Here is a 144,179-nt window from a genome sequence, read left to right on the forward strand (position 1 = left end):
TCTGCTAGAAAGGAAATAGCCACCTCTTTGGGGCCATTCAGGCTTTGATAGCTGCTATTAACAAACTATCAGTTAACAAAAATGATGGGCCTTTACAGTGGAGATCTGATCCCATTTGCTAGGACTGTAATCAGCAAGCCACATTAAATGGTACTGTCCTAAGAATGGCAGCCTCCCTGGCCCCAAGACACCCTGTCTTAGGTGCAAAAAAAGGTCATCTCCCATCTACTTAAATGTATTAAAATTATAAATGTTCCCATGTCTATTAATTGACAAAGGGCTAACCTATACTAACAAGATGTTTCAAGCGATTTCCAATGGTTGGCATACACATCACTTAAGCGATTTCCAATGGTTGGCATACACATCACTTAACTTAGACCCAGGCATCAGAGAAAGAACACACAAGTCCCCTCATGATGCCTTGAAACTAATCTTGTTTGCTTTAAATTTTCTTTCAATTTCAAAAATTTCTACAGAAATAGCAGCCCATAAGTATTGGGCCCCCCTAAGTCTTCCCATCTACCTATGGTCTCATGAAAGGATCCCATAACAAATGCATGGGATGGTCTGGGGCTTCTCTTAACCATAGGTGGAGGGTTTACATATGTTAACAGGAGCCTCACCCCATCTGGGTACCAACAAGAAATGTCAGACCAGCCACCGATTGCCAAGCTCCGGAAATTGAGCCTGGAAGAAAGAAAGAGACCACCATGACCTCCCCACTGGAAGACACGCAAGATAACCTGGGGTAATATTAAGGCCCTATCAGATCAAACTCAGAGCATGTCACCTGCTGGAGACCAGAGCCCTGGTAACCTCATGTTGCTTATGTGTGCAATTATAACTTGCAACCCACAGGTAAGAGCACAATAGTTAAGTATGGAAAAAGAAGGACCTCTGTCTAACAGCCTGATAACTCAAGGTCCTATGCTGACCTGTGGAATCAAAGTGGGCATACTTCAAAGCGTGGCCCCAATTGTCACTCACAAAGGGCTGTCTTCAGGACAGTTCTCTTCTCATGGATGACTTCTGGCACCATCTAGCGGCGAAAACCCTTCAGTGAGCAAAATACTCATGCCACTGCAATTAAAAAAACACAATTTAGTACATGGCTGACTGGCTCCAAGACAGAAACATCATGGCAGAAGGGCATGGTGAAGAAAAGTTTTTGAGTTCCTAGCAATTGGGAAGCAAAAGAGCAGGAAAAAAAATAGACTAGGGAGAAGATAAGGCATATCCCCAGTGACCATTTTCTTTAACTACTTCCCACCACCCAGTCATTCATTCAGCTATCAACAGATTAATCTATCAAATAGATTAATCAACTGGTGGGTCAGAGTCCTCCTGATCCAATCATTTCTGAAAAGCCTCAACTCCGTATATATGTGGCTTTGAGGGACTTCCCAGATTAAAACAATAACACAGACCTTTAATTTACTCCTTACTCTTTATAGTTGAAGAAGACTTGCTCTAGCCTCACTACATAATAAATACTTTTATTCTTTCATCTCATAATTATGGGTGGACACATTGTCTTCTGCCCACATCAATTTGATAGCCAGTTCTATATGAATTTTCCCCCTTTCGTTCTTATAATTCCGTTGTATCCAACCACCTTGAGGCTTCCAACATACTAAAATAGTAGATCCTTGATTAAAACATCTGTTCTTGATTTATAAATTAGTTAAATTTATTTTTAGTACACATAGCAAAAGCTAAATCTGACTGCTTAATGACACAAGTTATGGGTAGAGTTCTGGAGCATCCAACATATTATGAGGAATAGCTGAATTACCATAGTTAAAGATGTGGTAAAGCCAGGTCTTTACAAGAGAACTCCAGAAAAGAACTTTAGGGATCTTCCCCCCAGAACGTGTAAAAATGAGGTCCAGTTTATTAAAGGAATACATTTTCCTTGTTATAGAATCTGATTGGCCTATCCAGATTAGATACCTACCATTGATATTATTACATGTACTCAAACAGTAGATTTACTTTATTTATGACCAGTGGGATTCTCCTTTCTATGTTTGGTACTAATAGAGATTGCAATCATTCATGGATTGGAAAGGCAGTCCAAGATTTATCCATATTGACTGCATAACACTAACAAAGATAAAATGGAGAACTATGACAAGTATGTTGGATAATAAAAACAGCATATTTTGAGCCTCAGAGATTTTTTGTTATTAAGAAAAGTGTTTAAATTGCAATATTGAATGCAGGATATTCCTTTATACTTCACCATTTAATATTAATTTTTATCATGATAGAGAGTTAAAAAAGGAAGAAATCTACATTGTGCAAATAGGCACAGTATAACTCTCTTTCTTGAATGAAAGATGTAGAGTGAATATATTCAATTTACTTTGCCTTTACCCAATCTTACCTCAAATTCCAGTAGGTTTCTCTCACTAAAGATAATTATCTAATGCTTTGCTGTGCCGAAGAGATTTTAAGTATGTTTAGCCTTTAGAAGTATCCAAGCCAGTGTGTTTTCTTTAGTGAAAAAAAAATGCGCCCCAAAAGCTCAATTCCCTAAACATACTAAGTGATGTTCTTGGTTTATCCCACTTACTACAAGGGCAATAGAAACAGTTTTAGCAGAACTGTAGAATTAACAGATATCTCAGTGGATAGTCATAAAAATCAATATATTACCATGACACCCTAGGATGCTATATTGACAGATTAAATTCTGTTTTCTTCAGAATTTTTGTTGATTATATATTTTATCATTTTGATTAATTTTGTGACTTCTTTGTGCATTAGTAATTCCAGGGGAAATGTTGTAATTACTTATATTTTGGGGGGTACCAGGGATTGAACTCAGGGGCACTGGACCACTGGGCCACATCCCCAGCCCTTTTTTTTTTTTTTTCACTGAGTTGCTTGATGCCTCATTTTTGCTGAGGCTGGCTTTGAACTTGAGATCCTCCTGCCTCACCGTTCTGAGTCGATGGGATTACAGGCGTGTGCCACTGCACCTGGCAGGGTAACAGATGGCAAATATGTCAACTATGCTATTTTATAAAGTTGATTTGGTACATGAAATATTTATTTTTTTAGTGAGGCAGCCAATAGTATGTACACATTTTTACTTACACATGAACTTGCCTCTCCTTGACCTCCTCTTGACTTCAAGTCAATTAAAGTATAAAACAAATACTTATTATCAAGGCTCAGTAAACAAATTAAGCAAATGCTTCTTTTTATAATTATTCAGTTTGTTCAGAGAGGGGGAATTACAGTAATTAATTGAAATATGCCCTCTCAGCCCAAATGCTCCCCGCCCACAATTCCTATGCTGAACCCAATCCCCCAAAGTGCTAATATATGGAGATAGGTCCTTGGGGAGATCACTAGGAGTTTATTGGGGTCATGAAACTAAAGCCTTCATTTTGGGATTAGCATCATCATAAGAAGAGACACAGGAAGGTTTGCTTTCTCTCTGCCATGAAAGCATACATCAAAGTGTTATAGTTTTCAGAGAGGAAGAGATCTGTGTTCAGAATGTGTCCAGAAGCTGATTGTGTTGGCACTATGACCTTGGACTTCCAGCCTCTGGAGCTATGAGAAAATAAATGTCTTATTTCAGCCACCAGTCTGTCAGATTTTGTTACAGAAGCCTAAAGAGACTAAGACATGTAGTAATAGGACTCTTAATAAATGTTATTTATGGTAAATATTTTTGTGTTAAATATTCAGGGAACTTGTGAGAGTTAACTATATATCAGGAAAAAAATTGTAAACAGTTCTAGGAACAACTAATTATTTCTTAAATATTTGGGATTAAATGCATGCATTTCATTTTAAAATTTATTGTTAAATTTACACCTTTTAAGAAAGTATGTTAAAAAAGGTTCAAATAATTTTATACAACTTGAGCAATCAAGACTGTAGGCTTCAGGGCTGGGGTTGTGGCTCAGTGGTAATACACTTGCCTAGCATCTGTGAGGCACTGGGTTCAATTCTCAGCATCACATGGAATACATAAACATACTTAAATAAAATAAAATCCATTGACAAGTAAAAAATTTTTTTTCTTAAAAAGTGTAGACTTCATAATATAAGAATATTATTTATAATTAAGAATATTCTTTATAATTTGTGTATTAACCTAAAATGTGTTTAAAATTATCCATTTGGAGGATTTGAAATACGTTTGTGTTCATTGTATTATTCATACCTGATGATTTAGATTCCTCTTTAAAGTAAAATAAAGAGCGGAACTATTTAAGACAGGAACATTGTAGATTCACTACTTTAGTTAATACATGTTGAGAAATACATACTTTTTTAACCAAAAATATATGAATTCAATTTGTCTAAATTCCTCCCTTTCTTCCACTTGGATAGAATCAGATTTAATAGATGATTGCAATTAATGTATGACAAACTAAATATTAAAATATTTCCAATAAACTACTGAATAAATGGCCCAACTCTTTGATGATGAGATTGCTAAAATTTCTTAAGAGAAAAATTATGTGTAAAATACATTAGATTATTTATTATATATACATATATAAAAATAAATACATATGTGTATGTATAAGGTGTACATACACCAGCATATATAGGTATACATATTTTTTCATTTTTCTTTTTCTTTTTTTGGTACTAAAGATTAAACTCAATTGTGCTTTACCACTGAGAGCCATATAAACCCTTTTTTAAAATTTTTATTTTACTTTTTTTTTTGGACAGGATCTCGCTTAGTTGGTTAGGGCCCCAATAAATTACTGAGGCTGTACTTAATTCTCTGGCATCTGCTCCTGAGTCCCTGTGACTATAAATATGTGCCATCACTCCTCACTAAAAAGTAATATATTTCACCTTCTTTCATTCAAATAAATATTTAATTTAATTTGAACAAGTTTAGAATTTCCAAAATCATCATAATATCAAAGGTTAATATTTTTATTCCTTAATGTTTATTTGTTCTCTCTGATGTTGACGAACAGAAACATGTTTTATCAGAAGAAGAAATTCTAAATAGTACTTTACAAATGGAATCTGTATACTGTGATTCATAAGAAGTGACAACTGTTCTAATTACATTTGATTGTCCTCTTATGTATCTTCTACTAGGAATATATTAAATCACACTAGAACTCCTCAGTAGTCTTTAGTTCTTTTACTTTTGGTCCAGATCCTAAACTTCAAAACCAATAAATTCCTTTTTATTCATGAAACTGTCTTTATTATTTTTTCTGTTGCTGTGTTCTTTGGTCTTCTAATATTTGAGTTGATTCCCTCAGTTTCATTGTAATCATTACATCTCACAAACAAGCATAAAACAAGATTAAAGAGTTTTCCATAGTCTGAGGTCAAACATAAGGCCTTGACTTCCATTCTAAAACAAAACGGGGATGTTAATTCAATGTCTTTCTGGAAAGGAAGTCTGTTTTCTCAACATCTTATTGAAATTAAATTCTGTAAGAAGCCAACTTTTCAATGTATTTCTTATAATTGTAGCTCCCAAATGAATTAGCAAATCAAAAGTGAAATTATTTTCTGTACACCAATAAAATTTTAGTAATCTGCCAATGCAGGATCCCAGTCAGAAGATACGAAGTTTCATATTAAAGTAATTTATTTGTTAATTAGATATAGAAAGTGAATCATACATTTTAAGAAAGAGATAATAACAGAAGTTTTTGTATTTTAAGTTCTTTGATAATTTCAAATATACATTAACTTACTGAACTCTACACTGGCAAAACAAATTTCCTGTCGAATACACCAGGTTCATTAGAAATGAAAAATTCAGGGAGTTGCATACTGTTTTCAGACATGTGAATTTAGTATATAAGACAATTTTACAGGATGGATTATATGTATTTACTGCTTGTAATGATAGATGATAATTTATAGATGGTCTTTTTCTTCATTACTTATCTGAGTAATAATATTTTGTCCCTAATTTTGTACCATTTATTTCCCTACGATAAAGATCTTTTTACGTAGTAAACATATCATCTTTTGCTCTATACACAAAACTGTACTGGGCTACAATATGACTTGGAGCAGTCATTATTTAAATTAATTACAAGAAAATATTTTACAATGTAGTTCTAAAATTTCACAAGTTTAAAAATGAGAAAAATTTAACATAGAACACAATTTAAATCTGAATTTCAATGACTTTTCTTCTATCTTAGCGTATATGATAAATTCTTGACAAGGTTTCAAAGAATTATAAATGTTATTGTTTATGTATCCTTTATTCATGAAAATATATTCAGTGGTGCTTATTGGTTATAAACAGAAGATAAAAACATTTGACAAATGTATCAATAATTTGGACATTGTGATTAATTACCTTGTAATTATTACCATTTCCAAAATTAGGATGTGTGTGGTCCCTTTTTTAATCTAATCAATTTCCAAAAATGAAATTAATGAAAACCTCTTAAGAAATCTGCATTTTGTATTCTAATGACAAAATCTATTTTCTGAAAAACACGTTCTTATTTAGTGTGTCATGGCAAACATAAATTTATTGTATTAAGGAATTAAGTAGAGGAATTAAAAATAAGAGCCATATGTTTTAAATTACTATTGATTTAAAAGTATGACATTATTTATATTTTTTCTGTAATTCATAGGAAAAATATTTAACAACATATTTGTAGGTATATGTTTACATAAATATATAATTTCCTTCAAAATGTTATAATAAGAAACAGTTTTCTACCTGATTAAAAATTAAGGCAATGCTAAATGCATGTACAACAGTGAAGATAGAGCAAATCTTTTTTAGCTTATTTTCTTATTTTAATACTTTATCTTGTTGCTACAATTTGTTTTTTTAGTTAACCTTTAAATTATTAAATAGGAAGGAAGGTCACCAGAAATAAGAAAAATACAAATTGCTCTATGTGGATTAAAGATTGGTGATCATTTAGCAAGAAACAGCATAATCATGTTTTCATTGTTTCTTTGAAGAGCAAAGACAGACAAGACAGTGTTCATAATCAAAAGATTAAACAGACTTTTAAAATTACACAAGATACAATTGATGCTAAAACAACTTATCTCCTAATAACAAAAATAGTAGCCACTGCTTAATGCATAATAAATACTTGCCAAGAATATGCTCTGTTACATATTACCTATTCAATGAATTCACACAGCAAATATATCATAAAATTATCAGTTTTTCCATGTTTCAAGATGAGAAAATAAGAATTCAGGACATGCATCTAAAGCCTAAGATTTTAATTTGTAATCTTCATATATTCATTGATTCTAAGCTATAACAGAAACAAAAATTAGTGACAGAAACATCTAACTTTAAAGACTATGTTTTCTTCAGTGCTACACTAAATGGGCAAGGCTTATATAATCAAAACTTAAAAATATAGACCTAGACTTTTCTGTTCTGCAGTATAAATGAATTGGTTGACACCATTAATTTTGGACAAGATTGAGAGATTTTAAGTTACACTTAAGAAATTGTGCCTGTGTGTATTAGTTTAAATTTGTGTAATAAGTTTAAATTTTAGACTTACAAACTGGTTTTTCTAATTGTAACACTCTGAATTTTCACCTAGAACTCTGTGCATAAGCCACTTAGCAAGACCCTGTCTCAATACAAAACATAAAAATGTCTGGAGTTGTAGCTCAGTGGTAGAGCATCCCTGAGTTCAATGCCCAGAACACAAAAAGGAAAACTACATACTCAATATGTCAAACCACTTTGTCACACATAAAAATTAATAAAATTGTTTAAAGTAAACTTACCACATTCAGAATTGAATTAAATTAAATTAAATTATTTGAAATGAAATCTCCAAAAGTTCATTTTACTATGAATTCATATTTAATTTTTTTTGTTTTTAATTTTATAAACATTTGTTTTGATTTGTCAAGAAATGTGTGTATAAAAATAGGGGATAAGCTATATCTCTCCCATTAATTTAATATCCCTTAATACTCCTAGGATAATTATCATCAAGTGAATTAATTCAAATCCAAATACATTTTATTGACTTCCTATTATTTGCCATATCTTAGGGTAAGTATTGAGAAGATAAAAATTAACAACAGCAGCAAAATTAATGCACAAAAGGTTTTCAGTTCAGTGGATAAAAAGGGTAGAGATAATAGGCATTAGGATCTTCATATAAGTCAAGAAACAGAAGTTTTTAACCTGTTTTATCTTATTGGCAATATAACAGGAAGGTTAACCCTCTGAACTACAAAGATAAACTGTCTGAGTTCCTGCTTTTAATGAGTAGTTTTAAGTTTGTCTGTAAAACACCTTAGCTTATTTCCCATTTAAATTTAGGCAATAATAGTTCTTGTCACTGATATCTAGGAAGTCAAATATTGAATTAACAGCATGAAAATGGAGGGGACTTGATCTTTGGAGGATTCTAACTCTAATATCAGAGGACCTAAATCTATGGAAGATAATTATTCTCCTCCTGTTTTTCCTTCTCCTCCTTCTCTTCATCTTTTAAGTATTAACTAAAAACAATTTGGGAGATTATGTGTGATGTGTGTTATTTGTAACCACTGTGTAGCTGAGCTTGACAATATGGGAAGTTAACAAATTGAAGTAAATTGTGATGTTATAAAAAATTCTAAACTCAGTAACATTGGTGCAGTATTTGAACAATAGCTTATAAAAAGCCTCCTGAGCTACTCTCTTCAGTTTCTCCTTTTAAACTCCAAGAAAATACTCGACTTTTTATTCAAAATTTACCTATTTTACAAATATTTAACAAAATCCTAAATCCTGAAAATATCACCTCACTAACTTAAATTTAATCAATACAATTAATCTGCTTCAAGGAGCAAAAAAGATACTGGAAAATAATTGGTATTCAGGGAATAGTATGTCTATTACACAATATACTCAATGCCAAGGAGAATAGAGGTGAGCAACAAACTGAACTTGGTGATTCAAGAAGAGCTTCATGATGAGGAAGCCTTTAAATATTTTAAAGGAGAGTTTGGCAGACTACAGTTATACTCAGTTTGTCTGGCAGGGAGAGTATTATATCTGGGTAAGAGAAAGGGCTAATTCAGGGACTCACCAGCAGCCTCTGGTGCAGGAATGAGGAGTGGCACTGATGTAAGGCAGGAAAGGTTGGTAATCGACAAGTAATAAAGGATGTCATAAAATGACAAAGATCATCTGTTCATATTTTTTAAGAGATAAGCATATTGATATTATATGGGTGGTAGATGAAAGGGAGCGGGGAAAGGGAGAGAAGGAGAGAGATTGGAGGCACAGAGAGATGCTTAAAAAATATTTTCCTTGTGGTGATATATACAGAACTCTTGAAGTGAGCAATGATCTTTGATAGAGTAGAGAAGAGATTTGAGGAATATTTAGGAATCATTTGGATATAAGTATCGAAAAGAAAAGAAGAAGTAGAGAATGAGTTCCTGACTTGAAGAAATGTGTATAATTGTAAATATATGCACTACTAGGTAGTTATCTATGTCAGAAGAGCAAATTTAAAGATAATCCCAGTGATTATTTTAATAGCTTTTTTGGGTGGTCTATGCAACACATAGGGAATTATGCCCATTAGGTAGAGAAATTGGATAGTCTCATTATAGTACACATATGAGTTTAATCATATAATTAGACAAACATGACATCTAGAAGAATTATAGCTCCAGATGCCAGAAAATACTCTTACACAGTTCTCATAACTCCCTCATTAATCAATTTTCCCAACATGTAATAAAAAGTATGATCTTTTATTAAAAAAAAAGAGTTTAGCAAAACACCTTCAAATGTATAAATGTTAAAAGTATACATTGTCAATATAAAACACACTTGCTATTCTACAAGTTCTTCATTTCTTGAGATTTCCAATTTGCTAGTGTGTTTATGCTTCAATAAAACAGAAGATTTAATCAGTGTATTATGTCTTTAATTTCACAACTGTTATAAAGCAGGTGCCATGCCTTTAAGAATATTTCTGAGTAATGCCAAACAACAAATCATCCACCTGAGAGAGTTTAATACATAAACATCCAGATGCTCACCATTTGTGAACTACTCCCCAGGTGAAAGTTAAGCACTTTGGCAATGTGTCAACGTGTTAATAAGTATTATTCTGGTTCTTATTCTCTCATCTCATTGGAGTATTATACAGTAATAACTCCAGTACACTTGATCATGATCATGATCATCACCAAATAATCAACATGCAAGCTCATCTGGGTATGGTGCTGGTTACCATGAGGAGTTCATTAACACCTTAAGAGACTGAGAATTAATTGGTGATTATAATGATTCAATATTTTATGCAGCTAACATACTACCTGCTACTTCTTTGTTAGCTTTTAAGACAGAATTGAAAAATCTACATTATTTTGCTTAGGAAAGTTTAAGCAATATACATTTTCAGGTTCCTTTTTAGAAACATGTCCACATCATATCATTCACTTTTTTTAAACCTAAAATGTAACTTTAATTTTCAGAACACATTATCAGTAGTCTGCAGTATAAGCTCTACAAATCTGTTTTTATAGGTTTCTTTTCATAAATAGATATAAATATTTGCATATATACAAATGGAATATTATGACTTATCTTCAAAAATAATTTGATTTTCACAAGGAATCATAGAATCATTTCCTTTCTGTTCTGCACAACTCAAACTTTGGATGTAGCTCAGTGGTAGAGTGCTTGTCTAGCATGTGCAAGGCCTGAGTTCATTTCCCATTACCATGAAAATAATACAATGAAATAAAATAAAAATAAAACAAAATAATAAAATATTCTACACACCTCATAGGATATTAGTTACCAAACCTCAAAAAGCCATAAATAAGAAATGCTATCAGAATAAACAACAATAGATACATAGTTATATGTAAAATATATCAAGTTTAATTGGCCTATCTAATCATAGAAATAATGACTATTTATATAAGAAAATAATAAAGATTAAAAATAATTAATTTTGACCTGGTTTTTGGAAACTATCACCTCACCATCATTACCAAATTCACACATGTAACCACCATAGTTTACTTTAAACCTCAGTCCACATTCATATTGTTTTTATACATATGAGGTTCATCACAATGTAGTAAACGAAAGTTTCATCTTCATGAAAAAAAAAAAAACAAGTATATTTAAGAACCATAGCTTGTAATCTTCCGAGAGCCAAATACATCTTTTTTTCTGTGCAGTAGAACAGCTATAATTACAGCTCGATTTTATTTCACAATTCTTATATGTGATGTTGTAGCAATTATCAAGAATTTTCAGAGAAAAATGCCACAACTGATGATATCCCTTAGAGAAATGAGACATCTTCGTCAATTAACAGATGCTTCCATATTCACGCTGATGTCCTTCCTATAGGCTTTTAGCAATCAGACAGCTGTATTGTTTCATTTGGTTTCATTTTGTTTTATGCCACAGTCCGGCTGCAGCAAAATAATCGGGGGGGTGACGAATAACTTGTGTACGTTGATACAGCAGGAGTAGGAGCCGTTTATTGCAGGACAGGAGCAGTATTTATACATTCCACATAGCTTATTGCCAGGCACCATCCAGACTTGTTTACGAACTCTAACATTCCCCTGGCTAAATGCCAGGTGTTATTTTGACTTGTTTACAGACTCTTAACAGTTTTAAACAAACCAATAAGTAATATTGAAATCAAAGTAAAAAGGAAACATTAATTAACACTTTTCAAATTCTAGACTGCTCAAAATCAATATAAGTTTGAGTTCACAAAATAAAAACCATTGTTTAGGACAATTTTCAACACTAGTTTGAAAATAAGGATGTGAAAATATTTACAATATAATTATTTATGATTATTGAACTAAATTTTTCTGATCACTTGCAATAAAAGTTATAAATAAAGTTATAAATCATCAAGAAAATCTTTGGAAACTATACAAATACATGGAAATGAAGTAATTTAATTTTGACCCACAATGGATCAAGTAAGAAATTAAGAAAATAAATTAAAAATCTATGACACAAATAAAAATTAAAATGCAACAACCAAAATCTATAGAATATAGCAAAGGTAGCACTCATATTTTGCAGCAATTAATGCCTACATCAGAAAAGCCAAAAGGTCTAAAACATATTATTATACCTCAAGAAACTAGAGAAAACAACTAGTCTATTTAATATTGCAAAAGAAGTAATGAAGATAATATTAGAAATGAATGAAATAGATACAATAATACAAAATGTCAACAAAATGACGAGCTGGTTCTTCAAAACGGTAAACAAAATCAATGAACACTTATGTAGACTAAGAAAAAAGAACAAAGAACCAAATAATTAAATCAGAGATGAAAGGAGAAGCAATACAACTCACATCAGAAACATACAAAAGAAAATTAGAGATCATTCTGAAGAAGCTTATGTCAACAAGTTTGATAACCTAGAACAAAGGGACAAATGCATGGACAATTGCACCTTTCTATGAATAAATCATGAAGAAATAGAAAACATAAACAGATGAATTTGAGTAAGAAATTAAGTCAGTTTAAAATACTATTTTTCATCAAAGAAAAGCACGAAAACAGATGACTTCACTGCTAAATTCTACTAAAAATTTAAAGAATAAATATTAATTTTCGATAAATTCTTCCAGAATAAGTGAAGAGGAAAGAATTCTTCCAAATTCATCCTATAACGCTAGAATTTCCCTGATATTAAAACTAGGTGAGTACACAACAAAAGATGCATCTACAGGCCAATATACTTAACTAACATAGATGCAAAAAATCATCAAAATTATTGAGCCAACTAAGCCCAACAACACATTAAAATATTGCTCATCAGAATCAGCAGAAGAAAAGATGGTTCAAAATATGCCAAAAAAAAGGTGATATAGTACATTAACACATGAAGGACACAGCATGTGATTGTCTCAATGGACTCAGAAAAGGGATTTCCTGAAATTCTACATTCCTTCACAATAAAATTTCAGAATAAATGAAGTATGGAAGAAATGTATCTGAATGAAATAAAGTGATATATTAGTCAAGAGTTAACATCATAATTAATTGAGAAAAGCTGAAGGTTTTCTTTCTAATTCCTAGAATAAGATATGCATGCCAACTTTCACTTTATTAAGCATAGTATTGAAGTTCTAACAGATAGGCAGGAGAAAAAGAAAATAAAGGGCAAATAAATAGGAAAGGATAAAATAAAAATGTAGAAACAAGAAGTTCAAGTGTTTTATGATATACTAGAATGACTATATTTAAAGACAATGTTCAGTATATATTTTTAATAACTTTAAAAAAAGGGTTTTGAAAGTTTTTTCCATAAAGAAATGTTAACTGTTTGAGGACACAGTTTTGTTTACTCTGATTTGAATATTACACAATGTATACATATATTGAAACATTAAATGGCAACAGAAAATATGGAAAGTTTTATGTATCAGTTAAAATAAATTTTAAAGGTGCATCATTGAGTACTTACTTGATATCTCTTCTTTAGATCTATGATACAATGCAGATCACCAATACTATTAAATGCAATATATTGAGACTAAAATTAAAAGTATGAGGGATGGAATAAAAATGTTTGACTAGACTAAGAGTGAATCAGTAACAATTGAATTTCATTTTCACAACTGCGTTAAAAAAAATAGTGCTAGGTGCAGTGGTGCTCGCCTGTAATCCTAGCACCTCAGGAGGCTAAGACAGGGGGATCACAAGTTCAAAGACAGCCTCAGCAATGGTGAGGTGCTAAGCAACTCAGTGAGACCCTGTCTCTAAATAAAATACAAAATAGGACAGGGGATGTGGCTCAGTGGTTGAGTACCCCTGAGTCAATCCCTGGTACAAAAAAAAAAAAAAAAAAATTGCAAAACTGACAGATGAACCACATGGAAGTTGATTCTCTGTTCTGAGTCCATAACAGTAAACATTATTTTGAGTAAACTCAAGTAGTGCTTCCATATTTGATTAATTCAAATCTTGTGGAGAGGTAAGCACTTTTCTGAGTGACAAAGCCATTATCTATAACTTGTGTTTTAATTAATGACTCCCAAGATAAGCAGGAAAGAGGACCAGGATGAAGGACTGAGCTGGAAATCTGAGTGATGACAGAATGCCCATCTGTTGTTGTGTAAGTCCCAGAAACACCTCATTTTTTTTAGGGCAAGATCAATTTTGATAAAAGACAGAGTGTAAGTATTGCCTTTCATACACATTTTAGAACTCCTTCATTGAAGAACTAATGAAGTTAAATTAAAAGAAAGACTCAACTGAAGAGCTGAATGTATCCATAGTAAAAATGCTGCAATAAGTATATGAATACTTCATTGAGCTGGTCCTGTCTTTTCTCAAGGAACACAGCTGTAACAATATAAAGATTCTTCAAATAGATCTTTCCCTAAACCCCATAGAAACCACATTAATCCCATTCACATTAATCATGTGTGTACATAGAACTATGTAAAAAAATTTCATAAGTCAAGCAATTTTTTTTTCATTCTCAAAAGGTTGTATATTATTAACCTCATCATAAATTGTGTTTCTGCTCTCAGAAGATGACAAATTACATTTCATATGTTCTGACTAATTTCTAGAATGATGCTAAAGGTATAATTTTTTGATTTTTAAAATATTTTTATTTATAGATGGACAGAAAACTATTATTTAATTTGTTTTATATGTGGTGCTGAGAATCAAACTCAGTGCCTCACACAATTTAGGCAAGCACTCCACCATAGAGCCACAAATCCATCCCTAATTTTTAAATTTTTGATATGATGAAAAAGAAACTCAAATTGCTAGTCAGAGTTCACAACAAGAGATTTAAATGTTTAGGCTTAATATTTGTGGAATTCTTTAATTGATCTACAACTGTATTCTAAAACTTATGTTTGAAACTGAACTGTCAATAATAATAGAATTATTGATATGATTAAATTTAAAATCAAGGAGCATAATTATATAAATAGTGGATAAATTTTCTAAATTGAAGTGAGCAAAGAGACGCAGAGAAATGGGAGGTACAATATTATAACTCAGCAAAACACTGAATCTATATGTTTTTGAAACAGGAAAATATTTAAATGTTATTCTCACATTAATCTTTGAAATACTATCATTGAATGTAAATCAAATTATTTAACAGTAAAATATAATAAATTACAATTTAACAAAGAATATATTAAAAATAATATAGGCAAAATGAGTTTAAGATTCATTTTAACATTTTAAATAATTTCACATTTGTATTACCCTTTTGAAAATCAATGCAAAGTTTATGAATCTAAAAATTATTATCTTATGTTTTAGAATAACAGAGCATCAATATTAATAAGGATGTTTTATTAAATGTTAAAACTAATATACTGTATCATAATTAGCAATACATAATTATATCTCTATTTTATTTCAGCTAATACTACTTTCCATAAATTTCTTCTTCAAAAATATCACCTATGAAACAGTACACAGAAGCGCATTCCGTAAGATTTCAGGTTATCCATAAGTAATTTGATTACAAGTTTAAACTAAGTTCATGGTCAATCTAACTTGTCTCATAACAGGTATTTTGAATTAAAGAAAAAATTTAAATATCATTAAAGTTCAAGTACCTACCTTTTTGGCAGAGCAATTTTTGAAATCTTTTTAATAAATAAAATGATGACATTTGGTATAATTAGGATCAAATCTCTTGTGAAATACCATCCATTTAACAGTTTGTATTTAGCAAACTACCACAGCTTTTGAAAAAACAAATTCCATAATGAACAGCTAAAGCAAATGTCATCTCTTACTTAACCACTTTTATTTATTTAGTGGAGAAAACATTAATAGAATTTCAGATACATTAGGACAGTATAATAATCCCATCACATTAATAATGCAGATGGCACAGGGAGGTTAATTACTTCTAAAGTGAACAGGTTTTGTTCATAATGTTCTTTCTTTAGATACTGCCCACTCCACCTCCATGAGAAAATGCACTTTGGTTCTTCCCCTTGTCTTCTAACAAAAATGTTTCACATGTGGGCATCAAATCTTTAATAATGATGACTAAATCACTCATTCCGAACTCATTACCATCTTAAATAAATTAATTTGACATTTAAAGCAATGTTCTCGTTAGAACATTTTAAAACTGTTTAGTACCCCAGGTAATTTCTGTATGAAAATATGGAAGAATTACTAAATCTAATCCCAAAAGTTTTATATGTGGTAATACAGTTTGAATAGGAAAATTGTTCTCCAAAGACCCAGGTGTGAAAAGCTTAGACCCCAGCTTGGTACTATTCAGAGTCAAGACTTACTGTTCAGTCTTCTGATCAAGTCCTTGGGGACATGCCCTTGAAGAGGATAGTAGTCTCCCACTCCTCCCTCTTTCCCTTTGTATTTAAAAATCAATTACCTCATTGTTTAATTTTTTGAGTTCTTTTTATACTCTGGATATTAGGGCTCTATCTGAAATGTGAGGAGTAAAAATTTGTTCCCAGGATGTAGGCTCCCTATTTACCTCTCTTATTGTTTCTCTTGCTGAGAAAAAACTTTTTAGTTTAAGTAAGTCCCATTTGTTGATTCTTGTTATTAACTCTTGTGCTATGGGTGTCGTATTAAGGAATTTGGAGCCCGACACCACAATATGTAGATCGGAGCCAACTTTTTCTTCTATCAGATGCAGAGTCTCTGATTTGATATCAAGCTTGATCCATTTTGAGTTAACTTTTATGCATGGCGAGAGAAGGGGATTCAGTTTCATTTTGTTGCATATGAATTTCCAGTTTTCCCAGCACCATTTGTTGAAGATGCTATCCTTCCTCCATTGCATGCTTTTACCCCCTTTATCAAATATAAGATAGTTGTAACTTTGTCGATTAGTCTCTGTGTCCTCTATTCTGTACCATTGGTCCACCCGCCTGTTTTGGTACCAGTACCATGCTGTTTTTGTTACTATTGCTCTGTAGTATAGTTTGAAATCTGGTATTGCTATACAGCCTGATTCACACTTCCTGCTTAGAGTTGCTTTTGCTATTCTGGGTCTTTTATTTTTCCATATGAATTTCATGATTGCTTTATCTATTTCTACAAAAAATGACACTTCTCAGAGGAGGACATACAATCAATCAACAAGTACATGAAAAAATGCTCACCATCTCTAGCAGTCAGAGAAATGCAAATCAAAACCACCCTAAGATACCATCTCACTCCAGTAAGATTGGCAGCCATTATGAAGTCAAACAACAACAAATGCTGGCGAGGATGTGGGGAAAAGGGTACACTTGTACATTGCTGGTGGGACTGCAAATTGGTGCAGCCAATTTGGAAAGCAGTATGGAGATTCCTGGGAAAGCTGGGAATGGAACCACCATTTGACGCAGCTATCGCCCTTCTCGGACTATTCCCTGAAGACCTTAAAAGAGTGTACTATAAGGATACTGCTACATCTATGTTCATAGCAGCACAATTCACAATAGCTAGACTGTGGAACCAACCTAGATGCCCTTCAATAGATGAATGGATAAAAAAAAATGTGGCATTTGTACACAATGGAGTATTACTCTGCATTAAAAAAATGACAAAACCATGGAATTTGCAGGGAAATGGATGGCACTAGAGCAGATTATGCTAAGTGAAGCTAGCCAATCCCTAAAAACAAATGCCATATGTCATCTTTGATATAAGGAGAGCAACTAAGAACAGAATAGGGGGGGAGAGCATGAGAAGAAGATCACCATTAAACAGGGACGAGAGTGGGGAGGGAAAGAGAGATAGAAGGGAAATTGCATGGTAAAGGAAGGAGACTCTTATTGTTATACAAAATTACATATAAGAGGAAGTGAGGGTAAAGGGGGAAAAAAAACACAAGAGAGAGAAATGAAGTACAGTAGATGGGGTAGAGAGAGAAGATGGGAGGGGATGGGGGATAGTAGAGGATAGGAAAGGCAGCAGAATACAACAGACACTAGTATGGCAGTATGTAAAAAAGTGGATGTGTAACCGATGTGAATCTGCAATATGTATACGGGGTAAAAATGGGAGTTCATAATCTGCTTGAATCAAATGTATGAAATATGATATGTCAAGAGCTTTGTAATGTTTTGAACAACTAATAATAAAAAAAGAAAGAAAAAAATAAAAATAGATTACCTCAGATATTTGTTACAAAAAGAGAACTATGAGTAACACATGTATTATACATTATAATCTTCGTTTATTGTGTGCTTATCTTATTCATTCACTCCATGAATATATACTGCATTATAGACAAAGTGTAAGATAACTGAAAATATGGTAAGTACAGATAAATGGAACTCTTGCATCATGCTTCCTATAGCCCACTGGAAAATATTGACAATATTCAAAGAATCACAGAAATAACTATAAAGTTACAACTGAATGATGAAATGTATGCAGTGAAGTAATAAGGTATGCTAATAGGCCAATTTGTTACAAAAACAAACAAGAGTATTAAGAATCAAATACATTTACTGGGTGTGGTGGTGTTTGCTCAGCTTATTATCTGCTGTGACTAAAAGACCCACAGGGCACAATTATAGAAGAGAAATAGTTTATTAGAGGGCTAATGGTTTCAGAGGTCTTAATTGATACAAGGCAGCTACATTCCTTGGAGACCAAGGTGAGGCTGAGCATCATGGCAGAAGAGTGTGACAGAGGGAAGCAGCTTATATGATAATTAGGAAAGACTCCACTGGCCAGATACAAATATATAGCCCCAAGCTATGCTCCAATTCCCACCTCTTCCATTTTCACCCTACCACTTCAGTTACCACTCAGTTAATCCTTATCAGGGGATTAATTCACTTATTGGCTTAAGACTCTTACAACACAATCATATCTCCTCTGAATCTTCTTGCATTGTGTTACACCACATCTAAACCATAACAGGTGGTGCATACCTATAATTCTAGTGACTTAGGAGGCTGAGGAAGAAGGATCGTAAATTTGAGGCCAACCTCAGAAATTTAGTTAGGCCACAAGTCACTTAGTGAGACCCAGTCTAAAATTAAAAAATAAAAACCCCTGGGGATGTGGCTTCGTGGTAAAGCACCAGTGGGTTCAATCCCACATGGAAAAAAGAAAATACATTTGTAAGCTACTTTATATTTTTCGTGACAAGACCTTTGGAAGATATCACTTGGAGTAGGAGTCAGGTCAAAGAATGCTTTCAAGGCTATACTGAGGAATACAGATGTAAATATTTAGAAAAGGTGAATCCATTGAATGTTTGAAATTACTCAGTAGTAGTGTGAACAACAGTAATATCTAACTGGAAGGACAGAGGAATTTGAGTCAGACAAACTCTAAAACCTGAGGCATGAGATCTGAATTAGGGCAGTGAAAATTATAATCTAGATTTTGGATTTTGCTAATGCAGGAAAAGATTTTTATTAGTATATTGTAAGCCACATATTTTGTAGTAATATTTGGCTTTTTTTAAAAAAAAAGGTTTGTTATAGTTACTAATCTGACAAAATGGGTATACAATGTTTTCTTAATTCCTTTTAATTGTTGACCAATTTGGTATTTTCAAGAAAGTAGATATTAGCATTAAAATATTACTTTATTTAGCACAGGACTTTTCCCCATGTTCCAGAGCCATATTTTATTGGAAGTAACCTGAATTGAAGATACTTAAAGAACTAGAAAATTATTCAAAATGTCCATAGTACTATTTGCTATAGTATTTGAGTAATAAACCATAAACTTCTGAAAAATAAACTAATCTTATAGGTTTATATCCAATTTTTTAAAAAAGACTTTAATTTTTTATGAAACTTTATTTTATCACTTATTTATTATGTGCAGCAGTGAGACTCGAACCCAGTGCCTAACACGTGCTAGGCAAGTTCTCATTCTACTAAGTTACAACATCAGCCTTAGATTTTCATTTAATTTTAAATTTACAGTTGTGTAATAAATCTGCTTATAAAGAGAGGAAGTAAATATGTGATATTTTTAAATTAACCACTTTTCTTCTTTAGCTGAGGAAATAGTCTCTCTTACTTTAATGTAGCTTTCAGTTAAAGGAAACTCATACAATAGGCTTTATTGCTAATATTACATTAACTGTACTTCCTTTGAAGACAAGTTTATTATAAGAACTGCCTCTGTTAATAACAATTGAGAAATGATAAAATTAGAGCAATTTGTAATAATAACAATTTTTAGAGCTTAATAATGCCATCTCTTTCTAAAAATGTCTTAGTACAAATATATTTTTAATTCCATGGCATATAAATTATCCATTTAGTGCAATGAGTACACATTGTTAATGTTAGTGCATAATGAGAATTTAAGTCATAAATTTGTCAGCTTTTTCTTCTAATTTCCAAAACTGAAAACATCAAATGCAACCCAGATATAAATGTGCCATGTGCCATGTTTCTAAGTTCTAATTATTTGATATTTGATGAGCAGGTAATTATGTGAGCAGGTGTATTAATACAGTTCAAAAGTCAGAATAAGGTAAATACTAATCATGAGTATTTATTTTATGATATTTACAGCAACTTTCCTGGGAAGTGCTTGCCTCTTTTGGCACAGTGATTGTAAAAATTCCATAGTTTTCTGTGACCCAGGAATTCACTGGATAGCTGAAGTTCCCATCAGTTTGACTGAACTTTAGACAGCTTTCTTAGTGACCTTGGTTTTAGAACATTTGCTATAATAAATTGGTCATTGTAATCATTAATCTTGAGATAAGAAATCTTTTATGAAGGCTTTGTAACCCAGGAATGTCTTTCCCAAGGGCTGTGGGGTCAATCCTTTGAAATGTAAACATTAAGAAAGATATATTTTCCTACCTTCTATGGGAACCTAGTATCCTAATGTCTGTCTTCCTCTTGCCTCAGGTAGTAAAACCACTTCCTATCAAGATGCCCCCCAAAAGTTCACTCTTCCTTTGGTTAAAGCTTATTGTCAGCCATGGATTATGACCTGTGCTCTCCTTCTTATTCCACCGTTTAACTACATTTTCAGGTGCCACCCAAAAGAGTACTTATTTTTGTAAATGTATATGTTAGGTACTTAAGTGGTCCATAAGGACCACTTAAGTACCTAACATATATGGGAGGATAGGGATTGGTTAATGAGAGAGAGAACTAATGAGATGCAAGGCGTTCAAAGAAGGACAAATGGTCTTCTGCCAACCAGTTGTTAATCAGAAGTTACAAATTGGTAGACTAATCTCATTTCATGGGAATGCATTTTTTATATGTATTCTTTTTTCCTAAATTGGTTCTAATTAGTTATTTATGAAAGTAGAATGCACTTTGACTCATCATACATAAATGGAGTATAGCTAAATTCTCATTCTTCTAGTTGTACATGTTGTAGAATCACACTGGTCCTATAGTCATATAAGCACATAGAGTAATAGTGCCTGGTCCATTCAATCATTCCTACCACTTATACTCTCTCCCCTCCCTTCACTCCCCTCTGCCTAATCTATTCTTCCCAAGCCCTCCACCTTATGGTGAATTATAATCTGCATATCAGAGAAAACATTCACCCTTTCATTTTGGGTGATTGGCTTATTTTGCTTAGCATTGTATTCTCCAGCTACATCCATTTATTGAGAAATGCCATCATTTCATTCTTCTATTAGGCTGAGTAATATTCCATTGTGCATTTATACTACTTTTGTTTTTCCATTCATCTGTTGAAGGACGCCTAGGTTGTTTCTCACTTGCATTTTAAGGATATAACTTTGGGTGCATTTGAGGAGAAAAGATTTGACTGTATAGTTAAGGGATATTGGAAGTAAATGGACTAATTGGGAGGCTAATTTATTATTTCAGGTCAGATAAGATGCAACTTAATGTAAGTTATAGAAATGAAGGTGATTAGAAATGATTCAAGTCAGCAAGTATAGTTGATTGGTTGCTTATCCAAAAACTGACTAGATCCATTAACAAATTATGAATTGGGTTTTGTAATGGGATAACTTACTAATTCTGCAACAAAGTGTACACATACAGAAGGAAAATCTAAAACCTGTGAGTAGTCTTTCATGATTTTAGATAATGCTTGTCCCTCCAGCTGAGTTATTGAGAGAGGCAGGTTATCTCACCAAGGGAGTTGTGTACAAGGAAAGTGTTTAGGGGAATAGATAGTGAATGAATGACTTGAATGTGACTTGGAATGAAGAAAGTGTCATATGAAAATATACAGACACTTAGATGAGTTGCTGATACATCAGAGTGAGATTTTATTACAGATGATGAAACATTCCTGTAGCTAGTAACAAAGTTTGATAGAGATGCACAAACAGAACTTGTCATTTCCATTGTATTTATGTTCGCCTGTTGTCTTGAACTTTTCTCCTAACCTCCATTTATTTCCTTCTCCCTTAACCTTCCCATATGGAAAAAACAAATGTATATTTATTCCACTAAAACATTTTTTGCTCCAACTAAAATTAACACACAAAACTTTTCTTTAGGACAGTTCCTCAGCTTGGACTTGCTAATTGGTATTTATTTATGCTATCAAAATAAATTTATCTAGTGATATTATTCATGTTGAACATCAAACTGTTAATATATTTGACATATTAAGGAAATATAAGGTTGTTACTATGAAGCATAGGTTCTGGGAGCAGCAGTTCTAAATTACATCATGTAGTAACTGTGACATTGGATAATGTTACTGTATCTTAATTTCTTCCTCTTTATAATGAAGATAATCATGATCCTTCACAGGGCTGTAGTAAAGATGAAGAGAACATTCATAGAACCTTTGAACAGTACTGAACACAGTATAGTATTAAGAGTTTCTATTAAATAAAAGTTAAGTAAACAATGAAAAATTGTGTATCACCTTGCATAATGTGTATAACAGACTTCAACGTTTTCAGCACATTTGCTAATGCAGGAATCACTTCATATATATTCAAGTACTCAAGCATGTGCAGGTGTACACACACAAGCATGCACACATCTGCTGTCAAGCACTAGCAGCCCTGGACAAGTGTTTATAGAGGTGTATTACTTAGATTTAAACCAATCTTATCCTAGTGGTTTTTGTTTTTGTTTTTAGAAATTTCAAATTATGAAAGGCAATGTTTTTTGAGGGGGAGGACCTCAGTTAAAAGCCTGGTTGTTGTGTATGTGTGTGCTGTTTATATTTTATTTTGGTGAATTATTAATTTACCTTAGTAGGTTGTTTAGTAGGACAGTGTGAGTGCTATTTGTTGTGAAAATACACATGATCTTCGTGAATTAATATCCTTCTTTAGCCTTTTGTCTCATCTCAATGACTGATGGGTTTCAGAGTCATTTGACCTTTCTACAAAGTCTGATGTGAACATTTTGTTGCTATTATCCTTTTATGAATTTGTGACAGCCAACAGCATATTGGCTCAACACACAGGTACCTTAGACAATATCTGTAAATCAATGCCCGGCCTCTGCCTTCTTGTTGCCAGGTAGATCATTGATATCCAGCATTGCAAATATTTATTTTTCAAAATGATTCTTGTGTTCTGGAGGTTGATTGTTCATTGTCTGCTCACACATAGAAGCTCTCATACTTCCACTGTGGTGGACTGACATGAAAATGATGTTTTTACTCTGAAAAAAATATTTTATTTATTTATGAATTCATTATTCTGCATATTTCCTTCAGAACATTTATTAAAAACACAGCTTTCATACATTGTGTGAAAAATCCACCATGAAATTTTGTGTATCTACGAAATGTATAGGAAAAAAAAGCCTTTATTTGACATTTTTAAACTAGTTCCAATCGTTTTAAAAAAATCACTCCCTATTTAAATTAATAAGGATTTCTTTAAAAGAACATCTTATCTTTCAGATAGATAGTTTAAATTATGCTTAGCATATTCTAACCTCTTAAAAATGGAAAATTTTACAATCTCCAAAATACAATATATAATAATTTTTATTCCATTTGCCCATTAGATGCTACACAATGATTAGATGAAAGAACATGGTGTTTCAAAACTGATAAAATACATAGAATGGAAAAATATTATACACATTAAAGAAGTGAAATATTATTTCTATAAAATTTCCATTTCATATGTGTTAACTAATTCAAAAATAATCAATGGTATTAAAAATAAGAAAACAAAACTCTTTTCAATTACTATATGTGAAAAAATTTTGATTTTAAAATGTATAATGTTCATACTATAAATAAAATATTTGCATTTGCATGGATGATTAAGTTTTACTATAGGGAGAAATATATGAATATGTGTTATGTCTATAGTTCAACTAATTTCAGTCTATTTTCAGAGACATTCCAAAAAGACTTTATTATATTTTGAAGAAATCATTGTGCTGATCCATGAATATGTCATGAAATTAAAAAAAAAAAAAATTTTATTGCTACAATTGTGTCCTACAGGCATGAGTAGCATTCAAAGGGATATTTTTTGAATTTGCAGTAACAAAATTAAAGTTGCCATAATTTAAATGTGTGCATATCTTTGGAAAATGAAGGATAGCTAATATATCTGCATATAATAAATGGAAAATCATAGAAAATGTGCAAACCATTTTAAAACATGGCTTTTCCAACCCTTTTCTCTTCATTTTTAGAAAGTAATTCAGGAAAAAAATTGGCAAAGGCCAGGTATTTTTTTATCAAGATGATGCTTTTGCTAAATGTATTGGATTCATCTATGTTTAAATAATGTACTACTGTTTTTGTTTTGTAAAGTAATGATACTATTAGAATATGTAAAACACCTGTAATGAACTACTCTATTTTTTTCATTTTATTTTCTTTGGGGGAGGATACTGGGTACTGAACCAGGAGTACGTAAACATGCTCATCTCTAACCCTTTTTTTTTTTTTTTTGAGACAGAATCTCTTTAAGTTGCTTAGGGCCTTGCTATGTGCTAAGGCTAGCCTTCAGCTTATGATCCTCCTGCCTCAGCCTTTTGAGCTGCAGAGATTATAGGTGTGCTTTACCACACCTGGCACACGATTTTATTTAAAGTAAGAGAAACTAATATTTTTCCTGAAAAACTGCAGTGGTTTCTTTTCTAATATAACTATGCATCATTTTTTCCTTCATAATATATTTCTCAAAAATTGATCTCTATCCATTAGTAAACTCCATCAGTGTATGTGCTTTCAATGAAGGTGACAGTTATCACCCAGGGCAGAAATCTTTTCAAATTATTAATTCACTAAGTGGATTAATGCACTGATGAGGTTACGACTCTTATAATCTAATCATAAGCTTTTGGGTTCACTTCATAATTGAACCATGACAGATGATGTTTTCTGGCATGGCTAGGATTGAGAATCAATAAGTATAAAGAATACAACATCTTGTCATTCCTTGTGCCCTGAGTTCTCTAAGCAATCCTCTGCATTTCACAGTCTTCTTATGTTTGTTTTATATATAATGTGTGAGGTTTTTAATTGTATTTACTGTGAGGAATAGAGAAAAGTGCCTCTATTTAATCTTCTCAAAGGCCTCCTGCTGAGTTATGATGTTTACTACCACTTAGATACCCTGAGGTCATTCCCAGTGTCTGTCAGTGGAAATTATATGAGGATGAAAATGAGTCACACTTACCTCTCACAACCAAGGCAGTATCACTAAAATATTATTGGGGAGCTTAAAATCTCACCCCAAGATAGTAATAGCAAGAAGCTTACCCTCAAACCTTGGAAGAAAATGGAGGCCAAACTGGATATGTTGCTTTTGTTCTTACCTGGAAATGAACCTTTCTCTGTTTTAGCAAAGCTAGAGACATCCAGCAAAAACAACAGATTTAGGTAACTCCCAGGTCTCTTAACATTGTTCAATGATCCTGTCAACATGTCCGGGTTTCAATTAAGTTACTACATCAAAATCAGAACTGGAAAATTCTCAAATTGAATAACAACACACACATACTAGATTACTTGGCAAAGATTTGAAAGCATCCATCTTGGACATTTTTAATAAGCAATTACAAACATGTTCCAAAATGAAAAAAATAAAATGTCTCATCAATGAAATAGAATACATGAATACGAATTAAATAGAAATTTAGGACTGAAAACTATAAGTGGTGAATTAAGAACCCAACAGAGGGGTTCCATATAGGACACAAAAGAGAGTCTGTGAACTGGAAGATAGATAAAAGAAATTACTCAATGTGTAAACAAAAAAGAGGCTGAAAAAATATCAGAACCTCAAGGATCTGTGGGATTAAAATGAAAGTTTTCACATTTGTGACATTGGAATGCGAGAAGATGAAAGAAGTAGGGAAGGCTAAAAACATACTCCTAGAAATATTAGCTGAAATCTACCTAAATTAGACAATATAACAATGTCTGTTCATGGTGATTTAGAATATATGTGGAAAAAGTAATTAAGCTAATTATAATATAAATGGAAATGACACCTGTAAACAAAAGGAAGAGATACTACTAAAATTTAGCTAAAGTGCTAAAATGCTGACACTACTAGATAAGTATAATTAATGTATACATGACGTGATTGCTACAATACCAGTAAATAAAGCTATAAAATTATTGAAAACACTATAGATTAATCATAAAGGAAATAAAAATCAGTAAAATTAACAAAAAATTTAAAATAGCCAACTTAACTGTAATGTAAAACAAATTAACAAAAAATATATAAAATAGCCAACTTAACTGTAATATAAAAATGCTTAAACTAAATGTGTGTGTGTGTGTATGTACTTATATGTATGGTCTGAATCTATCAATTAAAAGACAGGGATTCACATCATGGAATATATTATGGTTTAGATTTGAGGAGTCTCTTTAAAGCTCATGTATGAGTCAATGCAAGAAGTTTAGAGGTAAAATGATTTAGGAGACTCTTAACCCAATCAGTGAATTAATATACTGATAGGAATTGACTAAATGGTAACTGTAGGCAGGTAGGGTGTGGCTGGAGGAGGTGGCTTATTGGGGACATGCCTTTGAGGTTTATTTTGTTGTAATGAGGAAAGCTCTCTTTCTCTGCTTCTTAATCTTCTAATCCTCTTTCTTCTAACACACTCTTACCAGGATGTTCAGCCTTACATCAGGCCATCAGGCGCCATGAAATGGTGTTGGTCATCTATGGACTGAGATAATGAGCCCAAAATATACTTTTCCTCCTGTAATTGTCCTTGTTTGGTCTTTTAGTTACAGCAGCAAGAAAACTCACTGCAACAGGATATGAAAGTAATATGTACTATTGTCAAAAATTCTCATTGAAATATTTGAATTGTGAGAGTAAATTGAAATAAAATTTGGTAAAAGCTATGACATGCGAACAAAGAAAAGTGTGTCCTTTGGTTGTTATCACATAAAGTGCATTTTAGAATAGAATATATTATTGGGGGAAAGAGAGAGAAAGAAATACAGAGATGATGATATAATGATAAAAGTGTTAATCCTCCAGGAAGCTATCTCTCCAAACCTTGGAACTACAAAATATGTAAAGTATAGTGGATCTGAAAGGAGAAATAGACAAATCCACAATTTACTGGTAAATATAAATGCTCCTCTCTCAACTCACAAATCAACTAGAAATATGTTCTATAAGTGTATAGAAGAACACAAAACACTGTGTGTTAATTAGCATTTATAGAATGTTCCAACTAGAAACAGCAGAATATTCTTTTTCAATGTACAGAACATATACTAAGTTAGACCACATCCTAGGGCAGAAAACACACTTCAACAATTGTGAAAAAATAGAAATCATATGAAATGGACCAAACTAGAAATCAGTGAGAGAATTATTACAGGGAAAAGTTCCTAAGACTTTAAACAGAATACTTATAAATAGTGTACTTGTCACTGATAAATTTTCAAGGATACTAAAACAAAGATATTGAATCAAATTAAAATGAAAATTTATCAAACTTTGTGAGATATAGTAGAAGGTGCAAGTATAGAAATTCATGGCTCTAAACTCTGACATTTATTGCCATAGAAGAGGAAAAAAATGTTTTAACTAATCCAAATCCCCATCTCAAGGATGTAGAAAACAAAGGGCAAAATAAAACCAAAGACTTCAGAAGTAAGTACATATTGTAAATAAGAGTATATGCCAGTGAAATTAAAAATAGGAAAATGATAGAGAAGATCAATGACACAAGGTAATTCTCTTAAAAAATTAATAATTTGACAAATTTCTACAAGACTAATGAAGGAGGAAACATGGTTACGGAAATAATTTTTAGATTTGACAGTAAGAACAGAAAAATATAAAATAAAAACTTGATAAATTTTGACTTTATCAAATTTGATTTTTTTCCCTATGAAAGAAATGTTTATGGGGATTAAAGGAAAATCTAAAACTTGGAGAAAATATATTCAAAACAAGTAAGTTATAATAGGCTATTGTTTATAATACATAAAAATCCTCAAAACTCAAAAATAATAACAAAGTCCAGTTAGATGAAGATCAAAGGAGATGAAGATACTTTTCACTGAAGAGGTTATCTACATGAAAAAATAAACACATGAAAAAAATGTTCATCCTCATTAGGGACTTCAAATTTAAATTGAAATGAGATGTCACTGAACAGTTATCAATGGCTAAGTAAAGAAAAAAATGGGGAAAATACCACATAGGAATAAGGAGGATAAAAATCAGTATCACTCATTGCTGATGTAAATGTAAAATGGTACATGCTCTTTGGAAAATGTTTGTGGGTTAAAAATAAATTATGGCATTTGCCCATAAATGGATAGAACTGGAGACTATCATGCTGAGTGAAATAAGCCAGTTCCAAAAAGCCAAATGTTGAATTTTCTCTCTGATTTCTGGATGCTAACACACAATGGGGTTGGGACAGAAGAATAGAAGTAGTTTATTGCATAAGACAAATAGGAATGAAGGGAAGGGAGGAGGAATGAAAATAGGAAAAATAGCAGAATGAATAGGACATAGCTTTCCTATTTTTATATATGAATATGCAACCAGTGAAACTCTCTCTCTCTAAATATATATATATATATATATCTATATATATATATATATATATATAGATATATATATATATATATGCCCTTACACACACACACACACACACCCCACACCAAACATAGAAGAAGAAATGTTTATGAGAATGTTTAGTTTATTAAAAATATCTTTTCACCTGTCTCATTAAGTGTGTTATTCTGTGTACAACAGTATTCATGAGGATCAATCTACTGTATACTTTTGGTGCCTAGATTTCTATCTTTAATGCTATTCTGTACTAACAGAAAATAGGGCTTTGAAATAAATTACACTTTGCATGTGTAGGGCATGGGAAATTATCATGTTCTTGGATATACTCTCAAGTAAAGCTCTATAATGTAGCCATCAGTCACCTTTCAGTTTTATAAGGTTACTCATTATTAGTTACTCATGATTAGTCACTCCAGTCCTAGCAGTATTAGTGCTCCTGAAATTTGACCCTTCATCCCTGGGGCTTCCAAATGCACAAGTATCTGAGTACTGTAGTTCTCATTTTCTCTCCACTTAACCCTGATCTCGAGTCTGCAGAGTGTCTTAATTAAACTATTTTATTTTTAATATCCCAGATTGTGTTTTACAACCAGATCATGACTAATGTACTAAGATAATATAAGCACAAAAGAAGTAATACATAGCTTATTATAAAATTTTCTTTCAAAGTAGGTATACATTTTCAGTTATATAAGCAAATACTATTTTTGTTTTAATTCTGATTATATTTGATCCATTTTTTTAGTTTTAGATGGACACAATTCATCTATCTATCTATCTATCTATCTATCTATCTATCTATCTCTTTATTTAGTGTGGTGCTGAGGATAGAACCTAGTACCTCATGCATGCTAGGCAAGTGCTCTATCCTGGAGCCATAACCACAGGCCACTTGATACAAGTTTTAAGGTCTTCAAAATATCTTAGACACTCACTATTTCAGAATTGTAACTTACAATTTAATATACATCACAATTTAAAATATTTTAAGGGAATTAATTAACTAAGTTTACAAATGCTATTATTTATTGAATGGAATTCAATCTTTCAAACTTGTATGTTGAGTGTCAGTCAATGAGCAAAAGAAATTGAGGATTATTGATTTTAAAATGTATAAGAAAATAGGAAAATTCACTAAAGTTTATATGTTTATTTAAATTTATAAGCAAAAATTTGTTATTCTATTTATCATCCTTAAACCATTTATGATTAAAATATTCAAAACTCACTTAGATATTAAATACAAATTATCAAGTGTAAGTGTTTACATTCATCTGTTCTCATATTCAAAACTTTTTCAAAATTTCTATTAATATTATTGTAAAACTAATAGTAAAATTAAATAAAGGGAGAGAAACAACACACAATTTTCAAATTGTTTTCCTCCCTTTTAAAAATATATTCAAATTATCTGATAATATGAACATCAACCAAAGATATCTAAAGATAAGCTAGATGTTTTGTTGATGGAGAAATTAAGAAGAATCATTCAAATTGATAATATAGTCTTATTATGACATTAAAATCTTCAATGTTTATTAATTTGCCTAAGATAAATCTACAAGAGCAGGCTTTATTGCTTAGACAATTTATCAATTTTCCAAAGATCAGGCAAATTTCAGCAATAGAGGCAATATGCTTCTTGATTCTCTGGTTCTCTGACTGTGAACATTCATGCATGCTTCAAAGCAGATTTTCTGTCTTTTTCTCTCTCTCATTATGGTGCTGGAGTTCTGGTTTCATTTTTTTCAACAACAAAAGACATTTGTTGCTGTTTTTAAATCAGCCTTGGTGATTATAAGAGGGTAAATTGTCATAATATAATTGCATTGAAAAATTCTAGCACTTATGATTATAGTTTCTGATCTTCCAGAATTAATATTCCATGTTTACTTTATGAAACTTCATTTTTATTTATATCTTGTTTTGTGAATTTTAGTTGGGATCTTTTATTTTATTTTCAAAAAATCTTAAATTTTCTGTACATTGGTATTGTATTTTAAAAAGGCTCTTTCATTTAAAATTTGTATTATTTCATATTCTTATTTTCTGAGCACTACCCCATTTAGCATGCATATTTCCATTAGCTTTTTGCTACCTATTAATTTTATAACATTGTTAAAAATTTTATAGCCTTTTATGGATTTTATTTATTTTAAGCTTAGTCTCCTAGTTTCTTTAATATTTGTCTCAATAATTTAATTTCATGCATTTTACGTAGTGTCATTTATTTTTATTATTTTGAAAAAAAATTATTATAGTTTTGAATTTTTAATAGAAATACCTGTCTTATGAATTAACTCCACATGATATACATATTTATTTCTCTGTTGTTTGCAGAATCTTACCATTCCCCAAATGTCCACCTTCTAATTTCTGGAATCTGTGAATACATTACTTTAGGTGAATGGAACCTTGCAGATGTGATTAAAATGTGAACCTTGAGATATCTTGGATTATCAAGGCAAGGTCAATGTAATCATATGACTCCTTAAAGTGAAGTTGAAATGCAGGGTGGTTCAATAGGAAAGAAAAAAGAAAAGAAAAGGGGAATAAAAATGTATGCCCATTTCTACTTTATGATTTTTCTAATTTATAATATAATTAAAATTACAGAGTATGGTCACTATTATGTCTCAACTTTTCTGTTGTGCATTAATGATTAAACATGTGAGATGAAAGATGAATTTTCATATTGTTTTTTTCAGAATGTTGGTCTCTGAGAAAATTTTTAAAGAGATTCAGAACATGAAATGCTTTCTGCCAAAATATCAAGAAAACATTTTAACATTATCTAATCACTAAATTTTTGTCCATGAAATTAATTTTTGTGAAGTCTTCAAGTCAGAACTAACTCTACATAAAGTTAATGCTTTATTGATTTTTTTAAGAGTAGATGAATTTTATACCATAGACCCATATATTTTTCTTAGAGTCCCTGTATAAAAGAAGAAGAGTGTTAAAGTTTATTTTTACCAAATCATTTAATAGTACAGAAAGACAGATTTAAAAAACTCATAATACATAAATAGTTTTCTGATCAGGGATATATTTCATTAATTGTTCTACATCCACTATAAGTCAGCATATTTATTACCTTACCTAATTTTAAGTATTTAATACAGTCTCTTCTGTTACCAAATGTATTAATTCATTTGTGATTTGTATGTAAGTATATAGAGTTACCATGTTATTGATTTTCACTAGTGTCCATACATGGCTTTTTCTACCATATTTCTGTGGTGTGTTACCAAGTAGTAGCAGCTAAATGCAAAGTATTCTAATATAAACAGGAGGCAGCATGTACCAAGAGCTAGAGGGCTGTGTAGCACACCTTACCGCCATGTTCCTCCAGCAGCTAGTACAGTCTGGTGAATCTTGCTTCTGTCTTTGTTACCTTAAACAATCATTTCTTACACTCATTCATGAGATAATTTTTTTTTTCTTTGAAGTCTTTATAGTTACTATAGTTTTTTAAATTGTTTATTAGGAATTTAAAACCTCTTAGCTGTGTTGTTTATAGAACTTTAGTCTCACACCTGTATTTGGTTTTGAGAGGACTGCCTCTAATTTTATTTCCTCTCAGTCTCTTTATACTTTAATGTTAGGCATCACAGAATGTATAACATATAAATATCATGTATAACAATGACCTCTTTATTTTCAGTGTGAAATTATAGACAATTCTATAAATTTCCAGACTCAAAATAAATCTATCATTGCTTCTATTACTATTGTATTACCCTTGTTAACACCTCTGCTATTATTTATTGTATTACTATCTCCATTATTACCATCACCTTGAATCCTTATTATAGTACTGACTCAGGTCACTACTTTCTGGTAGGAATGCATGAAATTCTTTAAGGCATCATTTCACATACTGCTTACATCAAGTCTACAAGATATTTTATAGATTAATGGATTAGACTTTAGAAAAGGAAATAATTTGCTGAATGTTTTTAGTAGAGGTGAATAACCAGATTTTGAATCTTTATTTATCCCATTTTTTTTTGAAATATTTATCTTTTGGTGCAGATGGACACAACACAACGCCTTTACTTCCATGTGGTGCTGAGGATTGAATCCAGGTCCCGCATGCTAGGCAAGCGCTCTACTGCTGAGCCACAATCCCAGCCCCTTATCTCAAGTTAATTGCTGTATTTATAAACATTATGATATACTGTTCTTCCTTTTTTTAGTCTTAATATAAGAACATTAATTTCCTTGTGTAAATGTTAAGATATCTTTATTTTTAATGTAGCAGGAACTCAAATTAATCTTAATTTTTAATTCACTCTTCTGCAGAGTTCAATAAATAAAAAAGTAAATCAACAAATTGGCTTGATTTGCTTTTGTTGAAGCCTGGTTGTACAAGGACCAAGGAACATCATGTAAATGAACTTACCTTGCACATAGGAATGACATTTTGATATGATTATTGGATGATGTGTCCAGAAAATAAGAAGGGAAAAACTAAAAACATTGGCATTTTTGTGCATGCTGTGTGGAAAAAAATGGTGAACAATTTCATTGTCTAGAAGCCATTATAATGGAAAGGGTCCTAGAAGTGTATAGCTTTATCCAGAAGGAATGTGTGAGGGAGAAGTAATTCAGGGTATAACTTGGGTTACTGACTTTGCACCAGATAGAGCAGCACTGGCAGTGGGTGTATGGCAAACAGTAAGTACCTTCAGAGTTGGGGCATCTGAGCTACAGAGAGCTACACAAAATAACTGTGATGCAATGATAAAACACAGATCCTATAGAATTGGATTTCCTCCAAGCATAAATGATACATCTTCATCAGTTTGAGGAAAGTCTTCCTGGACTGGATGTGCTGTAGGTATTTTGCTAGGTTTTCTGTATGAATAGTTAAAAATGACAGACAAGAATTTCTAACTCCTTCTGATAAGATTTTTAAACATGTAACTTCCTTTGTGAATGAATGATATACTTACAATCTTTATATCCTGAAAATACAGAAAAATGTTCATAGTATCTTTAATTTCATGATTGTCAGATAAAAAGTGATTTTATACTAACAATCACAATAGAATCATTCATTGAGTTTTCTAATAATATGTTACACAATAATGACAAAAACTACATATGACTACAGTGGCAAATGGTTATATAGTGTGTGTCATGGATTTAATCAATGTCAAAAAGGTAAAGGAATAAAAATACAAGGTTCCAAATAAATTCAGGTCTTTTGTAACTTTTAAAATTACACTCAAGACAATATTCTCTAGAAATTATACTTTTCACAGAACTTTTGTCCGTATGATTACATTTACTAAATTAAGTTGCAAATTCATATAAATATTAAGGATTTCAATGAATTTTAAAGAAAAACTGATCTGAAGCTTTATTTTTTCCATTGCAAATGGTTTTAAAACTGAAAGATAAAAAAGGGGAAAAAAGTTCTTAGTTATTGGATATCGGAACAAATCTGCGGTCATTAACATAAGGAAACAAATGAAGTGAACACTACTCTCCTCCTAGGGACCTGCCTGGGAGGAACAGTTCACATTTTCACGGACCAAGGATTAGGAAGATGGAACTCATGTAGCCCCCCATTTTCTAGGTGCTGAAGAGGCAAAGAAAACTGATAATCCTGTAGAAATAGTTAGAATATGTGGGGAGTGGGTATATATGAGAGAATAGGGAGCATCATTGGGAGATGTGTCTGAAAGATTGCTTGGGGTTCTCCTTGGGTCTTTGGCAAGATTCAGCTATGCATGCCAAAGAGCACAAGACTCATGTAGAATTTTTCATGCACCCATTGAAGATGATCAAAAGTACAGGAACTTTGTTATATTAGATTAGATTGGAGTTTTCTCCCAAACCAGGTCAAATAAATCTTCCTGAGGACTGTGAGGCTTCCAGTTGAGAGAGCAGAAGGGAGAGACATTAAGAATAATACTTAGGCTCTGGAGGAAGAATTGTTCCCTAACACAAAAGAGACAAAAGGAATAAAATATAAAAAGAAAGCATTAAATCAAGCCTAAAAAGTCAAAACAATCCCTGATAATTTTAAATTTTCATCATTATAAAATGTAAACTCAGAATCCCTCAAATGCATCACTCTGAATATTAGAAAATATAAAAATTACAGTATATTCAAAAGATCAAGAAAGTATGATCCATAAACAATAAGCAATGCATCACCAAGTTACTGTAGACATTCTCTTTCATCCTTTGTCCCAAGGATACTCATGAACAGTTACTGTAGTGACTTGCTCCTTGTCTAAGCTGTTCTTCTTTGGTTCACAGACATTGTCAAGAGGATGGAGAATGAGATATGCTGAATCCATACTTCAACTCCAAGTCTTAACATTGTCTTCAGTTCTAACTTTTTTCAATAAGTTAATACTTTTCTTTCTTTTAGGATTTCTGCAGTTAAAAAAGTGCTCCCTTCAATATGACCTCCCACAGACTCAGGCACAAGTATTAGTTGAGCACAATCTATAGAAATTATAAATATTATGTAGCATGGAGCTGTGGGTGTAGTTTAATAGCAGATGACTTGAGTATCATGTGTGAGGCCCTGGGATAAAGCTACAGCAATGAGGAAAACTAATATATCAAACAAATAAATAAAATACCAAAATGAATTTAATACATTCTACTTTCTTTCCTTAACATGCATTTAAAATGTATGATTTCTTCAAATAACAACTACTTTAAAGTATGCTTAGCACATTATCATTCTTAGAAAGTAAATATTATATTTGATTACTATTTATTGAGTTGAACCTAAAACAAAATATTTTACTAAGTACTAATGACAAATCAGAATGCTAATTATTTTGTAAATAATAAGCTCATTTTTTGTAAATGTTTCTCCTGTAGCTAAATACCAAAAAGTGTATATGTGAGCACTACTAATATAGGAAGTAATCAAGTTTCCAGTTTGAAGTATAAGCTATATGAAAATGAAAGCATAAATATATTTCTTATCTTTATTTTGCAGTTATGATTGTGGAATCTTGAAATTAATACTACTTGGTAACTACAATTCCTTTAATTTATAAGATTATCTTAAAAAAATAAATTTGTTGTATCTTTTTCAACCAGATTTTTTTTTTCTTGCAATGCACTCTGAAGCACCTGGGAATCACGATGACTCTTACATGAAGATTAAAGACTTACAGAGTGTTTAAGTTGTTTGAAGGTACAGACATATAGAACATCTACTCTTTCAGTATTTAGGAAAATTTGCTTTTTCTGTCTTAATTTTCTTTTTGTCAAAATTTTAGTCAGTTCAACTATTTTAATCAGGAAATGGATAACTAGGTACGTTATTTCGCAAATGATTTTCAAATATTTCTCTATGTATGCTCATGATGAACAACTATACTTATCAATACTTGTGAGATCACCAGAATTCCTATTAAAAGTTAGACATTTCTTCTACTTTGGAAAAGTGAACGTAGAAAATCACTCCATCATAGTCACGATATTACAGGATTATTATTGTAATTATTAACTGGCAACATCTAAAAAGAAATTTGTATCATGGGCAATAATTTAGTTTTTTTTTTTTAAATGGAACATTATAACCAAATCCTTTCTTCAAATGTCATCATTAGTCACCATTGATTTAAGTTTGTTTTCCCATTGTTGTGAACTTGCTACCTCACCCAGCTGCACTGACAGATGGTTGGTGACTTTCTTACGATTATACCTTGAGTTACTGCCAAGTATAATTCCAAGGGATTTGGGGTATTCATAAATACCACTGTGATGCACTAACATTAATGTAGCATTAGCAAGGTTTTTGAGTCCTTAGTGCACAGTATATCTAAGCTTAATATCCTTATCAGTGTACTTGGAAAATATATTTTAGATTACATAACTATTATGTCAGCAGGCAACTAACTAAATGGTAATCTGAAAGTAATAAACAGGGGTCAGAGTAGAAGCAGGGGATATAACAACTGGTGTCCTAAAGGATTAATCTTAAACTCAAGTGTTTTATGATTTCATCAATGTCCATAATGATGGAATGGAAAGTATAAAAATTCTGTTTGTAGATTATGCCACATTAGGCTGTTTCACCTTGGATGAAACAATTAGAATTACAAGTGTCCTTTATAAAGAGAAGAAAGAAGTTATGACTAACGGTGAGAGCTAATATAAAATCTCTGTGGATAATAGACAATCTAATAAATTCATGATGGAAAATTGTTGGTTCTGTGATGTTGTAAAAGAAAATAAACACCTCATGGGTTCAAAAACAGATGTGTTGTGGTAATTTGGGACACAAAAGTCTCTGAATATGAATGAGGATATTGCTCAATGGTAGAATGCTTGCCTTGCATGTACAAGGGCTTGGGTTCAATCCCCGCCACTTGGGGAAAAAAAAATCTGAACAAAGCTGATTATAGAACACAGAGTAAAATGAGGCTTGTTTATTAGTAAGTCTGTTATGTATAGAGGTCTTACTTTGATTACAAAATATATTAAAATAATATATACTTAAAGATTAAAATGTAGATTTTCATAAAGAAAACAAAATAAGAAGGGCACACTGCACACACTTTATTAAAATGTCTTTAAAATGCATAACAGATATTTTAAAAAATTCATTTCTGTGTAAATGCAAAGTTATGGTGATTCCATGTAAGATGGCAGTGAAAAAAATTGTATTAATAAAGAAGTCAGGGATTGAAGTATGCACAAACATGGGCTGAAGATGAAAGAATGCTGTGATTCCATAGTTGCAGTGGTACTTGAGAGACATTCATTGCTGAAGAGAGCCCCTGGCGAGTGTACTGAGGTATCAGATCCATTCTTACTTACAGCTCTTCCTGTTGGGTGATACAGAACACAGATCTTTCCTCCTACAAGCAGGGAATGTGAATATTACAAAAGATGACTGGGAGTTCTAAGGAGGGAGCAGTAAGAACTGGGAAGTAGGCAAGTCAGGGATGACAAACAGGAAGAATAATTTTGCAAGGGGTGGAAAGATAAGTTCCAAGATCTTCATTTGAACTGATCAACCAGTTCATCACACTCAGCCACAAGTGCAGCCCTTCTTCCAGTTTCAGGGGAGTCCAGAGTCAGTTCCATCTGCTCCTAAGAGAGTCCATATCTGCCTAATTAATCTAAGGTGAACACCTCTTCCCATAACCATCTCTGCATATTATAATGTTAATTTCACCAGAGCACTTCTTATCACTTACATCACCTAGTTTGTTTACAACAGATACACACACACCCACATACACCACACAAACATACTATATATGGGGAGATGTGTATTTTGAAATCATTCATAATTAATTTTTTCTTCAAATATTAGCACATTTTAAAAATTTTAATGAAGTTGGTCCAATTAATGTGGAAATAGACCATGGGACTTTTTAAAAGTATGTAATAATAACTTGAATGTCAAAGGAAAACTATTAGCGGGGAAACAATAAGTTATTGAACAATAGGGTTTCAAAATATTTGGATCCTATTAGGAAATAGGGTTTCATGGGACTGCTGTAACCTTAAATGCTTATGAAAGGCAAATGAGTTAAACATTAAAGAGCTAATTGTTCAAATTTAAGGTTGAAATAATGATCATAAAAACCAAAGAAAGCAAAAAGTAGATAACAAGATAATGTTTCAGGAGACAGAAACCACAACTATAAATATGATATTTGATTATTTACTATTTATAAATTAGTTATTAATGAGTTATTTGTTAAGGGAGCAAGAAGAAAACAGAACATTCTCTAGCTATAGGAGTGAACCATCTCAGTACAGTCAACCTTCATTAGAGAGACTATGCTTGAAGCCATCTCTGGATGACAGAGACAGTATGTAGGCTTATGCTGGTGGTCAGGCAGCCAAAGGGCTTTGCTGACCACTGTGGTGTCAGTAAAGCTCATGAGAATGTTGCTTAGGAAAGGGTTTTGACCTTGTTGGAAGCCATCTTTATGAGGGGCCAGGTGAAGGGTGAAATGGTATAGAGTAGGGGAAGGGCTCCTGAACTCTTACCATGAAGCTGGCCTGGGCATCTACTGCATTTTTCAGTAAAACTGCCCCTGCTTGCACTGCTAAACATGCTGGGGGCACCCACTGAGGGCACTCACTGAGTGTCTCCCACATGAAAACCAATCATCTGCAAGAACCAGAAGTGAAAAAGCATATTAGAATCTATAATTCCTTCTGAATTGTACCTCCTTTGCCTTTTGCTCACAGAGTTTGAGACAAAAAGGGAGATTCCAGTAAGCAAGACAATAGAGACTGGATTGGACCTAAGTGACAACAGGTGAATAACTAACATTGTTAAGAACTGCAATCAATTAAATAGTGTAGAGAAGATAAACAGAGCTAAACATTGCTTCTCTAAAAAATAGTTAATAAATTTATTGCAGGATTGATTAAAATAAGAAAGGTTAAAATAAATATAAATAAAAATCATGCATATGAAGAGTTATACAAGCATAAAAGAACTTCTTTGAAAATGGTATATCAATACATGTGAAACAAAACATAAGATGTTCAAACATCTGCAACAAATAAAATATAAAAATGAATCAGAAGAAAATTAAAGGAATTGAAGTAATAGTTTATTGATTATGATATTGATAAATGGGTAAATCTCAAAAAAAATCAATATAGGAACTACTATTATAAAAATTCTTCTCAACACCTGGTAAGGAAGTACATATTACCAAACCTATGCTGTGAAGTGATTTCAACCTAACAGAATAAAGTAAAAGAACTTGTAATACTTTCTCCAGTTTTGTTAATAGGAAACTTCAATTCTACCTCATTCATGGTTGTAAGTGCTGATGTCATGATCCTAAAAAAAATAGTACTGAAGTGTAGCAATATTTTCAAAATAAACTTTTAATTATTTAAAATTATTTACTACATCATAGTTACATTGTGATAAAAAAATAATGTCAGGAGTGTTAAACCATTAGAGATTTAAAATTCCCTTTACCATATCATACATTAGAAAAATTATATGATTGTTTTTTAGATAAGCAGAAGGACTTGATGAAGCGTACCATATTTTATGATAATAAAGTTGTTCTTAATTGTAGCAAATAGCAGCTACTGAAAAAATTTAATTTTTCTAAATTAGTAGAAAAATCATTTCTGAATGAGAATCTATGGAAATAATTTAAAAATTAGAAACATGAAACAATCTGACATTATCACTGATTCTGGTATATAGCTAAGTGCTAGCCAAGGAATAGGACAGAAAAACAAACAAACAAATAAACAAACAAAAAACCCTATCATCTAGGGAGAAATGAAACAATAACTCTACATAAAAAATCAAAATGGATATATAAAAACATTAGAAATTTTAGAAGAAAATGTAGGAAATGTCATAGTTCCTTAACTTTCTAATAGATAAGAATTTTTTGCATAAGATAAAAAGGCTAACCTTACCAGAAAATATGTGAAACATTACTAAATTAAAATTAAGAACTCTATTAGGTTTTAAAAGTAAATATGTTAGAAACTAAAGTATGAATAAGATTTGCAATTTAGTGGAAAATATAAAAATAATTGCTATAAATCATTAAGAAAACAAAAATCAAGCTAAAATGGGAAAAACTTATGAAGACATTTTAAAATGAGTGAAATACATGTGATCAATGCACTTGTAAAACAGTGTTATTTTAGCAATAAGGAAAATAGAAATATATTACATTATAATTAAAGATTACCAAATTATATGTAATTTGATAATATAAATATTTCTGAGAGCATTTGGATTACATGGGACTTCCATGTAATTTAAAAGTGATATAACTATTTTAGTAATGATTATGAAAATTTGAATATTTGTATACCTCTCTATAAAAATTTTATCACTTATTTTACAATTGAGAAGAAACTGTAGTAGCAATATTTTAAAAGCTAGATACTGGGAAAAATAATGCACATTTCAAATCAACAGGTGAATGTGTATAAATATATATTTAGATTTAAAAATGAATAAACTACAGGTACATGTGAGCATGGCCATATAGTCATATACAGGAGACTATACTAGGTTTGTGTGCGTGTGTGTGTGTGTGTGTGTGTACTGGTACACCATAAAGTATATGGACTCTACAAATATATGAAAAGACATATATATTATGTATGAAATATAATAAAACTATAGTATACCATTTTTATATTAAATGTAAGAATATATACAGCACTAATGCATAGTATATGTGATAAAATATAAATTAAAAAAATTAAATATAAAAACTTTGAATAGTTTCTATTTCCAAGAGAAAAGAAGATGGAAAAAACAAAAAGTACACAGGGAGATGAAAGTAATTGATATAAGTAAACAGGTATGTTTGAAAATGTATTTGTACATGTACATCATTAAATACATGTTAAAATTTTCATATTTTAATATCCATATATAAAGAAAAATATTTAACACTGATGCTCAAATTACAAAATAATAATATACTCATTGCTAGGTATTAAATGATACAGAATTATCTGTCCAAATGATATATACAAAAAAGTATTTATCCAATATCTTCCAAATCCATATGTGATGTTGCTGTTGCTCAAACTATTGTTGGACTCCTTCATTCTTTATGTTGTTGTTATATTAAGAAACATGGAAAAATATAAGATGTTTTCCTATTTTAAAAGTAAGAAAAAAACCTTTGCATTTTAATTTCTTAATATTAATTTAAAGACTTACTTATACAACTCTTGAATCATTCAAGCACATTTTAAATTCATTTTTTATATAATCACTAAGAAAAAATAAAAATAATTGTTATAGCTCAGCACATTTGTGCACACCTATAATTCTAACAACTCGGGAAATGAGGCTAGAGGATCACAAGTTTGAGGCCAGACTCAGCAACTTAATGAGACCCTATTCATTATATTAAACCATTATTTATATATATTGTATGTGTTAAACTATTCTGTATTGTTGGCATATCTCATAATATTAGAGGCATAACATTCATTTTGTTAAAATATTATTCATTACTCTTATAGATAATTATATATTTAAAAATCTTACATAAGTATATATATATATATATATATATATGTGTGTGTGCATATATATATATATATATATATACTTAATTTTTCTCAAAATTTTATTAAAATTCAACTCATCTTCTAAAGTAGCATTTCATATGGATTTTATTTATGATTAGCAAGACAAAATATTGAATGTTTGCTTTGGCAACATATTCAAATCTCGAATTTTATTTATTTATTTGATAATAATTTTATCAATACATCTTATGAAATATTTATATATAGTTGTTTTTAATGCTAGATATAAAGATGAAGGAGTGAAAAATATCTGAGCATTTATCCAACTTTGTGTTAATTTCTCATCTTGTAACATAATATATCTCCTCTTTTTTTCAGTTTTACTGCACTCTGAGTTAGGGTTTCAAAATGCCATAGGGCTTAAAATACAAGGCATAAGTCTCTTAAAGACGACATGAAAAGCCAATAGAACCTTACAGTTGCATTCTAATTCCTCTCAAGCTTTATGCTGATCCTTTAATGTTCATTCATAGGGTGAGAATTGAAGATAGAAGTAAATGCAAGGCTAAGGAATATGAAGAAATTTTAGCAGCTACACATTGTTGAAGATGCAGAGTTTTAAAACTCCACTACTGTAGACACTTGACATAATAAATGGGTTTTTCATTTAAATTCCTAAGAAGCATAATATAAGAGTATGTATGTATGTATTAACAGTTGACAATCTACATCCCTGATTAAGTTTGATGGGAAAATAGAACATTCCTAATAGTTTCTGTATGTGAAAATACAGAAATAAAGGTGATTGTTTGATGATTTTGTTCCTACATTCATTAACTCATGCATAAGTATAGAACAGAATTAAGTCAATACAAATCAAAATTTATTTTTCTTCTTACGAGAAATAGGAAGAAAAATAAAGCAGGAAAATTAGAAACATGCAATTATGAAAAGACACACAGATGATACAAATGTTAGAATGGGCACACAGAGATTTAAGATAACTGCTATGCATGAGTTAATGAAGGTAGAACAAAAATTAACATGATACTGGTGGCTCCTCATGGACATGCAAAATAAGATAGAAAAATTTCTAAATGCGTTACCTGGGCAGGAAATACTCAATATCATCCTGTAGGATATTGTGATGCCAGAGAGCAAGGTTGTGTTAAAAAAAAAAATTAAAACATAAGCAATCAACACACACACACACACACACACACATACACAAATAGGGATAGGTCAAAGGGATAAAGGGGCCAACTGTAAGTTCTACCAGTGCTAAAGCTGGAAAAATCTTAGCAATAAAATAAAGTAATATTGGATAATAACTACAGCATAAAACAAATATCCTTAAATCCATGATGATACAAGTAAATGTTTATATAAATTACAAATTGGGGGCAGAGGGACATGTGTCCTAATGACATGGGTGGCAAATGATTTTGTAGATACTCTGCTTTCAAGGAAAAGTGGTGTAACTCTCCACTGACTGATACAGCTTATAGTTGTTAGAGTCTGTAAACAAGTCAAAATAACACCTGGCATTTAGTCAGGGGAATGTTAGAGTTCGTAAACAAGTCTGGATGGTGCCTGGCAAAATGCCAGAGGGAGTGGTTTGAGAAGTAACAAAAACAAGCCATTAAGTGTGGAGATTCCTTATTGGTTGACTGATGTATCTAGTTTATGCTAATTAGATAAGCTGTGTGGAATGTATAAATACTGCTCCTGTCCTGCAATAAACGGCTCCTACTCCTGCTGTATCAACGTACACAAGTTATTCGTCACCCCCCGGTTATTTTGCTGCAGCCGGACTGCGGCATATAGTGACTTCTTTTCAATAATTACATTATAAGAATAGTTTTATAGTGCAGAATACTGAGAAATATTACCTTAACCAAGTAATATCTTAACATAACACCAAGAGTTATGTTGATAGTATAAAACCTTAAATAATCAAATATATCCTCAACTGACTACCAAAACAAAACCAAATATAAAAGTTTCAATATTCTTTAAAAGTCAACAGAACTCAGAGACGTAAAGTGTAACAAGTACATTGGCAAGCATCTTTGCAAATATTATGGAAATACCAATTCTACTCAGGAGAAAAATCAATCTATAGACATAGAACCAGAAATGAGGGAGATGATGAACTTTGAAGAAAGATGCTTTGTAGGTATGCTCAAGAGTGAAAACATGTAAGTCATATAAAAGGGAAATCAATAGAACCTCTGGAGCTGAAGATATTGCATCTGAAGTGATAATATCATTGGAACAATTTAACAGCCTATATAAGAATTGTGGAAGAAAGATAATTGAAAAGGATTGAAACAATAGCAACTACTCCAGATAAATACAGGTTTGATGCTTCAGTTATGATGGAGTAATTGCTGTTCAGTTTGCCCTTCCTCCCTAAATATCTAGAAAATGGGATAATAATCAGTATTAGACGATAATCTTCTGAGATTAAAGAACCCTACAATAGCACTAGGTTCTGACTGGAGACACATTGAGAACTATGTCAGGGGAAGAGGATCCTAGATAAAGAAAGGGTGTATCCAGAGTACGATCAATACCACATTGGGGGAAGTGTAGTTGATGAAATGTGTTGAATCTAGGGGAAAGGAGAAATCTAGTTCAATAAATATATTGTCTCTCCATTTGGGGTTTATTTTGTTAAGTAAAATGAATGAAGGTATGTATAATTTCTCCAATTGTAAAAGTAACAATTCAGTTTCCATTCTATTAAGTTAAAAGAAGTTAGTTTTTTCATCAGTAATGTAAATATTTTCTCATATATATATGTGTGTGTGTGTGTATTTTTTTCTTATATATTATAAAAAACATTATAATAATGTTTTCCAAAAATTATAGGCTCTAATAAGATGACAGGCAACAGCACATGTGTTATACCAGTGCATCAAATGCTTGCATACTCTAATGGTATAAAATCATACAAAATCTGTTTTATTAAAACCAAAATATACAGGACCATTTTCTATTTTAATTCTTCATTCTCATCCAACAATTTTTTACTTTATCATTTGTTACCATATATATGTGTGTTATATATATATATATATATATATATATATATATATATATATATGTATATATATATATATATATATATATATTTAATTTATCATAACACAACATACTTCGTAGATAAAATTACCCTAAAGATACAAAAAATTGGATCAGTGACATTCTAATGTACTATATAGTAATAGTGCACTAATCGTGGATATTTTCCAAGGAATAAATCTGTTATTCTTTTTTTAACCTCTGTTTCCCATGATTGAAACTACGGTCTCATGCATGCCAGGCCAGTGTGGTACCTTTGAGTTTTATCCATAACCTTCTTCAAATGATACTCTTATCACCAATCTAGCATAAAATGGAATTGATATTGGATGACTACAGAGAGTAATAATATGAATAAATAAAATGAGAAAATGTAAATATTTTAAGGATAATGAAGAGTAGACTAAATTGAAATGAAGGAAATTACACTTTCTATAAAACATTAATGCAAAGTACATAAAATAAAATGTGTGAACCTGACAAAAAACAACATTGTGTAAAATTGACACAAAAAAATTCTGGACAAATTTAGATTTTGATTCAATGAGAATTTTGACCTGGTAAAAATGAGAGCAACAAACATAATTAGCCATTAGAAAACAAATAGTCAATAATATTTTCTATGATCAAATAATGAATAAGTAAAATTTTACTTAGACTATCTAATCCCAGTAAAAATGGTGTCACTAAATCATGATAATTTTAATAAATTAAAATAATTATGCATTATAAAACCTATGAAAAATTGTTTAATTCAGTGGAAAATTAATAATAAAACCCCCAAGTATTTGCTTAAAGATTTAATGAAATGTCAAAAGTACAGATGATTTATCCTGTACGCTTTTTATTTATCATGTCCTTCCAGGCAGTTTGAGTGCCAAACTGTAAATACATAGTATATGATCACATCCTAAATATACTAAACAGATTCAATTTTCTCTTTAAGTTTATAATGTGATTTTAGCATAAAAATAAAGTATATATCTTTGTTTTTAATCATGATGTAGATAACTGAGGAAAGGTTTTTTTGCATATTTCACAGAATGCAAAACTTACAAAATAACAGCTATTTAAATTTGCATTTGTTCTGTATTGTGTTGCTCCAACTAGTGTTTGAGGTTCTTTCAATTTGTAAAAATTAACCTTTAGCTCTAATGTCAGATATTTGAGGTTTTCATTGTTTATAGCCATGAAAGAAGACATTTTAATATAATCCTCTCACATTTTCAATTTTTATGTTTTATTCTTGTATATTAATGCTAGTGGACAAACCACTAAACAGATGTTTATACTATTACTTGTTCACACCCACACCTGTTGCATTCCTGTCAACATGTAAATTTCACAAGAATCCTATGGTTCCCAGAATTCTAGAATGACTTTGATGCTTTAATAGAGCAGGTATTCATTTTTTATTTCTATGAGTTAATAAATTCAATCCTTGGGCTGGGGTTGTGGCTCAGTGGCACAGCACTTGTCTCACACATGTGAGGCAATGGGTTCAATCCTCAGCACTACATATAAATAAATAAACAAAATAAAGTTATTGTGTCCATGTATAACTGAAAAAATAAATAAATAAATAAATTCAATCCTTATGTATTTGAACCTATGTTCACCAAAAGCATCTTTGAATTTTGTTGCTCTAATTTTCAGTCGAACTACAACTTTTGACATACATCAAAACTTTGAAGTACCTTTTCTTCATTTTCTTTGGAGTACAAATCAATAAAGATCTTGCCCATTGTATTCCATCAAATTAGTTGCTGAAGAAGTCAAGAGTGATCTCCACACAAATAAAATCAATATTCAATTTCTATCATTCATCCTAACCTGTAAATATTTTGACAAAAGATCGTATGCTTGAAACTTTCTTTGCTTGCCTTCCATTCCCAGTCAGTCTCCTTTAGTAGCTCCTTAGGTTTTATATTTTAAAGTTAGATTATCCAATCAGTACTTTGATCAATTTTGTGCAAATTTACACTCATTCCAAAGGTTGTTTCATTCATCTACAACTTTAAGTATTAATCATTCCCTACTGGGTTCACAAATAATCCAATTTGGCCTGAATTCATTTCTGAACAACAGACTCCTATGGCCAACTTAGCCAACTTGACTGCTCTCAAATTTTTATGCACAAACCACACTCCTAATTTTCCATTAACACCTAATTTTTCATCTCTCTCTGTATCTGTTTCTTAGAACTACCAGTCCAAATTACTGTTACTTGAGAACTTCATACAACATAAATTAATCATCTCATAGTTTTAAAACCTATAATCAAGGTATTGACAGAGGCTCTGAAAATACATTTATTCCATGACTTTATCCTAACTTCAAATTGTTTATTATCTTTCTTAAACAGGAAAATTCAAGTGAGTTTCAGTCAAGGATTATTTTACTTCTATACCTATTTTTTTCTTGTGGTTGATATTCAAATAATATCTGTTGAATTTATGAACCAATGAATTAATCCATTTGAAGTTCTGTCTTTTTAATACATGATTCAACTCCACTTTCAAATAAATAGGGTCTGTCAGAAATACAAGACAATTCTTGCAAGCATCAGCCTGTATACTCTGCTTACTACTCTAATAGGATTTTAATTCCTGGAATAAACATTGACTTTGAAATGTTTTTAATGTAAGGATTTGAAAGGAGATAAATTTTAACTAGTGCAATAAGTTCACACATATTTTTGAGAATAAAAAATGAATTATTTGTTTTTTATTAACTTAAAATAGAATTTTTAGCATTCTCTTTGATATTATTTTGTCATTATTAATATAAAATTTATATCTTTAATATACAACTTGTTATTTTTCTCATCTATTATAACATTTTAATAAATCTCAAAAGTGTTATGACTGCAATAAATGGAAAATAGTGAAGTTCCATTTACAGAACAAAAGGTGTTTGACATGATGTCAAAGGCTGTTCAAATATATAATTCATCCCATCTGTTCCTCCCCCTACAGAGCCAGCTGTAGAAGTTTAGAAGTGAAAAAAAGAAAAACCTTGGCAATTCCTAACTCAGTTTTGATTAGCATAAACTTCTATGTTCTTGTCAGGAAATTCCTCCTTGACATTAAAAGGCCCTAAAATTAAAATGCCCTAAAAGTTGTCATTTAATTTTCTTCCCTTATGATGCATTGTGATTAAAAAAAAAATTAAAAAATAAAAGCAAGATGCCATGTTCTATCTCAAGAGCATGTTCTATGTAATGTCCAGTGGTACAAGTTGCCCAGTTTATTAGAGGCTGGAGCTCCTTAAATATAAAGACGTCATTCATTCCAAACTTTAGCTGTGTTGAGGTAAATTCTTAGGGAAAACATAGATGGGAGATTTATGCCAGAACCATTTCCCAGTAGCAATATCAAAGGGAAACAAAAAATAATTTTCCTAATTGGAAATATGTGGGGAATACAAGGTAGGGAGGATGTAATTAATAGATTTGGAATAAGGCCAGAAGTGCAGGGTTAATACTTCTGCTATTTCAAAGGGTGTCCTGGGATTTTGACTGCCTATGAGTGGTCAAAATACCTGGCACATTTTACTCAGGATTAATCATAAAATGGCTTTAAACAATTTCTTTGGTATAAATGTTTTATGAAAACTGCTTAAAATGTGAATTTAATGATTTAGAAAATGATATAGTTCAACATAATATGATAATTTTAAGATAAGCTATTTCAAAATATTAAATTATTACCAACATTTACAAACTTCAAAAATCAAATTTCTTACTTAATATGTTTTAAAATACACATATTCATTTGCTTTATATTTCTGATTTTTAAAATACAGCTAGCACATAATATAGCTAACTATCAACTTTATTCAATGCATAGTAATTTAACTCATTCATATTTAAAATGAAATATTTTAAAAGAATATAGGGGCCTACAAGAACTATAATTGACAGCCTTGTATCTCATAAAACATGGTATTTCTTGTTTCTACCTGAAAAGTTGATTGAGCTATTGTAGAATTTCTACGATCATTTGCCAGTTGATGTGACAAACTCTTGCTTCATAAACAATCAATGTACAGTTCCACATGTCATTTCCATGAAAAGATAATAATGTTCAGAACACAGAAGACATAGATGGGCAAGAGATTGCTTATTTGTTAGAAATAAAAGGAGCATGACATACATTATAGTTTACATTTGAAACTGTCATAAAATTTGTACAATGATTGGAGTCCTTTGACAATGACTGGAAGACTTGATGATTTATTTACCAGTGGTTTGAATGCAAAGATTGGCTCATATTTTAGGCTCAATACATGTTTCCATTGCAAGATACCACAGGATTGGTTGACTTAAACAAGAGAAATACATTTTCTTACAGTTATGGCGACTAAAAACTAAAAGTCAAAGTGTTAGGAGGTTTGGTTTGTCATCAGACCTCTCTCCTTTGCTTGCAGGGATCCCTTTCTCACTGTGTCCTCACCTGCCTTCTGTGTATGTAAATCTCAGGAGTCTTTTCTACTCAGGACACGAGGGAGCCATGTTGGATAAGAGCCTCAATCGTAAATCCTCATATGACTTATATAATTAAATTGGGGGGCCGAAATGCATTACATAATATTCTTCTTTTTATCCCCTGATTCATATTTTTCTTCCATGAAAAATACATGCACTCCATCCCATTGTAGTCCAAAGTTTTGTCTAAATATCATTTGAATTTGTTATGGGTGAGAATTGCTGCATGATTCATCCTGAGGCAAATTTTTTTGCCAGCTGTGAACTTGTAATACCAGATAAGTTGTGTGCTTCTAAAGTGGAACAAGGATAAGATATGTATTTCCATTTCAAAAGAGAGAAATCAGAAAAGGGAGGTGATGTGTCCCAAACAAATGCAAACCTAATGTAGACAACTTCCACCTGGACTTTGGAGTATCAACATATTTATTTTTGGACTTGATGCTCTGCCTTCAGGCCACATGTGGTGACCCTATCTTGAAGGTACTTGGCAAGGGCAGCCTGGACTACTGAAACTGAGGAGGGAAAAGGCTTGCTCCCTTGAGGCAGTGGCAGCCATGATAACCTTGGAATCATTTTCAGAGTCAGTCTTCCCTTTCCTAAAAAGATAAAGAATGCTCACAACCATTGGTGCATACTGTAGAATCTCAGAAGTGGGAATGCTTTATTTTATTGCATTTATGTTCTTTTTAGTCCAATCTGAGAGTGTCCCATATAATTATATAATCTCACCTCCATTCCTGGATTCTAGTGAGAAGGCTAATCAATTTTATGAATAATCTAAAGAAGTGATTGGCCCGCCATATCCTTGAAGTTCTTTTCAGAAGGCAATTTCTCATATTTTTTATACTATGAATAGATACCAAGAATTTCCCCAAACTTCTTCAAGATTTGGTTCTTTAATGATTCCTTTAATTTCAGTTCTCTCATCTGATGTTATTGTAAGCAGCAAGGCTAAACAAGGCCATATCTTTAACTCTGCTCAGAAATCTCTTCAGCTAAATATTGCTTTCAAGTTAATGTTCCAGAAAATGTGAGAATGCAGTTAAAACAAGTTCTCTGCCATGTTACAAATGTAGTCATTTTTTTTTTTTTCGTTTTCCGATAGCATATTCCTCACATCTATTTGGGAGCCCATCAGAACCAATTTTAACGTTTCTACCAACAATCCCTTCAAGAGATCTGTTTTCCCTGTGCACTTCAGAATTCATCCAAGTTGTACCCATTATTCAGTCCCAAGGTCACTTCTGCATTTCTACTTATGGAAGCAGACTCCTGTTGTACCAAAATCTGTATTAGTGTGCTTGGAGTATTACAACATAATGTCATAGACTGGATAGTTAAAAGAACACAAATTCACTTTCTTATAATTCTGGAGATTAGAAGTCCAAAATCAAGTTGCTAGAATGACTGGTTCATGGGGAGGTCTCTGTCTGACTTGTAGAGGGCTGTCTTCATTTGGCCTTTATTCTTTGCAGCTGTGAACAAAGGGAGAATGCTCCATGTCTCTTCTTTTTCTTATAAGAGTACCATCCGAACAGATTAGGGCACCAATTATAATCTCACTTGACCTTAATAATTTCTCTAAATTCACCTTCTCCTCCCTTTTGTTTCATTTCCAGGTCAATATTTCAACACATGCATTTTGATTGTACACAATTCAGTCAGTAAGCTATGTAAGCATAATTAAACTATGTATATTATCTTTCTGTGCAAAAATAGATGAACAACATGGGATAGTTTTTTGAAGCATAATCTAGCAAACATTTTGGAAAATTTTCAAAAAAATTTCCCAGAATCAGTAAAGCTATAATTTTTCACTTATGTTACTTTTATTCCTTTGTGTCTCATATCAATATTATGTGTGTATGTGTACAAAGATGCACAAATAAAAATATACCCCTTCATTAATGATATCTAGCTTTCCCCAAATATTTAAATTACTGTCTTGGTTAGATGAAAAAAAATTATAAATGAACTGGCATGTGCTATGTGTGTCATGATATACCATGAATAAACTTCCAGTTGTTAACCTATTAGTGGATTTTCTATAAGTGTTTAAAATTACTCCACAATTGTTTACAAACTTCATCACTTAATCCCCCTGCAATTCAGACAGACCAAATCTTGAATATTACACTTTGTCACCATATCTAACTACTGAAATGTTCAGTATTTTGTTCCAATATGCTGGCCCAACTGCTGTTATGAGTATAGCAAATAATATTTTCAGCAACTGTAACAAAAGAGATTATTGAAAGTAGATGATTCTACTAGATAAAAAAATGTAAAGTCTGTAGAAAAAAGCTAAGTTTAGAGAAAATTTCTGCAGCTGATTATTGTATCCACAATAAGGCAAGAATTTTCCAATTTCCCTTTGAATAGACAAAGATAGCTCTCTTTATATTGGACTTCTCAATTCACATTTACCTATCTCGATAAGCAAACATTTTATGCTATAATATATAATTAGAAAATAGCTTACATGCTCCTCATTTTTCTACTCTATAGTTATATTAGATATATATGTTGGAGAGATCAACTAATGCAGTTCTTGGTTTGAAATAAGATAGTTAAGCCTTGAATAATCATAAATTGGTTAGCATATTTACCAAAAACTAATAGGAAAAATCAGAAAATTAAATTTTTGTGTATATGTCACTAGGCAGACAGGTTGTTCTCTATAAAATGTACGACTGCTTTTTTCATGGTTTATATTTATCATCACTAAGATATTATGTGAGTTTTAATCTTTTCTGAAAGCACAATATAAATGATTATTACTCCTTTGTTAGATATTATATGAACACCATACTATTTTAAAATATATTCAATGTTGTCATCAGGCTGTTAGACATTTTTTGATATGTAGTATTTTTATAACATTAGAAAATATTAAAATTTCTTCCAAGTACAAAAAAACACATATACACAAGACACACATACACAAACACTAGTATATTTACCCAGAATGAACAATTATTTGTTCATTCTAAGACATATGGTTTGTTTGAAATGATACTGCTTTAAAATGAAATATTATTTCCTATTTATTAATTTGTTATGATTCAGTTAATCTAGAATTTTAGTACATTTTGTTTTAGCTTATTGGTATATTTTTTTTTCCTATGAACTGTATTTTGTATTTCCTTGAACTATTTTTCAAGCTGGAATAAGATAGTCACAACTATACTCTCACCATAAGCAATTTAAAAAGTATATGAAATTATTTTTAGTGTACATTGCAAAAATGTAATTACCAGGTAATGGCCAATGAGAGGCAACAGAGGAAGTAAAGTCCAGTCACTCTGATTGTATGCTTGGAGGCAATTTCAGAAATTCAATGACATGGAGCAAGTCCTCAAAAAGAGCTTGGAATTCTCAGTAAATTAAAACATGCAGTTGGCATTCAAGGAGTCTGAAGCAGCTGGAAGTTACAGTGAGGAGTTCTCACAAGGAGTTACATACAAAAAGAGCATCAAAGATATGCAGACAAACATTGCTGTATTAGAAGTATCTCTCCAACAAAAATGGGGGAACGTGGGAAACTGTCAGCCCAACTGTTGCCAGAGCTCACACTGGTTGCACAGACTTTCAAGCTTGACCAGATAAGATGGCTGCATCTGGGAAATTCAATACACAATCTTAAAGGAGCTCATTCAGTGTAAAGCTAAAATATCCCTAGAGTCATAGTATTTTAGTCCTGTGTTAGTAAAGTTTAAAAACAAATCACATAAGAACCACACTGATCTGCAAATAATTTACTTGCCAAAGGCTGAAAATTTCCTTATTTAATGAAAAACATAATATTTAAATATTGAAGCTCTTAGTAACAAAATATTTATAATCTTTGGCATGAAGTAAAATTTTCTAATTATGCCACATTACATACTACATTATGCTATAATGGCTAACAATAAAAAGACTGAGAGCAGTATGAGTTGGCAAAGACACAAGCCTGATAAATGTTTCTGATATGAATCAAAAAAATAGAACCACTGTGGGAAAGTAGTATGTTGACTTCTAAAGGTTGACACACATGTGATCCAACCCCTACCCTGTGAAATATCTTAATCTTAAAGCTCAAGAAGTATATAAAGATCAAAAGAGACCAAACATACAGGAGTTCATTATACAGCATACTGTGACTCCATTTATATGTAAGTCTAGGTAATATTTTATCTATGGTGACAAAGTATTGATGACTGCCTGAGACTGGGTATATATATATGGGGAAAATATGAGAAAAGGAAACAAGGGAGCTTTTTGTTGTTATGGAAGCATTACTTATATTGATTGTAGTGCCCATTACATAGAAATACATTGGCTAAAAATCATCAACATGCACCTGTAAATGTGTACATTGTACTTTTTGATTATATGTCATTGATATTTAGTTAAAAATGCCAGTCATGTTTATTTTTTAAATTAGAAACATTTAGTTTAGTGTCTTTTTTGTGATAAATAATTTGAGATGAAAACAACTTGGTCTTGGGCTAAAATTTTACAACTCCTTGATATGATGCCAGCTCATAAAAGGCATATTTCTGTAATGTATTTTGAAAAAAAAATGAATTTTTTAATGAAGACTAAAGATTATTCATAAAGTCACATAATTTTCAAGGTTGCTATTAAAGTATATATATATTTATAAACATAAAGGTGCATTTGCTTCAAAAAAGGAAAGACACTTTTATAAGTAAAATATTTGGTTATCACAATTGTTATTTAAATATACAACTCTTTGGTGGAATTGATTTCACCTTTCACAACATATAAAATATAAAATATGTAATTGTTCACTATTTTGAGGGGGTGCCAGGGGTTGAACTCAGGGTCACTCAACCACAAAGCCACATCCCCAGCCCTATTTTGTATTTCATTTAGAGACAGGTTCTCACTGAGTTGCTTAGCATCTTGCTTTCTAGCTTTGAACTCAAGAGCCTCCTGTGTCAGCCTCCCAGGCCGCTGGGATTACAGACATGTGCCACCATGGATGGCCTCATGTTCTATTTTTTTCTTCTTTAAGGTATAAGGTAAAAAATGATTTTATAGTCCCCATCAATTTGCTGATAATACATGATAATTTGATTAAGGTAATCTACTTTGAGTTATTAATTACATCCCCTTAAGTATCATACTGGAATATGACTTTAAATAGATATCTGTTGAGATGTTATAATTACCTACTTATCAAATATTTGATTATTTAGAAATATTTTAATGATAAACTATGATGTCTTTTGACTATTTCCTTATTATCTTCATGTCTATGTATAAATTCAGTGAGTTTTCCTACTTTCTGATTATCAGTTGACATAACTCAAGCCAAACCAATACCTAATGGATTAAAACATGGTACTTTTTATTACAAATCTATAATTGGAGCAAGTCTTAGCAGGGACCACATTTCTCCATTTGGCATGAATTGGGGCATCATTCTGATTGGGAGTTGAATTCCTCTGAGGGTTTTCTCACTCATATTTTGCTAACTACATGCTGTCAGATGAAATCTCAAAATATGATTAGTGGGTTTCAAAGGTGAGTATTCTAAGAGAGCGTGCCAAATGTAAACTGTATCACCACTTTGCAAAATATTCGACAGAGTTTAATGTACAGTGAACATATGCAAATATTATAGAAGTTGAACTTATTTATGCCAGACAAAATGTACAAGAGTTATAACAGTATCATTTAAATGAAATAAGGGGGAAAAACGTGAAAACATCACTCTTATTCATCAACATCAAGTGGGCAAACAAGAACTTATTTACTCAGTAAAACACCATTAAAATTATTGCTATGTATGGTAACATGGCTGCATTCACCAGCATAGTCCTAAGTAAATGCTTGCAGTTGAACCTATACTTGTAAGAGCCATAATGCATAATGTTTGAAATCTATCGAGATACAACTATGAAGATATAAGTCAGCATTATTATTACCTTAGGATGAGATTATTAATGAAAGGAGGCATTAGGGGGTAGTTGGTTCTGTTTCTTATTTGGGTGTGGGCTACATTAAAGACTTGACTTAATTAAAATGTAAAGACCTGTAAATGTACACGTTGTGTACTCTTCTGTATGAATGTTATGTGGCAATAAAAAATTTACTCAAAATGCATGTATAGATGATTGTTTCATATAATTTGTACATTCTTTACTTCATGGTGCTCTGGGATTCTTTTAAATGCATGCCTAGGTGACATTAAATATAAAAATAACTATAAAATCTTTTAAATAGCAAATATTTATGAAAAATCTGCTATGAAATATTATGTCAGGTAATGGATTGTCTATAAGCCCTGAGATAGCTCAGGAAGAGCATTAATGTAAGTCTCTGAAGGAACCAACTTCTGAAACTTAGCTCAAGAACATATGCGTTGGTACAATAAAATCACAGTGATGTGTTTGTTTGGATGGTATTCCTTTAAACATCCTTAAGCAAATAAAATAAGAAATGATAAAAAAAATAAACTGTCACTTTAGTGCCATTAATATTATAGTCAACTTAGAAATGACAATTCTTATACTGTGAACATATTTTTAATTGATTTAAAGCTGTTCAAATTCAAGGTTAAGGAAGTGAGCCTGATTTTGATATTGCAAATAAAAGTGATATTACAACTTATTCTCACATATGGGGGCAATGATCATTTATATAGTACTTTTTAAAATTTAATCACCCAACAACTAAGCTTTGGAAGATAAACATTTACTACCTCCTTATGAAGACCAATTTGATGGGGACTATTCTTGGTTGAGTTCTGACCTTCCTTCTCAAATTCATATTCTAAAGCCTTAACCCCCAAACCTCAGAATGTAACTATATTACATGATAATGTTTTTAAATGGATGATTGAATTAGTATGAAGCTATTAATGTGGAACCTTAATCAAATATGACTGGTGTACTTATACAAAGAGGAAATTTGGATGCAAAAGGAGATTCCTGGGCTGGGCACACACACACACACACACAGGAAAGTTATGTGAAGACACAGCCAGAGGAAGGCCACCTGAAAGCCAAGGTGAAACCAAACCTGTCAACACATGAGTTTTGAGTTTCTAGTTTCCAGGACTGTGACAACCGGGCTGCTGGTTTCCAGAGCACAATTTTACTATATTTAGCCACACTTGTCTGTGATTTTTTTAAAATAATTTATCCTATCAAATTAATAGAGGATGATATATCACTGCAAATAATTGTACATGGGAATAAAATTTGCTATTTTTTAAAGAATTACATAAGAGAAGTATGAGGTTCATAAAGTGAATCATCAGTTCTTATCCATTCAGATTTCAGGGGAAAAAAAATCAAGAAATTGGTTTTTATTTGAACCAGAGAAATGAGATGGATTTAATAAGGTGAAATGAGCATTATTCCAGGAAGATAAAACAGGATGGGAAGAACATTGGCCAAGTCTAGCATTAGTGTACCAGCAAAATTGAAAATAAAGACGGGAAAGTGACACATGCTAAGGTTGTGTTGGTCTGCAGGGGACAAATCAAATACAATTATCCCTTCCAGCAATAATACTCTGCTGTTACAATTATTGAAGTACATATGCATATATATAATATATACATATCTATGTATATAATCAAAATTCTAATATATCTACCATTTGTTCTTTTTTCAACAAAGCCTTGTGTTTTATTTTTCCACATAATTTTAAAATCAATATTTTGAATTTTACCATATATGTTATTTTATAATACCTATTTAAATACTAAAATCCTTTACATTTATAAGATATTTGAGGAAAAACTAAATTTGTACAATTGTGAGAGCATCCTTCTGTGGATTCAATATCACTGTGGAGATACATATGCTTATTTATTCTTACTGGTGGCCAAATTTCATTCATTAGAAAGTCTTACTTAACAGATACTAAAAATAACAACAATTTAGAGTGTAATTTGCCAGAGACAAAATTAGTCAAGTCAGTGAAGACAATTAAATGAGACAGTTTAATAAAAACTCCATAAATATTTTATCTAGCCCATTAGTGATTTTCCATTCTACAAAAAAAAAAAAGAAAAAGAAAAAGAAAAAAAAAATTCTTCCTTTCCTTCTTAATGTACATTTAATTAACCTAATATGATCCACAATTTGATTAAAGGATTTCCCTAATTTTTCTAACACATTAACATATGAGAAAGGACAACATATCTTTGAATGCATCCTGGAGGAATGTTGGATGCTTCATGTTTTCCTGGTGAGGAGACCATGAAGGGCAGCAGAGTCTGGTAATTAGGAACACAGGTGCTGGGTATAGCCAGCCTGCTTTGAATTTCAAATCTGCATTTTCCCAGCTGCCTGCCTGAGGGTAAGCTGTTTCACCTATTACTCAGTTTTTCCACGTGGGGAATAGAGATGATAGAAAACACATGATAGTTATTCTAAACCTTAAATGAGGTAATATTTAATAAAACACCCAGAACAGAATCTGGGATTTAGCATAAATGAAGAATTTGCTATTGTGATTTGTACCTTTGTATTTATCTATTATCGTATGAACATGGAGAAAAATATGGGAAGTTGAAAATGTGGAAAATAATAACAGTATTGTGATGAGGATAGAAAAATGAAAGTGGAGACATAAAAACAAAAAATAAAAGGCTAACAAGAAATAAATATGGGTGGGCACAGTCATGTATGCCTGTAATCCCAGTGGCTCCAGAGGCTGAAGCAGGAGGATTGCATGTTCAAAGCCTGAGGTGCTAAGCAACTCAGTGAGACCCTGTCTCTAAATAAAATACAAAATAGGGTAGGAATGTGGCTCAATAATCAAGTGTCCCTGAGTTCAATTTCTGGTACCCTCCCTTCCCCACAAAAAGAAAGAAAGAACCATGATATAATTAATCATAGGCCTTTTGTGAAATGACATGCTTCCACTTGCTTTGTGAACCACATTGCAAATCAATTACCTCCTGTTTACAAAAATAGTTGAACAGTTGGAACCCTTTTTGCCTTTTCTCCTATTTATCTCTCTGGGGTCACATATATTACAAGGATATAAAACAAATAAATTGTGTATATATATATATATATATATATATATATATATATATATATATATATTCATTTATGACAATTATAAGCTGTTTATTAGAAATTCCCAGAAAAAGTAATAATTAAAACTTTATTTTTTCCTTGAGTCATCTAGTAAAATCTAATCTATTTATTTTAAAATGGTAATATTTGACCATTGATTCAAACAGATGACATGGTTGGATATTTCTAGATAAATATCATCTCAAAGAGTTCAGGAAGAAGAGAAATACAGGAGAAAGGAGGCTTAGAAGGTGGCAATTTGTGAAGACTTTTGGAGACTTCTATATTCTATGGGAATTAGAAAGTGAGATTTTCAGCTTTAAGGAAGAAAAACAGAAAGATGTTTTTATGGAATAAGGTATAAAAATTTTCTGAAAAATAATAAAATTTCAGAGCATCATTTATTTATTTGTTCTTTTTAGATATACATGACAGTAGTGTGTATTTTAAAGTATTATACATGCATAGAGTATAGCATTCTAATTAGGGGTGCACTCTTGGGATTATACATGATGTGGAATCACACTGGTAGTGTATTAATATATGAATGTAGCAAAGTTAAATTCAATTCATTCTACTGTCTTCCCTAACCCAACCCCCTTTTCCTTCATTCCCCTTTGTCTAATCCAGTGAATTTCTAATCCTGCCCACCACTGCTTATCATGTGTCAGCATCCACAAATAAGAGAAAACATTGGGCATTTGATTTGGGGGGATTGGCTTATTTCATTTAGCATGGTTGTCTCTCATTCAGTCCACTTACCAGCAAATGCCATAATGTCATTCTTCTTTATGTCTGTGTGAAATGCCACTCTGTATGTATACAAACTTTCTTTAGCCATTGGTCTGTTGAAAGGCACCCTGTTTACTTTCATAACATAGCTATCGTGAATTGAGCTACTATAAACATTGATGTAGCTGTATCACTGTAGTATGCTGAGTTTTAAGCCCTTTGGGTATAAACTGAGGAGTGGGATAGCTGGGTCAAATGGTGGTTCATTTGAACTTTCTCAGGTTCCCATACTGCTTTCTGTAGTGGTCGCACCAATTAGCATTCTCAGGAAGCATTTTCCAACTGTTCATACTGTTAGAAAATTATTCATTTCCTTTTGCTTCTTAATTGAGTTTTTAGATAATACTGAAAATCCTCTCATCTCTTTTTCATTAATCTGTCCTGTTTCTTGGTTGTTACTATAATCACCCCTTCCCCTTTTTCATTTATATTTTACTTCTTAAATTCCTAGAGCTTTGCCTAGTTTTAAAAGATTTAAGTTTATATATCTTTTCCATTCTTTCAGTTTTATTCTGTTTTTATATCAACTTTTAGTCTTATTAAGAGATAAATACCTCCAAGAGAGTTTTCTTTTTTTCCAAATATTTGGTTTTTGTTCAATTTACATTGAAATTCCTTTGGGAATTATGATTCATATGGGATTATTCTGGCCCAATCTTCCAGATATATAGTCCTTCATGATTTTTAGCTTTCTATGTGTTTTTCTTAACTTATTTATTTGATTTAAACTTAAACAAACAAACTCCTTATAAGGATGAGATATTTATTCCATTTTGTTTTCCAGGTCTTCCTTTGGATTTCAAGCACTACTATTTTCTTATTTGATTTTTCTACTAAATTATTTATAGGGAAATACTATTTTGTTTATTTTTTTTAACCCTAGAGAGTCTTATGTAGCAGATCTTAGCATACTTAAATGCTGTTCTTGATATTGTTTTTAATTGAAATATTCATCTACCTTGTTTGAAATCTGTGTTAGAAAAAAAATGCAAGTGTATGAAATGCGGAGAATAATGAAGATAGTTAAGACCAAAAACTTTCAGAAATAGGCTTATTATTTTCAAAATGCTAAAACACAAAGGCAAAGAAAAAAAATTAAAAAATTAAAAGTCAGTCAGATTTTTAAAAAAGATATATAGCCTATATGTCTTTTATGATTCTTTATAAGAATTATTAAAGAATTGTAGCAAGCTTATTTTCAGAAAATTTGCAAAAAAGATTAAGGAATATAATAAAAAATTTACACTTATGAAAATATCCTTCAAAATGCAAGAGAAAATAAAGATTATTTAAAACAATTAAAACAAGGAACTTTTTGCTAGCAGATCCTTTCTATCAGAAATATTAAACATTAATCTAATTAAAATGTTAAATATTAAACATTTTTGTTAGAAAGCTCTTTGAGATAAAATGGAAATGAATTTACTATATATTTATTTATATGTAATATATACATATTACATATACATACACATGCATTGGAAATGGAATAAATGAATGGAAAATAAAATTTGCGGTACTGGGGATTGAACCCAGTGGTGCTTTCCCACTGAGCTACATTTCTAGCCCCTTATTTTGAAACAGGATCTTCACTAAGTTGCAGACACTGTCCTCAAACTTGTGATCTTTCTGACTCTGTCTCCTGAGTCATTGGAATTATAGGAATGTTCTGATGTTCTGCTATTGCTATGCCTGTTTTTGTTTTTTTCTTTTCAATTGCACTAAAACTTTTTTTTTTCCTCTTGGAAGGCAGTACTTCAATGTACAATGTATTTCTCAGATTGGCCTCAGTCTTTTGAGGTCCAGGAAATCGTGCCTCAGCCTCTTCAGTATCTGCAACTAAGACATATGTCACCACAGTTTGTTCTTAAGGGTTTTGAATCAAAAACAATCACCTATGTGTCTTTAGAGAATATATATAGGTAAATACATATGATAATGATATAAAGAATGGGAGGAAAAAAAGAAGATATATTTTTATAATTTTGTAATTTTTTGTATTATACATAAAGATATATATATATATATATATATATATATATATATATATATATATACACACACATACACTCTCTCTCAATTTAGATCAAAATGGACTCAGTTTATTTAAAATGCAGACTGCATACAAAAGGCAATTCAAAATATTTTAATGTACCAAAATATATCAATAAAGGAGATAATGAGTCTTAAAATTTGTTCCACTAAACAGAGAAGGCCTTAAAAAGGACAAAGAAGTTTAAAACATAGTAAATCAATGGAACAAACAGAAAAGACCTGTGAAGATAATAAATTTTAATCTAGTCATTTCAAAAATCATTTTAGATGTGGGCAATCTAAACATCCCAGTTAAAGACAGAGATCAATATATTGGATAAAATAGCAAAATTGACTTAAAGCTGTGTAGCAGAAATCATATTAAATATAAGAAAACATTGGTTAAAAGTGGTTATCAGGCTTATTTCAGGGAAGATGTTTTGACTATCAAAGGTATCTAATGGGAAATTGTAAAATGATGGAACTTAGGGGGCAGTTAATTCATAACTATGCATTTTTCAAATTTGACTACAATATACAAGAGTGATGTTTTTTTTTTTATGCACCTTAAAAGAATATCAAGCAAGAGGTGAGGATCCAGAAAAGAATACAAAAATTAACAAATAAATTTAGTTACATTAAATCCTGTAGAAAAAAAGTTTGGACAATCTCAGATTGGCCTCAGTCTTTTGGGCTCTGGGTAATCCTGCCTCATCTTTCATTCAAGTTCACTAACTCTTCAAGGTCAATAACTCTAGTAGTGTTGAATCTAATGTCAAGTCCATTAAAGACCTTCATTTTATTTCCACTATTTCCATTTGATTCTTAACTGTTTTTTTCTCATCACTTAAATTACCCAGGTGATCCTACAAGGTGTCTGAAAACTGCTCCATTAGAGCTTTTAACATTTGAATGACATTTATTAAAATTTATTAAAATTTCCTATCTCATAATACTGAAGTCTGAACTGAGTCTGACCCTGGATTGCAATTTCAGACTGTCTTGTAGACAGACAATGACTTCTGTGTCACATATTTTTCTGTTTTGTTCTGTTTTTCTGATCATTGAAAAACATACATGTATAAGAATGGAAGAGTAAAAACAGGGGTAAATGTATTAGATGCAGTTACAAATATTGATATGTTTATTTATCTCTCTTGGTCCTCCCTGATCTATCTGGTGAATCAGAACAGTGTACTGATTACTGATGCTAGAATACTACTTAACTACATGGAAGATAGAAACAATCTTCACTATATCAACCACCAAGAATTCAGATCCAAGACCTGCTGCCCATTCTATCTTGGTGTTAGAGTCACCAAGGAAAACACAACACAGTCAAGCACTATGTGAAAACTTTATGTAGAGAAAAGAACAAAAGTATGGTCAGCAATTGGCCTTATTCACATCTCTCTCTTGCTATTGTGCTCCCTTCCCCTGTATCCATTGCCCATGGAAATTTGGGGCATGCTCAAGGGCTAAATGACTCACAATTTCAGTTGACTTAGAAGGTTTTGAAAGACTGTGCATATGAGATTACCCATCCCAACATGTCTTATTGTTAGTTTTACTTGTGTATGCTAACATTATGATGGGGTCTGGGAGAGGAGAATTCTCTATAAGTAGGTCCAGTGAATATTAGTCTCTGAGAATTTGAATCCTCAAATGTGTTCTCAAACCTCCTCCATCTGTAGTGCAGGACTTACATATTCCTGCCTCTCCTCCAGGACAGAGCTCACTTGTTTTTGAAGTGTTACTATTATAACATATGAATTTATTTGTGCAAGAAAAAAATAAATTTTAAAGTAAATAAATATGGTTTGCACTAATATGGTCAAAGTATTAGGTCAGTCAGTATAATTTTCTTTGCAATGAAAAGTGATTTGGAGATAACTTTTATATCACTATTGTCTGGTCTTGTTTTGCAGAATCCAGTAAGCTTGGAGATATTTCATATTTTCCAACTTCCTTTATAAGCTAAAAAGGATGTCTATGTATGGTATATAAGTATACAGAGTTAGAGCATAACTCCTTTCTGGAACAATGAATGACAGATTAATACACGTTGAAATGAAATTATAATTTTTCTTGAAGCATTTTATGAACTTCTGCAAAGGTATTTAAACAGTCAAAAAAAGACATTTTTTCTCTTGATGAAAAATATTGTGACATTACACATAAAAATTATTAGCCATTTAAAAACTCATAACATAGATGAATGTGTCTAAAATATAAAATGAAAATACACTGTAAGTCTCTGATGGTTTTTTATTACCCTGCTACAGAAACGTTTGCATTGTATTAATTATGAAGGCTATATTAAACATCTAAGTACCATTGTTTCCAAAAGAAATTTTGAAAAATAGATATTGATGAACATGAACTTAAAGTTATAAAATAATATATAAAATACAAGTTGTTCATAATTCTGTGCTTCAGGCCAAGTAAAATAATCCATATGCCTGAAATCAACCTGAAAACACTATACCACATTTGAAAATATTGTCTGTATCATCTCAAACATTCTTACCATCATTGACTTTGCTCTTTTCCATTTCCAGAATAGAACAATCTCTTCATGTGAGGGTTTTATTTTCTAATATCTGCTTTATCCTCTCATCACTGAAAACATAGATAACTGTCTTAATAATAAGATTTATCATTTTTTTTACTCAAGGCAAATATTCCAAATTCATTTGATGTGCTCTAAAGTGCCTAAAACACTATTTGCCATTGTAACCAAATTTTGGCTAAATCACACTGATTTATCTCAGGAGCTGTGTACTAACAGAATTCTGAGTTGTATTCTCAGATTAATCTCTTTGATTATAAACATGTTTATTTTTTGAAGTGCATTATTCAGAACATAGGTCCTATCAGATGATCTGGGGCCTACTTTATGGTCCAAAAATCTTAGGAAATATTATTAATTTTAGACAATATAGCATCCCATTCAGTTGACAACATTGATACCTTTTATGGCAGCTATTATGCATACAAACACCTGGGTTGGTTCCATAACGTGGCTATTTTGAATAGTGCTGCTATAAATATTGTTCTGAATATGTAACTATAGAATGTTGATTTTACAGAAAGATACTACTTCTTTTAAAATATAGATTTCCCCTAAAATTCTCTCGATTCTTTTCTTTCATACAATTTGTTTTAAAGCACCTGAATGTATTACTTCTAGAATTTTCTAAATTCACTCTGTCTGCATTATCACTTTATTTCAAATAGCAACATTAGCTTTAATTGTTATTATTATTTACTATGCAAACATGAGTTTATTCCAAATTCAAGCATAATTGTAGTTTAAGTTTACTATTATCATTAACCACATAAATAAGGCATTTTCTTTATAATGTTATATTTTATACAAATATGACACTAGAGAGTCTGAGATTTTGGCAACATTATCAATTTAAATCAAATAAAAATTTGGAGGTAGTTAGCAAGCTGTTTGTTCTTGGTTGCGATATCAGTCTTCAAGTACAGAACTTCTTAATGGGTAAGCTATGTAATTTAATATTCATATGTTGCCTAAAGTCATTTATTCATCTTATTTTCCAGACTCCTTGGTGATATTAATCTCTCCAGTTATCACATTGAATTGCATTCATGAATGCACTCATTCTTACTCATACCAACACCTGATTTCTATGAATCAATCTCAGATATTTAACATGGTAACTCATAGTTTCACTTACTGAGTATTTATTGAGGATATATTATTGTATAGGACATGTAATAAAAGGATAGGACATAATAATGCAGCTGATCTCAGTTTATACACAGATGTATGGGTTCAAGAGAACGGAAGACATGCAGTGTTATAATGGAATATCAAGTTCTCTAGTAACAGTACAAAAAATGCTTTAGACTACTATACATGAATGGCACAGAAAGGGCCTTTTTGTCTTGGGTATTATGTACATCCATAAAACTCGAATTAAAAAAAAAAAACACAACTCTAAATAAACAGGAAAAAGATCAGTAGAGTAGAGGAAAGAGTATGGGGGAGGGAGCAGGAGAAGGTAAAGGGAAGAACTCGGGCGTGAATAAGAACAAATTGTGTTTCAAATTCCATGTTTTGTAATTATATTAAAATGAACCTTATTGTTATGTAACTTAAAAGTTCTACTAAAAAAGGCAAAGAGTGAAAGGAAAGAGTAATAAAATATGGAGCAAGGAAGGGAACAAGAGAGTCAAATGGAATATTCTAGAAATATTCTTCCACTGCTCCACTCCTTTTATCAGGTATTTTAGCATACTGGGATAATGACCTTGTTATCTCCCACTGCATTAACAATCCATCTCATAGTTTATAACTTTAAAATAAGAAAAATGAGTCATTTGGTTCACAAATATGCAACTGGAAGGACCCTGACAGAGCAGCATATTTCTGACGTAAATAACATCATCTACTGTCATTTTACTGGGTGCCAGAAGATCTACTTCTGAGCCTGCTCAATCATATGGCTGTCAAATAGGACTGGAGTTTACCAGGTGGCTCTGCTGGGAGTGGATGCTGGGGTTTGATTTCTCACCACATGTCTTTCTACACAGTTTGAGCTTTGTCCTAGCAGTGTAGATGAGTTCTAATCATAAGCATTTTAAGAGAACCAGGAAAAAGATGTATCTTCCTTTATGTCACACATCATGTCACTCCACTGTAGTCACCAGTGTATCCAAATCCATGAGATAAAACATAGACTCTCTACTCTCAAGTATAGACACCAAAGGCACATTGAAAGAAAGACTGTTCATGGTTGAAATTGTTGTACCTTTTTTAGACAATAAAGGTGAAGTCACTGAGAATTTTGTTTTAAATACTAGAAATATTTTCAGATAATCTTTTAAAAGTGGCCCTCAATTAGGAGAGAAGTCATATAATAATGAGTATTTGACAGCTTCTGGATTCACTTTTGGCTCTGCAATTAAGAAATTGCTTCTGGTATCCAGTGAATAGAGGTCAGGAATGCTTTTAAAAGTCTTACTATAAATGGGATGCTCCTCCCCAAAAAAGAATTTCCTTATCTAATTAGAAATGCTCATAGTGAGAAAGACAGATACAAATGATAAACCCTTTAACACTTAATGGTAGCATATTTCCTTATCGCCAGAAGACATCCATATTGTTGGCATATCCATTTCTGATGGAAATTTTGTTCCCTAAAGTATTATAAAAATAATCACTGGTAGAAAAGGAGAAAATTGGCCTATTAGTTATTGGAACAATAATCAATTTGGCATTTTAGAGAATGTACTGTTTTCCTAAGGTTTTCAGAACAAATTACCACAAGCATTGTGACTCAAAACAACAGAAATCTGTACTCTCAAAATACTGGAGGCCAAAGGTGAACGATCAAAGTGTCAGCAAGTGTGCATTCCTTGCAAACACTACAGAAAAGAATTCAATGTATTCTTCTGCTAGCTTCTAGCATTTACCCACTCCTTGGCTTATGACCACAACCCTCCAATCTCTGTCTCCATGGTCTTTTCCTAGTGTGTCCTGCATTCTACTGATCTTAACTCTTCATCTGTTTTTCTCTTATAAGTACATTTGTCTGTAGATTTAGAGTCCAACAAGTAGTCTCATCTCAAGATCCTTAACTTTATCACATATACAAAGACCTTTAATCCAAACCAATTCTTAATTCTAAAGAATTAAGATGGGTATCTCTTAGGAGAACATGACATGTCCTAAATTAGAGAGTAACTAAATTTTACTGTAACCACCAATGTTCAAACATTGGAAATTAATTTCTAAATAAATTGAGGTGCATACAGTCAACCAAAATCTAAAATGAAGGTTGCATCAGCAGCTAACAAAAATACAATTATATGATCACTTCTTTGTGTACACTTTAATATAATGGAGTATCTCTCCACATTACAATGTATTAAAATAAGTAAAAGCATCCAAATTAATTCTGATATTTTAGATTAAAGTACTTTTACTTAGGGTTATGAAAAATATATTAAAGTAAGGAAATAGGCTTTTAGATCAAAATTTTAGAATACAATGTGCTCCATGACTTATTTTGTTTAGTTTGGGAAACCGTTAATTAGAAATGAGAGTCAATGTGATAGATATTATATAGTTTATAAAATTTTCATACTTTAACAAAAAATCATTCTACTTGATATAAAATTTTATCAACATAAAAGCAGCAGGGTGTGGTGGCACACACCTTGTAATCCCAGCAGCTCTGGAGGTTGAGGCAGGAGGATCTCAAGTTCAAAGCCAACCTCAGCAATTTAGTGAGCCCCTAAGTAACTCAGAGAGACCCTGTTTCTAAATGTGGCTCTAGATGTGGTTCAGTGTTTAAGTATCTCTGGATTCAATCACTGGTAAAATAAATAAAAAATATAAAAGCAAAAGTTGACTGTGGTATTAATACCAATTACATGAAATTTTAAAATAACAATTGTTTTTTTATGATACTATGAGAACAGAATTATGATCTGTACAGTTATTAATATTTATGATTAAATAATACCAATATAGAACTGATGAGGTCTAATTATAGAATACTAATAGCATAATTTTAAAAAATATAAAAAAGAATTATAGTATTCATGCTTTCATCATTTGACTTTCACATGAAGGTTAGCTTCACCATTTGAGAAATATGTTATTTAAATTTTTTAAATTTTTTTAAAAATTTTATTTATTTGTATTAGTTATATGTCACAGCAGAATTCAATTTAATTCACACTACACAAATAGAGCATGCTTTTTAATGTCTCTGGTTTAATACAAAATAGAGTCAGACTATTCATGTTGTTTAATATATGTACTCAGGGTAATGAGTCCATCTCATTCCACCATCTTTCCTACCTCATACCCCACTTCTCCTCCTTCCTGTTTCCCTATCTACAGTTTATCTAATCCTCCCATGCTTCCGTCTCATTCCCATTATGAATCAGCATCTCTAAATTAGAGGAAACATCAGGCATTTGGTTTTTGGGATTGACTAACTTTACTTAGCATTATATTCTCCAACTCCATCCATTTACCTGCAAATACCATGATTTTATTCTCTTTTAATGCTGAGTAATATTCCATTGTGTATACAGACCACAGTTTCTTTATCCATTCATCTATTGAAGGACATCTAGGTTGGATCCACAATTGAGCTATTGTGAACTGTGTTGCTATAAACATTGATGTGGTTTATCCCTGTAGTATGCTGTTTGTAAGTCCTTTGGGTATAAACAGAGGAGTGGAATAGCTGGGTCAAAAGGTGGTTTCATTCCAAGTTTTCCAAAGAATCGACATACTGCTTTTCGTATTGGTGGCACCAATTTGCAGTCCCATAAACAATGTATGAATGTGCCTTTTTCCTGCACATCCACACCAACACTTATTATTTATATTCTTAATACCTGCCATTCTAACTGGAGTGAGATGATCTTAGAATAGTTTTGATTTGCATTTCTCTAATTGCTAAAGATATTGAACATTTTTTTCATATATTTGTTGATTGATTGTATATCCTCTTCTAAAAAGCTTCTGATCATTTCCTTGGCCCACTTATTTATTGGCTTATTTTTTTGGTATTAAGATTTTTGAGTTCTTTATATATCCTAGAGATTAGTGCTCTATCTGATGTGCATGTGCTAAAAATTTGCTCACAAAATGTAGGCTCTGTATTCACTCACTGTTTTTGTTGTTGTTGTTGTTGTTTGTTTGTTTGTTTGTTTGTTATTTCTGAGAACAAGCTTTTGAGTTTGAATCCATCCCATTTATTGATTCTTTTTTAAATTTGTTTTAATTAGTTACACATGACAGTACAATGATCTTGACATATCATACTACTCAGCACTAAAAAATAACAAGATCATGGCATTTGCAGGGAAATGGATGGCATTAGAGCAGATTATGCTAAGTGAAGTTAGCCAATCCCAGAAAAACAAATGCGGAATGGAATGTCTTCTCTGATATGAGGGAGGTGACTCAAAATGGGGTAGGGAGGAAGAGCATGAGAAGAAAATTACCTCTAGATAAGGAAGTGAGGTGGGAGGGAAAGAGAGGGAGAATGGGAATTGCATGGCAAAAGGAAGGAGACACCCTTCGTTATACAGAATAGAGGTATGACAATGTGAGGCGGAAAAAAAAAGGAGAAATGGGTCCATTTATTGATTCATTTATTTTTCATTTTTATGATATTAGGAGTCTTATTAAGGAAGTTGGGGCCTAATCAAACATGATGGGGATTTGGGCCTACTTTTTTCTCTATTATGTGCAGGTCTCTTGTTTATTCCTACATCTTTGATTCACTTTGAGTTGAGTTTTGTGAATGGTGAGAGGTAGGGGCTTAGTTTCATGTTGTTACATATAGATTTTCTGTTTTCCCAGAACCATTTGTTCAAGAGGCTATCTTTTCTCCAATGTATGTTTTTGGCACCTTTGTCTAATATAAGATAAATGTATTTATGTGGGTTTGTCTCTGGGTCCTCTATTCTATACCAGTGGTCCACCAGTCTATTTTGGTGCCAATACAATGCCATTTTTGTTTCTATGTCTCTGTAGTGTAGTTTAAGGTATGGTATAGTTATGCCACCTGCCTCACTTTTCTTGCTAAGGATTGCTTTAGCTATTTTTGGTCTCTTATTTTTCCAGATTAATTTCATGATTGCTTTTTCTATTTCTATGAGTAATGTCATTGGGGTTTTGATTGGAATTTCATTAAATCTGTATAGTGCTTTTGATAGTATGGCCATTTTGACAATATTAATTCTGCCTATCCAAAAACAAGGGAGATCTTTCCATCTTCTAAGGTCTTCTTTAATTTCTTTCTTTAGCATTCTGTATTTTTTTTGTTGTTGTTGTTGCAGAGGTCTTTCACTGCATTTGTTAGGTTGATTCACAAGTATTTTATTTTATTTTTGAGGCTATTGTAAATGGGGTAGTTTTCCTTATTTCCCTTTCAGAGAATTTGTCACTGATATATAGAGGAATGCCTTTGATTTATGGGTGTTGATTTTGTATCCTGCTACTTTGCTGAATTCATTCACTAGGTCTAGATGTTTTCTGATCGATTTTTTTGGGTCTTCTATGTATAGAATCATATCATCAGCAAATAGTGCTAATTTGAGTTTTTCTTTTCCTATGTGTAACCCTTTAATTTCTTTTATCTGTCTAATTACTATGGCTAGTGTTTCAAGAACCATGTTAAATAGAAGTGGTGAAAGAGGGTATCCCTATCTCGTTCCAGTTTTTAAAGGGAAGGCTTTCAATTTTTCTCCATTTATAATGATCTTGGCCTGGGGCTTAGATAGCTAGCTTTTACAATGTTGAGATAAGTACCTGTTATCCCTAGTTTTTCTAATGTTTTTAAAATTAAGTTATGCTGTATTTTGTTGAATGCTTTTTCTGCACTATTGATATGATCATATGATTCTTATCTTTAACTTTATTGATGTGATGAATTACATTTATTGATTTCTGTATGTTGAACCAAACTTGCATCTCTGGGATGAACCCTACTTGATTGTGGTGCACAATATTTTGTTTTTTTTTTAATTTTAAAAATTCATAATTTTAGTGACACACAAATTGTACTTATTTATGTACAATAAGGTGTTTTAATACATGTATATAATGTAAAATGCTCAAATCAGGCTAAATATATCTAACTCCTCAAACATTTGTCATTCTTTTTGGTGAACACATTCAAAATCCTTTCTTCTAGCTGTTTTGAAACATACATTTTTTATTATCTATAGTTACCTTACTATGGAATAGAATATCAGAATTTGTTTCACTTAACCAATTATATCTTAGCACACATTGATCAACCTTTTTCCATCCATTCCTCCTCCTCACTTGCCTCAGGCTCCTCCATTTTACCAGGTGACTACTACTCTACCCTCTTAACTTTTTTACATTTCACATAGGAGTGAGATCATGAAGTAGTTGTCTTTCAGTGACTGCTTATTTACTTCCACATAGAATTTTGTCTTTCTCATGGATGAATAGTAATAAATTATTTACATGTACATTTTCTTCATCAGTTTACCAGTTGATGGACTCTTCTGTTGATTCCATGTTTTTTCTAAGTTTTTTGTTTACTTTAAATAGTTTTGCCAGAAAAAAAGGGAAGTACAGATTTCTCAAAAACAGACTGATTTCATTTTTAAAAAATATATATCTAGTAGTGGAATTTCTGGATCATATGGTAATTTCTATTTTTAATTCTTTGAGGAAATATTAAAAGGTTTTCCATAATGGTTGTACTAGTTTATGTTCCTATCAATAGTGTGCAAGGTTATCTTTTGCCTGTATCTTCATCAGAACCTGTTACTTTTATCTTTCTGATATCTTTCATTCTATCTGGAGTGAAAAAAAACATTTTATGATGGTTTGTTGTTCAATTCGCTGATGACTAGTGAGGTTGAACACATTTTAATTTACAGATTGGTCCTTTGTATGCCTTCTTTTGAGAAAAGTTCAATTTATACCTATAGCTTATTTTTAATTTTTAATTGTTTGTTTTGATTGTTTTCATTTTCACAATTGAGTGTTTGGAGCTCCTTATATATTTTGGATATTAAGCCATTGTAAAAAGTTATAGTTTTCATATATTTTCTCCCTTTCTATAAGCTGTGCCTTTTCTCTTTTGATTGTTTTCTTTACTGTGTATAAGATTTTAATTTTATATAATACTATTTCTCTATTGCTGCATTTATTGCCTGTGTTTTTGAAATCTTATAAAATATTAATTGTTCATTCTAATATCCTGAAACATTTTTTTCTGATTTTGTTTATTGGTTGCAGAGTATGTGTCCAGAAAAACTTATTAATGAGACTGTCTTCTCCCCACCCCCCACCCCCCCCGCCCTGACAATGTTACTTTTTTCAAAGATTAGTGGATTATAGATGTGTAGGATGACTATTTGGCTATTCTGCTCCAATAGTGAAAGTTCATATTTTTAAGTCAACACCATATTTTCCTTAAGATAGCATACAGTAAAGAAATGATTACAAAAGAAGAAGAGCAAGAGTGAAAAAGCTACAGAAACTTCACTTTTGATTAACAAACAGTCTTTCTATAATTGAAACTTTAGCTGCATTCTTCCGGTGTTCATGTGATAATGGCAAACTAAGGACAAACTGTAGGCATTCTACATATTTTTGAAATGGAATCCAGGCAATCCCATTTTCTCATGGATTCTACACAACCCAGGACCACTTTGAAAACTTTGTGTCTGAACCATTATTGAGGGACACAGTGAACAATAACATGGGAAAAGAAGAATTGTAGAATGTAATGGAAAGAAAATAAACATGGCATATGTTATGTGACTAAATATATTCATAAAATTTCAAGAAATACCCTCCAATGTAACTGCATATCATAGATACTGCTGGTAGTGAAAGTGGAATCAGTAGTTGCATGAAAGTCAATGTGAGTTTTGGAACAATGTAATAATGGTGATTATTTCACTGCCTTGATTTTTAAACACTAGGATTGTGTTGTCTTGGGAATTATGCACAGTTGACCAATTCATTCTTCAACAATATTTTCTTCACATGTAAGATTTTTCTTGATCTTAAGTCTATATATTCAAAACTTTTAAACACTTTTTTTTCATTTTCTTTGCATAGAACAAAATAATAAGGATGGAATCATTATTCTGTTAAGAAATATCTACCTTCCTTGTTAATGGAGGTACTATTATGTTTATGTGAAACACTTTATTTGGAGCAGGAAAGACTGAGATTGACATTCTACACTCTTTAGCAAATGTTGTTTTTTTTGTTTTGTTTTTTTACTCTTTGCTTCATTATAATGAAAAATATTCCTATTTTCAAACATCTTCCTATACCATGAAAATGTTCCCAAGTGCCTGGTAGAATTGCATTTACTAATCATACATTTTGTGTTTTTCTAAACTTTTATACTAAAATTTTATATTAAATTAATTTTGGAAATAATAACAATATTACCTCCCAAATCACCAAAAATACTCTTTTTAAAATAGGTGCACACAGATCCACCTACACCAACCTGTGCAGGACATAAGCTCACAATACACCTGGATTCAACCTTCCACCTGCGGAGCAGACATTCACCAGAGCCTAGCCTCTAGCATCGTACTGCCCCTTTCTACCAGCAGACTACTTTGGGAGGCAAGGCCCAGCCCAGACTACCCATACCAGCCCATGCAGAACCCAGGCTCCCAATAGGTCCCGGTCCATCCCTCACCAACAGGCATCCGCCAGAGCCCAGCCTCCAACCAGCAGACTATACCACAGAAGCTCAGGCCTAGGCCAGATCCGTCCAACATGAACAGGACTCAGGTCCAGGGTAGATACAAGTTCACCCTTCCCACCTGGTAGCCTAAGCCTAACCCACTTCCATCTTGGGACACTGCAGTCATCACCATAGCCTTCCCCACACAGTAGCCCCTAACTTCCTGACAACAGGCAGGGCCTAGAAGCAGCTGCATCTCAGAGCAGGCATCCCAAAGGGAGTGTGAGGCCTATCTTTTCATCCCCATCTCTGTAAGACATTGCTTCCACCTTGGGGCACTTTAACTATTATTGTGAGCTACCTTGACAACTGCCACCACCATCTTTAGATTCAGTAGTATACATTGAGGGACACCAGCAGGGTCTGGAAGCCAAAATCAAGGTAAGGTGTAGACAATCTGCACGGGTACTACAAGAATGTAAGAAATCAACTGTAATATCGCAGATCCACACTATAAGAAAGGAAGACACAGACAACATTGAAAAACAAGGGAGGAAAGTGCCCCAAACAAACCAGGGTACTATAATAACAGAACCCATGGACAGCAAAGTTGATTAAATGTCAGAGAAGGAGGTCAGAAGGTTCAGAATTAAAATGATCTGTGAAATAAAGAATGACCTAAATGAGCAAATACAGGCAAAAACTGTGAAATAAAGAATGACCCACATGAGCAAATACAGGCAAAAACTGATCACTCCAACAAATACAGGTCTGGCACAGGACTGCCCCTGTGCATAAAAAATTACTGAGAGAGAGAGAGAGAGAGAGAGAGAGAGAGAGAGAGAGAGAGAGAGAGACTGACTCTGGGAAAAAAGTCAGAAATCCTTGAAATGAAGGATATAATAAACCAAATAAAAAACTCAACAGAGAGCATAACCAACAGACTAGATCACTTGGAAGAAAGACTGTCAGATAATGCAGACAAAGTATACAATCTGGAAAATAAAGTTGATCACACACTAAAGATAGAAAGAACAGAACATCCAAGAAATCTGGGACAGCATCAAAAGACCAAATTTAAGAGTTATTAAGATAGAGGAAGGCACAGAGTATCAAACCAAATGAATGCATAATCTCTTTTTGTTTTATTGGTTGTTCAAAACATTACATAGCTCTTGACATATCATATTTCATAATTTAGATTCAAGTGGGTTATGAACTTCAATGAGATAATATTCAGAAAGTTTCCAAAGCATGAGGAACAAATAGGAAAACCAAATACAAGAGACTTATAGGACACCAAATGTACAAAATACAACAGATCTACACCAAGGCACATTATAATGAAAATGCCTAACATACAGAATAAGGATAGGATCTTAAAAGCCCAAGAGAGAGGAATCAGATCACATATAGGGGAAGACCGATTTGTATCTCAGCAGATTTTTCAACCCAGACCCCACAGCCAGGAGATTGTGGAACAACATATACAAAGCTCTAAAAGAAAATGGATGCCAACAGAGAATCTCACATTCAGCAAAACTAAGCTTTAGATTTAATAATGAAATAAAAACCTTCCATGATAAACAAAAGTTTAAAGAATTTACAATTAGAAAGCCTGCACACTTTCAGCCCCATCAGAACATCCTCAGCAAAATATTCCATGAAGAGAAAATTAAAAACAATGATGAAAATTAGCAGAGAGAATGATTACACTAAAGGAAAATCTAATAAGAGGAGAAGCCAAGTCACATTAAATACCAAAAATAAACAAAAATGGCTGGGAATACAAATCAAGTCTCAATAATAATCCTGAATGTTAATGGCCTAAAATCACCAATCAACAGACATAGTCTAGCAGATTAGATTAAAAAAAAAAGACCCCAAAATATGCTACCTCCAAGAGGCTCATCTCATAAGAAAAGACATACACAGAGTGAAGGTGAAGGGTTGAGAAAAAATCATGCCACTCACATGCACTGTGGGAGCAAGCAGGGGTTTCCATTCTCATATCAAATAAAGTAGACTTCAAACTAAAGTCAATCAAAAAGAATAAAGAAGGACACTATAGACTGCTCAAGGGAACCATACACCAACCAACAAAGCTTAACAATTACAAATATATAGACCCCAAACAATGGAGCATTTACATTCATCAAACAAACTCTTCTCAAATTCAAGAGTCAAATAAAACACAACACAACAATTTTGAGTGACTTTAATACACCTCTTTCATCACTAGATACATCTTCCAAACAAAAATTGAACAAAGAAACTATAGAGCTCAATAATACAACCAATAAACTAGACTTAACTGACATATATAGAATATTTCATCCTTCAAGAGAATACACTTTCTTCTCAGCAATACATGGATCCTTCTCTAAAATAGATGATATACTACGCCAAAAAGCAAATACTAGCAAATAAAAAAAAAAAAAAACTAGAGATACTGCCCAGAATTCTATCAGATCATAATGGGATGAAATTAAAATCAATAATAAAAAAAGAAATAAAAGCCACAACAATACCTGGAGACTAAATAATGTACTACTGAATGAACAATGTATTGCAGAAAGTCAACAAATAAATGACTTAACATTACATCTCAAAGCCCTACAAAAAGTAGAAAAATCAACATCCAAAGCAGTAGAAGACAAGAAATAATTAAAATTGGACATGAAGTCAATGTAATTGAAACAAAAGAAACAATTGTAAAACTTGATAGAACAAAAAGCTTGTTCTTTGAAAAAATAAATAAAATTGACAGACCCTTAGCCATATTAACAAAAAGAAGGAGAGAGAAAACTCAAATCACATACATGATGAAAAAGGAAATATCACAATAGACACTACAGAAATACATGAAGAGAAAATTAAAATGTACAAAATAATTAGATAATTAGAAATTATTTGAAAACTTATACTCCAATAAAATAGAAAATATCAAAGGCATTAACAAATTTCTAGAGTCATATAATTTGCCCAAATTGAATCAGGATGATATACATAATTTAACCACATCAATTTCAAGTAAAAAAAAAAGATGTCATCAAAAGTCCACCAACCATGAAAAGCCCAGGTCTGGATGGATAAACAGTAGAGTTCTATAAGACCTTTAAAGAAGAGCTAATACCTTTATCAAATGCAAGATAGTTGTAGCTTTGTGGATTAGTCTCTGTGTCCTCTATTCTGTACCATTGGTCCACCCACCTGTTTTGGTACCAGTACCATGCTGTTTTTGTTACTATTGCTCTGTAATACAGTTTGAAATCTGGTATCGCTATACCGCCTGATTCACACTTCCTGCTTAGAATTGCTTTTGCTATTCTGGGTCTTTTATTTTTCCATATGAACTTCATGATTGCTTTATCTATTTCTACAAGAAATGCCGTTGGGATTTTGATTGGCATTGCATTAAACCTATAGAGAACTTTTGGTAATATCGCCATTTTGATGATATTAGTTCTGCCTATCCATGAACAGGGTATATTTTTCCATCTTCTAAGATCTTCTTCTACTTCTCTTTTTAGGGTTCTGTAGTTTTCATTGTATAAATCTTTCACCTCTTTTGTTAGGTTGATTCCCAAGTATTTTATTTTTTTTTTTTTGAGGATATTGTGAATGGAGTGTTTTTCCTCATTTCCGTTTCAAAAGTTTTATCGCTGATATACGGTTGTGAGGGGAATGGGAAAATAAACAAGGAGAGAAATGAATTACAGTAGATGGGGTAGAGAGAGAAAATGGGAGGGGAGGGGAGGGGGGATAGTAGAGGATAGGAAAGGTAGCAGAATACAACAGTTACTAATAGGGCATTATGTAAAAATGTGGATGTGTAACCGATGTGATTCTGCAATCTGTATTTGGGGTAAAATTGGGAGTTCATAACCAATTTGAATCTAATGTATGAAATATGATATTTCAAGAGCTTTGCAATGTTTTGAACAACCAATTAAAAAAAAGAGCTAATACCAATACTCTTTAATTTATTTCAGGAAATAGAAAAAGAGGGAGCATTTCCAAACTCATTCTATGAGGCCAATATGACCCTGATTCTAAAACCAGGCAAAGACACATCAAAAAAAGAAAACTTCAGACCAATATCTGTAATGAACATAGAATGCAAAAATTCTCAAAAGAATTCTGGCAAATTGAATACAAAACATATCAAAAATATCCTGCACCATGATCAAGTGGGACTCATCCCAGAGATGCAAGATTGTTTAAATACACAGAAATCAATAAATGTAAGTCACATCAATAGACTTAAAGATAAGAATCATATGATTGTCTCAATAGATTCAGAAAAATCATTTGACAAAATACAGCACCACGTTCTGTTCAAAACACTAGAAAAACTAGGGATAACAGAAACATATCTCAACATCATAAAGGCTATCTATGCTAAGCCCCAGGCCAACATCATTCTAGATGGAGAAAAAATGAAGAAATTCACTCTAAAAACTGGAACAAGACAGGGATGCCCTCTTTAACCACATGTATTTAACATAGTTTTTGGAACACTGGCCACAGCAATGAGACAGATGAAAGAAATTAAAGGGCTACACATAGGAAAAGAATAACTCAATTAGGCACTATTTCCAGATGATATGATTCCTTACCTGGAAGACCCAAAATGTTCCAACAGAAAACTTTAGAACTTGTAAATGAATTCAGCAAAGTAGCAGGATAAAAAAAAAAATCAACACCCATAAATCAAAGGCATTTCTGTATATCTGTGTCATATCCTCAGAAAGGGAAACAAGGAAAACTACTCCATTTACTATATCCTCAGAAAGGGAAACAAGGAAAACTACTCCAAGCCTCAAAATAAATAAATAAATAAATAAAATAAAATACTTAGAAATCAACTTAATAAATGCTGCAGTTCGGTTGGCTGGGCAAACTAGCCAGGGGGTGACGTTGAACTTGTGTAGATTGATACAGCAGGAGTGGGAGCCATTTATTCTAGGACCAGAGGGGTATATATACATTACACACAGCTTATCTTAATTAACATAAACTAGATACAGCAGTCAACCAATAAGGAATCTCCACACTTAATGGCTCGCTGGCGTTCCTTCACAGACCACTCCCTCTGCAAAATGCCAGGCGCCATCTTGACTTGTTTACAGACTCTAGCATTTCCCCCTTTTGTTTAATTTAAATAAAGACCATAGTGGTTTTTACACAAACACCATAAATAATCTGCTACAAGCAGAAGGGGAGGATACAAAATGCCACAATACCAAGCCAATTGATGGCTCCATGCAAGAAGCCCTTGGAAAAATTATACCAGCAATGACACCATTAGCAAAGATACCGAGTTACAATTTGTTGTAGATTACAGTTTGTTGTCTCAGTCCAGGTAAAGCAGTGTCTCAATAGATTAACTCACAGTCCAGGTAAGTTCACAGGCAGCTAGCTTAAATCACAGTCCAGGTAAGTTCTGCAGACAGCTAGCTTGATCTGAAGTCTCCTCCAGTTCTCAGCCGAAGTCTCCTCTGGTTTTCAGCAACACTGGAAATTCTTCCATCCTGGTCCTCACCAGCACTGGGACGAAGGAAGGAACTAGCTTCCAGGTGTGGGAGAACCATTGTAGTTATTGGCCTTGGAAATGATCAAACTTCAGGGACTCGGGCCGTCTTCCACCTGCCTGCAGCGTCCCAGGCAGCCCCAGATGGCCCCAGAGAGAGTCCGGGGAGTGTCCAGGACTCCCGGGGAGAGTCCCAGGGAGCGTCCCATACTCAAACTGCCACTGGGCACAGGGAGCCAGAGCCTGCGAGACTGTGCTTCCGGGTCAGATTTTGATTTGTGCTCTCACAGTGGCGTCCTGCTCCCCTGGCGGGGGGCCTGGAAGAGCCTGCTGCCACAGCTTGGAAGCTTGGAAAGTCCTTGCTGCGCCATGACCGGCTCAGGCACGTGGTGGCCACCGCCAATTCACACACCCTCCAGTTATGAAAAGTATTCAGTAATAGCCTTTTGCTGCAACTTTTTTCCTGATAATCCTTCTTCTTCTGAACTTTCTTTTTCTTTCTGACTAGAGTTCCTGGGCTTCCATCAACACATGCCCTAACTGCTCTTGGTTCCACTGGGGTGCCTCCTTCCCTTAGTAATTTACTTCTCACCCCTTCCATATTCTCATCACAAAGACAATACAACATTTCAAGACAAAACAAGACACAACATACTGTATTAATCTTCTCCATTTTCTCAAAATGACCATTTTTCCTCTTGCCCTATCTGCCTAGGGACGAGCAGATTTGCTCCCATCCTATCTATGGATGGGCAGCTTTTTTTTTTCTTTTCATCACTTACCCCAGAGTGTCCTGGGGCTCCCTGTACAGGCCACCATCTGCCGCAGTCCGGCTGCAGCAAAATAAATGGGGGTGACGAACAACTTGTGTATATTGATACAGCAGGAGTGGGAACCATTTATTGTAGGACAGGAGGGGTATATATACATTACACACAGCTTATCTTAATTAACATAAACTAGATACAGCAGTCAACCAATAAGGAATCTCCACACTAAATGGCTCGTTGGAGTTACTTCACAAACCACTCCCTCTCACAAAATGCCAGGCGCCATTTTGACTATGTGAAATATCTATGAATTTCATAGAAATTCAATGAAATTCATGTAAACATTCTTCTCTGTTGTTCTAACTTAAAATTTCAGAACCCTAAAGAAATAAATCAAAGAAGACCTTAGAAGATGGAAAGATCTACCTGGCTCTTGGATAGTCATAATTAATATTATCAAAATGACCATACTTACAAAAGCACTACACAGATTTAATGCAATTCTAATCAAAATCCCAATGACATTTCTCATTAGAAATAGAAAAAGCAATCATGAAATTCATCTAGAAAAATAAGAGAACTGGAATAGCTAAAGCAATCCTTAGCAGGAAAAGTGAAGCAGGTGGTATCACTATACCAGGACTTAAATTATACTACAGAGTAATAGAAACAAAAATGGCATGGTATCTTTACCAAAACAGACTGGTAGACTAATGGTACAGAATAAAGGACACAGAGATTAACCAACAAAATTACAATTATTTTATTTTAGACAAAGGTGCCAAAAACATGCATTGGAGAAAAGATAGACTTCCAAAAATGGTGCTGGGAAAACTGGAAATCCATATGCAACAAAATGAAATTAATCCCCATATCTCTCACCATACACAAAATTCAACTTACAATGGATCAAGGATTTAGGAATACAACCAGAGACCCTGTGTCTAATAGAAGAAAAAGTAGACCCTAATCTCTATCATGTGGGATTAGGCCACAACTCCTTAATAAGACTCCCATAGTGCAAGAATTAAAATCAAGAATCAATTAATGAGTTGGACTCAAACTAAAAAGTTTCTTCTCAGCAAAAGAAAAAAATTATAAGGTGAATGGAGAGCTTACATCTTGGGAGCAAATCTTTACCCCTCACACATCAGATAGAGCACTAATCTCTAGGGTATATAAAAAACTCAAAAAGTTAAACACCAAAAAACCAAATCACCCAATCAATAAATGGTCCAAGAACATGAACAGATATTTCTCAGAAGATTATATATAATCAATCAACAAATAGATGAAAAAATATTCAACATCTCTAGCAATTAGAGAAATGCAAATCAAAATTACTCTATGATTTCACCTCACTCCAGTCAAAATGGCAGCTATTACGCATACAAATAACAATAAGTGTTGGCGAGGATGTGGAGAAAAAAGGTACACTTTTGCACTGCTGTGGGACTGCAAATTGTTGAAGCCAATATGGAAAGCAGTATGTAGATTTCTTGAATGGAAATAGAACCACCATTTGACCCAGCTATACCTCTCCCCTGCTCTATATCTAAAGGACTTAAAAACAGCATACTCCAGGGACACAGCCACATCAATTTATAGTAGCACAATTCACAATAGCTAAAATGTGGAACCAACCTACATGCCCTTGAATGGATTAAAAAAATGTGGTATATATACACAATGGAATATTACTCAGCATTAAAAACCCTTTCAAATGCCAAATCAGGGCATTTGCAAGTAAATGGATAAAGTTAAAGAAGATAATGCTAAGTGAAGTTAGCCAATGCCAAAAAAAAAAAAAAATGCCAAATGTTTTCTCTTATATAAGGAGATTGATTCATAGTGGAATAGGGAGAGGGAGCACTGGAGGAACAGGGGAACTCTAGATATGGCAGAGGCTTTGGAGGGAAAAGGAGGGGGCATGGGGTTAGAAATGATGGTGGAATATGATGGTCATTATTATCCAAAAAACGTGTATGAAGACACAAATTGGTGTGAATATACTTTATATATAAACAGAGATATGAAAAATTGTGCTGTACACGTGTAATAAGAATTTTAATGTATTCTGCTATCATATATAAATAAAAAAATGAATAAAAATTTTTAAAAAATTACTAAACTTAAAAAAAGTTGCATAAAGATTTTTAAGTAATATATTAATATCTTACAACAACATAATGATTCTAATTAGGCATTGACATTAAAATATTAGAACTGAAAAAAAATACCCCAAAAATCACCAGACAAGGCAGGGGTTTGGCTCAGTGGTAGAGCACTTGCCTCGCATATGTGAGGTACTTAATGAGTTTTATCCTTAGCATCACATAAAAATAAATAAATTAAGATATTGTGTCCTTCTACAACTAAAAAAAAAAAAATCACCAAGCATAAATTTCAGAAATTCTCCTGCTATATTAATCAATGAAATTCATGCACACATTCTTCTCTGTTGTTCTACCTTAAAGGTTTAGTCTGCAGTACAGCACCTGCAAAGAAATCATGGATATGCCAAATTCTGGCAGGCATACTGAAAACTCACCCACTCTAAAGTGTGAGAGAATGTCATATACCGAGAGATAACACATTTTAATTTAGGAAATTGCATGCCTAGCAAGAATTACAAGCACTAAGCTAAATGAGGTGTTCTGCAAGATTTTTACCTTTATTGTGTTAACAATAATGCTAGTAATCAGAGTCTATCAATTAATATCAGATATTGAACCTCAAATTGTCAAAATTAAATATGTGTATTTTATTTAGAAGAGATAGTTAAGTACCAATCATCTTTTTATTTAAAAATAATATTTTTGTGTGTTCAGAAACTAAATGTCATTCAAATGGAGGAACAGCTGGCACAGATGTCAAAGAATACTGTGCTCTTTGCAAGTCACAGCTGAGGCTTATATCTAGCTTTCCTTGGAGCCTCAGAACATAAGGAGTGGTCACCTTGAAAGAAAGAGGAGAAATATTGCAATTTCATTTTATAGTAGTTAATTTTATGAAAACATTATGCCTCTTCAATATAGTAAGGACAATTTTAAGTAAATGAAAATGTGGGACCACATCTGTCACAGCCTATCAACACCCATGTGATGTGACATAATGACCCTGCTTATGCCATTACTGTAAAGAGAGAATATTGAATTCCATTTTTATATATCTCACCATGAAACCTTAAAAAATACGGAAAAAAAGCAAAGTCCATAAAGACCAGATTTCAGAACTTTTTCTGCAAAAGTCATTTTATATGATCCCAAATATTTTATAGTTGTCCAAAATGTGACTAGTGAGTCTTGGTAGAAAATCTAAAGAACACTCATACTCTCAAATATAAGCATAAGCATTATTATCTTATATTATTATACTCAATATAAGCATTCAGTTGTTTTGTTTAACATTGTATCTGAAAAATATTGCTGAATTTTTTTGATAGCTTTGGTTGCTGCTTAGATAAGTTTTCCTTATATATGATAAAGTGTGCTCTTTTAATTGCTCCTCCCTTTAATTCATAGGTTTTCATGTGAAATAAAAAAAAATGCTTAAAAAAGAGAGTATATTTCCATTTCAAATTTTTTCTTGCAGGTTTGTTATAAAAACAAAATAAAATATTTTTAAAGCTCCTTTGTAGTATTAGTTTACAGGGATTTTTTCCAATTAAAAATTAATATTGGATTTTTCAAATATTCTTTTGCTCCAACTTTTGAGACAATATGTCTTTTTCTTTTTTTATTGTATTAGCATTGTGATTTACCATTATAGAATTTGATTTTTTAGAACAACCATTAGTTTCTAGATAAGCCACACATAAGTAGCTATGTTACCTTCTTTAGATACTGCTGAATTGAAGTTGTTGATATTTTATTGAGGATATTTATTTCTATGTTCAAAAGAGGTATTGACTAGTAATTCATTTTTTTAATCTTTTTACCTAGAATTAATTTTTAAATCTTTACTTTTAAATGGCTAAGATTTTAGTATCAGGGTTATTCAGGCATCATAAAAGTGGTTAAGAAGTGTTCCACATTCTTCTGTTTTGAAAGTTTGTATAATTTTGGCACTGTTTTCCTTCGGTATTTCATAGGTTTCACAAGGAGTCCATATGGCATGGATTTGTGTCTTTGAAAAAGAAAGTTCAGATGGTATGAATAAATACATACATTTAAAGATGCTATAAGTTAAAAGCACAATTTACTAATGGATTGTTTTTAATTTACTTCAGTGTTTGGATTGAGTTTATTCAGTGATTTTCAGATACACCTTCTCCATCTCAGAAGGTCATATATAAACAACAATTTAAACAGACACATTGAAAGGAAAGTTAAACTCCCTACTAATATCATATAAATGATCAAAATAGACTTCTCTTCATATTGAAGGGAAACATCTACTGACAGAAAATTGAGATAATGTCAAAGTTACCATATGTTTGTTTTTTGCAAGTTATCAACAGAAAACTTGCTCCTGGGTGGTTGCTAATTTGTCAGCCATTATTAATAGGTATTGACACTGACAGAGTTTCCACTGGGGTTTAGCCCTTGCAAGAGCTCAGGATTCAGACTCCATCAGTAAGCAGCTGCTGCTATTATCAAGTGCACACAGCGGTTTTATTTTGTATGAAACTGTTCATAGTAAATAGAATGCTTTGAAAGGATATAAAATTGATTTTTATTTTTAACCTTTAAGAATATCTATCAGAACAGAGGCAGGTTTTGGAAATAAACATTTCAAATATATCAATTTTTAAATTGAATTCTGATTTCTATTAATATTCTACAAATTGTACTAAAAACGTTAAATAACGCTTGAAGAAGCACAACAACTATAGGAAATATCCACCTTCAATCCTCTTACCAGTTGTGTTTGGGTCTGTGGGTGACACTGTTGTTCTTTGCTGGGCTCACTTAGATGTCTACTAGAATATTGGTTTAGCTAAGCCACCAGCACATTGGATGAGTAGAGCAACCTTGCTGTACTTCACATGTCTCTTAGTTTTCAGTAGACTAATCTGGGCATATATTCATATTCATACACTGACAGAAGAATGAGAGTGGAGGAGACCTAATTATGTAGGCACATTTCAAGCTCCTGCTTGAAATACATCTGGTGACATCCAATTGGTCACATCATATTACATGACAAGGCCCAATGTCAAGCTATAGTTAAAGTGTTATGGAAAGGACTTGATTACAGGGAGGTAGGAGACATAGGGTTCAATGAAAAAATCTATACCAGTTACAGGTCATAAATACAGAGTACTATATGTTCTCACATTTATCATATTTTTGTTCCTATGTGGAATTATAACAGAAAGTGTATAAATCAAAATTGCTATATTCAATAGCACTTTTAGTTTTTTAAAAGTATTGATGTAGCTTCAGACCAATGTAAAGGAGATAAACAAAATTACATATGTTAACAGAAAAATTAGTGGTTAAAGAAGCACATAAAATGCATTAATATTGAAGAAAACATTTGAATGCCTATTTGGAGGGTTTTTTTTGTAGGGTGGGATACTGGGGATTGAACTCAGGGGCACTCAACCACTGGGCCATATTCACAGCTCTATTTTACATTTATTTGGAGACAGGGTCTCACTGAGTTGCTTAGCACCTTGCTTTTGCTGAGGCTGATTTTGTTCATGCAATCCTCCTGCCTCAGCCTAAGGAGCTGCTGGGATTACAGGCATGCACCACCATGCCCAGCCTACCTGGAGTTCTTGATGTCCTATTTTCTCTAATTTCAAGAATGACTTATTTTTAATATATCAGTTGTTAATATGAGGATAAAATGTTAGTCAATAATTTAGATGTTTCTATTCATCAAATTAATTAAAGAAGTGTCAGATCATATCAATTGATAATATCCACTGAACCTCTTCCACAGGGGGAGGAAAACAATGAGAAAGAATGCACAGTAGATAAATAGGCCAGAAGAAAGGCATAGACTAGGCAGGTGGAATCATATAAAAATAATGAGAAAATTAATTATGTAACACTTAATGTTGTTTTATACCTTTCTACATATTAACAGTTTAATACTGTATAGAGGATTATTATTATCACCTATAACCAAAGAATTAAAGACTTGTTTGAAATTTCTAGGTGTGGAAATAATTTTTACATAATCCATTGCATACAATTTTATTTGTAATTCATATTATATAAATATAGCAAGAAAGGAGAAATACCTTGGTGAAATAAAAAAAGCCATAATGTAATTAATCTACTCTGAAAATATTCAAAATCTTGGAATAATAAAGAAAGAATATTTATACATTATTTATGGAAAACAATATGTTGAAACATACATGCAGAGTAAATAACATTAAAGTCAGAATTACTCTGTTGTGTAAACTTATGGATTGACCTTCTGAGAGTTATTAAGGAAATGGCAAATATGGTAACATTTTTAATGTACTTAAAGAAGATATAAAAAATATTTGTGTACTTATAGACTTTTAGACCTGTAGTGATATTTAACAATGCTACATGATATGAAGAACTAAGTAGAGTAAATTTTTAAAGACTCTTACCAAAAAAATCAAATTTTTTGACAAGGGAAAAAAATCAACATCGTTAAATAAGAACAAAACATCATACTTTCTCAATAAAATTTTCTGTATGTCAGTTTGTTCTCTATAAAGATAAGTGAAGTGTGAAATATTACATATATACAGAAAACACACTTAGTTAAAATACAAAACTCAAAAAAATTACAAAAAGTAAACTATACACAATCAATAGTAAAATAGGTAATAGTAAGAAAATTTTTCACAATCCTAACTAATGATATTTCCTAACAATTGTGTCCTTCACTCTGTAGTTTTTGGGGTGCTTCTTCTGTTTCAATTCTTAAACTGAGGAAAGTTTCCTGTGATTATTTCTTTTGTGAAAGCTAATCAAGGTATTTGCTTAAAACCAGTGTATATATTTTATATTTCAATTAAAAGTACTACAAGGAGGACCGCCCCATAGACCCATGTGGGAGCCAAGGCCCAGGCCCCAGCCAAGGACCACCTTGCCAATGGGAAGACGCACACCAGATCCCAGCCCAAGCATAAGATCACCCCACAGATCTGTTCAGGAGCCAAGGCCAAGGTTAGTTCTGGTACCACCCTGATGACTTGCAGACCCATGCTGGAAACCAAGCTTACCCCACCTCAATCTTGGAATACTGCAGCCATCATCATAGACCTCCCTATGCAGTAGCCTGCACCTTGGGACAACAGATAGGGCCTAGAGGCAGCTGCATCTCTGAATAGGCAGCCCACCCTTTCAGCCCCATTTCTGAAAGTGGTTGCATCCACCTTGGGACACCCTTACTGCTATCTTGAGTTATTTCTCTGCTATTGCCACCACCACCTTTAGTTCCAGTAGCATTTATTGTGGGGCACTGGCTGGGGTCTAGAATCCCAACACCAAGGTGAGGTACAGGTAATCTGCAGGAACCTAGAAGATAATAGGGTAGAAACTGTTATACCTCAGATCTCCACGGTAAGAAAAGAAGACACATGGACAACATGAAAAAACTTGGGAGGAAAGTGCCCCATACAAACCAAGATACTACAATAATAGAATCCATGGACAGCACAGTTGATGAAACGTCAGAGAATGAGTTCAGAATGTACATAATTAAAATGATCTACAAATTAAAGAATGACCTACGTGAGCAAATACAGGAAAAAGTCGATCACTCCAACAAAGAGTTTAAGGGAGCAAATACACGCTGCCATTGGTCACATCAACAAAGAGATATGGGAAGAAATACAGGTAGCAAAAGAAAAAAAAATCAGAAATTCATGAAATGAAAAAAAAAAACAATAAACAAAAAATAAAAACTCAGTAGAAAGCATTCCCAACAGACTAGATCACTTGGAAGACAGAACCTCACATAATGAAGACATTATTTGGAAAACAATGTTGACCAAACAATGAAGATAATAAGAAACCATGAACAGAATATCCAAGAAATCTGGGACAGCATCAAAAGACCAAACCTAAGATTTATTGGGATAAAGAAAGGCACAGAGATTCAAACCAAAGAAATGCACAATCTCTTCAACAAAATAATAATAGAAAATTTCCCAAACATAAAGAATGAATTAGAAAATCAAATACAAGAAGCTTGTAAAAAGGATTGAAGAAGGATATTCTGCTTAAAAGAAAAAAAACATACACAAACAAGATGCAACAATTATAAATAAATATGCCCCAAACAATGGAGCATCTATGTTCATCAAAAAAACTCTTCTTAGTTCAAGAGTCAAATAGACCAAAACACAATAATTTTGGGTGAATTTAACACACCTCTTCCATCACCAGATAAATCTTCCAAACAAAAGCTAAACAAAAAACTATAGAACTCAATAACACAATCAATAAATTAGACTTAACTGACATATATAGAATATTTCATCCATTAAAAAGTAAATACACTACAGCAGCACATGGATCTTTCTCTAAAATAGACCATATCTTAGGCCAAAAAGAAACTCTTAGCAAATACAAAAAAGAGAGAGAGAGAGATACTACCCTGTATTCTATCAGATCATGATGGAATGAAATTAGAAATCAATGATAAAATAAAAAATGGAATCTACTTCAACACCTGGAGACTAAATAATATGCTATTGAAAGAACAATGGGTTGAAAAAGACATCAAAGAAGAGATTAAAAACTTATTAGAGGTAAATGAGAACACTGATACCACATATCAAAATCTCTGGGGACAGTAGGAAGGCAGTATGAAGAGAAAAGTTCAGTTCATGAAGTTCATTCCTTAAAAGAAGAAAAAGGCAACAAAAAATGACCTAACATTACATCTCAAAGCCCTAGAAAAAAAATAACAAATCAACACCAAAAGCAGTAGAAGACAGGAAATCATTACAATCAGAGCTGAAATCAATAAAATTGAAAAAAAAGCTATTGAAAACATTAACAAAACAAAAAGTTTGTTCTTTGAAAAAATAAATAAAATTGATATACCCTTAGCCATGCTAAGAAAGACAGGAGAGAGAAAACTCAAATTACTAACATCTGTTATGAAAAAGGAAACATCACAATGGACAATAGAGAAATGCAGAAGATAATTAGAAATTATTTTGAAAACTTGTACTTCAATAAAGCAGAAAATATTAAAGTCATTGACAAATTTTTAGAGTCAAATGATTTCCCAAACTGAATCAGGATGATATATAAGAGTTAAACAGATCAAATTCAAGCAATGAAATAGAAAATACCATCAGAAGCCTACCAACCAAGAAAAGCCCAGGACCAGATGGACACATAGCTGAGTTCTACAAGACCTTAAAAGAAGAACTTATACCAATACTCCTTAAATTATTTCATAAAAAGAGGGAACACTTCCAAACTCATTCTATAAGGCCAATATCACCCTGATTACAAAACAAGACAAAGACATATCAAAGAAAAAAAAAAAAAACTTCAGAACAATCTCTCTAATAAACACAGATGCAAAAATACATAATAAAATTTTGGCAAATTGAATTAAAAAAGTATTAAAAAGATCATGCACCACAACTAAGTGGGTTCATCCCAGGGGTACAAGGTTGGTTCAACATATGGAAATCAATAAATGTAATTCATCAAATCAATAGACATAAAGATAAAAATCAAATAATCATCTCAATAGATGCAGAAAAAGCATTGGAAAAATGTGGAACCCCTTCATGTTTAAAACACTAGAAAAACTTGGGATAACAGGAACATATCTCAACATGTGAAAGCTATCTATGCTAAGCCCAAGGCCAACATGGAGAAAAATTAAAAACATTCCTTCTAAAAAGTGAAACAAGACAGAGATGCCTTCTTTCACCACTTCTACTTAGTTCTAACATAGTTCTTAAACTCTAGCCAGAGCAATTAGAGAGAAAAAAAGGAATTAAAGTGATATAGATAGAAAAAGAAGAACTCAAACTATCACTATTTGCCAATGACATGATTCTATACCTAGAGGATCAGAAAACTTCTAGAACTAATAAATGAATTAAGCAATGTAGCAGAATACAAAATCAAGACACATAAATCAAAGGCATTTCTGTACATCAGTGACAAATCCTCTGAAAGAGAAACTAGGAAAACCACCCCATTATAATGTCCTCAAAAAAAAAAATACAACACTTGGGAATCAACAAAAGAGGTAAAAAACCTTTACAATGAAAACTACAGAACACTAAAGAAAGAAATTAAAGAAGAACTTAGAATACTTAAAGTTCTCCCTTGTTCTTGGATAGGCAGAATTAATATTGTCAAAATGACCATTCTACCGAAAGCACTATATAGACTTAATGCAATTGTGGAACCAACCTAGATTCCCTTCAGTATATGAATAGATAGAGAAATGTTGGTGTATATATATATATATATATATATATATATATATATATATATATATATATATATATATATAATGGAATACTATTCAGCATTAAAAGAGAATAAAATCATGGCATTTTCAGGTAAATGCATGGAGTTGGAGAATATTACGCTAAGCAAAGTAAGCTAATCCCCAAAAACTAAAGGCTTAATGTTTTCTCTGATATGTGTATGCTGATCTTTAATGAGGATGGGGTAGAGAACATGGGAGGAATAGAGGAACTTCAGAACGGGCAAAGGGGAGGGAAGGGAAGAGAGGGGTTTGGGGGTAGGAAAGATGGTGGAATGAGATGGACATCATTATTTTAAGTACATGTATACAGACACGAATGGTGTGAATCTACTTCGTGAACAACCAGAGACATGAAACATTGTGCTCTATATGTGTACTATAAATTGAAATGCAATCTGCATCATGTATAACAAATAAGAATAAATAATTTTTTTATAGAAGTGATACAACACTTTGTTAAGAAGTCTTTTAACAATACTTAACTACTATTTTATAATAGCTTATTTTGTACAATGTAAGTCTCTGGTATAGTTAAATTTCAATAATGAGTTCAATGAGAACTATAATAAAAATATCAAATAAACAAATCAATATGAGAGTTTTGGGACTAGAGTTATGTTTTCTACAAAATTTTTCTCTCTCTAGTTTTACTGGGATGGGTTCTGCTGTATATGTTTACAGGAAAAGTGTTCAATACTAAGAGGTTATAACAAATTAAAGTGGAAAAAAACTGAGTCAATCTGAAAATATTTCAATTTGTATAGGAATCTGAAATATTTCCTTCAACATAAGAATTGAAATTTACATATATAGACAAATTACTTAATTTTTTTAAGTTTGGGGATTATAATCTTGAAATCTGAATAATATCACAGAGTTATTAGATTAATTAAATAGTATATTACATATAAAACTTTGATTCAATTCTGCATCCAAAAATGTACAGTGAAAGATGGGCATGATCCCATCTGTCTCTGAGAATTGTAAGTCATAAAGAGTGCTCCTGGATTTGGGTGCTTTATTTTATAAGAGTTAACAGAAATGATAAATGTGAGTGTACTTTTAAAGCTAAGAGAATAATGGTGTTTCTAAGCATTAATTTTAAATAATGTTTGTATACTTCTCTGGACAGGAGCTTCTCCATGCTGAGCCAGAATAAAAGAACAAGTCAAGAAGAGAACTTTAATCTATAATGACCACAAAGGCATCACTGGAATAAAGAATCTGCTCTCTATACAGTACTATTTCTTCACATAACTTGCAATATATATTTTTTCTCAATCCTAATTAATTTTTCTCAAATGGAAATTTAAAAGTGTAATAATGATGAAGTGTGCTTCTCAGTAATATAAATAAAAGTAAAATAGTATTAAATAGTATTAAAAATAAAATAGTATTAAAATAAGCACTACCATCCAATTTTTAGAAACTTCTTACTTTAAAATTGTCAAGTATATTAATGAAAATAAGAAAGAAAAATGAAATGCTAACCGAAGTTTCTATTTTATGAACTCTCAAGAAAATGGTATATATTTTAATGTTTTTTTAAAAATGTAGAATTTTCTCACATTTGTTGGCATGTGCAATTGCATGTAGCTACCATTGTTAATTATAGGATAATGTCAAAGGCATACATAAATTAATAGAAAGTTTAGTTTCATAAATTAATAGAAAGTTTAGTCAATCAGATATTCAAACAATTCCATTAAGTTATACAGAATCTTCTATTTCAGGAGCCCACCTGTAATATATTAATTAGGATACTTCTTCTCTGAAAATGCACATCATTTTGTAGATTATTAAAATCACACATAACAGAAAGTACATAAGGATGTTTTACAGTATTCCAATATTTTATACTTGAATTATCTTGCTTATGATGACAGAAAATCATTATTAAAATCATCTGTAAGAAACATGTGAATGAGAACGTTCCGAATGAGAAGAATGAATTCAAAGGATGTGGCAGTTTGAGTTCATTCAAGATGTAAACAGCACACGCAGGTTAAATAGCTAATGTTTGACACAAAGCAATGTTAACTATGGTAAAAATGTAGGCAATGGTGAGATGTAATGAAACTGTTTTCTAGTACAGACAGGAAGTATCTAAATAAGTGCAAACTTATAAGGGGTTCAGGCCAAATTGGAGAAGACATGGAGAAACTTATGAGATAGCAAGAAAATTTCTTAAGTTTGCCAGAGAGGACTGACCCCAACTATTTGGTAAATAAGCGGCTATTTTCCTGGGTACAGGGCTCCATCAGGGCATCAGCAGCTACAGGTGTGAGCACACAGTGGACACCAGTCAACTAATAGGGCTGGAGGCCTTCAGAGCACACAACCTCTGAGGGATTGGGGTTTCCAGGAAGAAAGGGCTGCAGAAAGGTCATTGTCAGGTTAATGCTGCAATGCCACAGAGGGATTCGAGGCTGGGGAGGTGACCATGGCAAGCTCTGCCAGATATGTAGACATCTTGCTGCTAATCCTCTTCCTCCTGTGTTATTACTTAAGCACCCCTATTGTTTATTTAACGAGAAATTCTTAAATTATTTTATCAAAGAGATGAAGTATTCATTTGGAACCTAGAAACAATAAACTTACAACTAACACAAATGGCTATTTTAGGGATATACCTTTAGACATAGTCACCTGAGGAGTAAGTCCTAAAAAACTTCCAAAAGCCCAGTAATAATCCAAAGAAGCAACTTAGTTATAAAAGCATATATATATAAATATATAAATATAATGTAGGTAGTATAAATTCAATCCAAATCCAGTCTGATAGGTTTTGAAATAATAGGCAGGTCATATCCTTCATCAAATCATCAAAATATAGCCTAGGTAACAAACCTAAATAGATTATATTCACATGTTGATAAGCTTAGCTATGCAGGATGAGTGGTTCTTGAAATAATTCTATTTTGTTTTTGTTGTTGATGTTGTTTTCATTTTACTTTCTTACTTACCCTTTCCTTTATCACTCCCCACAAACAATCCCATATATATATATATATATATATATATATATATATATATATATATTTTTTTTTTTTTTTTTTTTTAATTTTGCCATGTAGGATATCAAAACTAGGGCCTCATGCAAACTAGGCAAACACTCTATCACTCAACCATAAACAATTCCTCTTATCTACTCCTAATTCAATATGTATAGATATGATCTCAAAACCATACTTTACAGGATGAATACAATGCTTAATTTTTTTTTTTAGAATTTTATGTGTTAAAATTTTCCTGTGCTATGAACACATTGGGTAAAACAAATATGCTCCCTCACAAATTACTTATCTAATCTTTCATACTATTAATGACACAATGGTAGAAAATATGGGAAGAGAGTTAGATAATTCCATTACAGTTTCATTCTCCTAGAACCCAATAAGTGACATAAGTCACTTACTATGCTGGCTGAACCAGGCTTCTCTTCCCACTTCTTGTTTCTGAAATGTGCTGTCAACCTGGTACATATCAAACTGATCAGGAAAAGCCAGAAAGATTAAATAAGAAATAGGTGGTGCTGTGCAAAAAAAAAAAAAAAAAAAAAAAAAAGAAAAGAAAAAAGTTGTTTCCTTAATTCAAAGAAATACATAAAGCAATAATAGAAATACTCTACAAGAAGAACATGAGTAATAACTCATTAGACTAAGCACTTGCAAGAGGATCAGAAACTAGCGTTACTCATTAGTGAGTTTCCAGACATGATTTTGTAGCCGAAGTCATAGTCAAACCTCTAATGAGATGTTTCTTTATAAAACTAGAAATATTTTAGAATATACTTCCTTGAGATGAAAAAGGAAAGATGATATGAGATCGGGAGTATTCCCTCATGTATTTGAATGAATAGATAGACTTAGTTTGTAAAAATGAGCATTTAAAATTTTGGGTGTTTAATAAGTATTCCAAGTAGTATTCATAGTTGTCATTATGATTGTTGTTATTAAAAGTATTCATAATTGTTATCACATCTGTTATTGTAATAGGGTAGCCAAATCATTTGCCAATCACATAATATAATAAAGTGTATGGTATAATCATCCATAGATAAATGTTTTTAATGTGATCTGGGTACATGAATTTAGTGTAATAAAATGTTACAAGTTTAAAGACTTTTACTTTTTATTTACTATTTAATTTATTTTACTTAGTTATGCTCTTATGTGTTTATTTATTTTACATTCTTCTATCTTTTTATTATTTTAAATTTAGGCAGATCAATACCAAACATGATACATTGCAGACAGGATTTGCAAAATTGTGTGTCAAGCAGAAAAAGGAAATTGCAAAAATAACTTGATCGATTTTCAAATGTTTTTAAGAAAAGTTAGAATGTACAGGTATGAAAAACAGAGAAAAATATTGACTTATCAAACTTGTTCAAAGTAGATGATAAGGACTCCCTGATCATACTAATGCCAGTATTCTGCTTCTCAAATTGGTTCACAATTTGCAATTAGTCCTTTTGTTGAATGTCCCTAAAACAACCCAAATTTAGTTTGCTATCTGCTTTGTGCTAGGACCCAAAAGGTTTAAAGTGACTTCTCTTCACTTTTTCACAATAATCATACCTGATGGCCATACAACAAAATTGAACCATCTGTGATTAGATAGAGGATTCTTGTAATGCCAGAGGAAAAAGACACTATGAGTAGTTTTGAAATTTTGAACATATTTTCATTTAGACATATTCATCAAAGTCAGAAAATAAATGATATGTACTCAGACAATAATATTTTTACAAAATGAATTTAAAGATTTAAATTTAAACTACCATATTAGAAATAAAACTTTAAACTTTTAAATAAAATAAATTATTCAAGTCTCTGATTTTAGAAGTGCTGAATGAATCAGATTAAATCTTATAGATAATATACAAAATCAACCAGCAATTGAGAATGAATTATTTTGAGTGAATGGGAAAATATCTTCAAGAATCTTGCTTATTGTTCTTAAGGTTCCCTTCAATAAGAAATAATGTACTTCTGATGTTAAAAATTATCTATCATCTTCAAATCATAATTATAGAAATACATTTACATATCTAAATAATTCCCTTTGTGGTCTTCTATTAGTAAGGCACAAGCAATTTTGTCTTACAATGTGTGTCAAGATCCTTTATACAATCTCAAAAATTCCCCCAAATAGATCCCTTAAGCTCCTTCTCCCTAGGTGATAAGATGAAAATAGTTTCCCTTATTAATTTCTCAATGCAGTCTGCCTTGAAAGATTGTTAAGAACTAATATGACCAATTTTTTGAGAGAATAAATATTTATATTATGTTATAATATAATACAAATAGGTTGTTATACAATTAATGTTTTAATGTATCAAGCTAAAAGAAGCAAAGAAATAATAGTTTGGGGATGCAAGATAAATTCCCAATTAGGGGTTTCTCAATAGTTTTTATTTCATTGTTGTTTGTTCAGTTGCTATTCCTAACATTTCAAACAAAATTCAAAAATATAAAATAAAAATAAATAAAAGTAAAAAACAAAATCTTCAAGAATTCATTAAACTGATACAGTAAACAAATGCATTTGTCTTACTTTCATCTAAAACATCATTTAAATCTTAGTAAATAGATATGCAAAAGAAACTCATAACTGGTTTTGTACTACTGAAAGATGAGAGGCAAAATGCTACATCCTGATACAGGAAAGAGAACAGAGAAAATGAAAGGCCAAGAGCAAACATAGTGTTGACTGGCACAGTGGCACAAACCTGCAATCCCAGAAGTTTAGCAGGCTGAGACAGAAGGATCATAAGGCCAAGGGGTTGCGGATGTAGTTCATTGGTAAAGTACCCCTGGGCTCACTCACCAGTATGAAAAACCAACCAAACAAACAACGACAACAAAATGCAGAATTGGGGCATACCTTCCCAGTAGACTACAAGAAAGGCTTCATGCAGTAATATGGAGTTGCAGTGTACAGAAAACTTACAAAACAGTAATAAAAGGTAGCCTCTACTAAGTACATTCATGTGCCAGGCCAAGCAAGTGTTCCAGGGTCCCAATGAGACACATGCTATTTCCATCTCCATTTTACAGATAAGAAAACAGAGCACATTATCTCCTTGCAGCTGCTTGTGGAATCTGGAATTTTGTACTGTGGAATCTTGGATAAAGCTCTTGCCAATTACATGTTGCCACACCCCTGAGGGAGCTGGCCATAAATAAGGCCCGTCTCCTATCAGCTTCCACAGTGTTGCAATGTTCTCTTTTCTGAAAACATTATTATTCTTCCCTGAGTGTACCATATGTTTATGTAAATAATCTTTGTGTTCAGCACAATTTTGTTATTGTCTTTATATTTTTGTTAATGCATATTTTAATATGCTACCTTGCATTATAGGTATCTATAAGTCCATATTAATCTTTATACTGCTAGCATCTTGTGAAATATCTAAAATATTTTAAGTACTCAAATGTTTATTGAAAAAAAATTGAAGTTATGCAGGATATGTCTATTGAAAATAATTACTATATTGATGAGAATAAAGACAAATTTGCACTTATAAAGAACTAGTTACACATGTCAAATTTTAAATAATAAAAGTTTACATACTCAAAATAGAAGTAAAAGCAACTGTGATTTTGAAATAAAAACATTTATAGAAAGAAAAGCATGGCATATTTTCTATCGTTAATGTCTTACGATGAATCACATTTTGTTTAGTATGACTTCTTTTTCTAATTCCAATTGAGTTACATGCCATTAGGAAAATTAGATATATAAAATTTAGTCTACTCTTATATGAAAAATTAAATTCTCAGGAGAATATATAAGTAGAAATGAGAAAAAATATCAATTTTAATATCTGTTTTGAAAAAAATTCAGTTAACTGTAATAAGCTTTTCTTCCATACATATTTTAATAGTTCTCAAAAATATGAGTATTACTCCATAAATATTTGTTGTCCAAAGTGATATGGTTCATCACCACTGCTATCTAGTATCTGATGTTAGAAATGTCAGGAGAGGAGCTGTCACTATCAGTTAGCAAGTAACTATGTGAATACTAGAAATAAATCAGTGTGTCAGGAAAATCTTCTTACAATTTTCCTGGCAAGTCTGTACCTCAGATCAATTTTCATTATGAGAAATGCAAAACAAATTCTAAGAAAAATATAAATAGCTAACATTCTAATATAGCATCTCTAAAAAACTATTCCATTATACAGTGTTAAAACGGGTTTAGCTTTCCAATTTCCTTTCAAATATGTGTGTGTTATATTTTTTTCTTTTAGTTACAGAACCATGTTAGTTGATTTAGAAGGAAGAAATCTCATTAGCATTAAAGATAACAAAAAGGAATTCCAGACATTGGACATATACATCTAAAGACCCCAGGATGAGCAAACAGAACATAGATGGTACAATTTAATAGTGTTTAGCAATGCATGAGAAGATGGTGAATCACCTGAATTTTCTTCTTATTATCCAGTATGTTTTGAACTGTGCCTTTATTCTCTTTCATTTCCTAGAGCTTTTTACAGAAGTGTTTCTTTTAAAATTTGCTTTATTTGGTTTAGTGTCAATTAGGATATTAAAGAATCAGTTTCTTTTCTAGTTCATTCATTGTAGACATTCTTTATTTTCCTTAGAAAGTTTAGCCTCAGGGCTTCATGACAATGCTACTATATTATAGAATATAAATAGATCTCTAGTCTCCCTTTCCCCCTCAACCCCTATAAATTCATTTCTAATGACTGAAGAGCATTCAGAGGCACTCAAAGATATATCACAGTTTTGCAAAGTCCTTATTTTCAGCAGAAAAAAGAACTCAAATTGGAACTCATTACTTATAGCTCATTTATTTGCTGGTCTAGGAAAAATGAATAACCTCATTATAGATCAGCTTTGTCTTACACATACAAGAAATCTTTCATCATTATGATACAGTAGTTATCTTGAAGAAAAAGTAAAATTATTCTTTTAGCAGACTGTCTTCCTCTCTACTTATTAGGTTGTGTTAAAAGTACATTTCTTACAGAAAATGCCAATGTCTCATTGGATTTTTAACACACTCACATTGAACTGTCTGCATATTAAATTAACATAGTTTTCCAGGTTGTCTTTTTCCTCATCCGATGTTTTTATTCCTTTTTAACTTTAGAAATTAGTAAGAATATGTTCCACTCTATTTGTATTTCAGAAGTTCTGTCTTAGTATAGTTTATAGCAAACTACAAATTGGACTCAGTGAGTGTGATCTTCAAATTACTATAATTCAGGAATGATATATCCTTATTATTGTGTGAACAAATAGGAAAGAGGTTTTAAAGTGAAAGTGCATAATAAAACAAACTCTGTGCAGAACAAAGGTAGTAGTAAGTCAAGTAGTAAGTCATATATATATATATATATATATATATATATATATATATATATATATATTATTGTAAAACATACCCTAACTAAAATTTACATGTGAACATGTAAATTATGTTATATATATAAATAAATTATATAATATATAATTGTATATGTTATATATAAATGTATAAATATATTATATATTTATAATATATTTATACATAAATTTATGTTATATATAAATTTATATAACATATTTATATAATACATATTTATGTTATATGTAAATTATATATAAATATATTATATATATATGAATTCAAAATTCATGTTGTGTTTTGAAATACACATAGATCTATAAAAAAGAGAATAAAATCTTCCTTTGGAATAAGGTCTATGCTGTTGAAAATATATTCTGAAGAGCTTAATAAGGCTGACTTCATAATCAGCAAGTTAGAGAAGAATGTAAAATAAAGAAGAAAGACAGAATGGTAAACTAGCTGTGTCCAAAGTAATTAATGTAGCTACACTCATAAATGGCAAAAAAGTGTGGTATGCCTATTGCCCAGGAAAATGTAACTTAGAATAACTTATTAGACCTACTTCACCTTACAAAAATATATATTTCATTAGTTACTACATATACACATTTGCAGAATTACCAATAAATGCATTTTAAAAAATTTAGATACAATTATAATATTATCATCATAGTCAACAGTATTAACAATATTTCCTTACCATCTATTGTCAATCTGTTCTATTAAATTGTATCATACAAATGTATTCTTTTAAAAATTGTTTTGTTCTAATCATTTCAAATGAACTATTTTATTAACTCCATTGATCAGAATTCCTAAGTATTTTATTGTAATTTTGCTTAAAACTATTTTTGTAAGGAATAAGCAATTTATCATAAACTGCATATTTAAATTGCACAATTTTATGAGATTTGACATATATCTGCAACAAAAAAGGGTGGAGCATCATTAAAGCTGCAGAAAAGCTGCTCTAACCCTGTATGACACACTGGAATCAAATGATAACCAAAAATTGACATCTATTGGTGCAGAAATATGTTTCCTCACCCCTTGCGGAGTGACTTTGAAGAATATCCTATGCACCTTTCTACTAGCGTTTCTCAATGTAATGAGATTGGGCTTTGATTTCCCTAGTGGTAAATATCATGTAATGCAGGTTTATGACTCCCTATTTCATCCTCTTCCCTTTCATGGTTTCTGCAGTTTAAACATTGTCCGAGAATTTGCTTCTAGGGAAACCAAAGTTAAGATCTGCCTTATATATTTTCTCATAATTAGAACTTGGTTAATGCCTTGATTCCTTTCATCATATTCCTCTAGTTCCCTGATGTCCTTAAACTAGTACTGCTGGATGTTTTAGTAGATAAGAATGTTTTTCTTTCACTTTATAAAAGGGGCTGCACTTTCTTCTTCATACAGCAGAATATGATAGTTTATATGTCATAAGTGTGCTTTTAGATTTGTATATGTGTTTTCACATATTTTGTAAAACATACCCTAACTAAAATTTACATGTGAACACTCAGTAATCAGGTTAAATGTAATCCTTCAAAGTTCAACTCAAAGCATTTTTAAATCAATTTTTAATTTAAATTTAGTTTTTAACTGAAACATAAAACATAAAAATTTTACATATTAATGGGGTACCATGTTGTGTTTTCATATAGTATAATGTTTAAACCAGGTTAAGCTTAACCACATCTTCATTTTCAATAGCATGGTGCATTATTGTTAACTATTGTGATCTTACTGTACAAGAGCACTCTCAGAACTTTTTATTTCTATCTTAGTATTGACTGCTTGACCTTTCCCCATCCCTCCATCTACTTTCCTCTCCCCAACCTCTGATAACTAAAATTCTATTTTCAACTTCCAATAGATGAACATTTTTAGGACTACATATGGGTGAAATCACGCAGTAGTCATCTTTCTGTTCCTGGCATATTTACTTTAACATAATGAGTCCCAGTTCTATACATTATGTCACATGGTGCAAGATTTTATTCTCTTCATGACTGAATAATATTCCATTCTGCATATTTTCCATTTTATATTATCCCTTCTTCAGTTAATGAACATTTAGATTGATGCAACTTTATTTCCTTTGGATATATACCCAAGAATGTAGTTGCTGGATCATATGATAGTACCATTTATAATTTTGGGGGGGACCTCCATACTGAATACTGTTTTGAATAAATTTTTCTGTAATATACATTCCCAGCAATGTGAATACATTTATCTCCACATCCAACACCAGCATTTTTAAACTTCAGTCTTTTTGAAAATAATCATTCATACTGGTATAAGGTGATACCTCATTGTGGTTTTAATTTGCTTTTTCCTGATTATTAGAGATGTTTAGTGTACGCTTATTGTTTATATTTCTATATGTCTTATTTCAAGAAATCTACCTATACCTATTGTTCACTTTTGAATCAGTTATTTAGGGTTCTTTGTATTTTTTTTGTTGCTTTTTTATTGAGTTTTTGGAGTTCTTTATTCTCTGCATAAAACTTTGTTATATAATGTAAAAGTTTAGGGGCTGGGGCTGTGGCTCCATGGTAGCGCACGTGCCTGGTATTCTCAACACCACATATTAAAAAAAAAAATAAAGATCTATCAGTAACTAAAAATTTAAAAAAATTTTTTCTCCCATTCTCTATGTTAACTATTTATTGTTTCCTTTGCTTTTCGGAAGCTTTTTAGTCGTTAAATCAATTTGAAAAAAAAAAAAAGGTTTTCTAATGAAAAAATATGTTAATTGAATGGACTAATTGTATTTTACTTCATGTTCAAAAATTATTCCTTTAAATAGTAAAAACATTTTAACTAGAGCATTAGAAGCAAAATATTTCATCAATAAATCAAGTAATCTCACTGAGTGAACAATAATATACAATCTCAAATTAGTTATAATATCCTTTTGCTTTACATAAAAACTACATTGGAAAAGTAAAATATTGATCATACTGCAAATCCCAAATGCAAAATGATTTGTGAAATAAAGTGAAAAATATTTAATTTATTTTTAAAAGTTGTAATTTCGTCTGCCAACAAGATAGTTGACTATTTGATTTAAGCACATTGATTTATTTATATTTTTATGCACAATACTTAAAAAGGGCTATCTAATTAGCATGCAATTTTTTAGACTGTGTCTTTAACATGGAGCATTAATATATTTTATTATATCTGATTTTCTTCTCTATATTTCCACATGTACTTATAATTTGTATATTTATGTTCATCTTATCAATGTTAGCATGTAAGAGTGAAAGGATGCAGAATTAGTTATTTTCATCTATTTTTAGAATGTCCATAATTTATCCATGTCTAAACACAACATTTTTGGACAGTCTTCCACCATAGAAATAATTCCTCACAATTAGCACTAACATTGTCCCTGGCTTCTTCCATGTTTGAAATAAGTTGCATTTTGTGTTTAGTAGTAGTTTTTCTGCCATCCTCACTTATCTTCCTTCACAATTTCCAGATATTAGAATTGTTTAGCTATTAAAAAGTGTGGAGTTCTCTGAGACCAGTAAAAATTATCCATTTTCCTTCTTTAAAGTTTCATTTTACAGATTATGAAGCTACAAGATAAAGAGATTAAGTTTTAAACCAATGGAACAAAATGATTTATTCATTCCACAAAATGTAATGACTGCCTAACTATGACCTAGAACTTCTTCTATGTATTGAAGTTATACTGTTGACATGAATATAGTTACACTTACTAATGTGTATGGTGATAGACACAGATATAAGATAAGCAAGCATCCTAATTTTATAGAGTGTATATTCTATTTAAATTGAGGGGAAAAAAGATGTAAACTTACTCAAAATAGTAATAGATAATAAGATGGCAATAGCTAGAAATTGATACCATTGTTCAAAGAAGGAGAGTTTATGTTAACATTTTCTATTGATATAAAAACAAATATGTGTGATGTTCAACTGAAAATAAACATTGGGATTGAAATTATTACATTCAAATCTGCAAATGAGACCACAAAAAATGCATTTACTCAACAATTTCTTCCCTATACCCACCTGGACATTCAGAATTCATCATGTCAATAGGAATTTTCATTTCCATATGAATTTACTCAACTAATTGTTGCTCATTATTTCAAAATATTAACTAAATTTGTAGTTAGTTTTATTATGGCTATCTGGCCTATATTGTAAAGTAATTTTTAAAAAGTCCTAAAACATTTTTCCTTGTGTATTAATATTAGTAATTGATTCTGTAGCTCCTTTAATCTTGCTTTTTGATTTAATATGAAAACTGATTAGCCAACATTCTTTATTAGTGTGAATTTTTCAGTCATGAAATATTTTGATCAAATGAGATTTCACCTATATGCCAATACATTAAATATATTGGACTAGGACTACATAGTGATAAATCTAGCTTCCTATCTTTTCTTTCCCTCTATCCAGAGTTGATTGAAAATAGTCTAAATAGGATGTCTCCTGTTGACTGAAAGATATAACTTAAAAATAATTTACTTTTTTTGATTTTATAGATATTCATGACATCAGAATCCAATTTGGTATAATTTCACAAGTATGGAATATATAGTATTCTAATTAGGAGCCCATTATTATTTATGTGTATTATGGTAGGAGTCACTGTTCTGTTTTCATATATGTACTCGGGAAAATTGTGTCAGATTCATTCCACTGTCTTCTGTCTTTTTTCTATCCCTCTTCCTTCCCTCCATTCTCCATTGTCTAATCAACTGCACTCCTATTCTTCCCCTCTTTGCTCCCCTTTATTGTGGGTTAGCTTCCACAATTAGCAAAAACATTCAGCCTTTGTTTGGGGGGACTGGCTTGCCTCACTTAGAATGGGGTCTCGAGATCCATCCATTTACTGGCAAATGTCACAAAGTCATTTTTTATAGCTAAGTAATACTCCATTGTGCATGTAAACCACATTTTCTTTACCCATTAATCTGTTGAAGGGCACCTAAGTTGGTTCCAGAGCATATCTATTGTGAATTGAGCTGTAATAAACATTTGTGTGGTTTCCTTAATGTAGTTTGTTGATTTTAAATCCCTGGGGTATGTAGTGAGGATTACTGGAAAAAAAATGGGTTAAATGGTTGTTCCATTTCAAGTTTTCTGAGGAATTTCCATGTTGCTTTCCAGAGTTGTTGGACCAATTTGCAGTCCCATCAGCAATGTATGAGTGCACCTTTCCCCCACAACCTCACCAAAGTTTATTTTTACTTGTATTCTTGATCATTGCCATCTGACTGGAGTGAGATGGAATCTTAGTGTAGTTTTTTTTTTTTTTTTTTTTTTTTTTTTAATTTGCATTGCTTTAATTACTAAAGATGTTGAACTTTTTTTTTTCATCTATTTGTTGACCATTTGTTGAAAAGCAGGAGGTATCATAATACCAGACCTAAAATTATATTATAGAGTGATAGTAACAAAAACAGCATGGTATTGGCACCAAATCCGGCAAGAAGACTAATGGAACAGATGACACAGAGATAAACCCACACAAATACAGTTATCTCATACTAAACAAAGGTGTCAATAACATATATTGGAGAGAAGATAGCCTCTTAAATATACTTTCTTAATTTAGTAAAATGCCTCTTAGATTTTTAGATTTTGGCTTCAGTTCTACTTTCATAGGCATTGTGCAATTAAATAATATGGAATTGTTCCAATAGTTTGTATGTAAATAGGATCTTAATCTTTCTGAGGTGAAATTATAATAAAGAAGTTTAAATAAATTTTATCTTTATTATTTACCCATAGCAACATTGTTCCAGTCACACAAAAGTTTTATTCACTCTAGTAAATTCAATTCATGCTCCTTTTTAGAATATGCTACCTCAAGTTGCTGGCCTTGGACATTGTTACAATGACCTGGAAAATTTATTAACTCTTCTTGAGCTAAAATTTTTAATTTTTCTCTATATAGAATACAGAAACTTAACAATATTTACATTTTTATTGTGTTCATGCTTTTGTAACTGAAATAATGACTTATCTGATATTGATTATGTTTTCAGGATTATTCTTAAATTACTAATTTAAATCAAGCATGATGCTATTGCCAAAATGTAACATAGACTCACATATTACTTATGAGTGGATTTTATGCATAAGACCTTCACATTAAAATGACTCTACTTTGTTACAGAAGAAGAGGGAGTTTTATCATTATTACCATTCTGTGAAATATTACACAATCTGATACATATTTTTAAGTCATTTTCGCAGCTTCCTCTGTATACTGGAAACCTCTGTTTATGGAAGCAATTAGTGTGTTGAAATTTCTCTACCTCTAGGTAAAGTGCACATGCTATTAAGCACCTTTCATGTGAGGTACTTTTCCTACACATGATGCATTGCCTTTTCACACACTTAGCAGTCACATCCATGCTAATTGCTTCCTAGAGTTATCATTAGCCTCAGGAAGGAGTTGCTGCTAAGTTACTGATGTGTACTGAAGCATTTTTTAACCTACTCCACATGCTTTTGTGGTTCCTTGGTCCTTAAGTATCATACCACTACCATTGATCTGGATATTTACATTACATTAGTTCTATTAATAAGTAATGGCATCATGTAGGTGCTTCCTTAACCATTACTTCAAAATAAAATAAAATAAGATAAAAGCCCAGATACTCAATAGCTGATTATAAAATTGTGATCAGTGAAAATCTTCTGTAAATATTATTGGCATCTCTAATCAAAAATGCATAAATAGAAACAGACTTAATTTTTTTCATTTATAAAAGCAAGACTTTCTCTTAGAATAACCAACAAATGAACCTTGTTAATGGGCCAGAATATAGATTCAGTGCATGGTACTAATTGTCTAGACTAACTTATTTCTCAGTCTGTATGATGTATTTTCTATTGGTGTAAAATTATTTATCCTTTTGTTTTAATACATAGATCACTTTTTTCTTCATATAATTATCTTTGTTATTATGTTACTTCATTTTATTATGTATCACAGAATGTAAATGTACTGGTATTAATATTTTTAACAAATAAATATAACTCTGATGTTTATATCTGAGCTTGCTAATGAGACAAATCAAACATTTAAAAACCCTTGATGAACTTCCAAATTGTTCCATTTCCCTTATTTCTTCTTACGGCATAATAAAAGTCCAATAAAAAATTTGTTGTCCAAAATAAAAATGCATGCATAAACTCTACAAGCTGGTGTTATGTTTTTGAGTGTTTTCAATTTCTGTAGATTTTAAATCTGAGCTTTTAGAATAGAAACTAGTATTAAGCCACTAGTCTGATAATATATAAGCTTTGTTTTCTTTCAGGAACAACCAACATCTATGATTTAATTTTATTTCTGCTAAATATTATTCATGTAAATAAGGTAGAACCTTTATTTGGAGGATGTTTGATTCTAGGTTCCATATCTCAGGAATCATCTATATCGAATAGAAGTTGTATTATTTTGCTTGTTTTATCTAAGACATTTTAAAATTTAGAATCTATGCATAGGGTACTCTAGAACACTTTAAAACTAAAATATTAATAAAATATTGCTTTAATAGCTACCAATATAAATATGATTATAAGTATTTCTAGGGTTTAAAAATGTTTTTCTGAGATCATTTTTTTTCATTATTGTTTAATCCTCATGATCTACAGGTACAATGAATATAATGATAAAAACATAATGCAGAAATTCAGGCCATCTGATCTTATGGACGGATGCTATCTTTAAGGCAGCTAAGAACGGAAGCAAGAAATCTTGAGGAAATAATGAGCAAATATTATTTGTCTAAAATTAAAACAAAAATATGATTATTAATTTCAGTTTACTATAAATTGAAAAGTACAAAATAATGGTAATTTTTCAAAACATTTCAGATAATTATGTAATCATAAATTCACCACAATCCTTGTTTCCTCTCATGAGATTTATATCATTAGAGTTCTTAAATTTAGAAAAAAATACAGTATTTAACTTCTTGCTATGACTTTCAAATATAAAAGAAATGTATTACATTTAAAAAATATAAAAACAAATTAAACTATGAGTCTTATGTTGATTCTAATATTAGATGCATTCTTTCAACAAATATCTGCAGACATACACTAAATATATTTATTTAACTATATCAGAAATATAGTTAAAAGGAGTTATTTAAACATAGTCATATTAATCCTTAAATTTATTCCCTCTTTCTCTGCCCTGCAAGTGACAAAGGAATTGTAAAAAAAATAAAAGCAGATAAGAGACACCACTAAAATATAGATAAATTAAGAAAAAATGTAAGATAAATTTGTAGTTTGGGAACTAAGGGGTCAAAGTGCTAAAGAATTCTCATTGGGGAGTCAGCATCAACAACAAGGTTATTTTAACACTTTATTTTAATGTTATTGCTGGTTTATATTTAGGAAACAGAAACATATTATGATATAAAATGGACAAATATCCTTGTTCAGTCTTCCTGTGATTAGTTGTTTGTATAAATAAATAAATATTTATTTATTTGTTGATCAGGATTTACCATTTATTGTTGGAATGGCTCTCAGATGAAAGAAATATTTTCCAGGTATAAATACCTATTTCTTCATGGTCTGGTTTTATTTCATGTGTTCTTGTCTGTGTGTACCACAGCATCATTGAATTTGTTGCTCCTTTTCACATAAGCTGGAAATCCTTGGTCCATGAAACAAGGCTGTTCTCACAATCCATCATTTTTTGTTTGTTTGTTTGTTTAACTGAACAGCAAAACCAAAGGATGCACATCCAATATGCTTTCAAACACAGATAAACCATGACCTGCCAAGTAAGCAAAAAAGAAAAGAAACAGTTACCAATGACAGGTATTTTATAGCATTATATCATAAAAAAGATGAGATTGTGTATTTTTGCTTAACTATACATTGTTTTTATTCATTCTAACTAAAAATGCATCATATATTTAAATGTATATATGCATGTACTTATGTTGTGAGTTTTTATGTGTATTAGAAATGAATGTGTATACACATTTATTGAGTTAGACAAACTATAATGCATGAATACAATGTTTAATATGTTGTCATTTGATTTCATTAAAAGTAGTTTGAGGAGTTATTATTATGTGCCTTTATTTTTTACTTTTGCAAGTTCTGGAGAAAGGAAGATAGAAACATATTTATCTTTTGAACATAAAGATTCAAAGAGAATTTCTAAATATCCTGTCACAAATTCTAAAAGTGGCTTCCTTCCACTTGTAAGCTAATCAATACCCTCACTTGAAACCTAGCATTAGCACTAATTTCCAGTGACAGACAAGCTCTCATTTATAACACTTTGGATAGAGTCTTTCTTCCTATTACAGACATCCTCAGGCATGCTGGAAAATCCATTAAGAGACATGATATTATTTGATTTAAGGATTTCACTATATAAGATTATTAATATTTTCTGTACTACTCTTTCCTTGTAATGGTGACACACATTGTTGGGCTTAATATATCTACGTTTTAATTTTTCATAGAACAGAACAAAATCTCGACAAATGTATTTTTATAGTCCTATTTCTGTCTCAGAAAAAAAATAGAACCTTTTCAAGTAAAAGATAACCAGTTTTCATGAAAGGTTTTTGCTTGTTTATTTTAGTTTTTAAGACATTTTTAAATTAAAATCTGACAAAATCACAATGTTTAATCAGAAAATTTTAAGTTTATTCAACCTTAACGCATTCTTTTCTTTTCTTTTTCCCAATACACTGCAAAAGTCAGATAAGCTATCAATTTCTGAAACACACTTGTCCTGTGGGACTGCTTGTCTTAGCAAGTATGTCCAATCTGTCAGCAACTTGAACCTGTTGATATTAAAATCTATATTCCCAAGTTATTGGTACTTCTTGAAGCATCCTGTTATGTGTGACCTTGCCCTGACATGTGTTATGTCACAAATACTAGACTCCCATAAAAAGAAAAAAAAAAAAAAACTTGAGGGAAAGGTACATACGTGTGGGAAATCTATTTTATTTTCCTTCAGAAAAATATTCTGATTTCTGTTGGTATCTGTCACAGAATGCATAGTGCATTTCAACTTAAAATAAAGAGAAGCAGTTCTCAGTCAGCACAGGATGCACCTGGTGTTCATTCTCTACCTCCCTATAGGCCAATGAGACAGAGAAATAGCTTCATACTCATTTTGCATGTAAGTAGTAACTCCCTAAAGTGCCACAGCATTCCTGAGAAGAAGCCTGAGATCAAACATTAAGATATTTCAGAAAATAGCATTAAGCAGATCATTTACATTAACCCATAAATGGGTGTGTGTAAGTCAGGGAACAAGACAAGTTGTGCCTAAGGCTGTTTGCGTTTAAATTATTGATACTATAAAATTAACATAAGATACAAAGAAATTATTCAACTCTGTAAGTCAAGTTATTTCTTTGTAAGTGAACATATTTCTCACATTCTATCATATAGTGTACTTTTAGCTAAAAAGAATTCAGGAGATATATGTTTATATCATGGGCAAGTTTAAGTTAGATATCTATCTCACTTTTACAAATCCCAGTCCCCCCAAAAAAGAACTGAATTATAATTATAATCCTAACTCAAAACTTCAGAAAAACAAGACATTTTTCCACAAACTATTTTTTACCCAGAAAATGGAATGGTTAACAACACAGATAAAAAGATTGAGAAAATATCCAATTCACATTTGTGTGTTCTCTATTATTTATGGAGTGTGAAGTTCATATAAAATGCAATTAACTATTTTATTTTTTACAATTCAGTGTCATTTAGCTTATTTGTAAAAGTGTGTGGCCTCCATCTGACACTTGGATGTGCTTATATCATATCCTTTGGATGTTCTAGTGTATCTCAGTTAACATCTTCTCTCCCATGTTTATCCGTCTTGCTGCACAAAGTAAATATGTCTTTCTTTGTAAGGTTAATAATATTCCATGATGTGCATACATTTTTTTTCCGATTCATTCATCTGTCAGTGGATACTTAGGACCTCTCCATATACTGGCTATTCTGAGTAATGCTACAATAAACAGAGGAATGCATGTATCTTTTTTTTTTTTTTCTTATGTTGCTTATGTTTTTGATGTCAAGTCTAAAACCATGGTTAAATCCAAGGTCATGAAAATTTACCCCTACATGTTCTTCTAGTGTTATAAAATATTTGTTCTTTTACATATAAAGTATCAATATATTTTGAGTTAATTTTTGCTAGGTAGTGAGTTAGGGTACCAATTTCATTCCTTGGCATATGTGTGGCATTGCCCTAAAACCCTGGTTCCATACTATGTGATGATTTAACATCTGATCAAAGAGGGAGATCCTTGAATGGCCTAACTTCCAGTTCCTCTTCCCATATGCTTCAACAGATAAGATCTCCCCCTAATAAGTCACCTTATCAAATGGACCATGTACAGCGCCTGTTTATCCTTGAGTAGGTTGGTTTCAGCTTCCTACCAGTTCACAGAATTATTTAAACAAACCTTCTGCATCTTAATGCAGGGAATAAGAGTCATGCAACCTCTTAGTAGAACAAAGTATGCCTAGTTTAGCACTCGGTTGTTTACTCCTGAATGCACCTCCAGTATGATATTGCAGAGTGTGTGGTATCTTTTTCTCCCTGGTTCTGTGTGTGTGTGTATCTAATTAACTTCTTAAATATATGTGTGTGTGTGTGTGTGTGTGTGTGTGTGTGTGTGTGAGTGTAAGTGTATGTATAAACTGCTTTAAAACTTTCAAGTGATGATTGACATATATTCAGTTTTTACATAAATTAGGATAAGAATACTTCCTCAAGGTTAATAGAAAGGAATTAATACAATGCAGACATTCCCTTGTTCTAGGGCATTTGTTGAAAAGTATTATTTCCATATTGAATGGTTATTACTGATATTGATTGGCCATATATTTCTGTATTTAGTTTTGAAATGAACTGTGAAAATTTCAACTTTGTTTTTCTTCCTCTAGATGATCATTTTGTCCACTTGAAACTCCTTGCAATTTCATATGAATTCAGGGATTGACTTTTCAAGTCTACAAAAGGGCCACTGAAATCTATTGGCAATTGCATTGAATTTATAGATCTCTCTGTAAATAATTGCCATCTTAGTAGTATTGAATGTTTAAGTGTTCAATTCATCCACACAATGTTCTTCTACTTAATTAGGTCTCTCCTTCTCTATTTCTCTCTCTCTCTCTCTTTATCTCTCTCCCTCTCTGTGGACTTTTCATGAACTACATTTGAGTGTTAAGAAAGTCCTATTCCTACTTTACATAGAGAGCATTTTTATCATTAAAAGAGTGCTGAATTCTGGCAAATGACTTTTCTGCATATTAAGATGATCAATTTTTATCTTTTCCTTAATAAGTATGATTTGTTTTTGTTAATTGACTTTGGGATTCTGAGTTACCCTTACATCCTGTAATAAATTACATTAGGTCATGGGGTATACACTTTAAATGTGCCTGATTTTATTTGCTAGTATTGCGTTGAAGATTTTTGCATCCATATTTTTAGGGGATATTGGTATTTAGTTTTTATTTCTAACAATATTATTTATTGCTGTCTTTAGCATCAAGGTAATGCTGGCTTCATAATATAAATTACAAATGGTTCCTTCCTCTTTAGTTTTGGAAAATTTAAAAACTGTTAATGTTAATTCTCTTTTAAATGTTTTGTACATTTTGAATTAAACCATACACTCAGTATTGGTTTTTTTGGGGGGAGAGAGTAGGTTTACTGCTTCTCTGTTTCCATTTTGGGTGTTAAAATTTCAACTTCTTTTTGTATCAATGTTTGTGATTTGTGTTTCTACAAAGTTGTTCATTTCATATAGTGTTCCCCATTTGTTTCTTATTTTATTCACTTGTATCTTATCCCTTTTGCTCTTTTTCAGTCTAGTTGAGTTTTATCAATCTTATATCTTTTCAGAAAAACAAATTTTGGTCTTGTTGATTCTACTGTTTTTTACTCTCTATTTTGTTTATTTCTATCCTAATTTTTATTATTTCTTCCAACTTATTTTTTATTTTATTATTTCTTTTTGATGGCTATGTGTTTAGTTTTCTCTTCATTTCTTAGTAATCTAAGGTATAAAATTACATTGCTGATTTTAGATTTCATTATTTATTTATTTATTTTAGTTATAGTTGGACACATACCTTTGTTTCACTTATTTATTTTTATGCGGTGCTGAGGATCAAACCCAGGCCCTCGTGCATGCAAGGTGAGCACTCTACCGCTGAGCCAAAAGCCCAGCCCTAGATTTCATAATTTTATTTTTGGGAGGAGGTACTGGGGATTGAACTCAGGGGCACTCAACCACTGAGCCACATCCACAGCCATGTTTAGTATTTTATTTGGAGACAGGGTCTCACTGAGTTGCTTCGCACTTGCTTTTGCTGAGGCTGGCTTTGAATTTGCCATCCTCCTGCCTCAGCCTCCCAAGCCACTGGGATTACAGGTGTGTGCCACTGCACCCAGTTAAGATTTCATAATTTCATAATTTTAATGTGTGGTTCAAAGGTATAAATCTCTCTGAGTACAGTCTGTGCTGAATTCCATATCTATTGTTAGTTTCTGTTTTCTTTTAATTCATCTCAAAGTGTTTTACTATTAATTTCCATAGTAATTTTTCTTTGACCTTTTGTTTAATGTATATTGTTAATTCAACAGGTATTTGTGAAAATTTCAGTTTTTCTTATGTTATTTATTTCTAGTTTCATTCCACTGTGACTATAGAGGATTATTTTATGGTTCATCTTTTCAAATTTACTAAGAATTATTTTATAACACAATATACAACCTTGAGAATATACCATGTACTCTGGAGTAGAAAGTATATTTGGCTATTTTTGAGTGGAGTTTTATCTATATGTCTGCTAGGTCCAGTTCATTTAAAATATTATTCAATGTTCTTCTGGCCCTTTAATCCTAACACTAATCCTTACCTTTATTTTCTTAGAGATCTTATGCCTAGGTAATCTATACACAATTGAAGGTAGCCTTGATATCTCCAACTACAGTAGAATTGTCTACTTATCTCTTCAACTTGGATGTTTTTCATTTATATATTCTGAGCGAGCCTCTGTTGTTGGATGCATATATGTAAAGGGTAAATTATATGTGTTATATATATATGTATATGTGTAATACCACTTACATATTTGTACATATGTAATTTACGTATATTATTACACATATGTATATGCACACATATTTGGTCTTTCTTTATCTCTTATAACAATTTTTTACTTAATATATATTTTATCCATTCATTTAGCTTTCTTTTATTTTCATTTGCATAGAATGTTGTTTTTCATCCTTTCATTTTTCAGGGTACTTATATCTTTGTGTCTAAATGAGTCTCTTATAAGGAGCATAAATTATATAGCATTTTTTAATCAATTCTTCCAATCTCTGTCTTTTAACCAACTAGTTTAATTCACTTAAATTTAAATTTACTATTAAAAATGATTTAATTTTTTCATTGGCTATTTGTTTTATATATACCTATATCATTTTCCCCTCAAGTCTTTCAATTTGGCTCTATTTTGTATTTAATTGATTTTTTTTTACCCTAGTATGTTATTTGGATTCCTCTATACTTCCTTTCCTTGAATTTTGTGGTTATTTTTTAGTGGTCATTCTTGGTTTTGCTGATAACATCCTAAATTTATACCCATCTAGTTTATTCTTACATGTACTCCATGCAGTTTCCCCCCTTTTATTTTGTTTCTGTCACAAATTATGTCTTTATACATTGCATGACCTTTAACAGCAAGTTACAATCATTGTGTTATTTATTCTTACTAAAAATTTTGTGGACAAAAATAAGAATTATCACACAAAGTTCTGTTATACCATCTTTAATTTGCCTATACAGTTGACTTTTCAAGAAATATTTGTTTTATCATATGACTTTAATTTACTGTGCAGTATCCTTTTATTTTTGTCTGAAGTATTGTATTTCCTGTAGAGCAGATCTACTAGCAAAAACTGCTTTCATTTTGGATAAGTGGTAATATTCCTACTTTTGCTTTCACATTTCATTTTTTGAAGATAAAGAATTCTGAAATTCTTTGTCGCTTTTCCCCCTGCCCAGCACTTTAAATATATCATTCTACTGTCTTATGGGCTCTGTTTTTCTTATGAACGACTGATGTGCTCTTTACAGAAGGATTCACTTCTCTTTTGTTACTTTTAAGATTTTCTCTTACCCTTTCAACAATTAATTATAATTTCACTTTTTTCAAAAATCTTTGAGTTTATTGTTCTGGGAATCTGTTATAGTTTTTAAAAAAAATTTAGGGAAGTTTCAGTCATTTTTTTCTTCATATGTATTTTTTCTTTACTTAAGTCTCTCCTTTATCTGGAACTACCATACAATGTACATTGGTACACTAGATGGAACCACAAAGCATCATATTTTTTATTTTTTTTCCTTCAATTTTTTTTTAACTTTCTGTTCTGAATAATTTCAGTTATCCCACATTCAAGGTCCCTTATCTTTTTGTTGTTATTGTTTGCTTAACCTTTACAAATTTGCTACTGAATCTCTCTAGTGAGGTCTCTCAAGAGATCGCAAATTCTTGGAATGTTTGGATCCAAAAAAAGAAAAGAACAGAAAAGTGGCTCTGTCTTTTTGTGTCCTCTCAACAAACATTACACTAAACTCTTTGTCATACTCAGGGGGCCTTACTTAACTAATAGCCTGTCTCTCTTCTAGTCTTTCAGGGAAACAGAAGTTTGATCGCAACATTCAATTGAGATATTTTGGAGTTACAGTTTTTTTTTGAAATGCAGAAATTCACATAGCATAGATGCCTGTTTCCTAACTGTCTGTTACTGGGGTTGACCATGAAGGATGGTAGTTGCTCTGCAAAACACCAGAATTCACTAAAAATGTACCCTTGTCTTCCTTTCCCAAGCAATCTCCTGAAATCTAGCTTGACTAGATTTCAAAAAAAGGTTGATTTTAACAGTTCTTTTCAGTTCAGTTCTCATGCTGGTGGTGAATTGATTCATGGAACTCCTTACAACATCACCTTCCAATGTTCATCAAATTGATGTTGTATGGAATTTTTAAATATTAGAATATTGTGTGTGTGTGTGTGTGTGTGTGTGTGTGTGTGTACGTGAGCATGCGTGCGCACTATAGCGGTAGACTGCATTTCAATACCTTGAAATAAATATAGCAAAAATAATTGAATAGTAAATTATATCAACAAGATTTTTAGGTTAATGACTAAGACCATGATTTCATGGACTATCAAAATATCAGTAATTTCAAGAGTAGGAACAATGATCTCCAAAAGGAATTATAAGACCTTGGGAGATATGGGAGAGATTAGACAGAGAGGTCTGTGGCAAAAGGATCTAAATGGCGGAGGGGCAGAGCCGCGGCCCGTGCCTGCGAGGGAGACTTTGCAACTATACAAGACCAATATAAATATATAGGGGGAAAATTCAATAGCACAACAGTTTCACCAAGAAGAAAGGAACGCGAACAGTATGAAGAGACAAGGAAAGAAAGGACCACAAGCATTGCAGGTCAACTCAACTTTAGAAGAGGTAATAGCTGCAGCTGATGGAATGTCAGATAAAGAATTCAGGATATACATGCTTCAGATGATCTGGAGTCTCAAGGAAGACATCAGACAACAAAATCAGACAATGAAAGATCACTTCAACAATGAATTACATAAACAAATCCAAGAAGCAAAAGATCAACTATACAGGGAAATAGAGATTATAAAAAACAAACAAACAGAAATCCTAGAAATGCAGGAAGCAATAAGCCAACTTAAAAACTCAATTGAGAATACTACCAGCAGAGTAGAACACTTAGAAGACAGAACATCAGACAATGAAGATAAAGTATATCAACTTGAAAAGAACATAGACAGCTCAGCAAGACTGTTAAGAAACCATGAGCAGAACATCCAAGAAATATGGGATAACATCAAGAGACCAAATTTAAGAGTCATTGGGATACAGGAAGGAACAGAGTTTCAAACCAAAGGAATGAGCAATCTATTCAATGAAATAATTCGAGAAAACTTCCCAGATTTGAAGAATGAGACAGAACCCCAAATCCTAGAAGCCTACAGGACACCGAATGTGCAAAATCATAAGAGACCCACACCTAGACACATTATAATGAAGATGCCCAACATACAGAACAAGGAGAGAATTTTAAAAGCTACAAGAGAAAGGAAGCAGATCACATTTAGGGGTAAGCCAATCAGGATAACAGCTGATCTTTCAACACAGACTCTGAAAGCTAGAAGATCCTGGAATAACATATTTCAAACACTGAAAGAAAATGGGTTCCAACCAAGAATTGTGTTTCCAGCGAAATTAAGCTTCAGGATGGAAGATGAAATTAAAACCTTCCACGATAAACAAAAGTTAAAAGAATTTGCAGCTAGAAAACCATCTCTTCAAAACATCCTTGGCAAAACATTACAGGAAGAGGAAATGGAAAATAACAATGAAAACCAACAGTGGGAGGTAGGACACTAAAGGGGGGAAAATAATCAAAGTGGAAAACAAACCATGTTTAGTAACATAAATAAACAAATATGGCTGGAAGAACAACCCATATCTCAATAATAACCCTAAATGTTAATGGCTTAAACTCACCAATTAAGAGACACAGGCTAGTAGAATGGATCACAAAACAAGACCCAACAATATGCTGCCTACAGGAGACGCATTTGATAGGAAAAGACATACATAGGCTGAAGGTGAAAGGTTGGGAAAAATCATATCACTCATATGGACTTCGGAAACAAGCAGGAGTATCCATACTCATATCAAATAAAATAGATTTTAAGCCAAAGTTAATCAAAAGGGATAAAGAGGGACACTACATACTGCTCAAGGGAACCATACACCAACAGGACATAACAATCATAAATATATATGCCCCAAACAATGGTGCAGCTATGTTCATCAAACAAACTCTTCTCAAGTTCAAGAGTCTAATAGACCACCATACAATAATCATGGGAGACTTCAACACACCTCTCTCACCACTGGACAGATCTTCCAAACAAAAGTTGAATAAGGAAACTATAGAACTCAATAACACAATTAATAACCTAGATTTAATTGACATATATAGAATATACCACCCAACATCAAACAGTTACACTTTTTTCTCAGCAGCACATGGATCCTTCTCAAAAATAGATCATATATTATGTCACAGGGAAACTCTTAGACAATACAAAGGAGTAGAGATAATACCATGCATCCTATCTGATCATAATGGAATGGAACTGAAAATCAACGATAAAAGAAGGAAGGAAAAAGAATATATCACTTGGAGAATGAACAATAGGTTACTGAATGATCAATGGGTTATAGAAGACATCAAGGAGGAAATTAAAAAATTCTTAGAGATTAATGAAAACACAGACACAACATATCGGAATCTATGGGACACATTGAAAGCAGTTCTAAGAGGAAAATTCATTGCTTGGAGTTCATTCCTTAAAAAAAGAAAAAACCAACAAATAAATGATCTCATACTTCATCTCAAAATCCTAGAAAAAGAAGAGCAAAACAACAGCAAAAGAAGTAGAAGGCAAGAAATAATTAAAATCAGAGCTGAAATCAATGAAATCGAAACAAAAGAAACAATTGAAAAAATTGACAAAACTAAAAGTTGGTTCTTTGAAAAAATAAACAAAATCGACAGACCCTTAGCCATGCTAGCGAAGAGAAGAAGAGAGAGACCTCAAATCACTAACATACGGGATGAAAGAGGCAATATCACAACAGACACTTCAGAAATACAGAAGATAATCAAAAATTATTTTGAATCCTTATACTCCAATAAATTAGAAGATAGTGAAGGCATAGATAAATTTCTTAAGTCATATGATCTGCCCAGATTGAGTCAGGAGGATATAGACAACCTAAACAGACCAATATCAATTGAGGAAATAGAAGAAACCATCAAAAGACTACCAACTAAGAAAAGCCCAGGACCGGATGGGTATACAGCAGAGTTTTACAAAACCTTTAAAGAGGAACTAATACCAATACTTTTCAAGCTACTTCGGGAAATAGAAAAAGAGGGAGAACTTCCAAATTCATTCTACGAGGCCAACATCACCCTGATACCTAAACCAGACAAAGACACTTCAAAGAAAGAAAACTACAGACCAATATCTCTAATGAACCTAGATGCAAAAATCCTCAATAAAATTCTGGCCACTCGGATACAAAGGCACATCAAAAAAATTGTGCACCATGATCAAGTAGGATTCATCCCTGGGATGCAAGGCTGGTTCAATATAAGGAAATCAATAAATGTTATTCACCACATCAATAGACTTAAAAATAAGAACCATATGATCATCTCGATAGATGCGGAAAAAGCATTCGACAAAGTACAGCATCCCTTTATGTTCAAAACTCTAGAAAAACTAGGGATAACAGGAACATACCTCAATATTGTAAAAGCAATCTATGCTAAGCCTCAGGCTAGCATCATTCTGAATGGAGAAAAATTGAAGGCATTCCCTCTAAAATCTGGAACAAGACAGGGATGCCCTCTCTCACCACTTCTGTTCAACATAGTTCTCGAAACACTGGCCGGAGCAATTAGACAGACGAAAGAAATTAAAGGCATCAAAATAGGAAAAGAAGAACTTAAATTATCACTATTTGCAGATGACATGATTCTATACCTAGCAGACCCAAAAGGGTCTACAAAGAAACTATTAGAGCTAATAAATGAATTCAGCAAAGTGGCAGGATATAAAATCAACACGCATAAATCAAAGGCATTCCTGTATATCAGCGACAAATCCTCTGAAATGGAAATGAGGACAACCTCTCCATTCACAATATCTTCAAAAAAAATAAAATACTTGGGAATCAACCTAACAAAAGAGGTGAAAGACTTATACAATGAAAACTACAGAACCCTAAAGAGAGAAATAGAAGAAGATCTTAGAAGATGGAAAAATATACCCTGTTCATGGATAGGCAGAACTAACATCATCAAAATGGCGATATTACCAAAAGTTCTCTATAGGTTTAATGCAATGCCAATCAAAATCCCAACGGCATTTCTTGTAGAAATAGAGAAAGCAATCATGAAATTCATATGGAAAAATAAAAGACCCAGAATAGCAAAAACAATGCTAAGCAGGAAGTGTGAATCAGGCGGTATAGCGATACCAGACTTCAAACTATATTACAGAGCAATAGTAACAAAAACAGCATGGTACTGGTACCAAAACAGGCGGGTGGACCAATGGTACAGAATAGAGGACACAGAAACCAATCCACAAAACTACAACTATCTTATATTTGATAAAGGGGCTAAAAGCATGCAATGGAGGAAGGATAGCATCTTCAACAAATGGTGCTGGGAAAACTGGAAATCCATATGCAACAAAATGAAACTGAATCCCTTTCTCTCGCCATGCACAAAAGTTAATTCAAAATGGATCAAGGAGCTTGATATCAAATCAGAGACGTGCCGTCTGATAGAAGAGAAAGTTGGCTACGATCTACAGTCGGTGGGGTCGGGATCCAAATTCCTCAATAGGACACCCATAGCACAAAAGTTAATAACTAGAATCAACAAATGGGACTTACTCAAACTAAAAAGTTTTTTCTCAGCAAAAGATACAATAAGAGAGGTAAATAGAGAGCCTACATCCTGGGAACAAATCTTTACTCCTCACACCTCAGATAGAGCCCTAATATCCAGAGTATACAAAGAGCTCAAAAAATTAGACAATAAGAGAACAAACAACCCAATCAACAAATGGGCCAAGGACCTGAACAGACACTTCTCAGAGGAGGACATACAGTCAATCAACAAGTACATGAAAAAATGCTCACCATCTCTAGCAGTCAGAGAAATGCAAATCAAAACCACCCTAAGATACCATCTCACTCCAGTTAGATTGGCAGCCATTATGAAGTCAAACAACAACAAGTGCTGGCGAGGATGTGGGGAAAAGGGTACACTTGTACATTGCTGGTGGGACTGCAAATTGGTGCAGCCAATTTGGAAAGCAGTATGGAGATTTCTTGGAAAGCTGGGAATGGAGCCACCATTTGACCCAGCTATTCCCCTTCTCGGTCTATTCCCTAAAGACCTAAAAAGAGCATGCTACAGGGACACTGCTACATCGATGTTCATAGCAGCACAATTCACAATAGCTAGACTGTGGAACCAACCTAGATGCCCTTCAATGGATGAATGGATAAAAAAAATGTGGCATTTATGCACAATGGAGTATTACTCTGCATTAAAAAATGACAAAATCATAGAATTTACAGGGAAATGGATGGCATTAGAGCAGATTATGCTAAGTGAAGCTAGCCAATCCCTAAAAAACAAATGTCTAATGTCTTCTTTGATATAAGGAGAGTAGCTAAGAACAGAGTAGGGTCGAAGAGCATGAGAAGAAGATTAACATTAAACAGGGATGAGAGGTGGGAGGGAAAGGGAGAGAGAAGGGAAAATGCATGGAAATGGAAGGAGACCCTCAGAGGTATACAAAAGTACATACAAGAGGAAGTGAGGGGAAGGGGAAAAATAATACAAGGGGGACAAACGAATGTCAGTAAAGGGGGCAGAGAGAGAAGAGGGGAGGGGAGGGGAGGGGAGGGGAGGGGGGATAGTAGAGGATAGGAAAGACAGCAGAATACAACAGACACTAGTATGGCAATATGTAAATCAATGGATGTGTAACTGACGTGATTCTGCAATCTGTATATGGGGTAATAATGGGAGCTCATAACCCACTTGAATCAAATTGTGAAATATGATATATCAAGAACTATGTAATGTTTTGAACAGCGAACAATAAAAAATTAAAAAAAGAAAAAAAAAAATAAAGGCATTTATGAACAATTTCATCTTGTCTTAATATTCTAATTATGTTATATTGTAGGAAAGCAAAGCTTTCCCTCTTTCACTTGCATACAAATTGTAAGTAAATATACCTCCAAAATGGGTTGGAGTGTCTGGGGAAGATGGAATATTGAGGAGACTAAGGGATATATTTAAAACTCGGGATGGCAGAGTGATGAAAGCAGACAGGCTTTAGAAGAAAGTGAAAAGACCCAAAACATAAATCAATGAAGTTCAAGCAGCAATTTAAAGTTGTTGAGAACTGTGATATTCTAGGACTTATTATGATATTTTTTCTGTATTATAGATTTTGATAGAATGGCTTGAACTTTGGTATCAAAGATAGGTACAAGAAGATCCAATTCATACTTGAGTCAAATATATTTTGTACAAAAAAATCTTCAAACAGATAATACAAACTAAAAACTTTTTTAAAAATCATATTACCTTTTAATGCAACCAAAAATTTTACCTAATTTTCTTTACATGGACCAAAATGTGTGCTTCACTATCCATATATCTATCTACCTACCTATTTATTTATTTATAACTAATGTGAATGATATTCTTCATATATTTTGATTCATGTTTGGTTGTCCAATTTTTTTCAGATTGTTATGTAATAAATCATTTTCATATTTAGCATTTATATTTGGGTTATAGAATTCTTCAACAAGCCACATTCCAAACCCCTTAAGATGCAGTTAGTATTACATATATTAACTAATTTCTGTGTACGTCCTTATTGCAGGAACAGAAATTACCTTCTGTTCAGGGAGAGTGGACCCTATTAAAGAAAAATATTGTAAAGATCTAAATTCCTGGCACAAAGATACCTCTACAACTTCACTTCTTGCAATTTCCATATGCAAAACCAAAGAAAAACTAAACAAAACCAGCTGCTTTGTTTTAATTATTGTTTTTTAGAGCCAACATTCTTGGCGAAAATAGTGAAAGAGCAGTTCTTTCCAAAAAATGAGTTTCTCTGGATTATATTTTATCTTGTTTTCCTTTTTATCATGAACATTTAGCATATTAAGTATACTTATTTGGTTTGATAGAGACAAATTCCTGAAAATATCCTGGCTAAAGAATGACAAATCATATTTTATAATGTCATGTCAAGGAAGATTTGAACAGAACTTTGGCCATAGTTAAAGGTAGCATTTTAACTTATTAGTTCATTGCATGTTTGGAGGTTTTCTAATAAAATAAAGTTAAAATGAGGTCCAAGGAAATAATGAGTGCAACTAAGTACAGATCAAGAGGAACTTTCCAAATTAAGATAAAGGCAAAAACAAAGCTCAGTAAATAATGAAAGAAAAAGAGTACTTAACACTTGTGTAAGGAAAGAGTGATTACGACAGGGAAGCACTATCAAGTGTGTTATATTAGAATAAAAGAAAGCAGAGTACAAAACAAAGTCTTTGACTCCATGTTCATATAAGTAAATGAAGAATAAAAAAAAAAATCTTTAGAGAAGAACTCACAAAGCTCCACAGTTACTTTCCAGAGGTGTAGCAACAAGTAACGCCCCATCCCTTCACTCAGAGTTGTGCAGAGGGACTTCCTTCCAGAGAAAAGCACCACAACAGGCCTGGGGTAGGGAGAATAACCTTATGAAACTGACAAACACCACCTTTTCCAGGTGAACATCATGAGTATCTTTGATAAGATGTGATGGGAAGGGCATTTTACCTCTGTTGCATTCCTCCCAGAGAGTCACCATTCGAGCCTAACCCTGAGAGAAGTATCAGACAAACTGAAATCAAAAGACACTTTATAATATGTCTGATCATACACAGAGCTGTTAAACAAAACAAATAAAGTAAGAAAAGCTGTCACAGTCCAGAGGATGCTATGCAGGTATCACAACAAAATGTAATGCACTCTATTAGATAGGGTCCTGGCATGGGGAAAAATATAAACAAGGAATGGAATTTACAACTGGTACAAAGGCAAATTCATGAAATCCCTTATTCTCAGGAGGCTGTGACAGGAGGATCAAAAGTTGTAGGCTAACCTAGGTACCAGAGCAAGATCCCCCTCTGCAAAGTGAACTTTAGCTAGCAAAAAATATCAATATCTGCTTATTAATCAGAACAAATATACTAATACTTTTATATAGGGTAACTGGGTGTGGGGTATGTGGGAATACTATGCTATGCTCATAATTATTATGTAATCTCAAGCTATTCTAGATACATTTACATGTATATATTTATATATTTAATGTCAAAAGATGTTCCCCTACCCAAATTCATTAAGGTCACATATATACATACATGTATGCGTGCATATGTACACATGCCCATACTCAAACACACTTATAACTCCTCACACATATCATGCAGCTAAAATCATTAAAGTATCATAATCACTTAAAGGGCACAAATCAATGCAGTATTTCCTATTATGTGATTATATATGTAGCAATGCATGAAATATTTATATTAATTCAGATAAATGATCTACACAATTATGTATAATCTTTATTTTGGTTTTAGATCCTTAGAATTATTTATTCACCTGTTAATTTGTTTTCAAGTTAGCATAATAAATAATGTTGGGACTGATTTTAAGACAACTTTATCTCAAAAATTTAATTTTCTATTTATAAATTTTCATACAGATTATCAACACATATGTCTTTTTATTTTTCATCAAAGGATTTGAAAATATTTTGCTCTTTTTAAAAATTACTTTCAGGTTTTATATGTCTTTATTTGACTTTTTACACTGCCAATAAAGATCCATTTTAAAATTTATTTTACTGTAATTTTAATGTCCATACTTAGGGTCATTTGGTTTTATAAACCCAATAAAAAGTGAAAGAAGAATTGTCAACATATTCTACTATTCTGCATGTGATATACTTGTGGACATATAATTCTAATACCTCCAATTATGAGCTAATAATATAAGAAAAGTTAAGAAGAAAATTCAGAAACAGAAACAAAATTTTACAGGTAAATTAAATAATTTTAAAAGCTCACTATCTCACAATACCTGATGGCAAATTATAATATGATTAAGGAAGTATTACATATATCATATTCCTAGAATTTATTAGTTACAGAAAGAAGGAAAATTATTTCAAAGTAGTTTAATCTGATGAAACTGTATTTGCAAAACACAAAAAGTAATATTAAGTAGGTTATATAGATTGTATTCCCACTAGAGGGATTTTTATTCAGTTGAGAGCTCGATTCACTACAGATTAATTAGATAGCTTTTTGAGTTTAGTGCTAAGAAAGAAAAATAAGTATTTGGTCAATATGCATATTTTCAGTTTGTTTTTAATATATGAAATATGTAGTGACTGGGGATATTACCATAAAAGAAAAAAGTACTCCAAGATAAAAGTGTATAGTCATTTCCATTTAGTTGATATAATCTTAAAATTGAAATGTTTTCTAGAGGCTTCACTTTGAAGAAATGCATCATTTCCTTCTAAAAGTCCATATCAGTCATTATTATTATTCTAATGACTATATTAATCCAATAATGTAATTGATATAGGCAATCATAAATACTCATTCTTTTCATCATGAAACGACAAGAGCATCGAGCAATTTGTTGTGGATAAAAGTTATCTTTGAAAAAAAAATGGGGTAAATCAATTAATTATACTGTGTTTTTCCCTCATTATTGTACCTTGGTTTTGAAATATTTGATTCCTTTTTTATATAATATTTTATTCTTCAGAGAGAATAGAATTGAAGTGTCAATTCTATTCTCTACTTTTTAATAATGTTTGTGCAGTCATAGCATATCTACCATTGGTAGGTACACTAACAATTTTTCACAATATCCATTCATTTTGAATTATAATAACTCTAGAATTACATGGGTCTATATTAAAAATATGTGTCTGTATAACTTTTGCGTATTGTGTTATGCCCCCAACACTTAGTTTTCTTCAGCATATTATAGGATAATATTATTTCAAGAATTTCTGGGAGCTGGGTACAGTGGCACCTGTAATCCCAGGTACTGGTGTGGGGGATGAGGCAGAAGGATCACAAGTCCAAGTCCAGCCTCACCAATTTAATAAGATGCTGTCTCAAAATAACAAATAAAAAAGGCTGAGTGTGTAGATCAATGTAGCTCATTGGTAAAGCATCCCTGGGTTCCACTCAGTACCATAAAAGAAAATAAAACAAAAATAATAACCAAACAATTCCTAGGAAGATAAGTGACATAAAAGATATTAAGAAACCAAGTACACTATGTTTGTAGTATGCCAACATTTTCATAAGTGTTCAATAATTTATGTCACAACATATTATATTGTGATATTAGTTGTGTTATTATTAAAAATCTTCCTGATTTCAATCTCTTACAGGTCCGAAAGATTATGAAGAGTTGTGATCAAGATTCACCTTAGAATCTGACATAAAATTTGCAAATGTAATTTGTGTTTTATTTTAAATCTAATGAATGTCATGAAACTGAAACTTATTTTATATTCTAACAACCAGCTTTCTCTAATTTAGTCCTAAGGACTAAACTTAACTGAAAATGTACATTAGTACATATTACTTCTCACAATTTTGAAGATTACACTTTTGTGTAATGAGCATAAGAGCTCCCATGCATATTTTATATATACCTGGAAAATTGACATTTTTTTTTACTTCTTAAACAAAAAGTATTTTAAAACTGTATTTGTGCACAAGCATTCCATTGACAAAATATAACTCTTTCCAATGATGCAATTGCAAAATGAGAGAGAGAGACAACTACATTATTAAAATTACATACAATTTAACTGTTGGAAATCTATCAGAGACAGAAGATTATTTAATTGAATTATTTTGTGATAATCAGGAAATATTCAACTTTCTTTGACAGACAGATATTTCCTATCATTTTACTATATAATTTCTGGACTGAGTAATTATATGTTTGTGATGCTATCTGAGAAATGCTAACACTTAAATCCCTGTTATTTTCAGTGGTATGTTTAGCATATAATTTCAAAAAAGCATTAAATTTCTTAGAGAAATTTTGTTAATTTTAACTATAAAATAAAATTGAATTTTACTGAGTTAATCTAAATTTAATCTGAATTAGCATTTCATATGTTTTAGATATTAATCACAAACATATCTATTTTTATCTTAAGTGGTTTAAAAATTTATTGAAGAGAACAATACCTTTATAGTATATTATTAGGCATCTAACATATAAAAAGGTGTCATACTTTCCCATAAAAACCCAATGAAAATAGACAGTAACAAAAGTGTTTCAGGTTAAAAAAGGTCTCTAGAGAAAAACCTCAGGAACCAATAAAGAGAATTAGAAGTGAGATATAGGCAAGTTTGTAAATTAAAATTTATAAATATATACTTGATATTCCTCATGAGCCTTTTTTAAAAATGTAAAATAATGTGAAGTATTGTTATTAGGTTTTTAAAATCCATGGCTGTGTGTGAATGTGACTATAGCAGTTCAAAGGTAGCATTTCTATATCACACAGATATAAAGTTAGTAAAATCTGAAGCTCCTTCTGTTTAAAATAGATGTTGTAAACCCTAGAAAGATAATAAAGAAAAGAAACTATATCACAAAAAAATATTTACTGAAAGTAAAATTTTAAATAGAAAAGTTAATGAAAAATAAAGCAGTAAATTAGGAACAAAGAAACAATAGAAAAAATGAGGTCATATCAGTAATACAATAAAACATTTTTTAAAAAGGGCAGAGATCATTAGACTAAAAAAACACTCAATTGCATTTTATGTACAAGAGATATGCCTGATATTCAAAAATACAGAAAATATTAAACAGAAAATTAGGGAAAATATATTTCATGCAAATAGCATTCAAAAAATACTGTAATGTCTATAAAGAAGAACTTCAAGAAAAACATTTTACTAAAGATAAAAAGGGATATTTTAAAGGTATAAATGGATGAATTCATTAGGAAATCATGAATTCATTATTTGGAAAATATGTTCCAAATAAAAGAGTGCACTATCACAGGAAAACCTGACAGAAATAAAGAGGAAAGAAAAAGTTTGGCAATAATGTTTGGAGACTTCAATATCCCCCTTTTATTAGTGAAAAAATAAATAAAAAACAGCACAAGAGAGAAAAAGATGATTTGAATAATCATGAGAACAACTAGGCCTATGAGAATTCTTTTAACCGATTCACCCACAAAAGCAAAATACCTATGCTACTTAATGGTACATGAAACATTTTCTGGGATAGTTAAAAACTAAACCATAAAACTTTTTTTTAATTAATTAAATGATACATACATGTTTTTCCACTACAGTGGAATGGTATTTGAAAACAAACAACAACCGTAGCAATAACAACAACAAAAACCAACCAACCAACCAACAAAAAAAACCCCAGGAATTTGAGATAATCACATATAAGTAGGTAGAAATATCACATTTCTAAATAATGAATGATTCCCTTGAAAAAATTAGAAGAGAAATAAATATACAAGTTATCCATTAGTAATATAAAAGATTATTTTCTAGAATCTCCCACAGATATCAAATTCCATGCTTGCTCACATCTCTTTTATAAAATGGATAATATTTGCATATAATCTATACATAAACGGTAGCAATGTTTAGTTTTGCTGATTAAAATGTAAAATGGTCAGCCATTTTGGAAAGAAATTTGTTACATTCATAAGAATGTTAAATATAGAGCTATCATTTGACCCCAAATAACCCATGCCTACATAAACACCCAAGAGAAATGAGCCAGGCATTGTGTTATATGCCTGTAATCCCAACAGCTTGGGAAGCTGAGATAGAAAGATCATATGTTCAAATTCAGCAATTTAGCAAGGTCCTGAGCAACTTAGCAAGGCCCTGACTCAATAAATAAATGTGTGCTGGGCATGTGTCTCAGCAGTTAAGTGCTACTGGGTTCCATCTTTGGTTAAAAGAGAGAGAGAGAGAGAGAGAGAGAGAGAGAGAGAGAGAAATGAAAATATGCTCACTCAAAACCTGTTCATAGCAACATTATTCATAAATTAGACCAATGAAAATAACCTACATGGTCATCACTGTTCAATTGGAAATTTTAAACATGGTGTGGCTATACAATATCATTGAATATCATTTGGTAAAGTATCTGTGCTTGAAATAAAATCTGACACAAGATCGCATGTGATAAAATTTAAAGTGTACATTCCATATACTTTCTTAGCAGTACACAGCTCTTTCTCTAAAGTAAACTATATCTTAGACCACAAAGCAATTTAGACCACAAAGCAAGTCTTAGGAAATATAAAGGAGAGATAATACTTTGCATTCTATTGGATTATAATGGAATAAAATTAGAAATCAATGATAAAATAGAAAATAGAAGCTACTCTAACATCTGGAGACTATATAATACACTACTGAATGACCAATGGATAGCTGAAGAAATCAGGGACTAAATAAGGAAATACTTAGAGGTGAATGAGAATAGTGACAAAGCATATCAAAATCTCTGGAACACTATGTAGGCAGATATAAGAAGAAAGTTCATCGCATTTATCTTATTCATTAAAAGAGTAGAAAGTCACCAAATAAATAACCTAACATTTTATCTCAAATTCCTAGAATAAAAAGAACAAATTATAACCAGAAGGAGTAGTAGGCAGGAAATAATTAAAATCCAACCTGAAATAAATGAAAGGAAGTAAAAAATAAATAAAACAGTTTGTTCTTTGAAATAATAAATAAAATTGATAAACCCTTTGCCAAGCTAAGAAAAAGAGGGACAGAATAAACAAATTAGTAAAATCCGGGGTTACAAAGGAAGTATCATGATAGCCAATAAAGAAATACAGAATAATCTGAAACTAGAAAATTTATATTCCATTAAAATAGAAAATCTTGGACATCAACAAATTTCTAGAGACATATGACCTACCCAAATTGACTCAGGATGACATAGAACATTTAAACAGATCAAATTCAAGCAATAAAATTGAACATTCCATCAAAAGCCTACTGACAAAGAAAAGCGCAGGATCAGACAGATTCTCCAACAAGTTCTACCAGAACTTCAAAGAAGAACTAATATCAATCCTCCTCAAATTATTTGATGAAACAGAAAAGATGGGAACCATTTCAAACTCATTTTGTGAAGCTAGTATCATTTTAATACCAAAACCAGATAATGACACATCAAGGGGGAAAAAAAAAAAAAAAAACTTTAAAACAATATCACTGATGAACATAAATGTAAAAGTTCATAATAAAATACTGGATAAACACATACAAAAATATATTGAAAGGATAATGTCCCACAATAAACCCATCCCTAGGTTCATCCCAGGGATGCAAGGTTGGTTCAACATATGGAACTCAATAAACGTAATTCATCATATCAATAGTCTTAAAGACAAGAAACTCATGATAATAGATGCAGAAAAGGCATTTGACAAAATAGAGCATCCATTCATGTTCAAAACACGCGCTAAACTAGGGATAGTAGGATCATAACTCAACATTGTAAAAGCAGCATCCATTTAACATAAGGCCAAAATCAATCTAAAGAGAAAAACTGAAAACATTCCCCCTAAAAACTGGAACAATACAGGGATGAACTTCTGTTCAAAGTAGTTCTTGAAACTCTAGCCAGAGCAATAGGTAAAAGAAAGAAATTAAATGGAAACCAATAGGAAAAGTAGAGCTCAAACTATCTCTATTTGCCCACAACATGATTCTATATTTAGAAGACCCCCCCCAAAAAAAACTCCTAGAACTCATAAAGAAATTCAACCAAGCAGCAGGATACAAAATTAACACCCATAAATCAATTGTGTTCCTATACACCAATGATGGATGAATCAGTTGAAAGAAATTAGGAAAACTATCACATTCAAAATAGCCTCAAAAATAAATAAATAAATAAATAAAACCTTGGGAATCAACATAACAAAAGAGGTAAAAAAACTTCTATAATGAAACTTAGAGATCATTAAAGAAAGAAATTGAAGAAGACCTTAATCTCCCATGCTGTTGAATAGGGAGAATTAATATTGTCAAAAGGGCCATACTACCAAGAAGTACTATATGGATTTAATATAATTCCTATTAAAATTCCAATGATATTATTTATAGGAATAGTTAAAAGAGTCATGAATTTTATGTAGTAAAATATGAGGCCCAGAATAGCCAAAGCAATCCTTAGTGAGAAAAGCAAAGGAGGAGGAATTACAATCTCAGACCTTAAACTATACTACAGAGCAATAGTACCAAAACCAACATGGTATTGGCACAAAAACAGACATTAAGACCAATGGAACAACATAGAAAACACAAAGACAAATCTACATAAATACAGTCATTTCATACTGGACAAAGGTGCCATAAACATATATTGGAGAAAAGATAGACTCTTCAACGAACGATGCTGGGAAAACAGATAATCCACATGTAGCAGAAAGAAATTAAAGTTTAATTTCTCACCCTCAAAAAAAATCAACTGAGCATGAATCAAGAAGTTAGACAATAGACCAGACAACCTGTACCTGCTAGAAGAAAAAGTAGGCCCAAATCACCATCAAGTCAGCTGAGGAACTAACTTCCTCAACAAGACTACTACAGCACAAGAAGTAAAATTTAAAAATCAATAAATGCAATGGTTTCAACCTAAAAACATTCTTCACAGAAAAATAAACAATCAAAAATGTAAAGAGAGAGTCTTCAGAATGGGAGAAACTTGTTGCCACCTGTACCTCAGATAGAACGTTACTCCAGGACATATAAAAAAAAACTCAAAAAACTTATCACCGAAAAAAGTAAAAAACCCAATCAATAAATTGGCAAAATAACTGAGCAGACTTCACAAAAGAAATATGAATGGTCAACAAATATGTGAAAAAATGTTAAACAACTTTAGCAAGTAGAAAAATGCAAATTTAAACTACACTGAGATTCCATCTCACTCCAGTCAGAACGGCAATTATCAAGAATAGAAGTAACAATAAATATCGGTGAGGATGTGGGGAAAGAAGTACAGTCATATATTTTGCCGGTGGGACTGTAAATTTGTGCAACCAGTCAGGAAATCAGTATGGATATTCATCAGAAAACTTGGAATGGAACCAGCATTTGACCCAGCTATCCAAAGACTCAGTTTATAATCAAAGAACTTAAAATCAGCATACTACAGTGATGCAGCCATATCAATGTTTATAGTAGCTCAATTCACAATAGCTAAACAATGGAACCAAGCTAGGTATATAGGTGGTTTATATACACTGTGGAATATTTATCAGCCATTAAAAAGAATAACTTTATGACTTTTGCCAGTAATTAGGTGGATCTGGAGACCATCATGCAAAGTAAAATAACCAATCCCCCCAAAACAAAGGCTGAATGTTCTCTATGGTATTTAAATTCTAACACACAATAAGAATCGGGGAGAATAAAAGCTCAGCAGAGTAGAAAAAGGAGAATTAAGCAAAGGAAGGGAATAGGAAATACAGTAGAATGAATTGGAAATATGTTTCCTATGTTCATACCTAAATAGAGTATCAATGAAACTCCATATCAAGTAAAACCATAAGAATCAGATCATAATTAGAATAAGTTATACTCTATGTTTATGTAATATGTCAAAATACACAACAGTGTCATGTGTATCTAAAAAGAACAACAAAAATTATCCTGAATGTATATGTCTTTGTCTTGCTGTGCCTGAATTTCAGGAAGTTGCATGGATAGGTTTACATAGTGGTTTTATTTATTTATTTATTTATTTATTTATTTATTTATTTATCTATTTATTTATTTATATGCATTTTAGCATTGGGGACCGAATCCAAGGGCTCTTTGCCACTGAACTATATCCACATTCCTATCCTATGTTTGATTTTGAGACAGTGTCTCACTAACTTGCCTAGGCTGGCATCAAACTTGGAACCCTCCTGCTTCCTCCTTTAATCACTGGGATTTCAGGCATGGACCACTGTACTGAGCAATAGGAGCAATAGTAGCTTTATGTATTTATAGAAATGTTTATTTTATTCTGTTTTAAAGGCTGTGATAATGTGGCATAAGTTGGTTTTTAACCATATATTTATTGATAACTATATTTCATGATTATATTTCATCAAAAAGATCTTAGTTGGATTATGGTACAGTGGCAATCCATATACTTTCTGGTGACTCATAAGATAAATTAGGACATTATAACACCCAAGAGACACTTTTTCAGTATAACTACATACTTCATATAGAAAAATATCCTCATAGTACACTGATTATGTTGTTTCATTCAACAAAGACTTTACAATTAGCTTCAAAAAGTAAAATAATGCATTGAGAATTACTCCATTCATTGTGCTCAAATTCATAATTTCTGAATTGCCAACAAATTGAAAATTCATTTTTCAGGGTTAAATTAATGAGAAATAGCATCTGGTTCTATAAAAATAACAAATTAAGTAATTAAGTAATGAGTTTATTAAATCACAGAAGTGAACAAAAATGGGTTGGTATCTACAGTATTTATAGTAAGAATGAATAGAGAATACATATGGAAAAATTGTAAAAAATATATATATATATATATATATTTACTTGAAATTTACTAGCATATTATTTAATTAATATTAACTTTATTAACTTGCATACTAGAGTAAAATCACTGTATTTTCATTGGTGTACTAGAAAGAATTAATTCTGTCTACTTAAAGCCAGGAGAATCTTTCTGTTCTCTATTAGAGAATTTTTTATTCACTCATTCATTTCACCACCCATTCATTCAGATTTTCTTATATTAAATAAAAGAAAAGATTATGTAGATAGATAGAGATAGAAGGTTAGCTATATAGACACATAAATGAATAGAAAATTGTGATGGATGGTTGGATGGATGGAAGGATAGATGGATATATAGATGATTAGTTTGATAGATGGATATAGATACATTGAGCATCTTCTGGGTACTTGATGTTGGTTTTCATAAGTAACTTCTTAAATACTTGGACTGGAAAGTAATTTTTATCATTAATCACAGGCTACATTTATTCTTTGACTATATGATTTCTCTGTCTTCTAAGAATAACTTTCCTGTTAATTCAGGTTAAACTTGTCATCCTCTTCTTCTAGAGAAAAGTTTTGCTACATTTTCCTGAAAGCTACACTAGTAGGCACCAAATGGATACCAAGATTAACAATTACTAAATAGATGGCAAAGGAACAGCACAAATATCATAAAAATTGTTTAATTTATTGCATGTGTACTACATGCCAATCATTATTTTTAGATCTTTATACAGGTTGCTTTTTCAATTTTTACCACTGTTTTATGAAATAGATAACATTGTCTTCACATACAAATGAAAAATAATTCACCTCTATTTCTCTTCTATTTCTATTTCTCATTCAATCTTATACACCAATTTTTGTCATAACCTGGAATTATACACATCCTGAAAGTTAACAACGCATTTTTTTCTAGCTTCCATCTCCTCTTTTTCTTTTTTTCTCCTGTTTATTTTTTATGTTCTTCAGATGAATTAGGAGTACCCAGTTGTTACTCCACTTCAATCACCATCTATCCAAGATTCCTTTAAACAATTACACTTAGCTTCCCCCTTTAAAGGAAATTAAAATATTCCTACTGAATGCTAACTCTAAATAAATTAAATCACTCAAATATAGAAAAACTCGTTAAATTGGTTAGATATGATAGAAATAGTACCAACAAAAATTGGTTACCATACAGGGGATATCAACCTATGTTCTTCAAACTCAGTTGAATCTAAACCTGACTTTTATATACCCAGTTATGTTTTCATAGGATTTTATATATTTCTTCTCCCAGTTTTGCCCTAAACTTTTACTTAAATTATAATTTGAAGCATTTTCACACATTATTTCCAAAAATTGCCTTCTGTCCTGTCCTTCTTCACTATGAGGATTAAGGCCATTTCACAGGACATTGCTTAGTTTCATGTTTCCTGACACTGAAATTCTATTTGCATAATATCATATTCCTACATTTGTTTATTATAATGGAAATGTTGCTGATTTCTACTTGCTTTTTTTCTCTCTCTTTATCCATTCATTTCTAGTACATAACTCTTAATTAAAAACAAATTAATTGATCCAAGAGTGTATTCATTTTATGTGCTTATCTATATTTCTATTTACATTCATAATTCCTAATTTCCCTACTATTTACTTGTCAAGTAATTACTTCTTTACTAACATCCCGAAGTGACTTGCTTTAGCATAAGATAATGGAAATTTAACTGATCAATTATCTGCAGGATTAGAACAAATCACGGTTTTTTAAATACATATATATATATATATATATATATATATATTTAAATTTAACTTTTCTGTTTTGTGGAGGTAGTTCATTCTTTGGATTTTACTTTTGCTTTTTTATCTATATTTAAAGATTTTATTTGTGTATGTATATTGCTTTGATAATGCCTTCAATATCTTTGAGCACTCATTGTTTAGCTTGGTCTTACAAATGATAATATTCTTTTAGAGATTTCCTCTGCATGTAATGTACTTCCCAATGGGCTCTAACACCTAGGGGCCATCCATGGTCATTTTTAATGTGGATGTTTCAATTCTTAGTACACCAGGTAGGTCATCAACCTAGTCTAGTCAATTTTGTAATTGACTCTAAAATTCTTACAAACTATAGTTAACTATGTTCTAGTTTCTTTTTTTAAATTCTTGGATATCTCATTATCACCTCCAAATAATATAGCTGAACTTTACCTTTCCCTCTAACCTACTACTCTCCTCCTCCCTCTCCATATCTCCAGTCTTCACTGGCACTACCGTATATATTCTCTCTGTGTGTTTTCCTTCCTCTGGGCTTTAACAAATGGGGTTTCCTTTTCCTGACATGAGCACACCCCATCAGCCTTCATTTGTGTACTTATAATAAAAACCTCATTTCATATTCATCTCTTCAGGAAAGCTGAAGCAAAACCCCTGTATTAAATTAAATTAGTCTAACCTACCACCACTTACTATTTTATATTGTAAAGGCTCCCAAAGTGTATTTCTGCGTGATACCCCTTTGAGATTGACTCCAGAAAATGTTTCAATAGCTAAAAATCTCTCAGAAATACTCTGTCTTCTTTTGAGATTTTCATTTTGTCTATGAAAAATTTGTTCAATGTCATTCAAAATTTTACTTTACCAAAAACTTAACCCTAAATGTCTTTCTATATAAGATCTGATGACATCCCCACAGTACAAAATATTAGAGGTATGTAACTTAATTTTCACTAAGCAATCATGATGCACATCAAATAAATTTGACAGAAATGACTAGAGATTTATATTAAAAATATAATTTTCAGACTGATAATGCCTTTTTAAAAACCTGAATATAATACATATAACAAAAGGCATGACAACTGAATATTTTAGGTAAATGGTATCTAATGGCTTTTCTATTATGATGATAAAGCTAACTTTCTTCACTGGTAATAGACTGATTTTTCCACTACATTGTTTGTATTATTATGGGAATATTTAAATGCAATTGCATAATTTTATGAACTTTATATTTAATGATAATATTTTAATCATTATAATTATTAAATTTATTTTTGTAAGTAGGAATGGTTTATGCAAAATGGTTGTAAAAATGAAAATATAAGGGAAACCAGTGAAAGAAATTGGCCAAACTATGCTATGTACATAAATAAGTATACCAGTGAATTTCACCTTTATGTGTATCTGCAAAACAGCAATTTTAAAAACTATAAATAAATAAAAGGAAGACCAGTAGCTTATAGGAAGGGGAAATGAGAAGAAGCCGAGGGAAAGGAAGGAGCGGGTACTAGGGATTGAATTGGAGCCAATTATATTTCATCCATGTATCATTATGTCAAAATAAACCCCAATTACGTATAACTATAAGGTTCTAATGAGACATTGAAAAATGAGAATTTAACCTATAAAAATATATTTGCATCAGATATCTGCATATACATTTGAATGACTAATTTTGAGGGTGGGATACATATATAGGTGCTATTTCTCTAACACTGACACACTAAAATAATCTGTAGCAATTCAGATTGCACTTTAATAATATTGATATAATTATTTGACAAGTGGTAATAAAACTTTCCATTTTTAAAGGACTTAAAAGTGGAAGAAAACATGTTACTGCATATTGTAACTTAAAATTTTTACCTTGCCCTATTATTTTAATTCAAGAGTTACAGCTTCTGACATTTTCTTACAAGACCTATTATATCCAGCCTGTGAGCACTTAATTGATAATGATAAAATCACGTCTACTTCTGTGGCATATGTTGAGCATATGTTTCTGGCTATAATTTTGAATTTATGCATGTGTTTAAACCTGAAACATCGAGAAAAACACGTTTTCATTTTTTGAATTGTTTTTTAAACTTTGGCTTGACCAAAGCAATTAAAAATATAGTAGAGAATTAGCTATCTGTATATGCAATTACACATCAGAAGAATATAGAAGAATCAGGAGTATAACGAAATCAATTATAAATATTGAGCTATAAAATGTCTGTTAATCAACCTTGCATGTATTTATAAATATGCTTCTTTCAATAATGCAGGCACACGTGAGTAATTTATCAAATTTTATACATCTATCCAAAATTTACAGGTATATAAAATGTTGAACTGAGATGTGTGCGCTGGTGTTAGAGTCTGTAAACAAGTCAGGATGGCGCCTGGCATTTTGCCAGAGGGAGTGGTTTGTGAAATAACGCCAGCGAGCCATTAAATGTGGAGATTCCTTATTGGTTGACTGCTGTATCTAGTTTATGTTAATTAAGATAAGCTGTGTGGAATGTATATATACCCCTCCTGTCCTACAATAAACGGCTTCCACTCCTGCCGTATCAATCTACACAAGTTCCTCGTCACCCCCTGGTTATTTTGCTGCAGCCTGACTGCGGCACGCTGGACTTTTCCTTAAAAGCACTGTGAAAAGGAAAAGAGTGAAATTTTGAAAATTTGTGTTTACAAGTTGCCTGCTTAGCCAATGTTAATGTACCCCATCCGTCTGATACCAATGAGATCCATATCATGTACATTTATTTCATTCTTCTGTACAGCATCTCTTTCCCATTCTTTTTGTAAAATCAACCTGCTTCCTATAGAATCTTGACATTTCATTCTGTATTGTTTAGGGAACAATTCCATTTATTGAAACTTATTCCTCTCTAACGTACTATTACCTGCTATTGGTATGAGCAGGACATCTAATCAAAGTAATTAGGCTTTAGCCCCTGATGAGCTGGCACACAACAATGATTCAGGAAAAGCTCAAATCAACTCCCACATACATGATCCACGGGCTCCTGACTGAAAGTTCTACTTGTGTGTGTTCCTGTCCTTCATCAGTAGCTATTTCCTTTTACCTCTTCTTTTCTCTCTGCATCTTTTAAAGATAAAAATATGAATTAAGTTAATTCTCTTTTTTTAAAAAAAAAAAAAAAAAAACTTAGGTGTTTGTGTTCCTTGAAAGAGATGAATTCTAACCAACTCAGCACTTGTCCTCAAATTTACAGAGTTTTTTTTTTTTTATTTGAAGAGTTAGGCATTCTGTCTTTTCTTTAGAGCCTTTGCTCTCTCTGAGTTTGTAACTCCTCATCACTTTTCTTAAGCACATTTTCATTTATCAAAATATTCATGTCTTAGGCCAAGCACCAAACCTTTAAAAAGAGTCTCTATCTACTTAAAAGTAACCGATTTCCCCACAACCTTGTCTATTGATCTTTTCAGAACTAACCTATTAGTTTGTCTTTTATCATACTTGATATCTAAAATTACTTAATTTCTTCTGTCTCTGCCTCATCTCCCTTTCAACCTCATTGGAGGTAAAAGGCTTATGTCTTTTGTTATAGAACATACATCTATTGCCCAGAACAGAGACACTTAGTAGGAATTACTTCAGGATTTATCACATTTAAAGTATCACCTCATGAGTTGCCATTTCACCATTCTATTTGAATTAATATGCCTGAGGTTGTCATCAAATCTGCCAAATGCTATAACAAATGAACAGCCCAACTAAACTAATTGAATGAACTTTTAAGTTACAAACATATGTGGCATGTAAATACATATGTGTATATGTGTGTGTATACATGTGTTTAATGAATGTTGAGTATAGTTTGATTTTAATTCAGTCACCCAGTAGTGAATAATTAGTAATTTGGCTGTTAATTACCTATATTTGTTCTCTGTTAATCAAAGAAAGTTATGTTATGTGGAAATACTTAAAGTAAAAGCAAAAAATATAGTTCATTGAATGTAACTGCTCATAGTGAGACTGATTTTGCTTCATTTTTTCTTATCATTAAAATGGTGATGATATACTGTTACTATAATAAAGTTATGCACATTGAATGAATTTATAGAAATATATCTGAAATGGTTTATAAAGTGAAAGATAATAAAAATTCAGTAATTATTAGTATTCAATTTTTGTTAATTTTTTTCTTTTGCATTTTTACTGATTTTTAAAAATATTTTGATGTTGATTTTATGTAGGTAATAAACAATTTTAATTGCTATATTTTAATAACTATTTCAATTAATGAAGCTACTTTATTTTTACAAAAGATCTGTATTTTACTTTCATAAAAATCAATGTGCTAAATGTGTTATCTGTTATACACAAGAATATCTCTCAGTTTGATTATTCAACATACAATTTCAGCAACACAGATAGCAGCAAGAGAGCAATGGAAGCCCCTATTGTTTGTATAAATGCATTCAATGATTGCATTTCAGCTGCACTATCATTTAATTTTTCTGTCTTTTTTTATTTCTTTGTTTGTTACTGTAAAGCAAGGACTAGAAAATAGAACATATGACAAAGACCTTATGGGACCTACAAATCCAAAATATTTCCTATCTTGTCATTTGCAGATTTTTTTTTTCTTTGTGGGATACTGGTGATTGAACCCAGGTGCACTTTACCAAAGAGATACATCCCAGCATTTTTCATTTTTTTTTTTTCATTTTGAGACAGAGCCTTTTAAGTTGCTTAGGTTGGCCTAGAACTTGTAAACTTTCTTCCTCAAACTGTATAGCTACTAGGATAATAAGCGTGTACATCCGCTCCTGGCTCTTTGCTCCCTTGATATCTTCTAGAACCTTAATTGCTCATCTCCTGGAACCTTAAATACTTCATATTTTCCCTCATCCTAGCAAAGGTCTGTTTAATTTCATTATTTCTCTATTTACAGTAGATTCTATTTCACTAACTTTTCTAGTGTTAGCATGCTATTCTATTAATAGTATTTCACTTTAGATTTTTTAGTTTTCATCTCAACATAATGCATCTAAATTTTTTAAATCTTCTATTTCTTTTCATTATGGTCATGCTGACTTTTTCCTCTTATAGTATATTTATAATAAACAGCTGTATTAAAATATTTGTACTAATCCACTCTCTGTCATCTCCAGATGTGTTTTTGTTGAGTATGTTTTATTTTTGCTTATAAATCATCTATTTCTGATCTTTTGCACACACCCTAACATTTTACTGAATGGTTGGACATTATGAATTTAATATTGGGGTAACTGTAATTTGGAGAACTTTTAAAATTAAGAGTTGTAGATTTGTTTTGATATGTAGTTAAGTTACAGATAACTTTGATCCTCTAAAATTTTATTCTTGAACCTGTTAGATCAAAGAACCAACTTTAAGAATTTCTGACAAAGGTCTGACGCTTTTAAGGATGCCATCTCATCTCTTGTTCCTGTTTTCCATTTCCCTACTGCAAACAACAACAATTTTAACATCAGTGAGTTTAGGGAATGCTTAAGCCTACTGTTTTCCAGCATTTATTCACTTGTACTCCTTCACCACTTGAGAAGAAATAACAGAGGGACAATTTTAGTGATTTATTCTTGTATTTTTTTCCTATTAAAATGCTAGTACCTTATAAATCAAGAAAACAATGTATGTGTTTAATTTACTATTTTGGATCATAATCTTGAGCATTGTTTGGTTTGTGAACCCATTAGATCAACTGGGAGCTGGAGTATATCTAGGCCTATTTATTACCTGCTCCCCAGAGTCTCATTCTTTCTTTCTTTCTATCTATCTATCTATCTATCTATCTATCTATCTATCTATCTATGTATTTTGGTACCAGGGATTGAACCCGGAGTTCTAAACCACTGAGCCACATTCACAGCCCTTTTTATATTTTTATTTTAGAGACAGATTCTCACTGAGTTGCTGAGGGCTTCACTAAATTTCTGAGGCTGGTTTTGAACTCACAATCCCGCCTCAGGCTCCTGAGCTGCTGAGATTACAGGCATACACCACCACACCGGGATAAATGTTTCATTTTTACCAGGCGTAATGCTGATACTTTTGAATTACTGGATGTTAAAGTTAATCCATCATTACACGCTGTACAAAATGCCACTTTTGTCTTCTACCCACTGTACCTACTCATGTTAATTGACATAAAGTCTCTCTGATCAAAGAAGGATATGGGTAATATGTATTAAATGTATTTTCAATGGCGATGAATAGTCTGGGATGTGAACTCTGTATCTGATAATTGCTCTGGAACTAAATATATACTCAACTCTAGAAAATAGGAAAGATATTTTGATTCTTTATTGCTACCTCTGTCCTTAGCCTCTGTTTTAGTCAGCTATTTTATTGCTGTGACTTAAATACCCAACCAACATTTGTATGGGGAGGAAGAGTTTATTTAGGGGCTCATGGTTTCAGAGGTCTCAGTCCATAAGTGGCTGGTTCCATTCTTTGGGGCTTAAAGTGAGGCAGGAAGAGTATGGCAGAGCAAAGCAGCTCACAAAATCATCAGTAAGCAGAAAGAGAGTCCCCACTCTCCAGATACAAAATATATACCTCATAACCATGTCCCCAGTGAATGACTTCCTCCAAACACACCCCTCCTACCTCCAGTTATCACTCAGTTAATACCACTGATGATTAATTCACTGATTAGATTAAGGCTATAACCCAATTATTTCTCCTCCAGATCTTCTTGCATTGTCTCACTCATGAGCTTTTGGAGGATACTTCACATCCAAACCATACAGTCTCCAAATTTATTTTATAATTCAAGTCAACTTTAATATATTTCAATTATATACATTTATTGCCTATCTGTCTTTTTTATAGAGACTCCTTATCCTAGTAGCCTTCTTAACATTTTGCTCTAAATCAATCCTTCTGGCTGCCACTCTGTCATTTTCACTTAAGAAACATAATTGTTTTATCCATTTCTGATGATTAAATGTCCATAAATACATGTTGTTTTATTAAGTTCTATCCTATTTTTTTTTAATAATAGGAAATCCAGTTGTGAAACAGACTCTCTTCAAACCTTGGGCTTCAGAAGATAGGCGTCCCTGAACTTCTCAGTGGTGCTAGATTGCTCTCCCTCATACATTGATCGTCACTTTGCTAAAATGAGTAAGTTATGAACCCTCACCTAGAAGACAAATTGGTTGCAAGTTTTTCAGCCATATGATATAATGCTGACCATTTTCTGAGTATTTTATTATATATATATATATATATATATATATATATATATATGTATATATATAAATTTTTTGATGGCTTCCATAGAAATTCTGGCATTTGCACTTCAATTACTTTAGGCTTTCACTATGTTCTAGGTTTTGAAATCAAAACAGCAGTGTAAACACACACATAACCCTTGGTTTTATTCTCACATCTTTACAGAGTTTTAAGTCCTGTACCAGTGTGAGTTTTCACACAGTGGTAATTACTTTCTTATCAAATTTTATATAATATGCCATTCTTGACCCAGGAAACTTCATATTATTTCTCCTACTTTTCAGGATCCTGTAGAGCCTATAGGAAATAGTTCCTTTTGTTCTTAAGTAATGGCATAATTTAAGCTATTTAATAAACTTTTGGCAAGGAAGAGAGATAATGGTAGACCTTAATGAGTATATTCTTCAAGAAGGCTGAGGCATTTAAGTTGTCTTTATCAAGAATTAGCCTTCAACTGAAAGGACTGGACCATTTTCACAGGTCCAGAACTTGCAGGATGATCTGTAACTCAAGAGTTTCAAAGGTTTCAATTCAGAGATCCCTATGAAATTGCTCATATATGCAGTTTTTTCTAATCAGTTTATGGCCATTAATATAACAGACAATTAAAAATTAATCTCTTTTGGAGTTTTTTATTTGAGTCCTGAGCTCATCACGGCTTTTAAAACCTGTTAGTTCATATGATCTTTGTCTTATATGCTAGTAAGGAGGCTCTTCCTTCACCTACATTGGTGATTAATATACTTTACATCACTGTCTTCAGTATATTTGTTGTCCAGATAAAATCCTTCAAATGTCATAGTTTTTATACCTAATATTTTTTGCATACCTCTAAAAAGCCTAATGTCTCACCCATTAGTGAGCTAACCTCCAGTGGTAATAAGTTTTAGTTTGAAACCTTATTACTCATGAAATTTAACAATCCCAGGGCTACACTCGGAAACTATCCATTTGCACTGTAATCTCATTGATCTGAGTCTCGTTGCAAGCTGGTCCTAATTTTCCAACTGCACAATTACATAGTATCATTTGCTTCTTAGGACCCTACAGAATGAAATGCCTTGCATCTGTGTTCTTAGGACACAGACTCTGAGATATGCATGTAGGATTCTTTAATGAGAAGGGATCTCAGGGAAAATAGTTTTGAGAAAGCAATTGGAGCACAGTTGTGTAGGAGAGAGAGAAACAGAACTGTAATAGAATTACACAAGTAGCCCCAGTCAGGTCCATAGAGTTGTGAAGCTAGAATGGCCTTTAGAGACTTCCTTAGTTCAGGAAAAGGGGCCGAGTTTTGCACTTCTGCATTGACTAGGTGAAGAGTTATGTGAAATAGCTATTACGATTATAGGTGTGCAAGCCCAAGACCATAATCCTCAGCATTCCCACCAATCAGGTTATTAGTGTCTTTGACAAGAAAGAGCATCAAGATGGTACACACCAGATACTACAGAGATGCTGGTTATTTTAAGAAACAACCACAATAGGATATCAAAATTTCTATGAAAGTCTATTAGGGTATGTGAAGTCCACCAAATGTGGGAACTAGAGAATTCTTTCTGTAGAAAAATAAACATTGTTATTAAAGGCATATGACATGTGTTTTCATTTTCTTTGCTTTTTAGTTATGCATGAGAGTTAAGTATATTTAGGCATATTTATACAAACATGTATTTTTTTAAGATGTGGAAAAAAAGACTGTATGTTATAGGTTCAACAAAATGGCTTAAAATGCTGACTGGGTTCAATAAACCCAGCCAAATACTCAGTTATTTAGTAATTACAGATATTGAATAGTGAAATTATGCAGCAGATGTTTATATGCTTTGATACTAATATGCATATAAGCATAGGATTATAAGTTTAATTATTGATAAATGTAATGAATATATAAACTAGTGTTACTATTCAAAATAGCATTTTGGTTGTAGATCTACAAATATTTATCAATATTTACATAGACTGATATAGCTCTTTTGGAATTATCTTTTAAGTAATACCATCTCATTATTTTTAAACACTTAACAAATTTTACCAGAAACTGTAGACCTTGATTATTACATGAGAATCTGAATTGCTTTGAGGTACTTCCAATTATAAATTTCTTTCAAGAGAATGAAGATATTGGACATTATTAACGATAATCAGAAGAATGTGATGTCAGATATGAAGAAAATTCCTGAAACCAATTGTATAAATATAATAAATCATAAAGTTAGCAGAGGGATAGTCCAGCACTCTGGATAATATTTTTTTCTGAGAATACAAATTCATCTACTTGATATACAAGTTTACTCTGACTTCCTTTTTCACAAACTGTCAAATAATTCCTCCATTCTTTCAAGATTATTTTCCTTATTTTAATGGCATTACAAATGCTTATTATGAGTTGAATGAATTTATGCTCTTGTTACCTCAATAACACCTTTTCAGATAAGCTTTTGTTTCCCCACATTTTCTCCCAAGCCCCTTTAAAATAATCATGTCTAAGTATGATTATTTTTTTTAAAAATAAATTGACCTTATTACAACAACAAAATAGAGCAAAAACAAACAAACACATTTCCCTCTCTCACATGTAACTTTCTACTCAAATGAAGATATCTATTGTTCAATAATATATATATATTCTTTTCTATTGAGTTTAAACATCCTTCCATACATTAAGTCACACTTCTTATTTTTTTGTCTGTTAATAATATTTAAAAAAAAAGAGTAAAAAAAAAAGTTATCTTTTTTTTTTTTTGGTACTAGTGATTGACCTCAGGGGCACTAAACCACTGAGCCCCATCCCTTTTATGTATTTTATTTAGAGACAGGGTCTCACTGTGTTTCTTAGCATCTCACTTTTGCTCAGGCTGGCTTTGAACTCACAATCCTCCTGTGTCAGTCTCCAGAGCTGCTGGGATTATAAGCACGTGCCACCATGCCTGGGGAAAAAAACCCTTATCTTTTCCTTTTAACTTCCTGATTGCCATAATCATATACATTATGTAGTTCCCCTTCTATCATATTTACTATATATGT

Source organism: Marmota flaviventris, chromosome 11, assembly GCF_047511675.1.
Source record: "Marmota flaviventris isolate mMarFla1 chromosome 11, mMarFla1.hap1, whole genome shotgun sequence".
NCBI classification, from domain to species: Eukaryota; Metazoa; Chordata; class Mammalia; order Rodentia; family Sciuridae; genus Marmota; species Marmota flaviventris.